Raw genomic sequence first — 114,384 nt, 5'->3', positions numbered from 1 at the left:
GTCAAGCTGACATTGTTGAAAGCTGAAAAATATGTTTTTCTGTTTTGCAGCAGTCAGATCCACTCTCTCTGAGACAGCGCTCAGCAGGAACACCTTTGGCTAAACTGAAAGGTCCACTTCCTGTTCAATGCTTCAATCTGCCTCTGACATTTTCCATTTTAATGCTGACAAAATGTGATTTTGACGAGAGAGCAAAATGCCCGGCAGGCCAAGTCAGAAAATGCTATCAATACACACTTTGTGCCGAGCCTCCAAAGAGTCCCTGAAGTATTACACGCACACATATTTATTCATTGCTGCTCCCGCTGCGGTGGTCTGAAGAGGGACTCTTGTGTGTTTATCTTACCTACAGTAGTGTTAGAGCATGGATGGATGGAAGTCAAACTGAAGTTAGAGAGAGAGGGGTTCAGGAGTAAGCAACAGAGAAACAGATGTGCAAATTTAGCAGCACAGAGGTGAAAGAGGTTTTTCTCTTTTGCCCTTTGCCTTGGAGATCCTAAATAACTGTTATGAGGGGCTCAAATTCCCCCTGAAGAGGTTCAGCTTGGCTTTCAAGACCTCTTCCAGAAATAGAGAGAAGAGGCAACAAGGCTGTCTGCTGGCTGTGAGCTTGTCAGATTAACATGCTCGTATTTCATTATCATCAGTTTTAGTAATTCATTAAACAATTAAGACCAAGAATTAATCAAGGCTAATATTGCAATAAAGACTGATGATGTAATTCCAGATGGAGGTAATGATACGAGCGAATATCCTGCCCAGTGAAGTGATTTATATTCCCTTCTATCAATTTGTGGCCGATTATATCTAACAGGTGTGGCTCTGTTGTTGCTATAAATATGAGCCATACACACACGTTTGTTCTTCAAAAGTGTAGTATAAAATAGTATTATTTTATGTAATTAACCAAATTTAAAGGGTAGCTCGTGGGTAGGATCGTGGGTAGTGTAGGCGCCAGTCCCAACGTGCGAATACTATAGCAGCTTGGTCAGTGGTAATGTCCAGTTAGACTTTCAAAATAAAGCTTGCTGACAAACAGCTCACTTATTATGACATTATAACTTTGGACTGTTCTCGACATTATCAAACTGTCATGGTTGGTTAGGTTTCAGCACCAAAACTTCTTGGTTAGGTTTAGGCTCCAAAAATACTTAAGGGAAAGATCATACTTTGGGTCAAAATAATTGTGAGGGAAACCAACAAAAATCCTGTCCTGCTGAGTCTTCACACCTCCCTCCTATAGTTTTTCTAGAACAAACAGGGGACAGATGAGTCGGAACAAAACAAAAGTGTCCAACACTTCTGAGAACTGCCATTTCGTGTCTGATCTGTTCACTAAATGCCTCATTTGTGAAGCTTTTACTGAGGCAAAAGACTCTTTGAGGGACCATGGTTTTATAAACAATTTTTCCATTCTCCTGAGTTTTGCTTTGATAGTCTTGTTTTGTAAAATTAACATTTTTCCATTTCAAAGCATTTACATAAAAACCTCCAGGTAAAACACTGTCACATGTGAGAAGACAGTTTTAGCCAGTCTCAGATTAAACGCTGTGTTAGAGGAAAAAGAGAGGGTATACATGATCAGTGCAGGGACACTGGCGAGTCTGTTTTATTCATTTTAATATTTTCCACCATATTTGTCTGACAGCTACATCCACTGATTAGACTGAATGTAGTAGAGGTCCCCCAAATATTTTAATATAAGTAATGTAAATGAAATCATGAAAACCACAAGCTGTCACTTATACTGCCTGCCTTTCCATCAACAGCTCAGTTGATCCATTCAAAGTAAAATGAAACAAGTAGCCTTCAATTCATCTAAACATAAAGGATTGGAGGAGACAGCGTTTCTACTGGGGGCGTCGCACAGTTAAACATTTGCGGTAAAGGTTTGACACACCTTCATTAATGAAGAGGAGAGCTGTCTGCTAATTAGACAAATATTCTCTTTTAATAGCTGTACTCAACCTAAAGAGCACAGGACACCCACAGAAATGAGTTTCCCTTGAAATCAATGTCTTCAAATGAGAGTCGTGGTAACAGAAACAGTAGCATCTCTCTTAGTGTCTCTTTTCTTATGGAGGTTAATAAACGGCCCAAAAAAAAAGTCTGTGAGGGTCATTAAATCTAATTTATCATTTCCTCTTTTTATTTTACAGTAACAGCACTATGACTGCATTATTCTATAATTAATTGGTGTCCCTGCTTGGTGCCTAATAAAGCCAAGTCCATTAATCTGTTTTTTTCAGCCTCTGTACTAGAAATACTTCAGCAAAACAACACCACTCTGGGGGTTTTACAGCAGGCCTGGCAGCCCGACAGATTCATACAACGTACCTGCAACGCCCACGGCTTTGAACACAAAAAAACCCCCCCAAAATTTACTGTGCACAAAAGGACGCAACAAAACAGGCTTGAGACAACATTGTATTTGAATGTATCTTGTGTTAAATCATTAGGTTTTGGTGAAAAACAGCAATATAGAAAAGATACAGCATAATTCACACGTAAACATCCAGACTTTCTTCAGCAGTTCAATTAATTAATAATCATATCTGATGAAAACAAGTTTCATTAAACTGGAAAACAAACAACATTTTACACATCACTCATCACAATTGCAGTCAGAGGTCATTCTGATGAGGAAACACTTCAAACTCATTTCCTGTACTGACTCCATCACAGTCTAGAGCTCCTCCCAGGAGGAGTCGCAGTACCTCCTGCTGTTTCTCCTGTGAGTCATGTGCTGTATGTTTATGGGAAAGGGTGTAACCAAACTCATCCACTTGTAGATAGCCTTGTGTGTGCAGAAAACAAATATTAACCAGTTACTGTTTATCAGGTGGTGCAATTGTGCTTTTAATGCCTGTAGGTCTGTTTACAATACACCACAGGCCTGTCTCCTTTTAACTGTTTTCAGCTTGATCTATTTAAATATCATTGTGTCTGTATATTGATTATTGTGCTGCGTTTAGGTACCAAATTCAAAGCAATACAGAAACCATCCAATTGTGTTATTTTTAACAAAAGACTGTCTCCAAGGAGACATAAAAATCTATGGAGAGCTTTGTTAGTGATAACTGTTTACACCCTGAATCCATAATATGATATCCACAAGCTGTAATATCTGATTTCCCATTCAAAAGCAGAAATAACATATAAACACAGTATTTCCATTTATTTAAATTTGTTCTAACAATATTAAATTGAAAACGGCACCAAAGGTTGACGATGCTTGTTGTTGCAGGTCAAACTGTGTACTTGTCTTCTCCTTGCCTCTGGGCTTTGTGGTAGTGGGTGTAGCTGCCGTACAGCTCGTTGAACACCTCTCTGACTCCCATCTGCAGTCCGGCCGTCAGAAACTTGGTGTCCTGCTCCATACAAAGGTCCAGAATCCGGTAGATCCCCTCTGTTAGATGCAGCTTAATGTCGGGTCGCAGAGTAACCTGGAGAGGCAAATAAGAGGGCAGTTTTGATAAAGGAGAAGAAGGCTGAGGACACATTAGGCAAAAGACAGGAATTAAAAATGCAGCCAAAGGCAAGAAGGATCAAACATAGTTCATATTGGTTTAATAAATCATGTTCTTGTGTCACAGGTTGAAATTCCAATAGGCTTAGTTAAACGAGGCAGTGATGCTCCTTCACACATGAGAGTCATTCCTGCTTCCCCATTTTCCTAATGCATGTTAACAAAACCACGTTTTCCCCTTACTTATTTAATTAATTAATGGACACATGATACTGTGTGTCGACATTCAGCCCGTGGGAGAGCCTGAGGCACGCATATGAAGCCACAAATTATGTGCCACCAGAACAGTTCAATATACATTTATGTCACACAGCTTCATCAGCATACGCTAATCCGGGCAAAATGTACGTGTATGCAAATGTTAAGAGCAGAACTACAAAGAGACGACACTTACGTTCAATTTATTACTCCAGCAAATATTCAAAGAGACAAATGGATGGGAGGGTTAGTTAGAGAGAGATAGTAATCCATAATGCTGGATTTAAACCGTCAGGGGTATCAGAAAACAGAACTTCCAAAGGGGATCAATTAATTATCTTAATGGTATTCAGCCTATTGTCAAAAAATCTAAGTGGACAGCATCACTTTTTAACCATGTTGAGGTTCAGATCTGAAACTCAATACAGAATATTGTCAAGTGACCCAGATCCATACAAGATCCATCTGATCCTGTGTGCGTGCCCTCATACTTCACATCTCCTTGTGTGACAGAAGCAGACAACCAACACACAATGTGCTCGTGGATCCACACACATAACAACACAATAGACACAATAGACAACACCGCCTTTTTTTGCTCAGCGAACCGTGCACATCAAGCCAGGGGAAAATTCAACCATGTCTGCTCATTCATCCCTGTTACATTATACCACTGCAGGCAGACAGGTGCTACACACCATGACCTGATGACTTGTATAGTTGGCTGCCCTCAGACCTCTGTGCTGGTAACTGTACCTGACTGTAAATGATTAATATACCTGGTTGACATAATGGCAGGGTTCACATCATAAAGGAAAAAGCCTATTATGGGTTTTCTGTAAACAAAGCTAACTTATCAAATGTCATGTGGAGCAGTAGTTTGCCAAAGTTACAGTAACTGGAACGACTGTCCAAATACCTGGTGTTGCTTTTCCAGGGACAGCTCCTCTGTTGCTCCTCCGGAGGTTTCTACCACTTTGGTACATTTTTGTGGATTTTTTCTTATCCCTACTTCAGGTCTTAAGATAGACAGTGAAACATGCCGTACACACTGTGAAGCTCCCTGAGATAAACTTGAGATTCTGGACTGTGTAAATAACCAAGACTGTAACGAATCGGCTAAATTACAACACATCAGGTTAGATTAGCACATACAAAATCTAATTGTTTTTACCTTATTAAAGGCTTTGTCTCCTGTACCTTAGGTCCCTTTGCAACCTAGAAACTAGAAACAAGGATTCTTGCAAAACAAAGTAAACTTTGTTTCATATATAATCAATATTTCATGTTTACTACAGTCTTTCTGTTCTTCGCAACTAGCCAGGTAAAGAAAAGACATATCTCATTGTCATGTTATAGCTTTGTTTTATTTATTTTTTAATAAAAATCTAAGATAAGTCTTCAATGTTGCGTAATTTTTTCCCCGTGATATCAAAAATGGTACCGGATATTAATATTTTTCAATAGACTCCTTAATTCATCCCCAGATTTCATTTGTCCAACCCGTTAAAGTCACCGACCAGGTGACAGGCACTAAGAATAACTATAATGCTTATGTAGGTCATAAAGAGGTATCAATAATAAATTGAGACCGTTTCATAACCTGTTAAAAGTAACTTGTAGTATGTTTAACTAAAAATAGAAGTATATAGTAAGTATATTTAAATAAAGTCACATTTAAAGGGGAACAGTTTCATAAAGTTTGTCTGTGGCTCCAGAGAGGGCTGTGCAAAGTCTGATTGGGTCTGAAGACTACAAGTTTGAAAATGTTGGCAAAAAAAAGCTGGCATTGTGGGGTTAGAAACAAGTGAGCTTACTCTGTAGTCCATTCCTCATCTCTGAGGATATGTTCGCAACAACTAGCATAACACACTAGGATCTCTGCTCGAATTGTTGAGCTTGAGTTGTGTTTTTGGATAAGGAGGGCACCAGGTTTTGACAAGGAAGAACACATAAAATAAAAAAGATTAAATCTCTGGTTCTACTGCATCAATTCTGACCGCTTTTTCTTTAAACTGTCTGCCGTGAGTCCGAAAACATTATAGTGTGTGTTCAATCAAAATGATAAATTGGTGGAATGCTGCTATTAAAACAGTTTTTTAATAGAACAGCCACTTTAATATCAAGACAAGTGTCCAAATTCATAAACTTCACCGGCATAAAAATTGCACTCTCTAACTGCTGCTCCACTCTGGACTAATAACACCTGGCTGCTGCATGGAAAGTTCAGTTCGGGCAAGAAGCCATCAGAAACAGTTCTGACACAGAGATGGCTAAATTAACCCTGACTTACAGAAAGAGGTCTCCTTAAAAAACCTCATTAAAAGCACAATATCAAACCAATTTTAGGATTATAAAAGGTGACTCACACAGAGCTCAGAGACTCCAAACACCTGTTTCTCACCATTTCTGTCTGCCTGTCTGCCTGCCTGTCTGTCTGGATGGATGCTCACGTCTTCCTCTCTATGTGTGACTCTGCTGGAAACTGCTGAGTAAGATTGGCGTCATGTTAAATACAGTGTGGTGGCAGCAGAGAGGAGCCGCGTTCACAAACCAGACATGACTCACTGCTCTGAGGGAACATCCAGCCTAAAGCTCCATACCAGCACACTGGAGTTACAGTAATCCTGGACCCGTTCACTCAGATTTGTGAACATCTAAAAATCTGGCCAATGAAAATACTTCCCATCGCTGCTTCTGAGCGTCAGACATCTCCGTCACTCTGCTCGACCAAATCTTGCCAGCTCAACACGCACCACCAAGCAAACTAGGCTGGATCAAAGGATCAGCTGAGATCCTGCTGCCTCATTCACACAGCTGTGGAAAATCACTCGGGATGACAGATGGCTTCAGATAACCGTGTTGACTGTATGTTACTATGACTGTATGAGTGCTTGTACCTTCTGCAGCTCTGTGACGTACTGAGCCACCATGAAGGCCGACAGTGTGGTGAAGCTCTCAGCTGTGGCAGCGATGTGAGAGTACATCCTCTCTATCAGTCTGGAGCACTGGAGATAAACATCACCGTCTGCACCTTTAAAAAAACAGATTGATGTTAGTTAATTTACCTGTTTACATGTGACAGACTTGTTGTACTTTAATTGAACTATTAACGCTTAAAAGTTTGTTTAGAAGGCAAAGTAATAAATCAACATGGAGGTCATGAAAAAATTAGGTTATTAAAAGGAACAGAGAATAGGATGCATGTCCAGAAATAAAGCAACACAGTGAAAATTACAGATAATCTTACAACTTGTTGGCTTGTCAGTAATAATTTCTGTGTTGACTAAGTAGAGATTTCTGCAACAGATGTCTGCAGTTTACGGATTTGGACTGTAAAATTTGTGAACGTTCCCTGTCTTAACATTTATGGAAAGTTACTACTGATGAGTAATTACCAGACACGGCCAACAGTGTGTGCCTGGGCATGACACCAAGTGCTTACCAGTTTGTCCAGTCATTTCCAGTAGCAGGAAACCGGTAGAAAGACCCATATTCCTTTTTAAGGTTTTAATACAGCATCAACCTGACTTTCAAGTTAATGAAATTGGATTTACACAGTTAAATATGTTCCTGATCTGATGTCGTCATTTTTTAAGGACAGAAGGGTGCCAAACCACAAGCCAAACCTGGATCAAACTGTATCTAATTTATAAAAAGAACAAACGGCAGATTGGCTTAGGGGTGCTGCTTCACAAATGGTGGTATTAAATAAAAGGTGCTCTTTGGATCGAAAGACATTTCATGAAACCAAAAAAAAGGGTTAGTCTTGTAGTCTTTACTTTGTGATCAATAAGTCATTACTGAAAAGTACAAAAGGTACACTGCTTTGCAAAAAAGAAAAACTATAATAAATGGACTTCTAAAGTGTAAAGTTTGTTTTTGGTTTCAGTTCATGTTATTTATTGACAATTTTTGAAAACATTTACGGGATATCAGATGAACTGAACTCTCAACTAACAGCTCTTCATTTACGCAGACAAAATCAGAATGTTTCTCTCCAAATTAAAATGTGTTTTCCCAAATTAATTCATGTCATATAACAAGTCTTCTTGTCTGAGACGGTGTCTGATGCGTTACCTGTGACACCGACGTCTCCTCTCTGCCGACCCTCCTGCATGATTGATGCCACCAGACGATGGAAGACATTTAAGAATGACGGAGCAGCGTTCAACATCACCTGGACACACAAGCAGGTATACGGTCTCAAAATTATTTATACAGTCAAACATTCGTCAGGTTAGGATATTCAGTTATATGGAGGGATGGTACACTAAACCAAATGACTTCATAGTGAATGACTGCCTATTCACAGCTCTAATAGCTTTCACATGAATCCTGCTCTGCCAGGTGTCCTGCTGGTTCCATCTTTCCAAATACTGTAATGTATTTGAGTGGAGAAAGAGTGGTCCACACCCTCAGAAAAAAAAACGCTGAATATGTAGGTTAAATTAAAAGGAAATATGTAGAAAATTATAGGGGAAATGAAAAGTTTTAGGACGTTAGAAGTTGTACAGAGGAAACCTTTTTAAATTTGGCCAAAAACAGTCCTGCATTATGCATCTACCTCCTCATTTTCACTGCTTGAGTCATAACAGAGCAGCCATAAACTTACACAGTCCAAAAAATGACTGAAGGTAAGAGTTGGACTCCCACAAGAACTACGTTTGCATTTCTGTTCATACCTCCCTCCTCCTCTCCCTCTCTGTTCTCCATTCAAGGCCTACAGTGGAGTGAGGGAGGATGAAGAGAGAGAGAATATAAACGAGGAGGTGATGTCACCAGCCCTGGTTGGGGCTCAGTAATGGTTTCCATCGACTTAAACCTGCTCCATGCCAACCTTCACCGCTTGCCAGCTCCCCTACCTCTCCTCTCTACCTCCCCTCCGCTGTCCTATCACACCTCCTTTCTCCAGCTCACTCCCCCTTTTTCTGCTTTGTCCTGAAACTTCCCTCGTGCATCGCATTCAAATCACCTCTCTGTCTTTTGTTCTCCATCCACTGCTGCTTCTCTCAGCTCTTCATCACTTCTTTTTTTTATTCTCCTCTCTTCCTCTATAAATGTACTCTCATTTCCTTCCTCGCCTCCCCCCACTCCCTCTCTGCCGCTCTCCTTTACCGCTGTGTTTTGTCCCCGCAAACATCTGATATCAGTTAACTGTTTTTTCCCGGTTTCATTCAATGCAGCTGCCCCGCTTCAGTCACACTATGTCGCTGTTACATACCGAAAATCTGTCAACATTTCAAAAAGAAAGAAACAAAAAAATTATCACATTAACACCATTACCATATGAATGAAGCTGGTGAACCAAACAAAAGGCTTTGTGTGGGCTGGAATGTGGATTTAAAAGTTTTATACTTCTAGTTAAGCGTCTTTCTGTATGGAAAAATGTTGTTCTTTTTTGACACTCTGGGCGCAACGCAGGCCACTCCAGCATAAGCTGGAAATTTGGATGTTTTGTGGTTTTCGTGCAGCTGCAGCATGACTCTGGTGAGCTGCAATATCCTTTTGTTTTAAGCAACATTCCCCGAGGCATCCTGTGGCTCAGCAGCGAAGTTTAAGGCACATACCACATTTTCTTCAAAATCATGGATTCAAACCAGCAGCCTTGACCTCTAATAACCTTTATTACACAAGTGCGTAGGTTTGGGTCCACAAGTGTGTGCGTCTGTGTGGGAGGGTATTTTAACAAGTAAGTATACTGACAAAAAGCTAAGTAAAATGCTAAATTGCTGAAGACCTGATCATTTTTGGTAAGTATTATGTTATGTTATAAAAATGCTGACAATAAATGTTTAAACTTCATGATAAAATGTCTTCTACTGATCTTTAATACAGAGAGTCTTTCTCTCTATTACCTTTGGTTGATGGAATTTATTACAGAGGAAGGTGTTTCTGCTATTTAGTCTACCATCAATAATATAAATGGTTTGGACATGGTGTCATATAATAAAATCAGTATGACACAGCAGGGCTAAAGGTGCAGATGAATGTTTTTCTTCATTTATATCACAGCGCATGCTTCAATAAAATAAAATAAATAAAGTTACAAATTGCTGATGTTTAAAATGTTTCCAATAACCAAATCAACCTCAAGCCGCTAAACACTGACAAATTAATCTACAGAAAGTGTGTTTATAAGCTAATATTTGTTTAAGGGGAACTGTCTGCACACCCAGTTTGTGTTTGTGAAAAAATATTTTTATAGATTACATTGTTTTTTGTAAATCAGACTGCTAAATTTTAGGTGCACCAGTGCAACCAATGAAAATGCTTAGTCGTACTTGACAGGTTTTTGGGAGAATGTCAACCAAAACAGATGCTCCCTGGAGCCCTCCACAGTGTTGGATTAGACTGCATTACTTTTATATTTTTTTGGAACAGTCTCTCTGTCATCTCTAAAATACTCTTTTCCCCTGCCACATTTGTGCTGAAACTATCTGTTGCTACGTGTATGGATATACCAAATGTGTTTATACCACTCCCATTTATATCTGTTGTTATTTCTTTGAATACATTCCCACATCTTGTTGCAGGAGAAAAATGAGCCATCTGAATTTAATCTAATCTGATTTTTTAACACTCTCCACACCACCTAAAAACATTTCCATACTATTGCAACTAAAATAAATCACGACATCCTTTTCTCATTCATCTCCAACTTGACTTCCTCCCTCCACCACCCCCGACTCATCTGCGTCTTCGTACCTGAGGATGACACTGGATGATGGCAAACAACGCCTCATGAACAGCCAGGAACGTCGATTGGTAGACCAGTGGGGTCAAGTGTTCGAGGGGCACCGACTGGAGCGCTCCAAGGACCAAGATCACATGATGAGGGTTGGTGATGAGTCCCTCGCCATGGCGCACCAGTGATGTCATTGACATTACCGTAGGAACAGTGAAGGGGAGCGTCAGAGAGACGTCCTGACTGGACGATCTCACCAAGAACTGTGACACAGAAAGATACACAGAGACAGTTAGAGATTAAACATTAAAGGTGGCTCTTTTCTTTTCAAGTGTTCATTCAAGTGTAAGGCATGACAGTGCCACTGTGAGCCAGCAGCACAATACAAAATTGCAAAATGGAATTCAGCCATCATTAATGGATTACAGCGAACGAGCTCTATGGAGCCATTTCATTTTTTACCATTGTTTTTTACGTTTTAAAACAAGTCCTCATCTACTTCAGCTATTTAGAGAAATGCGGCTGCTCTATTTTGCTGTGAAACTCCATAAATGTTTTGTGGACTATAAAAGTTGACCTTCCATCAGCATGGCGGTGAGTAGATAATGACTGAATTTTCATTTTTGGGTGAACTGTTCCTTTGAATTTAGACGATTAAGACTTTTAAGTGGGCGAGAGGAGGCTGGATGAAGTATACAAACAACAGATGAGACAGATGAAGGACATATGGGCATAATGAGTGTGGGTCAAAGAGTCAGAAAAGCATGTTTAGAATATTAAAGTACTCTGTGTGTGTGTGTGTGTGTGTGTGTGTGTGTGTGTGTGTGTGTGTGTGTGTGTGTGTGTGTGTGTGTGTGTGTGTGTGTGGTTAAGCAGATTGCTGTGTCGTCTGTCTGCTCCACCCAACAGGCCTGATGGAAAACACATTGGCCAAAAGAGCCTCAGTTGATGTGACACTGAACAGGCATCCCACCGGAAACAGACAGACAGACAGGCATTGTCGTTTGGCTGCTGAGTCACTTAAGGCGGCTGTCACACGTACTTCCAGCACACTGTCACTAAATAATTACTGATGTGGGGCCAGAGAACATACTGTAAATTATTCTTACCATGTTACTGTCCTCTGCTTATCTTGCCATGTCTGTGAAGCTATACTGAGAAGTCTTGTTTAAGCGTTTCTTTTTATCTGCACATTGAAACTGATTTTTTCATGGGTTTCCTGTATATGACTCTGCGTTTGTGTGTGTGTGTTTTCCTCACCACCATGGCAGATATAATCTGTGGTGCAAAGAGCCACAGAGCTTTAGAGCAGGACTCAGGTAACTGACATCCGGACAGCAGCTTAATGATGATTACTGCAGAAAGCACCTCCTGGAAAACAGTAAAGGAGAAGCTAGAGTGAGAAGACAGTTCATCTGCTAGATATTTAATGTCACAGCAAATATGATTTATTGTGGGGGGAAAAAAAACACAGAATCTCCCTCTCATTATCTTAAACAGTTTTCATATAAAATACTGGAATAACATCTCTGAAAAAAGATTAAATTAGACAAAATGTCAACAGTTTCTGGGATCTTTACACATGAATGAATTGACTGGTGAAGATCTTACCTTGTAGTTTCCTGCCCTCAGCTGGCCAGTGTCCAGTCCTTCTCTGATCAACAGCAGCAGCAGGTTGAACTGGCCTGTTGTACTTTTCTCCACCAGGTGGTGTAGCAGCTCCTGCACAGCAGGCTCCAGCTCACAAACGTCATTCGAAGACAGCCAAGAAGCTGAAAGCAAAGAGAAAGTGTGACATTTAGGATAAAGACCCCATTTATATACATGAACTGGGGTAGAATATTAGAGACATATTTCAATATACAGTATAACGCTTAACTGAGGTCCAATACTAAAAATAAGTGCTATATGATGAAGCTTATGTCTGCTAAATTGTCTGGAACAGCTGGTGTTATGTGAATATTTGCAATATTCAGAGGTAATAAATGAAAAAAAAAAACACTGACTGATTGCACAGGTGAATCATATGTTTGTTTTAATGTGTCTATGTACCTGCCAGTAGTCTGTGAATAGTCTGCAGTATTCTCATGTACAGCTCATCCAACTCCTTTCCTCCTGTCTTCTCCTCTCCTTGCTCCTCCATCTTCCTCACTACTTTATAGAAAGCAGACAAGAACTGGAGAGAGGAAACCAGGAAGTCCATGGGTCTGTGGGCAGAACTGATTTCTTTGAGGATCTGATGGCAGAAGCCCTGATAGAGGCTCATATGACTCAGCTTGGTGTCCTTTGGCCTATTCTCTTCCTTAACTGAGCGTGAGGACAGTTCACAGTGCAGCATGACTGTGACAACTTCCACTACAAAGGCTTGACCAAGGATGCTGGCTGGCTGACTAACAGTCCGGGAGTTCATTATGGACTCAACAGCTGGTCCCAGCGAAGCAGTCGTTCTTGTGAGCATTTGCGTCAAAGTTTGATCCATTTGTTCACTCTTCCCTAGGTTAGAAGACAATGCCTGGCAGAAAGAGGTCAGCAACGCCAGCAGGAGATGAACAGACATAATGGAGGCTCCTGGGTCTGCTTTACCTGATGTAACTGCTGCACTGGGTCCCAAAATTTGTCTGCTTGCCATTTCCTTACTGGTAAGATAGGATCCGAACTGGTCCAGGTTGAGTCGAACGCTGCTGTTTCTGGTTATAATCAACTGGACTAAGCACTTGATGAAGCCCTGAACTGCTTTGATTAAATCCAACCAATCAGGGCTGGGTGTGGCTTGAAATCTTCCATTGTTGCTATGCCAGAGGAGAGAAGACACTACAGCTTGCAGCAGAGCGCCACCATGGATGAGTTTCAAAACACTTTGAAAGTTTCTACCTTCCAGGAGACAACTCAGAGTTCTCAGCAGATTCGCCAGGAACACGGCATCATCTCCAGATTCAGGAGGGTTCGCAGTCAGCTGCTCTGACTGCCCGGTGGTGGAGGTGAGCGTGAAGAGGAGGAGGAGGAAAACAGAGGAGAGATCGTCAGAGTTCATCCCATCTGGGTTTAGTTGTGTTAAGATTTGGAGTAAGTTGGCTAATGTCTTGCTCTGTGTGTGAGTCAGAAATACAACTCCCTCTCTGTTCTTTGAGGAAGCCAATATATCCTCAACTATAGTTTTGTTTTCCTCAGAAGAGTTTGCTTTCTCCTGAAACTTCAGGAGTGTAGGACAAACTGTGGGTGCAGGTGCCTCCTTGAGGACCCCAATGATACTTTGTGTGAGGGAATGAACTGTGGCAGAGAACAGTGAAGGCAACTCGATAAGAACGGGGCTTTGGAGAAGCTGTGAAGATATGAGGGAGACGGTCAGACAGCCGGGCAGCCGGTCTGTCCCTTTGTCTGTCTGTCTGCTGAGGAATGAACTGACGAGAGCATCTGCTACTTGTCCCACATCTTCTCTGCTCAGGTAGGGAACAATCAAAGGCAAATTGGATGTGATAAGATACCAGTGTGCTACAAGGTAGGAGCCAGCATTCACGCTCCCATACTGCCCGTCCCATACCTGCTCTCCCTCCAGCCTCACCTCAAACTCTGATTTCGCCAAAATAAACTGGGCTGCCCTGTTTAGCGGTGCAACAACGCTGGGTTCAGAAGGTAAGGAGGTATCTAACAAAACTTTCTTCATCTGCTGTAAAGTGAGGAGTTTGAGCAGCAAACAGCTCATGGGGCTGCAGGATGGTGGTAGACTTTCTAGAAGGGTTAGGACTGGTGCACATCCTTCAGTCTCACTCTCCGCTCTTGATTGGGCTGAGTCTAGAGGTGTGTATTTGGTGCAGTGGATATGGAAGAGCGTGTCGACTTCCACCAAGGTGTATTTGAGGAGGAGAGCGGCCTCCTGGGTGTTCTGTTCCCACAGTGTTCCCGTTTTAGACTCTGAGAGCTTCTCTGGCTCTTTGTGGTCTAAATTCTTTTTGCCTTTCCTTGGGGTACTTTGAACTGAACTTGTATTTGTTTTTACAGCCTTCTTTTCGGTTGACAACAGATGCAGTAGCTCCTTCACTACCTGTTGCATCTCCTCCATCATGCCCTGACTCTTCCTGACAATGGGAAGAGGAGAGGCGTTGTCAAGAGTCTTCAGACTGAACAAAACAACATGAAGCAGTTGGCTGAGGGAGAACAGCTTCAGAGATGCATCGTCTCTCTCCTGGTCAATGTTTAGTTCTTTATTCGTCCCTTTCTCTCCTCCTCCATCAATCTCCATTTTCTCTGCCCCTCTTTCCTCCTTCACCAGCTCAGGTAGTATATACCTCCTGATGCTCTCCAACACTGATGAGCAGATCTCTAGGCCTTGGGAAGGGGGAGTGTCAAGAAGACAAGTTCTCAGCATGGCAGAGGTGCCCTCAGACAGCAGAGGAGGTCGGAGGTGGTCCAGGGCCGGCTGACAGATCACAGACAGGAGCTCAGAGAAGAGGCGAGGCAGCTGACGGAGCTTAGTGTAGGTCTGGAGGAGACTGCACACCATAGCCTGTTGGGGAAACAAACATTTTGTCTCAGTCAAAACTAATGTCTTACACATTCTACCATTTCTATTTTTAAGTAATGGTTGAATCAAGAACCTGTCTGGCCCGTTGCACTCGTGCTTCCATGCATTCAGAATTAACCCAGGCTGACGACAACAGCTGGTCCAGGTCTGGTTCAAGGATCAGATGGTTGAGACCCAACAGCACCTTTAAACAGCGGTACCATGCTGGGATGCTGAAAGATAAGACAGGACAAGTTGTCACAAAAGACATGACTTGTAATTTCAATTAATTTGATCAATCACATCACATCAAGACCAGTGTTTTGTTTTTGTTTTTTTTTTACCTTGACTGGGTCTGGTTGAAGAGCATTTCTCCCATGGCTCTGTAAAAGTTGAGCTGGACCTCTCCATGTCTGATCCTATCTGCTGCTACATTGTAAATACCAGCAGACAGAGCCTGGCTCAGCAGGGACTCCACAGCCAGCAGAGCCAGGCTCCAGCTCTCTGGGGAGCAAAGGGAGGCTGAGGGAGACTTAGGCCCAGGGGACACAGAGACTGACTGGTCTGCTTTGGCAGATGAGGAAGATTGTCCATCAAGGCCTAAGTCCAAGATCGGGACCAACCTGGTGAGGAAATAGAAACACAGCATCCTGTGTGCTTCCTCGCTTTCTCCTCTCCCTTTTCCGTAGCTTTCCAGAAAGAACTTAAACAGCAGAGATAACGTGTTTGACTTCACAGTGTAGTGTAGGGCCGGCTCACAGTAGCCCTGAGCACTTAGTTTGGAAAGTATGGCACTGACTGGCTTCAAGGGGCCTTTTGCCCCTCCAGAACCACGTTTCCCAGAATCCTCTTTAGATGGAAGGAGCTCCTCTTTGTATGAGGTCAGGTGCTCAGAGGGGAAGAGAGCCAACTGAAGGATGGAGTCTATCTTGATGCGGATGTCTCTGCACAGCTGCAGACGGAGACGCAGATGTGTGTGAGAAGGTGCAAATTCCCCGGAAGTGAGCAGGTGTCTGAGAAGTACTAACGTCTGGCTCAGCTGATTGGTTACCACAGTAAAAACTCTGTTAGGATTGGCTTGTTGTCGCTGAACTGACAAATAACATGTCAGCACCTGAAGCAATACGTCAAACAAATTAGCGGAACGGAGGTTTTCCTTTGGCTTGGAGGGGGGTTTATCAGCATCTAATTCTGGCTGATCTCGAGGACTTTCAGTGATTGGCTCGACTTGGGAACTGACCAAGTCGCTAATGGGCTGAGTTTGAAGACTCTCAGTCATCACCTCATCTTCAGATTCAGCCATTATGGGTGAGTGTGTGAGTAATGGCTGCTGGAGCTCCCAGCAGGCCAGAGCGCAGAGCTTAGCCAGGAGACTGACCATGAGCTCATACTTGGTGGTGAAGACAGATGAGAGTGCAGGAGAAGAGAGAAGACCCTGACACACACTCAGTATGGTGGACGCACACACTGGTGACTTGGAGCCAACACACGCACACTCCTGGAGACGCTCAAGCAGCAGCTGGAGGGAAACAGACAACAGAGATTTCAATAAAGCCTTAATGTATCAATACTACTCTAATATGTGATAATGTAGAAGACAATCACAAAGGCCCTGTTGGTAACATCAGGTATGAAAAGGATCAAAAAGAAGAATTAAAAAGATTCTGTGTTGCTCTAGATTTGTGGTGTTTTTATTTAAGTATTGCCAGAATACCTGTGCCATGTTGAGCCTCAGGCTGATGGTCTTGCCCTGCTTGAGAAGAGTGTGGAGCTTCCTGCTGTGAAGCAGATCATCCAGGTAACACCACAGTCCTTCCAAAACATTCTGAGAAAACTCCACCTTCTTATTGTACCAGCCTGTCAGAGCGTGGGTGCACCAGTCCAACAGCACCTACAGAGAAAAACAGTCAAGACAGACATGAACAAAGAGATGGTTGACATGTAAATAGTATTAAAATCATTCAAACAGCCAGTCTTTTTTTTTCAACTATCCCAGGAACTGACGATGAGAGATTTTGGAATGAATGAACAGCAATCAACAAAAGGTGCAAAAAGACACCATGGCACCACATTAAACCAGGCAAAAGGTATCATTATCACTCTACGAAGACACAAACATCTTCAAACCCAACTTCAGCGGTTACCTGTTCCTTGTTGGGAAGCAGGCACTGAGTGGAGATCCAGGCAAATCGTGCCAACTTTAACTTGTCCTCCCACGGAGTCTGAGGACTCTTCAGTTTCAGATGGATACCTGAGTAGATGGCAGCCATCGCTGCAGCTGGTGCTACTGCCTACAGAAGAAGGATAGAGAAAAGGAGTCAGGGCCAGAGAGAGGGAACAAAAGACGGGGGGAAAGGTGAGAAGACCTAAATACTGGTATGTACATTAGGTTATTTCTCCTGTAAACACCTTAGACTGAGACACTGGCCTAGAGATAGAGTTGGTTCCCCTTCTGCCCACTTCTCATCAGGCAGTGATGGGTTAAATCCCACTACAATGATGACATGATTGTATTAGGGTGGTATTAAGTATTAATCCCATGTATCTGTGATAAACTACAGAGATGGGACTAGAGAACAGAGTAAGGAAATCTGTGTTTACATGACCCCAGAACTGGAAACTTAACATGAAGTGCATGCAAACCCAGGACAGTAAAACATCCACCCCCACCACACAGATATAACCCACAGTCACAGCTGTTTTCAATGTGGACACAGTTATGACAGGTCGCAGGTCATTAGACCAAAGCACCCCTCATCATTCACACCAGACCTGAACCTTAATTCAGGTTTAGATATATCTCGTGTAAATTCTCGAGTAACTTATATCTGAGCTTTCTGCTCCACATACATCTTTCATCTTCTCATCTGTTCAGGTCGGTCTGCTGCCCTCAGTGCAGACTAACATGCTTTACTGCTAGCTCAACGACAGCTAGCTACATAGCATACTTCTAGCCACATTTAAGCTAATACCCGGGCTTCTTCTCGTCTGCAGCCAAACAAACCATCAATACGCTTCAGTGTTAATTGTTTTAAAAAATAGTCACATGTACTTTGGCGGACTTTGCCAATTACACTTACGGCTTTTCAACCCGCACGTGCCTCCTGTTTTCAGATGCGGACGAACTTTCAACTTTCACCCCGCCGGCCAGGCAGAAGCAATCGAGGATCGATGTCGATGATCAGGCAAATATTCACTTTTCGCCTTCACTCACCACAGATCTTGGTAAAATATTACGTTTAACTGATGTTTATCTGATGATAATTCACTTATTCGATTTCAATGAGGTTTAGGGAACCTTTCAAACTCATTCATAAACCACTGGGTATTAACCATCGACTGTACCGGCGATCTGGGTTTGTTTGGTTATGCCTGGGAAAGTTTGCTTACATGATCAGCCATTGAATTCCCCCGTCGAGGAGGAAGAGTCGTATGTGTGTGTGTGTGTGCGTGTACCTGCGACCGAAACCAGGGTCACCTTTCCTGTTTCTACCCTTTTAGACCACTGCCAGGGGGATTTACGTTCATATCTCGGAGTGGATGTTGATGTTAGTCGACTGCGGCGGCTCGTGTTTCCACTTCACCCGCCTGCCAGCCAAATATTCAGCGGCAGATGACAGTGACAGGCGGGGTGTCGGTAGCTGGTCACTGATAAGAGATAAATTAGGGTGAAGGCGGCTGTCAGGCGCAGATAAAAACACACAATAACGGTCTAAACTGGACGATGTAGCGGGAAGGATCTCTGAAAGTGTTATGGATGTGGTGCGTTGACCTCACGGCTGGGTGCTAACATGTTTCTCCACCTCGACAGTGTCACTGACTGACTCCAGCTAAGGAAGACTCACATCCTCTCACCTTTTTGTCAAACTATCTGTCTTGTCGCCACGATGAGGCTTTTAATTCGCATGTCAAGGTGCACTCACGGAGTGCATTTGTCCAAACTCAAGCTAACACAACCGCGGATGTTGTGGCTGGAGCACCGGCTGACCCTCTCGGCTGCCCTCCGGAGGAAGAAGCAGTCAACCGGGGTCAAACCATCCGTCCAGCCGACTCCCGGCTTCCCTCTCTCCTCACCCGGAGCCGCCGTGTCTGTCCTGCCGCTCAGGGGTCTGTCTATACTCTGTCCACACTCGCCGACAGGCCGAGCGCGGACACTCGCACACACACCTGTTGCCTTTGCCAGCTCTTCAGCCGCCTCCACGCCGACACCGGCCGAATCGGTGAAGACCCAGAAGGACGCGGAGGGAGGCCAGACACCGACCACGGTCCCCCTGGAGGATGTCAGGAGGATCTTGCAACTTGCCCGCCCGGAGAGATGGAGCCTGGCAGGTAGACTGTGTTATTTTACTTTAGAGGCTTTCATTTTAATGATTATACAGTCTGACACTGGGTTAAAGCTCTCAGGACTTCAATGGACTGAAACAAGGGTTTAAATTTGATTTTAAGTTTGTGGAGCTTTAACTTAGTGCGTCAGTACTCTCCTTTTTTTGTACTTTCACTTACTGTTTCATCATGCACCAAGATGGAGAATAGGATGTGCACATGGCTGCCTTTCTGCAGCATCAGTGTTTCCTCTACATGTATTTATTCAGGAGCGGTGGACCACCACAGTGAGAATATTACCACCACAGCTTCATAGATCTTCATAGAGAATTATGATCTAGATAACAACACAAAACTGAAAGACACAAACAAGCGTAAGACCCAGTGCATAGACGTAGCCCTTTTAGTCATGATCAAATAACTACATATAAACAATAGTGCTGTGGTCACCAAAATCACAACCACCAGGTATGGATGCGGAGGAAAAAACAGAAATGTTGATGAAGGTTCTCAGTTATCCAGGTCATGGCAAATCTTTGAACAATGAGCCACAAGTGGCCCTAACGACTCTGAAACTCAGAGCTCACACGTCCTTAACGACTCTGTAAGCACCCACCCACACAGAGTTTAAAATCCTGCCAACTCCTCCAGTTAGTTAGAACTGAAGGAGCCTCTTGGATGAGAGGTGAAACCTCTTCAAGAAACTGAAACAAGTCCAGTTGCCTACGATACAGCACTTGAAAAAACAGAAATTGCTCCCTGCCACCACTCCTACAGCACAATTAGAGCGGAAACGATCAGCATTATTTTGCATTAGCACACAGGAGATAGATTTTTAATCCGTATAGGAAGAAGATAACTCATGAATCGTATTCCTGCTTCTAGTTGCTCATGTATTTTACCAAAGTAGTCGTTTCCTGTTTTTTAAGCAAGTTGAAACCACAGCCGTATGTGAGCATGGACTTTGTGATTTTGACACTTGGATGCACACAGCCATTTTCTGTCAGTTTTTCTCAACCAGTCACAACAGTCCACCTCACTGTACTGTACCACATGTGGACATTGTAGTGTTTCCAAGCCTCCTTCTTCTATGTTTTTTCACTGGCTGTGAGCTGCATTGTGACCTGCTCTAACCTTGATTGGAGACAGGTTCTCCCAGATTACAAACTTCTACATAAGTCAAATTGTTTTGATTACCTGGCACGTGCTGCAGCTCAGCTGTTTATAATGTTCATTTGGAGAGCTCTGTCAAAGAGCTGGATAATCCCTTCCAACTTGGAAATTGAGACTTCCTTTTATAAATTGTAGCCCTGTATTTTGCTTTCTACTACCATGTGTTTTAAAGTGTTTCTTTTGCTTTTATCCTGAACTTTCTCTGTTTTTCTGTCTTCTCCTTTATCCACACCAGCTGCTCTGGGCTTCTTGACTGTCTCCAGTGCAGTAACTATGTCAGCTCCATTCTTCCTGGGTAAAGTGATTGACACCATTTACTCCACCGGAACAGAAACAGAGACAATGGTAGCCTCCCTGACATCGTTATGTATCATGCTGACTGGAGTCTTCATGGTCGGTGGGGCTGCCAACGCTGCCAGAGTCTACCTCATAGAGACCACAGGTGAGATTAATAAACAAACAAAAAAAAATCAGTTTAATGATCAGAAAAACAGGAGGAAACAATAACTTTCAGTGTCATATTTATCAATACTATTTACAGTATTTAACAGTATTATTAAAGAATACTTTGAAAGTAAGATGAAAAGATCAATCAAGATAATTAAGCATTAAATATGAAGCTAGAGTCAGCAGATGGTAAGTTTAGCTTGGCATACATACTGGAAGCAGGACAAAGTTCACAGATTCACCTACCAGCACCTCTAAAGGTCACTACGTAATTAACATGACATATCATGTTTGTTTAATCCATACACAAGCAGACATGCTGTAATAATGATTTCTTGGTGCCTAGCAGCCAGTGGCATTGACGTCCTGACAACCTTACGATAATATTGTGTACGGATTAAACACGCAAGATACTAATTAGTGATGTAGGTAGGTGTATTTCTGAACATTGGACAGAGTCTAGCTTCTTTTAACCAGCTGATTAATCATTTACTCTACAATATGCCAAAATAATGACAGATACCATTCAGAAAGCGGAACCTGAAATAAAGTTCTCAAAAATGTCATGAAATGTGTGCAATTATCAACCTTTGTTTATGTCCTTCCTCTTCTCTCTTCAGGCCAAAAGATTGTTCGCAATCTCCGTGCCTCCCTCTTTTCCTCCATCCTCACACAGGAAGTGGCTTTTTTCGACAGGAGCAGGACCGGCGAGCTAATCAACCGCCTCTCTGCTGACACGGCCATGGTCGGCCACTCCATCACCGACAACCTGTCTGACGGGCTGAGAGCTGTCGCCCAGGCAGCTGCTGGTGTCAGCATGATGGTGAGTACGACCCTCAGAGTGGTCCGCTGCGTACAGTCACGACAGATTTGAATGAAGAATTAATTAACTGGCATTCTTTATGATACATTTATTGTGTGGAATAAATGTATTGTACTACTGATGTTTTTTAAATACTTCCAGATTTAAGATAATTATTGAAAACTAAGGGCAGAAGCCACAGAAATCCTTATTTCTCCCATAGTATGTCTATTGTTTTGTGTAGAGCCTGACCAATACTCGATTTTTGGGGCCGATACGAATATTAGGGAGTAAATAATTCCAATAATTCGGATATCTACTCACGTTTTTGCGATTACCCCTAAAAAAATGTGGTTCTCAAACACTTGTGACAAAGATATTTAACGCAGGCAGGCTTTTTTACAGTTTAATAACAAACTTCATTTTTCGTATAGGCGCATATCAGACAGCATGTACTCGATACTGATGATATATCTGTGATTATATTGGTCAGGCTGTAGTTTTGAGCTAACCAACAGTCCGAGTTTTTTAAAAAACACTCATTTAACAGTAGAGTAGATGTGTGAATGTCTAGTTGGACAGTACAAGGAAGTAGGCGTGACGTCTTTTGTCTGCGTATTTTCATGCTATGCTGTTGTTATGTCAGCTGAGAGTTTCCCTACACATTACTGCTGGTAAACTAGTGTTGTTGGGAAACAGGGTAACAATAACAAGGAAATGGATAGATTTCTTTGAATGACTGCCACACCCTGACCAATCTTTGGCAGGTACTGGATGAACAAAGCATTTTGTGTGTGCATGTGGAGTTCACCTGTAAACAGTTTTGGCCAGCAGGTGGTTTAGCTTTTAATTGTAATGACTCTCATCTGACTATATTCTGTCACCAGTCTCCACTTTCGTGGCATTCATTGATTAGATATTTGTTGAGAAACAGGTCTGTTAACTCATGCTTGCACTTCCTTTGCATAACTGGATTTTTTCTGGTTCCATGTCTGATGACCTCCTTTCAGGGAAGTAAAATTGTTTCCTGGTGTAATAAACCTTTAAGGAAATGAACAGAAAAAATCACTGTAATAACTGATTAGGGCCAATAGATGTGAAATCTCTCTCATCTCCCTCTCTATTTCCATTACCTACTGTCTTTTCTCTCTCCTCCTCTAGTTCTACGTGTCCCCCAGTCTCGCCGGCTTTGTTTTACTGATTGTTCCTCCTCTGGCCGGTCTTGCTATCTTCTATGGCAGATACCTTCGCTCCATCTCCAAACGCACACAGGACGCACTTGCACAAGCCACACAGGTACAGTGCACAAATACACACATATCAAATAATTAGTTTAGAAGTATTAACTAGGCTTTATAATCAAGTGCAGGGATTAATAAAAACAAATCATTGAGGATGTGGTAGTTGTAAACAAGGAAGTTGTGGCAAAATGTGATTTCAAAACTCTTGTGCCAGTAAACTGGTTGTTTTTGCCTTTTTATACAGTTTCAGTGATGCTTTAGACTGAACTTCCTTTATACTGACTCTTATTAGTGGTTAGTAAAGCCACACTGTTTGTCTGTCCCTTAGCTGTGTGTATACCTGATGTGAATACTGCACTGCCTGTGGTAGTCTAATTAAATTTGCAGGATGAATTTACAATGTTGATAATCTGATTTTTGAGTCCTTATTAAACTGTTTGTGTGTGTGTGTAGTTGGCAGAGGAGCGTATCAGCAACATGCGGACAGTGAGAGCTTTTGGTAAAGAGCTGTCAGAGGTCAACACGTACACGGAGAAGACAGACCAGGTCTTCAGTCTGGCCAGGACGGAGGCTGCACTACGAGCTGGCTTCTTCGGAGTGGTAAGTGTGTGTCAAGTCAATTAAATGTTTATAGCCCAATATCAAAAAATGACAAATTTGCCTCAAGTGACTTGAGGCCCTCTATTCTCAGACCCTTGATTCTGATAAGGAAAAAGTCCTCCCAAAAAATCGTGTGGACAATCAGGAAGACAAAATTAAATAGATTTTGATAGATTTGGAAACTTAAAAGAGGACAGACTACACAAGCTCACAAGAGCAAAACTCAAATACACTACTCACATGACCGGGGGAAAAAAACAGACCCAGAGAGATCGCTGTGCCAACGTTTGTGTGTGTCTTGTCAGTCATGCAAACCGAATCCACAGTTAGGAAAGTGTTGCACAGAGGCTTCTGCTTTTTGGTCATCTTTCAGGTTTGTCACAATACCACAACACCTGACATGTCTGTTTCACCATTAAAAGGTATTATCCAATTGTCCATACAGGGTCAGACAATGCATGCACCCATCTGTGCGCTTAAAGAGCTTAGGCAGTGTTTGAACAACTGTGTGACACAACTTGCCAAGCCTTACTGCTTAAAACAGGTTTTTTTTCTCTTCCTGTCCTTAACACTACATCTGTATGCATTTTCATGTGTTAAAATGTTCCTCAGGTTGGATAAAATTAAGCCTTAATCGTCCACTTCTGTTTATGTCAGTGATGGTGTACAAACTACCAGAAACACCTTTCAGTATGAGGCAGTGCATTTCATCTAGATCACAAATGTCGGCCTTCAAAATGACCATAAAAATTGGGCTATTGTTTTAGACTAGATTTAACCGGGTGTCAGTCCCTAATAATCTGGCAGCCGAGTCTGTTGATGGAAGAATAAACTCGAGTATTGAAAATATTTCCTTCTCTGTCCACCTTCACTATTGTACTGCCGGGTGTCAGTTCTCACTACATCTCCGGCCCCCAGGCTGTTTCATTGATTCAAATGATATCAGGCTAATGAAATTCAAATTTCTCGCTCATTGAACTGTTGTATGGAACGGATATAAACAGAGAGAGAGACTGGTGGTGCTACTCCCCAGTTGGCTTATCCAGCAGGTGCCCAGATAGGCTGTAATCAGTATAAGTGATGCCAGATGTTGTAGTAATCAAATAACCAGGCGTTTGTGTTTGCGTGTGCGTGTGTTTCAGACTGGTCTCAGTGGTAACATCATGATCCTGTCAGTTCTGTACAAAGGAGGCCTTCTGATGGCCAGCCAGCACATGACTGTGGGAGAGCTCACATCGTTCCTCATGTACACCTTCTGGGTGGGCATCAGTATTGCAGGTGACACACACACATAGATACTGTAAATGTGCACTTTCCCTATGATGTGAATTTCCTTATCTGTTTTGTTTACACCTGTGTGAACTGTTCGTGTGATGATTTATGGCTTTTTGTATTTCTGCTTGATGTGAAGGTTTGAGTTCATTCTACTCTGAGCTGATGAAGGGGTTTGGAGCAGGAACCAGACTGTGGGAGCTGCTGGACAGAAAGCCTGAGTTTCCTCTGAATGGTCAGTACGCACACGCGTACACACAATCTCACACACACACACACTCACACAGGCAGGAGAGTATTACTTCAGAAGTCTTTGTACGGTGGCCCAGAAGTGTCGAACCAAATGCGAAAACCACAACACAATAACGGAAGTGAGCATCGACGGAAGTGAACTAAACAATCATTCTGTCGTTGTTTCTGTCTTCCTTTGCTCCTCCACAGAAGGTCTAGTGCTCCCTCCAGACCAGCTGAAGGGTCAGCTGGAGTTCTCTGATGTCTCCTTTGCCTACCCCACCCGCAGTGAGGCTCCTATTTTCCAGAACCTCAGTCTGCTGGTCCCAGCCGGTTCCATCATGGCTGTGGTGGGACCCAGTGGGTCTGGAAAATCAACCCTGGTGTCACTGCTGCTCAGGCTGTACGACCCCGACGCTGGTGAGAGCGAGCTCGTTCTGTACACTGCTTAGTGATCAGACAAAAAATTATGATGACAAACCTAAGAGGTGGTTGTTTGACATCTGCAAATTACTTCTTCTTTTCTTCAGGTATCATCTCCATAGATGGTCATGACATCAGAGATCTGAATCCTTATTGGCTCAGGAGTCACATTGGGACTGTCAGCCAGGTAATAGATGAATATTTTACTTGTTTATGTTCTCATACAACAGGTCTCATAGCAAACACATAAACAGGTCAGATCCCTTGTGTGAAGATCGTCTCTGTCTTTCTCACATTCTCCTTCTCCTCTCCTCACCTCTCTCCCAGGAGCCCGTGCTGTTTTCTTGCTCTATCAGAGATAATATAGCGTACGGTGCGGTGGACCCAGAAGCTGTGACCACAGAGGACATCTACAGGGCAGCCAGAGTGGCCAACGCCTATAATTTCATCGAGGCTTTTCCACAAGGATTTGACACTGTAGTGGGGGAGAAGGGGGTGCTGTTGTCAGGTGAGACACAATCAGAGACTCGACAGAAATGTGATGTGCACTTGTTTACTTCACTGGAAGCGTGTGTCTTGTGTGTACAGGGTTAAGTTGTACGTTTTGTTCCTCAGGTGGTCAGAAGCAGAGGATAGCCATAGCCAGAGCTCTGCTCAGGGTGAGTACAACAACATACTCTTTTTACTGTTTCAGGAGAGAGCACAACTCTGGTCATACCTGTCATCTGCACATATCATTTGTTGTGAGTTAACCAGGCAATAATGACAGGAAGTGGATGTTCTTGTGTTCATCAGTATCTAATCTTTCTGGTCACTAAAATCACCTGTTGAAGCAGCATCTACACTCTGGTCTCTGCTTTCTTTTTTGCATGAAACCTATTTTTGTTCACTCTCCACAGAATCCTAAGATCCTGCTTTTAGACGAGGCTACCAGGTGAGAAAGACTGAGACACGAATTAAAATTTGTTTTAGAAATTTGTTTGGAAATTGTGATATTACCCCCTTCAGAAACAGTATGTTATTGTGCTAGTTAAAGACACATCTTAGGTCATTTTGTTGAAGACAATCCCAAACAAGTCTCTTTCCTCAGTGCCTTGGATGCTGAGAATGAGTTCCTGGTCCAGGAAGCCTTGGAGCGTCTAATGGAAGGTAAAAACTCTCTCTCTGTCTTTGTCTTTCAAATTAGTTCCACTTAATGACGAATTGTTTTGTTTCTTTACTCCTGAGATTCTTTGTTTCTACTGTTTTATTGTACCCTGCTCTTCTTGACCAATCAACAGGCAGGACAGTCGTGATCATCGCTCACCGTCTGTCCACCATCCAGAATGCAAATGCCGTCGCTGTACTGGACCAGCAGCGTGTGGTTGAGTGTGGCCAGCACACAGAGCTGCTAGGCAACAGGCAGGGGCTGTTCAGAAAACTGATGGAGAAACAGGCCTTTCTACAAGAAGAACAGCAACGAGCGCTTCGCTGAGAGGACAGGGCGGACAGACCAGTGGATGAGGATGAGGGAGAAATCAGGAGGTGAGGTCAGTGGCTAGAAAAACGACTGGCTTTACTCCAGTCAGAGGTGAGGGAGAAAAAAAAGCTCCAGGAAAGCAGAACTTTCCAGAGGAGAGGGAGATTTGAAAGCCACTGAGAAACACAAAGGGAGTTTTTTTTCCTTGCTTAAAGGAAAGAGATGGAGTAATCCACAGTGAAGACCTAAGACCTGAAAGATGGATCGGAGAGTTCCTTGAGATGCTTTATTTTGAAAATATCTACTTCTACACTGAATGAGGAGGACCAAATGAGAGGCTGAGAGTGAAAAGGACACATCATGAAGACAGGCACTCCTCACACATCGAGCTCCGAGACAACATGTCATTTCTGAATCAGTATCATTACCAGAGTTTTTGGGGAAAAGCTCAAATTCTGTATTAAATCGTTGAGGTGTACAGGAGATAAGTGATGGTATGAATCTGCTGAGAGACACTGTTGTCTGATTTAGATTTTTGTTTTGATTTTCATAACCAAACCAAAAGCAGTCTAGTCTGATGTATACAGAACAGCTAAATGTGTGTTTGTTTATGAATTTGTGTCTATTTATTATTGATTTTTTTATTTTTTTGCAACTTGAAGCTTAACAATTAGATCCTTTTTATATAACATGACATCATTGTAGAGTTGAAACAAGCCAAATGAGCAGCTATTTCTGTCGTCTACACTATGCTGTAAGACTGGACAACAACACAACACTGTTCTCCCATATCTTTGAAAACAAGGACACAGATCAATGTGCACTTTTGTCAAAACATTATTGAATGTCATGTACGTCATCTTAAAAATGTTATTTCATTTGGAGCTGCAACAATTAATGGATAACTGCCAACTATTTAGATGATCGACGAGTATTTTAAACTCTCTCATAGGAAGGGTAAATCAAAGTCGGACACGGTCTGTTCATCGTCATGACCCCCAAAATCCCCAATTGAATCATCTTTTTTTTTTATCATGTCTTCAAAATGTCAAGAATGTAATCTTTCAGGTGTCTTGGCCTCATCTCTAAATGTTGGTAAAACAGAAACCACCATTACAACTTAAACTAAGAGTGCACAACATTTCTGACTGTAAACTGTTAATCATCTGTCAGTCTGTGACGTGATTGTCTCCTCCGTGCTCTGTGAACTGGTAGGTGTTTACAGGACGTGCACTTTGCCAGCATTAAATTCTATATAAACAGCTCTAAACTCACGTACACGTTAGCCACAAAGCTGTTGAGCCAGCTAAATATTATAGCTGGCTGGGAGAGCCTGACTAAGAGGTAATGATTCTGCTCGGTAAATATTTGGATGGTAAATGCCCACTTCACTGCTCAGGGGGAGTCTAGACCGGAGTGTAACGCCAGACATGTAAATGCCCTCTGCTAAAGCACTAAAAGGACTGTAGACTGGGTGTTTTTCTCATGAGAAATGACTAAAAAGAAATCCTCAACAAACAGAGGAAAAATCCTCTGTTTGTTGAGCTCAGGTCTGTGTAGTGTGGCTGGGACAGTTTTGTCTCGTAAATGTGAGTTTAACGGATAACTTTACAACTATGAGTCATTTTATTTATGCCCAAACAGGCTCGAAGAACAAAGGTTATATGATGTTTGTCATGTTTGAGAGGCTCTTAGCAAACATTGATGCACAGTTCAGGATATATACACATCTTTACAAATAATCACACATTGTTCACATCAGTCTCTCTTCAATGTTTCCTATATTTTTATTGACTTGTATGGTGGAGGAGCTTCCTGACACATAAATTAAATCTAAAAATCGCTTCTGACTGAAAGGAAAAGACTGGAAACTTAAGTGCACATCTCTGAAGGACTTTTTGTAATATGTTTGTTTTTTCTTGACAGGGATTAGAAACTTGAGTTACTGTGAATGTAACTTTTCATTCACGATTTGAAGTCAGTGGTGCACAGAGACTCTTAAAACTGGATTGTGGCCCCTTAACAGAAATTACGATGACTTGGCCTTGATCATAAAGGAGGGACAGTGTCGGGATAAACTGAAACAGCATTGATCATTAGTTATTGCCCATTTGAATAGCCGAGTAATGTTGTCTGAGTACAATAGTAATCGCTCTATGGTTGTATATTTTGTGAGACTGTATGCTGCAGATGATTTATTATGGGCTGTTTTCATGTTCTTCATTTTCTTTTTGCTAGAATTATTTCACCTAAAAGGCAAGTGGTTTCTTTACGTGTTAGTCTTTATTTCAAAGTTAAATGATGCCTTGATCATCCTCTCTGAACATCACATGTCCAGACTAGTTTTGTGTGTCCTGTGGAGGTCGGTTGGTAATATTACCAAACCCTTCCCATTAAAATGATGTAATTTAAAGAAGTTATGTTTAGTTAAAAAATCACCTCACCACTCTAAACCTCTCACCACAGACTAAAGCTGATCAGTGAAGATGCTTAAAGTCTCTCAGATAATGATGGAAACGTGTCTTTTAACAAATCACAGAAGAGTGCCGGTGGTTCATTTTTATAACTTGTATGTTATGAGTTCTAAATAATATGGCTTAAATGATATATTATAGATTTTTAATTATTTTTGTGGTTGTTAAATTATTATACTTCTATGTAAAAGTAAATAAAGTGAGATATTAATAAGTTTTTATTTGTGGGTTTTGTTGTTCAGCTGTTTCTGAGGCTTTGGCTGCTTGTTCTGTTGAGGCACATACACTGTACACAAGTATTAAATCAGAATTTATTTAAATGGGTTTGAAAATGTTGATTTTCTTTTTGTTTTTTATTAGAGAACTTTAAATTGTATTTCACAGTTGTCCTTAACCATAACTCAAACTTTGTCAGATCTGTAAGGTAGTTTTGATAATTTATTTAATATATTATTTTATTGTATCTTAAAGGAACAGTTCACCCAAAATGAATATTTAGTCATTATCTACTCACTATCATGCTGATGGAAAGTCTGGTGAAGTTTTGTTTTTAAGTCCACAAAATATTTCTGGAGCTTCACAGTGAAACAGTGTTGCAGTTTTCTCCTAAACAACTAAAGAAGATGGGGACTTGTTTTCAAAAACGTTAGAAAATCGACCAAAACAGAAACAAAATGGCTCCTTGCAGCTCATCCAGTGTAATCCAAGTCCTCTGAAGCCCTGAAATCCCAAATTCATTTGAAGAGATGTTATTTGCACCCTTTTTTAAAGTACACTGTAGCTTCTAAGCTAAAAGCAGTAGCTTGCATCCCACTTGAAGTGGGTTCATGAGCTTGACCATGCGTAGAGGCTGGAAATAGCGTCTTTTCAAATCAATTTGGGATCTTGGGACTTCCGAAAACTTTCCATCGGCATGGGGTTGAGTAGATAATGACCGAATTTAAATTTTTGGGTGAACTGTTCCTTTAAAATGACCCTTAAATCACCATTCCCCTATAGAGACTATAGAGCCTAAAAATGATGGAAAGAGGAGACAGAATCACTGTTTTCTGAACTAAGTAACTTCCTGTGTTTCCGTGCAGTGCGTCAGGCTGTCAGTAGGTGGCGATGTTGCTTCACACTTAAAGCTGCAGAGAGGCTCTCAAGTGTTCACTGCTTTCTGCAGGTCAAAGTGGGATCAATGTTCATCCAGTCTATCATACTGTACCTAAATAAAACTTCATGGTAATGATATGAGTAATGTGTGTCCAGCTGTTGGTTGGATGTGTTGACAGTGTGCTGAGCTTCTCGTGTAAATAGACTCTGCACATTGTTACATTTGCTGGCACGTAGACAGACCTGACCCATTCCTGGCAAAGCAATAAATGCATAATAACAATAATAATTACTTTATTTATATAGCACCTTTCAAAAACAGATTTATCTTGTGCTTTACAATAAAAGACATAGAGTAAACACAATAAAACACAGAGGTGGAGATTTGAACAAGAAATTAAATAAAAAAATTCAAATAAATATATACCATTTGTTGAGAAATAGTCATATGATAAAAGTGAGTTTTCAAGTAGAGATTTAAAGGAGGTTGTCCCGGTCACCTCTGTTCACAAGTCCAGATTTTGGGACAATGGACGCTGTCAGAGGAGCTCAAGCAGCAGAATCACAGATATCAGCAGGAGCCAGACCATTCAAGGCTTTAAAAACAAGCAGTAAAGTCTCATAATCAATTGTAAAAACTTGCAGGTAACCAGTGAAGGGCAGCAAAAGTTGGTGTGATGTGGTCGCTTCCCGTTTAAGTGTTAAAAGTCGGGCGGCAGCGCTTTGTATCAGCTGTAGTCTATGTGTGTGTTGCACGTGTGGGGCAGTTTAACAGTTTATAAAGATGAATCAAGTATCCATCAGCCAGGTAAGATATTTAAAATCATGTTCACGTGTGTATTTGATGCGATAGAGCAGTTATTTCAAAACGGTTCAGGCACAAGAAGTAAAGCCATGCTGTGAAATACCACTGAATATTTTGATGAATTATACTCTCCCTCTAGACATGTTTATAAATATTCATGTGGTAAGAGCATAAGTGTAAGAGCTGTTGACCTTTGAGCTCGTGGTGTCCTAAAAAAATAAACCAACCCCTCCAGCAGAAGCAGCAGTTGTGCTCTTGTTCTGCTCAGCTGGCTCACACAGCGCACACGGTGTCTCTCATCCCTGCATGGGTTTCCAATTCCAACTCCATGTGCTGCAGCTCCCCTCTGCTTTTCTCTGTATCGGCCCCGGGCTATTTGAGGACCTAGTGGAACTGAGGATCTGACCCTTTTCGGCCTTACACAACAAATTCATGGGATAGCATGTTGTTTGTAACACAAAGCCTTATTGGTCAGGAGATGGGACAGTGAATGTAATAATAAGCAACTTGGTCCGGAAAAAAAGGATTCTTTATAAGTTCATGTGGTGTTTTGATTGCTCAGCCATGCCACACCACCACAGTTGGTTGTAGTCCATGCAGAGAGTGGTCTCATAAAGCATCATTTTATCTCAATTTTAAGTTTTGGCCCAACAGTCCCACTGATCCTGCTCCGAATCCTGTGTCTCTGCTGTGAATTAGCTTCTCCTCACCTCTTGTTTTTGTCTGTGAGCCATGAAGCAGAAACCAAACACCACCTTCTACTACAGATTAGACCAATGGCTTTTTACTGTAGTAGATGTTTGGACTGACTTTGGACATGAGGCACCATGTCTAACACCTCTCACTCCACTGTGTCTCATTAAGAGCATTATTAGAAAGCAGTGCAGACTCAGCAAGAAATTAATTTGTGCAGCACATCACCAACAAAATGAAGCAGAACAGGAAAAATTTGGGGGTACTGCTTCTTAAAGGATATGTTCACTTATTCACAAGTCTGTCTTGATTCAATGAACTGTTGAACAATGTACCTGGCTAAAAAAATAGGAACCTAAGCACTTTTACCTGTCCATTTACAATATCCTCAGTATCAGTAGTGTCTGTATCCGCAGCCTTTCTTCACTGTAACACCTGAGAAACTAATTCAAATCTCCAACAAGACTCCTGTCTGTACATGCAGCACAGGAGCCTCAGTCACTGAGCACCCTGCCACACTTAAAAAGGTAGGACCCTCGTGTACAGCGAGTGTATTGGTTCCAGCGATTGAATGCCGAGGCGTGTGCTATTCTTACTTCCTCTGACACTCTCACCCTCTGTGCTCTCATGAGAGCGAGAGAGAGCGCTGACTGAAATAAAAATCTAACCCAACAGGCAGCTAGGCAGACTGCCGTTTGTACAAATGACTACAAAAACAAGCATCCATTAGACCCGTGCACTTTTCTCCCCCCTTTTTAACTGGCTAAAATACATGACATGATCACTATAACACTTAGAATAACAATAAAAAAATGAATAGTGTATTTCTAAAAGATAAAACACTAAAGATTCTCTCCTTGTCCAAAGTCTCTCCCTCAGCTGGCTGAGTGTTTCACGTCTTCTGACAGACTGAACTCATGTTTGCTGCCACCTGCCTCTGTCTCCTCCCCTTGCACTCTCCAGGAGACCCCCCTCGGCTCTCCTCCCCCTCGGCCCCTTTGACCTCCTCTCCCCTCTTTCTGTTGCTCCCCGACAACTGCCAGCCCCTTTACATTTTAGGCGTTTCACGGGCCCTCTGGTTCCAAAATGGCTCACAAGTGCTTAAAAGTAGCTCTACCTTGCTCTGCAGCCCCTCCGCCCCTTGACCCAGAGCCAACACACACACACACACACCCATGCAACCCTCCACGTTTTCACCCGATCTCCCTGTCGACTTCGAAGATTTCCCCCCCTCCTACCTTTTCTTACTCTGCTTTTTCTTGACACATTAATGAACCATTGAGGATTCCCCCTGACAGCTTATATTGCCACAATGTTAAATTTGTATTTTTAAGTGCAGAAACAATCCTCTATGAAAACCGGCAGGGCCAGTTAATGCAAGTTTACATCACTGCTCAGCTAACACCTGATTAAAATAGGTACGAGAGGTCTAAAGATCTCTTCTTCTTGCCCCTGTCCATAAATCTGTGTTTACACAGGCAGTGAATATGTCCTACCCAACCACTTACAATCAAGACTGATGCTTCCTTTTGTGGCTATATTAAGAATCTATGTCATGAAAGATTTCACTGTATGTTAACATTTATCTGCTCCCACGTGAACCCACCTTTAGGTTATAATACGAGACCATAGCAGGCATGTGTTTGTGTGTATCTACAGGGTCCATATTGGGAAGTTGCCGGAAGTAAAAAAGGGACAAAGTGAAAATACTTCATTACTTACTTACTGTACTTAAGGATATATTTCAGGTATCTATACTTTACTTGAGTATTTAAGTAAGTTTAAGTTTAAGTTTTACTTTTACTCCCTACATTTTAACACAAATATCTGTACTTTCTACTCCTTACAATATCAAAACAGTCTTGTTACTTTAGTTTTAATGCATTTGAGGGGAATTATCAACTATTTATGACACTTTACCAACCCCAAATGTCTTTTTTTTATGTACAGTATTACCTGTTTTAATTTTTCTCTCATCATTGTTAGTTAGGGACAGCCCTCAATGATTTTCAAGTTTGAATAAAGACAAATAAATAATATAAATCACATGTTGGTACCAACAATTATGACCAACCCTTTTTTTATTACCATTATTTCTTTGAGATGTGCTATGTAGTTCTTGGAAAGACATTTTAATCAGAAGAGGAAGATCTTCATTTTTTCCTTTGAGAACAGCTTGTTTATTCAGATATGGAAAAAATCAACATTTCTGAGTTTGTATTATTACCTCATTCATATTGTAAACATTAAAATTCTGACTTTTCTTCTGAATTCTGAATTTCATGTCCAAAACTACATGGTGCCTGTTTAATTGCTTTTTGTGAGGTTATGAAACAATAAGCTACATTTTCAAACATCTCTTGTTGTGTTGATGTTTCATCTAGATGCTGCCTTGCACTGATTTTGTCTTATTTTGAATTTTGTGTCTTTGGTAGGAATCCCCAGTTGCCATTAGAGTCTCTTTCCTTTGAGCCTCAGCTCTTTTAATTCACCAGATCAAGCTGATTTAGTCTCTCTGCCTTTTTAAACTCATCTCTGTCTTTCTCTCTACAATTCTCACTGTTTCCTTTGAGTTTATTACTTATATTTATGCTCTTTCACACCTCCTCTTCCACTCCTTCTGTTCTCTCATACCACAACACACACATGTGCATGCATGTACACACACTGGGTTTCTCTCTCCTGAATGCACACACACACACACATGCACGTACGCTAGCTCCCCTCCTCCAGTGGAGTTATAATTAATCCAAGTGCTCCAGTGACAGAGCAGAGTAGCTCCTACAGATACGGTTTCAGCTGTTGGCTGTTTAGTGGTTCTCTCCTTATTTATTCAAAAAGACTCAGACGGATCTGTGTGGATTTCAGGGCATGTGGTCTGAAGAGGGGCAGATTTTGAATTAAAGTCATTTAGAAAATAATGTGCATATGAAAAAAAAACTGTGCTGATGTTACATAATCAAGAAAATGGGTTCCCAGGTTGCAAAGAAAAAGATCTTCTGTGCACAATCATCAATAATCTTATTGATTTTTTTTATCACAGCATATCACACATATAAGGCTGAAGATGGGACAAATATATTGATAAAGGCCTCCAGTTTTCTGCTCATCACTCATTAGACTCATTTTTATGCAGGCTGGTTCAATCAGGCTGCAGTATTAAATTTAATTAATTACACATATTAAAATAAGATTCATGACTGACATGTTGTGAGTGGAATAGTGAAGCACACGTATGAAGCTGTTTCCATGCAGAATGTTCCTCCTCAGCTTTAATCAATTTGTGTTTTCATGTATTGATCATCATGATGTGTATTGATTATCCTGAATCGACACTGTGTGGCTGCAGCTCTGTTCCTGGTTCACCTGTCAGTCAATAGTTGGGTCCTGGCTCTCTCTGGGGTCTAAATCTGTTCAGATGAGAGCAGCATTTTCCCATTTTAAGGCTGGATGAGGCCTACTAGTACCAAATCTATAACCCTGGTTGGTAGCAACTGGCGTCTCCCCTAGAAAACCCCCAATGGCCCGCGCGCTCCTTATACGGCCCTCGAGGTGGGACCGCGAGGCTCGATGGGAGGTCAAAGCGACAGTTCCATATATGGCGCGCGCTCTCTCCTGGTCGGGGGCGCGCAGCGTCACTCCTGATCCTCTCCTGGATGGAGCTCCCTCCTTCCCTCCGCGGGGCGCGCCTCCCCACTGCACCCCACACCACCACACCCACCAATCCACACCCACCCACTCCTCACCCTCGGCCTGTCAGCGTCCAAATATGGCAGAGGGCCGAATGGGGGCCCGTGCCGAGGTTTGTGAATGGCGGAGGTTGGGTATATAAGGTGGACGGGCAGCACAGAGGACCGTAGCTGGTTCAGCAACATCACTGGTTGGGTCTTTCCTCTCTCCGAGCCGCAGACACACTCCTAAGGTAAGACCCTGCGAGGACTCCTGAAGACACACACCCAGGTTGGAGCATCAGACTAGGCCGTAACACGGGAGCATCTACTGGAGCTGAAGTTAGCCAGGGGCAGGACGCCTAGGACCAGATACTACTGAAGGACACGTGGGCAGATCCACTGGAGGACAGACTGTAGGAGAGGCCTGCTGTTGAAGGAGTAGGGACAGAGTTGTAAACAGTAGGCTGAGATCTCACAGGAGGTCTGATCTGAACTACCAGGTCTTGAAATTGTTGATAGATAGACTGATAGATAAAGTAGACTGATAGCATCTTCTGAGGTGTGACATTGAATCAGAAAAGGTGCTGATGCAGCCAGAGGCAATGCGCCTTCAGACTAAATTAAAAAGCCTTGATAGTTTACCTGAGAGAGGGGAGATTGATTCTAGCTTTACCTGAATCTTAGACCAACCTAGTGGGTTGATTTTGCTTTTCACACCTGCCAAATTAGACCAATATAAAGAACAGATCACCAGTCCAGACTCATCAAATTGAGATAGATATCTGAAGGAAAACGTTGAGTTCCATACTGTTCATTTTGAATGTGAGTTTATAGGTTTAAACAGGCTTTTTCATGATGTGTAGATGCCCTGGTGTCAGTGTGCCATGGGTACATTTAGCGCAGGAACGCTCCTGGTCATGCTCCTGTAGTTACACAGATATTCGAGTCTTTTACATATTTACAGACTCCTAGAGTGAGATTACAAGAAACAAGACACAAAGTGTTAGTTCTGAAGTCATTTCTGTCACATTCAGTCTGTGTCGCCATGTGAATCTTGTGCGCTCACCTCTTTTCCTCCCCCCTCCTCCCTGACAGAAGCCACCATGTGTGACGACGATGAGACTACCGCCCTTGTGTGCGACAACGGCTCAGGCCTGGTGAAGGCTGGCTTCGCCGGAGACGATGCCCCCAGGGCAGTGTTCCCCTCCATCGTCGGTCGCCCCCGTCATCAGGTAAACAGCGGAGAAAACCCATCACACACATGAGACACATAAGACAAACTGGAAGAAGAAATTGGAGATAATAAAAAATAAATTTCACTAATACAGTAAAACGTTACTCCTCAGACAATTCATAGAGGAGAAATACACTTATTTTACAAAAAATACAACAAATATTCTTTCAGCCTGATGTAAAATATTTTGGCTGAGGCATCTCATTGGAGACTAAGATTTAAATTGGACTATTTCAGTGTTAGAATGTAGTTGTCTGTGTGGGTGATAACAGCGTGGCATTATGTACCTTGAGCCATGTAATCTTGGCTCCTTTTACCAGCAGCAATGTGGCCTTTAAGGCTTGAGACTAAATTCGTCACAGATGAACTGACAGTGGCACAATTGCTCTTTCTGTGTCTGTGACCCACGCTGTTATTTGGCACACTGCACAATGACCAACATGCCTTTTGCACCGCACAGTAAAGACTTTAATCTGACCAGAAGAAGGTCATACCTCTCTTTGGACTATTCGACGTAACATTTCCATTATCTCGTCCTCTCCTCCCCTTTCAGGGTGTCATGGTCGGTATGGGTCAGAAGGACTCCTACGTCGGCGACGAGGCCCAGAGCAAGAGGGGTATCCTGACTCTGAAGTACCCCATTGAGCACGGCATCATCACCAACTGGGACGACATGGAGAAGATCTGGCACCACACCTTCTACAACGAGCTGAGAGTTGCCCCCGAGGAGCACCCCACCCTGCTCACTGAGGCTCCCCTGAACCCCAAGGCCAACAGAGAGAAGATGACCCAGATCATGTTTGAGACCTTCAACGTCCCAGCCATGTATGTGGCCATCCAGGCTGTGCTGTCCCTGTACGCTTCCGGTCGTACCACTGGTGAGACTGACAACATCAAACAGCTGCAACACACAAACACACAGACAGACACACATACAATACAAACAAACAGACGCTTTTATCTAGAATATAACATCATTGATAAATGGAACTGATAAAATTACGTAACAATCACAACACATAGTATTAACTGAGCTATTATTGTGCCAATACCCCACTTTAGCCATTTTACGCACAACTTTTACGCACAGTCGACCAGCCTCCCTGGGACTGTTTATGCTATTTCATTGCTCTTATGATACATACAATCTGTGTGTTTTTATAAATCATCCTTCAATCACCCACTTTACCCACATATTTACGCACAAAACTTGTCATGTTTGAGGTTTCTGTGTCGCCTGGACTTTACTGAACTCTCGCCTTGCCTCTCTCTAGGTATTGTGCTGGATGCTGGTGATGGTGTGACCCACAACGTCCCAGTCTATGAGGGTTACGCCCTGCCCCACGCCATCATGCGTCTGGACTTGGCTGGTCGCGATCTTACCGACTACCTGATGAAGATCCTGACTGAGCGTGGCTACTCCTTCGTCACAACCGGTGAGCACCTGAAAGGCTGAAGCTTAGACCACTTTTAAGACAGACACTCTATGGCATAATAGAACTTAAATTATTATCATAACTTCATATTTTCTTTCCCAAAACTACTGAAAAATCTAAATTTAAAATGATAAAAATGTATTAAGACGCACAGTGCAAACGGAGATGTGGCTGTATGTTTAAGAAAAACAGAAAACTCATTTTCAGCTTCAGACATTTCCGTCACTTTAGATAACTTTCGTAGTTTCAGCCAACTTAATTAGTTTTACGCACACTATGTCTGCGCTCTCGGCTGTTCTGTCACTCTCACTAATCTCTCATCAACTTGTCCCCCCACAGCCGAGCGTGAGATCGTGCGCGACATCAAGGAGAAGCTTTGCTATGTGGCTCTGGACTTCGAGAACGAGATGGCCACCGCTGCCTCCTCCTCCTCTCTGGAGAAGAGCTACGAGCTTCCCGACGGTCAGGTCATCACCATCGGTAACGAGAGGTTCCGTTGCCCTGAGACCCTCTTCCAGCCTTCCTTCATTGGTACGTCAGATAATCCTTCATCTTCTCCTACCTGGTAATATTGAGCCAAACTGGTTACCCCCCCTCCTCCTCCTCTTAACACTTGTCCCTCTCACCTGACCAGGTATGGAGTCTGCTGGTATCCATGAGACCGCCTACAACAGCATCATGAAGTGCGACATTGACATCCGTAAGGATCTGTACGCCAACAATGTGCTCTCCGGTGGTACCACCATGTACCCTGGTATTGCTGACCGTATGCAGAAGGAGATCACTGCTCTGGCCCCCAGCACCATGAAGATCAAGGTAAATATCATGACAACAAGAACATTAGAGCGGAAACGCATAAAACTGATAATTACGCACAAGAATCTACTGAACAAATTACATGAGTGGCACTTTGCTGATCGATTCTCTCCTCTTCCCTCTCCTCCAGATCATTGCCCCTCCCGAGAGGAAGTACTCCGTCTGGATCGGTGGCTCTATCCTGGCTTCCCTGTCCACCTTCCAGCAGATGTGGATCTCCAAGCAGGAGTACGACGAGGCAGGCCCCAGCATTGTCCACAGGAAGTGCTTCTAAATCTTCCATCTTCTTCTCCAGCTTCTCCATCATCTCCACAAACACCACCAGCTATCTGGGGATCATGCGAGAAGGAGGATCAACCTCTGCGGCACAGCAGCACTCTGCTGTCAATGGACTTTCTGTCTGCGCTGCTGACATTCATATGCATTTTGTTATCCTTTTAATGTGCATATTTTAGAGCTGTCTGTTGTCTGTGTTGCACGGAGAGAGGCTGTGAAAACATCACTGAACCATGCATCCACCCAAAAAAACTTTAATAAAAAAAATAACAACAAAACATGTTGCCCAACACATGTGAATGTAAGTGTATATACATATTGATAATTTATTAAAGTCCATTATTTGGTATTTCTGACCCTGGCCTTGTTTTTCTACCAGAGGGAGGGTAAAGAGAGAGATAGAGGATGAAAAACAAAAGCCTGAGTGAAAATTACAACTGAAGTACTGAAAAGGTGCTAAAACCAAAAGGTGCAAATACAAATAATCTTCAAATTCGAGGAAGAATTGAGGGAAAACTGGACAAATTGACCGAAATTATCATAACAATTAAGCCCAGGAGAGGCTTAATTGACTCAATTAAACACATGACACACACTGCCGCTATCCAATGAACCAATCAGATGATGAGTTGCAAGAGGGAGTTCATAGAGGTCGACAGGGGTGCTGGCACAGCTCCCTGCTCGGTTGGATGGGTGAGGGGGACAGGTGGGCCTCTGCTGGGTGACAGAGGTAATGAAAGACTCTGACAGTCGGAGTTTGACTTGCCAGGAATGTGCCCGGGCAGCAGCAGAGGCTCCGCTTTAGACCGAGCAGATCAGTAGCATGGGACACCCGACACCCGGCTCTGTATCCCGTTGATCTGCCTGCCCTGCGCGACCATACGCGCCCCCATACCATCTTTAGACACAACCAGCCCCGCGGGGCATCTCCGCGGCCCAACCTTATATGCATAGAAGCTCAACAGGTTATCGGGATGTGGGGTTGGCTCTGGGTTTAAAGAGACAAAAGGGGCGTGCTGGGCGCGTCTGAGGCGCGCACCACCCTGTGCCCACATCATCTACACCACCCCATTGACCTTAACCTATAATAAGACATCCTTTACGCCTTTTCCGTGACACCCACATTTTTATTTCTCCACCTCCTGATTACATGCAGGTACAAAAGACACATTAAAGGGCATAAATATTCAGCTGACGCACTTCATGGAGCAATTAGTGGCCAAGTGGAGCTCTATAGTCTCATTTAACAAGCAACAAATTACTCAATTAAGCTCTTTATGTGTTGGATCTGCGCATAGTGCCTGATTACAATAAAACAAATACTCCTTTCATCCTCTTTTAGCGTCTGATAGAGATCATTATCAGCCAAATGGCTCATAACCACCCTGATCGCATTCCTGTCATCCCGGTCGGTCCCGGGCCACCTGTTGCGGGTGTGTTGGGCTTTTTAAAAACGTCTTCGGGCGGGCGGAGCTAAGAGACGCAGCCAGTGATTACAGCAGCAGCGCCGTGAACGCCATCTGTTCCGCTCCGCTTCCGTGAAATCCGACCCAGTGTAAGTATATTTACTGTACACGAATATAGACTCTTACAGCTCCGGATGTCTGCTGTCAGGCCGCGCACTGTCGTAGATGGGAGTCGACGGCTTGTCCGTGTGATTTTAAGTCTAGGCTGTATCTGCGAGCGCTGACAGGCGATTATCGATATTCCATATTACCACATGATTAACAGACAGCTATAAATAACATGGACACATTTGTCGCGGTGATGTAATAATAGGATGGAACAACGTGAGACTGATGAGTTAATTAAATGACAACTGCGATGGTGTAACAGCGCATACGACACAGTCCGAGATGACGATCTAATATGAGTTTATTACAAAGCATTTTGATACAAAAAGCATTTAAGCAACAAAGAAATAAGGTTGTGTTTGTTTGTTTGTAGCGGAGCAGGTTATTAAATCCAGGAGTGTTTTCATGCAGTCAGTGAACGCAGCTGACCTTTAATTTGGAGCACTCACGGCCATTTACATCACGGCAGCCAATCAGAGGAGGGGGTGGCAGTTACGTCAGCACGTTCAAGATATTTCTGGCGTCAGCGTTTTAACGGTCGGTCAGATTTTAACCTGAGGCTTTTTTTTTTTATTATTGTATAACGTTAAATAAATTAAACGCAGATTAAGTTTACAGAGCAGATGTCGCAGTTTGTGATTTCCTCAAAACGTATTTCCTTTTTTTTTAATTTTATTTCCATTTCTCCAGCGCGAGTCGCAGGAAGGCTAAACCCGGAAGTGGGCGGGTCCTTTAGCCTCCAGCTGCTCTGCCATTGGTTTAAAACTGTCTTTACGTTATCGTTTAAATGTCTGGCGGTGGCACCAAACCTCAAAGAAGTGCGGATGAGAGAGAGTAAAGCTTGTATTTCATGAGGGCTTCGTTCAGGTTATAAGTTATAACACAGAGTTTTTGCAAAGTAGTAGCTGTTACATATCTCTCAGACCTGTCATACCTGTGTAACAACGCTCGCGTTTTCAGCTCTGTGGTCTGATTTATCTTCAGAGAGTTCCAAGATGGTGACCAAGAGGATCCGCTCGGAGTACATGAAGAAGTTCAAGGACCCTAAATGGGAGACCTACACAAAGTGTTATGAGGAGATGCTGAAGTACAGGCTGACCCGGAGGCTGCTGGAGCACACGCACAACCCCTGGTTCTGGAGTGGCTCCGACACCGATTCAGACTCCGGAGGAAGAAGTCCCCTTCCTCCCGGTAGGAACCAGGTCGGGGCTGAGACCAGCAGGGACAGGACCCAGGCTGAGCTGGAGGAGTGTGAGGGGGCGAGGATGGACAGAAGCACAGGGACTGTACCCAGGCTTGCTCTTCAAGAGGAGGAGGAGAGTGTGTCTGCAGTCCATGGTAAAACAAGAAAGAGTTGTATATCTGATTTAAAGGCTGAGCAACACATTGGGATGTATGCACCTTACTCTGCTGTACCATATGATGTCATTCACTCCTCTCAGGCCAACAGCTGGAAGGTGCCAGAGAGACAAGAGTACCAGAGGAGGACCAGAGAGATGAGCACAGAGAGGACCAGAGAGAGGAGCAAAGAGCCACCAAACAGTCAGCAGTCGCTCGCAGGGAGCAAGACAGAGGTGATTCAAATATTAAAATATGCACTTGTACTAAGATGGAGTCAGAATTAGACATGGGATGATATGAAAATTTCATGTTGTGATTATCATGTCCAACATAATTGTGATTCATGACATTATCCCAATTAACTTTAAAATGAAGTGTTTAGTTGCACTAACACACCTTAACCTTATGTTTTGTTAGGAAACAAATCTTTTTATTGCATCACGGATAGGACACGTCTTTTTCTAGTGAAAAATAAACAAAGACTCATCAATAACTTCTCATAAATAATAAGGTGCGCCTGCATAAATAAAGGATAAAGAATGGTGGTCGTTTTAAACTTGTTTTTGTGGGGGTTGCAATGCCTTCAGCTGTGGTGACAGGCTAAGGCAATTCAGAATTAATCAGGAAACCAATATAAGCCTGTACATTGTTGAGCTAAACAGCTTTTTCAAGTCATTCATGTGATTGTGTATTTTTAGAGAGAGATGCTGGTGGACCACAGCAGAGCAAACCCCCCAGATCCTCAAAACATACTTGGCGCTCCCAGCGAGTTAGGCCTGCAGCAACACGGCAGCCCATAGAGGACAGCAAGGACAGCAGACATCCTTTTGCTCTGTACGGTTCAGGAGAGAAGGACGCAGACATCGCAAGCAGGAAGACACACAATGTTGGCCCCGCAGCTTCAACTAAAGAGGTGATCTTTCTGTTTTTCGCACTAGATCTGTATGTGACTGAGTGTCCACAGGAACTGACAGTTGTGTTTAATGTCCTGGTAGATCCATGAGTCGGCTCTACGTGCTAAGACCAGGCGGGAGGTGGAGCGTCAGATCCAGACGCAGAGGACCGAGCGTCGGAGGGCCAAGTCTGCCGATGTGGACAAAGCTAGAACGCTGGTTCATCCGGAGTTCAACCCCTGGCTCACTGAGTACATGCGCTGCTTCTCTGCTCGCTCCCGATAGGACACACATGATGAAAACACATAAGCAAAGCCATATTATTGCCTATCTCCCCTGAATACCCACACATGTAGAATAGAGCACTGGGCTGTCACTCTCTCATTCAGGATGTAAACTGACAAAACCTTGAACTTTGAAATTCACAGTGTGGCTTAATGTTTTTTAAAAATATATAAATCAATTTAATATATATACAAGAAACCTTTTACAGGGAATAAGTGACTCTAGAAAAAAAATTATCTGAAAGTAAATTGTATTTTTCAGACATTTTTGATGAGAATGTAGAGTCTTAAATGCAGCCATACTTTGACACCGTCCCTTTAAACACAGGCTTTGTAAAATGTGCCCTTATTCTTTATACAGGGATCAAACCACAGTGCACTCACAGGGGTAATGAAGGCACATGGCAGCACTCTTAAAAAACGCTCCTGATACGAAATATGAGCTCACGAACACAAAGAATGTACAGCACATACACTTATTATACACATATAGATGCAACCAAACACGCAATGGCTTAATTGGCAGTCAGTTTTTCTCAGATTCTTGCAGCTTTCGGTGTGAATAGGAATTTACTTTTAAATATTGATTTACATACAATAGTGTGTCTGTTTTGAGAGATTCACAGCTTTTCAGGTCACTTGTGCTGTGAACTTGTTCGTGTAGATTTAATGGTTTGTGTTTGTTTATGGATTGATCACAACTCAAACTCAGTGCGTAAAGTCACAGTTGTGTGATGAGACGGTTGCATTTTCTCATGGGCTCATTAACACTTTCACGTGTTATTGACTTAAATAGGGTTAGGGGTTAGCTGATTTAGATTATTTTCAAAGCATAACAATCAAGGGGTTATTGTTGAGGCCAAATGCCTCTATCATTATTGTAACTGTATATGCTTTAGGACCAAAAGTGTAACCATGAAACAAGACATTAAGCTGATGCCTAAATTACCTTTAGTCAGAAATACATGAGTGCATATTGCTGACTTACTGCTTACTGGCTAAGGCAGCGAACACTTTAAAGAAAGACCAACCAAATAGCACTTTGTTTATTACTCCTATTTCTGAAATAATATTTGTACAGAATACCTTGATAACTCTTTAGGTTTTAATATAATTCATTCAGCTGTTGAATCTCTGTATATTTGTATGGTATGTTTACGTGTATGTATTTAACATCAGACAATGTTGTACGCACACAAGAAGACAAAAACTGATTTTGAATCCTTTGTATAATGCCCCTGGTCCTTTCACAACACTGAGTGTCATCATCATGAGAAATCAGATTCTTCTTTGTTTCCTTGTTTCAGTATTTATGATATAATCAGCTCTGTGCCATAAAGACGTATAGATGTGAATATTGTACGGAACAAAACAACGGGACAGTGGGAGACGTGTGCATTGATTTGTTGTTGCAGCTCTTGAGTTCAGTATTACATAACTTGCTTTTGTAATGATTTAGTTTTTCAGTGTTTTGAAGTTATACTACAAACATAGAGCCTGTTACAGATGTGAAATTTTGTGCAATAAGATTTTAAGTAGTGTGGTGAATTTTGACAATCTCTGAAACAAGATAGTTCATTCATAATTTGTCATTAGTTGGTTAATGAGACCAAACTTTATAATACTGTAGATACATTGAAATTATGCTGAGCCTAAATATTTCTTAATATTTATATAGTGTCATCACACTTTAATTGTAATCAGGAGTAATGAAGAAGAAATTGAGATTATGACCAATAAGACATCAGATGTACTGAAGTTTTAACTGTTGATAAACTCCCCTTCTGATGTTACAATCTAATTGATCTAATTTATTGATGGAGTCTAACAACTACAAAATACTGTAAGATTCCAATATACTTTACATTTTAGGCTTTTAACATACTGTGTGTACATACTCTATATGGTTTAGAGGAAAAGACTGTTGCGGTTAAATGGTGTGGTGCAAAGCTTTTAATAAATCACTTTTCCACCCGTCTGTTCACTGTCATACATTCATCTGTACAAATTAAACTAATAATGTAGAAAAAGACATTCAGAACGGCACCTAACATCAATAAAGTCATGATCCGTCTCCAAAAACATGGACTACACAAACAAAAACTGCCTTCCAAAGACAGTACTGTATTTGTCGCATTTTTTATTTTAAAAACATATGCTTTTATCATACACAATAAATAAGAAATCCATGATATTCATAATGACGAGAGAAAACCTGACATACATAAATATAAACAAAGGAGCCGATGACATAAACACAAGACAGCAACGTGTAGCAGCCAAAGCCACCATCAGATCAAATGTGAAATATTTCTACAGTTTGACGTGTGCTTGATTTAAAAGTTCAATGAATCATGGGCCAAAATGTAAAAAACAAAACAATTAAGATAACATGTTTTTGAAATGCTTAAATACACCAATTCAAAACACAGCTGTAAATCCTTCAAACAATTCCCACATTTCAGTGTTTTTTTCATTGAGAGCTTTATGAGGCCGAACAGGAGACATGAAGTATCTTTGGAAACAAATAAAAATCAAACACACATCATATGATATCATAGCATTGCTAAAACGTTAAAATGCATTCAGTTAGTACGACCCCACAGCTGGCAACAGTTGGTGAGGTATTCATGTAAACAGGCAACATTTATAAATGAGAGACTTCTGTCGTAATTGAGATCCTTTGGATAAAGAAGTGTGTTACACCGTCCGGGAAAGGTGAATGCGGGATTGTTAATTAAAAAGATGACGTGTAACTTCAACACTCAAACATGATATAAATGAACAGAAAGCGATTGTGTGATTGGTTGCCTCCGTCTGTTTTTTCAGTCTATGAGCCTGAACAATGACGAAACAGCAGTTTTCCCACATAAACATGTTTGTCCAGAATCAACTCGTCCCATTTACAAATAAACATTAATGCTGCAAACAGTACTGTCCATACTGCTTACAAGTTACCAGTGTATTGTAGCTTAACATGATAATAATACAGTGGAGCATGAAACAGATGCTGGATATGATTTCTACTTCAATATACATATAATATCTCTTCATAATTAAATACTCTGATATTCTGTTTGAGAAAACATGCGTCAACCTCTATATACAGAAACGCTGTACAGTGTGTAAGATGTGTGTGTGTGTGGGGGGATGTTGAGAAAGGCAGAGAGCTGCATAAAGAGACAGGCAGGTGAGTAATAGTAGAGAATGATGGGATGTAAACAATGCAACAAAGGTAAGCTGGGGCAATTTACTGGGGCAAAACGTGTGTGTAAGAAGGGATATGTTTGGGAAGTCAGTGGACTTTTAGTGGTTTAGTGCTGCGCACGGGGTACCTTAAGTTTTCTGGATAACGAATTAACATATTTTATCTTTATCGAACACAAAAGGCGATTAAGCCCATTTCCAAACATGTAATAGACTATTCCTCTAGATGGAAGCGATGAGTGAGAAAACCAAATATGTACTAAATGAAGCAGGAGTGACAGCAGGTAAGAAGAAAGAAGAGAGAGAGAAGTTACACACATGCCAGCAATTCACATCCTGATTGGAGGGCTGAGGAGGGTTTGATCCAATAGTGGAGCAGAATGTTGGAGGCTTGACGGATCTCTGGTTTCCGTGGAGATGGTGGAAATGTTCAGAGTTCTGTGTGTGTGTGTGTGTGTGTGTGTGTGTGTGTGTGTGTGTGTGTGTGTGTGTGTGTGTGTGTGTGTGAGAGAGAGAGAGAGAGTGGGGCGGGAGGAAGGGAGAGAGTGGGAAGTCTTTTCGGCTCTCTGCAGGTGGAGTCACCAGCGCAGCAACCTGAAGCCCTCCTCATGGCTGTTCGTCTCCTGGTCTTAACAAACCTGTCTTTAAACACACTGATCACATGCACACATACGAGGAGAGAGATAACACAGAATTACGTGGCTGTGATCAGCAATGTTGACACACTTCTTCATTATGATGAACATCTTACGTTTACTTTGAGGAAAGCTCACATTCACCGTCCTGCTACAAGAAACACACACTAGCAACCAAGGTGTTGCCAAAAATCCGGCATATTAAGGTGGCTGCTATCTTTGAGTGAATACAATTTCATGCGGATCCAACTAAAAAGCAGAGTTAAATAAGTTTTATCTGATATTGGATTAGGCTTGATTGAATTAAAGAGTTTTTTGATATGTTGACAGAAACAGAAACAGAATATCAGTCTCTAGTAAATTATTATCAGAATGAAAATCCTCTGGAATAACATTACTGAAGGCATCCTTCCTTTCACATTTGTTTTGACGAAGCAGCAAAAAAATCATATTTTTTGCCCTCCACTCTGAATCTGAATTCAGACTGAGGTTTGAAAACCACAAGATGACTGACAGCAGAAAGACGAGTGGTGGCTGAGCACAGTGAGCAGAATTTCAATGTGAAAGAGAGCTACAGATAATGATCATATTATCATGATCTTATGATGCACACACAGTACAAACACACAGGTACTCCTGCCCTTTCACCTTGTCTGTGTATGTTAGCGGGCGCGTCGACTAGCAGCTACACTCCTGGGTGCCCTGTGGCTGAGCACGGCGAGGAGAGCGGAGCTGTCGTAGCGCAGCGTCGCCATACTGGATACCTGAACCCATCCTCTCTGGATCCAGCTCCCCTGAAAATGAGAGACGAGATGATTAGAGAGACAGAGGGTGGGGTTCATGTTGGGATCTCCACCAACTCTGAAAAGATGGCCTGTTGGCCTGCAAATAATTGTTTTGTAACAATATGAACGTGTAAGGCTTGTAAATGATGAAGATTTGCGTTGTTTCAGTCTTTAACTCAGAAGACTCTCCCTGAAAGCTGCTGAATGGGGTCTGGAGTCGTACATAAGCTTTCCTCTATTGATCCTGTCGAGATAAGAAGGGATTAAGAGTCGGGGGTCAGAGTTATGTAGGTGAGGACTGCAGTTATCCTACCTGACTCTATCTTGTTGAGGATCTTCCGAGCGCACTGGACAAAGGCCTCTTCAACATTCTCCCCTGTCAGAGCGCTGGTCTCCAAGAACATCAGCTCTGACACACACAAACATAAATTTCAATTGCACAGAGAAATAAATTGCATTGACTTCCAAAACATTGAGGTGCTGATGACATGCCAAAAAAAAAAAATGATGTCCTTACTTTTTGACTAAATGTTCAACACCTAGTGCTACTTTAGGAAAATGATCAAATAATCCCACTTAATCTCAAACTGCTCAGATCCTCATCCTACCGTTCTCCTGAGCGAAGCGTGAGGCCTCCAGGAACGTGACCTCTCTGTCAGCATCCAGGTCCTTCTTGTTTCCACATAGGATGATGACGATGTTCTGACTGGCCAGCATCCTGGCATCGCTCAACCATGTGGTCAGAGCGTTGTATGTCTCTCGACTGCAGAGTACAGAGACAAAGACAAAGAAGGAAGAGACACAGGTTTCATTTAGAAAGTAGAGGGAAGCTGGCAAATAATAAATAAGTTGGGGACTTGAAACCAGGCAATCTGAAACCATTTACCTGGTGATATCATAGACCAGCAGGGCTCCTGCTGCTCCTCTGTAGTAACTCCTGGTCACAGACCTAAAGCATGCAAACACACACACACACACACAAAATGAGCAGGTGGTCAGATATCGCATGATAACTCACTGCGGGCCAACATGCCTGAGGGACATTTTGGCTTGTCATGGCAGAAAAAGTACAGCTCAGCAACCTCTCACCAATTTTGAGCAAAAAATTGCACTTCACACCGAACCTTCATGTCAAAATGAGCACTATAAATAAACATTAAACTGAACACATCAACAAAATCTGGCACACAACTTTATAACCATCACTGTCTGTCTTGGCCAATTTCATGTTTGCATTGTGTCTATATTGAGGTTAAAGGGTAGAGTTATGTTGGAGTTTTTGCCTACCTGAACCTTTCTTGTCCTGCAGTGTCCCAAATCTGCAGTTTGACCATTTTGTTGACCACACTGATGATCTTAGAGCCAAACTCCACTCCAATTGTGTGGTTGGATTCATCCTTAACTGGGATACAACAGATAAAACATGATATGTGGGCATTATTATTAGGTAGCTGCAATGCACAGTGAAAGCCTGCAGTGTATCTTTTAAAAGAAAATGAATATCACTATCTGTACTTCACACATTTAAAAAAAACTAATCCAATTTTCACATGTCAATACGTGTTGATTGCTCATAAACAGAGTGTGCTTTTTTTTTTTTAAACACATTTCCATTTTTTACTCTGTTATAACCAATGACTGTGAAGTCACGAAATGTATGTCAGTGTATGTAGTGATTTGTCTGATAACCACCCTTATATCCTGCAGAGTTTTCCCTATTCTAGGACTTTTAGACAGGGGTTAGAGCAACTACCTCTTAACAATAAATAATGAATGGTGTGTTGCATCTTCGTGACTTACATCTCTTCTCTATGAACTGGTGCAGCAGGCAGGATTTGCCTGTTCCAGCATTCCCAATCACCAGGAATTTAAACAGGAAATCTGAGGTGGAAACAGAAACAATGGCGTATACACTCGACACAACACAGCAATCGTGACTGTCATTACAACAGCCAGACCAATACATAGTTTGTCTACAAGAAAGGACTTGCTAGTTGCCATTTTTCAACTGTAAAATATTAAGCACAAATGTATATTGGTCACAATTCTTTATTATGCTTTTTTCGTTTGTTTCCTTTCCTTCAGTGTGTTTAACAGGTTCTTGTGCATGTCAGAGGTTTTGAAAGAAGCTCCTCTCTCCCACAGAAAACACTGCTCCTGAAAGGCCTCGTCAGTAGTCCCACCTTTAATTTTGTGACTTTGTAACACCATGTCACACATTTACATAATTTATGCCTAGCAGCTAGTTTGGCATGTAAGAATTAATTTAACACAGTTGCTCTGTTGTTGTTAGCGGTGCTGGCTCAGGCGTGTGTGAGCTGACCAATCAGAGCAGACAGTGGGGCCTTAAAAGGACAGAGGGGGGATACAGTGCTGCAGCACTGGACAGTATGAGAAAACTAATGTGTTTTTTGAGCATTTAAGCGTGTAAACTTATTCTAGGAGTGACCCAAAATAAAATTATGAACCTGGAAAATGACCATAATATGTCTCCTTTAATAAACATATTTAAAGTGATGTGTTTGTGGCTTGGATTTTTTAACTCTCAAATATTAGTAGCAGTATTGTCCTCAAAAACCACATAATCTGTAATGATAATCAGTTGTGGTAATATAAACACACCCCTGTGGATTAAGGGTAAATGTGAGTTTAGCCACAAATAAACACACTTAACGCTGACGGTGGTAGCATCCCAGCTACACTTCAAAACCACGATCGTCCTCATGTAAAAACGGCGAAGCTAAGACATAAACCCCTCACAAATACATAGCCACTACCTTAAGAGGTATCCTCTGGCCTTAAAGCCTCTTGTAAGTGTTTGTATTGTGTGTTATTTACAGGAAACACAGCTCAGTCAGACCTTCATCACTCCCAGCTTCCTGTCCATTCCGCTAACCTCCGTGGGGATACGTAACCTCACAAACCCATCACAGTTTGTCTTCAGAACCACTGTAAAACCTACTGTTTAACCCCCTGAGCTATTACTTAAGCTGACATGACATTTCAAAGGCCAGCAGCCTTACCCAACAGCTCGGTTAGCCTGTCAGCTATCTATTTACGATGAGAAAAGGCTCCCTCGACACACCTGCCTCATCCCAGCTCTGTGGCTTACACGAAGATGTTAATGGTGGCCGCCTGTCTTAAACAGCCTCCTTACCGTATGACTCCGACATCGCCAGGGTGGCGTTTTTGACAGCAACAAGGAAGGAGGGGAGAAATAGGAGTTGACAGATGGATAGCTAGCTAAGTGAGGGGAAAACAGTCCTGTTGATTTCTGCGGATTCCAGCCAGCTGATTTACCCCTCCGACTTCCCGTACGTGGTTTGGATTTTCAAAATAAAAGCCACCTCAACGGGCCAAGTGTTGTAATGTCTGACGACTGCCGCAGGGCGGTGCTGTTAGACTCGTTTCGATATCATTCAGATTTGTCGAAAGTGCGTGATCAAGAATGTCTAATTTATAGTTAAATCGCCCAAATATTATGTAGAAGTTTAATCCCAACCACAATTAAGCTGTAGCGAGATAACAGCGCTACACTCCAGGCCGGAAGGTGGCGAGTACGTGTACCATCTACCACAAAACACGTACACGAAGAAGAAAACGAAGAAGCGGTCGATGAGCTAACGTAGCTGCAGGTTTTATTTAGCGAGATATGGCTGCCGTGCTCCCCGTCAGACCGCCCTGCGATAGCAACCCCGCTACTCCTGGAGCACAATCTCTAAAGGTGACATTTGTATTGTAAAAAAAAAAAACACGGATAATGATGAGCTCTGTTCCCGGAGCCCATGCACGGTTACTTGTTAAGCTAACGGCTAGTTAGCTTCCAGCGGCTAGTCCATGAATGTCAACTATTAGTAGCATTAGCATCACCCTTTTGTTTTTCAGTGTGTGCTGAGTGTTAGTGATGGTTTGCATTTTCTGTGAGGTGTTTACCAAAATGTATGAGTATTTCATGGTCATATTTGAAACACAAATTCTGTAGTTATAAGTGGTTTGAAGGCGGCAACGTTAAGCCTTTTTTCTGTGCCTTCTCTAGCCCTGGCACCACTTTGCCAACTTTAGGTTACCTGTAAACTCACGCTTTTGTTTTTGTTGGACAAGAACCTAATATTTAATCCTTTCCTCATACAGATAGTTCTGTATGGGGAGCAAAGTCCCCATCCCTCATTACAGACAGGACCCAAAATCGTTAAAAAACTGAATAACATTTATGTTTGGGGTTTTATCCTTCCCTCATTACATACGAAGTATAATGTACCTGCATTGTGACATACCAATTTTTGATTGAAGTCTGTTTTAGACCAGGACGCTTCAGGAAAAAGTCTAAAATTCATGCTGTTTTAAGAGATGATGCCTTAATCTATGAAGGCTTAGAGGTGATGCTGATTTGTGATTCCCGCACAATGCAAGACAGGTGCTTGTCTGGATTTATGTGGCTGTCTTTTAAACTCCTGCTGTCCAGAATATGTGTAAATGTGTGCAACTGTAAGAAATACCACTTGCCATGAATCGGTTGTGTAAGGATAAAGATGTTTTGAAGAATGAATGCTGGCATGTGATTGCTTAAGTCAGAAGGAGATACAGTGACTGTCATTACCAATATTAATTGTGCTTTACTTTTCTGCTGTAGGAGGATGTTATAGAAGAGGTGTCAAATGATGGCAGCCAGCCTCCCAAGAGAAGGAGAATGGGTTCAGGAGACAGCTCTCGAAGCTGCGACACTTCGAGTCAAGACCTTGGGTAGGTTCTCTTGATATTTGACGTGGAGCTGTAAATTGGCATCACCAGGATTTGTTTAAAGCAGTCTTGATAACTTGAGGATTAATGTTTTTGTTGCTATCATTTCATATACATCCCATCTTTACTATCATAGTCTCCGTGCTCATAAAGGAATACCTCAGAAGACTCATCTTTTAAAGATTTTTTAATCCTCAACCACTGTTGTTCGTTTCAGCCCGACATATTTCCCAGCAGAGAACCTGACAGAGTACAAGTGGCCTCCAGATGACACAGGAGAGTACTATATGCTGCAGGAGCAGGTCAGCGAGTATCTGGGAGTCACATCTTTCAAGAGGAAGTACCCTGGTAAGACTGAAGTAAAACCTGTTCAAGGATACCTTGGTATTCTTTTTCTTAAAAATACTATTAAATATATACTATTGTGCTATTTATTTGCTGATCCAACGTGACAGGCTCATTAATAATTGCAAATGATGATGTTGGTATGAAATCATTGGAAAAATATTTTATTGTACTATATAACTCAGATATATTCCATTGTAATGGGACTGCTCTGTTCATCTACAAAGTATAAATAACAATTTGTGTTGTTATTAATGCTTTGTAGATGAACAGAGCCGTCCCATTACAGCAATAATACATATACAACTTATGTCATATAGGTACCAATCCTGCAAGAGAATAGTGATAAGACACGCATAGACATTGAGAAAGTTGTTTGTCACCTGTCATACTGCCGTAATGACATGAATGATGTTGTTTCTCTGTCCCTCTGCAGATATGGAGAGAAGAGATCTGTCCCACAAAGAGAAGCTTTACCTGCGTGAACAGAACGTCATTACTGAGACACAGTGCACTCTGGGTAGGAACCACTCTTCAGACACCGTTGTTAGAATTATTTCGCTACATTGAACAAAATCCTAACATTCAGTGCAAGTCAGTGCATTTGTAGTCTGGTACCTTGTTTATGTTACTTTGTAAATAGTAGTGTAGTAGAGTAGAGTGCTTGATGCAGTCAAAGTGTGCACAGAGTGTGTCTTTTGTGTGTTTCCAGGTCTGACAGCTCTGCGGAGCGATGAGGTGATAGACCTGATGATAAAGGAGTATCCCACCAAACACTCCGAGTATTCAGTGATACTGCAGGAGAGAGAGCGACAGAGAATAGCTAAAGAGTATTCTGTAAGTAAACAAATACACTATGATTGATGATAACTGTGGCTTTTTTATATAAAAGTAATACATTTATGCACATGCATCTATGTACATACCTCTTACAGTCTTTGTTTGTTGTCTTTCATAGCAAATGCAACAGCAGAACCCTCAGAAGGTGGAAGCCAGCAAGGTTCCAGAGTACATTAAGAAAGCAGCTAAAAAAGCTGCTGAGTTCAACAGTAACTTCAACAGGGAGCGTATGGAGGAGAGGAGAGCTTACTTTGACCTCCAGACACATGTGAGCCAAATGGGGGAAAACAGATGATTTATCCAACTCACTGATACCTCTCTTCCACCAAAATCAGACGGGTTCTATTGCTTATTAGAAACCTTTGGAGCATCTCAACCAAAAATAAATTGTTTCAGAACCTGAAAAGTTGGTTCCCACCCCAAACAAAAAAAATAGTATGTTTCCCTGAACCAGGAAACCATAGTTGACATGGAGAAGTCGAGTGAGAACTTGCTTGTTAATTGGATAAAACAAGTATCTGTAATAACAGAGCGGAAGCTTGCATGTAATCAATGCGATCAGCCATCTTGCTACTTCTGTGTACTTCCTTGGTGCATTGTGCAACGCCCTCCATTTCTTACATGTCCTGTATTAAGGTCCCGCTCAATAGCACCAAGGTTCAAAGAATCCTGAACAGAACCGATTCAAGGATTCGAGCTAATTTGGTGGAAAACGGGTATGTGATTCTACAGGGATTAAGAAAAGAGCTTTGTGTATTATTGGCTGTGATTACAATAGAACTACAGAATGTTTGACATGCATTGTCTTTTCTGTGTTTTCTCAGATTATCCAGGTTCCTCAGGGCAGGTTTAAGGTGCTGGCTCCAGAGCTGACAAGGACGGGGCCCTACCCTGTGGCTCTCATACCAGGACAGTTCCAAGACTACTACAAAAGGTACATCACACAGTTCTTCTGGATAGGCTCTCAGCCTGTTTTTATCTACTGATGTGCTGAATATTTTTAGCCCTGATGAATCATTGTGTTGTTCATGACAGGTACTCACCCAATGAGCTGCGGTACTTGCCATTGAACACAGCTCTGTTTGAGCCTCCACTGGATCCAGAGCTCCCTGCGCTGGACTCAGAACCTGATTCAGATGACGCAGAGGATGGCAAAGATGACAAAAAGAACAAGAACTCCTCTGTAAGTCATTCGGCTGTGCTGCCATTCTCCAAGTATTTTTCCACCGGCACCTATTTGCACGCACCTGGCACAATGCCTGAGAATAAAACCAAAAACTTGAAAGACGATGCAGCTTGCTTAGAAAGAGAAACTGAACTGAATTTCTATCTTTTGCTGTTAATTGTTGTGGGTTTTTTCTTCTTTTATCTCTTCTTTCTTTCTTTTTTTTAAAATGTGAATATTATTTGAACATGCCTAACCCTAACCTGCATAAAGCCACCAGGATAAAGTCAAGTTGTTAGTCGAGCAAATTCAAGAATTTGAAAATGTTGTGACAGGTTATCAGGGCGATAAACCAATGATCTGTTGATCTTTACAAGTCCAGATGCGATAGTCTAACAATGGCATAGGCAGTGATGTAAAAAAGAAAAGAAAATCAACTTGAATCATGACACAGCTACAACTATGCAAGCAAATGCGTGATGGATTCAGGGTCCCATGTCAGAATCATGCACTTCACTCAGATATCTGCATGGAAATACATTGTGCTTCACTCTGTTTCCCTCCTTCTGTTCCTCTACAGGACAGTTCTTCAGGCAACACCTCAGACGTGGAGAGCCAGGAGGGAGGAGGCGGACACGGCCACAAGTCCAAGGGCAAAGATAAGACATCCACACCAGGCAAAGACGGCAGCCATCGCCATTCCGCCTCCCACAAAGCCACCCCAGGGTACAAGGTAGAGGACAAAACCACCTGAACTCTTCTCCAACAACAGCAGCAGCACTTTTCTACCCCCTCCTCTTCTTTCTACTACTACCACTCCCTTACTCCATCCATCCCGCCACCCCTCCTTAGCTTTCTTCACTTTGTTCTCCGGCTTCTACAGTTTGTCAGCTGGGACAACCGGGTATACACACACACACACACACACACACACACACACACAGAGTCACACAGTGGGGGTCCTGTCTTCAGTTTTTGTTTTCATGATTGCCACGTGGCTCTTTCCCCCCCTCTTCGTACCAGACTGTGAGCAATAAGAACATTTTAAAGGAACAGTTCACTTGTTTCTTTTTCACTGCACTTTCACCTTTTTTGGGTTTTCAGCAAAGAAAAATTTGAACTTTAAGAGTGTTTTTTCCTTTTGAATGCCTTCAATATACCTCTTGTCTGTCCTCACTTGTCAAAAAAAAATTATACTTCCAAGACAAGTAAGTGGATGTTTTGGCTGCTAGTTTTCCTTTTTCATTTTTGAAAAGAAAAGTTTTTTTTAATTCTGATATAGAAGATATAAACCACATGCAGTTTGTGGTTGCTTTTAACAAGTGGTTGATGTTAACACTAGAGAATTTTAACATTTATATCTGAAGTGTAGCAGACACTTAATCCTAACGTTTTAAGTGTGTATAGGTATAATAATATGCTTTGTTTATACACCATGTGATGTACTGTTAAAATGTTGGTAAGTATAAGACAGCTGTTTGACATGGGCTTTACCCAAGAGATCAGGACATGCTGACCTTGTTCACACTGTTGCTGAGCTGAGCTTGAAGTAGTGTGTTTGCTGTCTGTCTGGGTTTGAAGCTCCACACCAGCTTATCTTTCTTTAACGCCCAGTCATGGCACGTCTCCGGTGGTCATTTTAAGTAAACACCTTGAATTTCATCTAATTGTTCAAGGGACTGTAAATGGGAAGATACTTTTATTTAAATGAACCATATGTTCCCTACAGCCCACTTTGCTTTTGTTGGTTCATTGTTCCAATCCTCAATTTTGCAGAAGAAAATTCCGAAAACCTAAAAGTATGCTACTGGCATATTACCATTAATGATAGTTTGATGGACCTGGGTAAGTCCAGTTGAGTTCAGCTCAGCTTTGTGGTGTGGGCATGGTCCTTTCCTAGTGTCTGTTACCAGTTACGGTTACCAGTTTAAGTATGTTTAAGTTGATTTCACTTCTGACTTGACGTTTAATCATCAGATCATTTTGGTATTCTTTTGTCAGCCTACAGACATGGCATGGCATGTTGTAGCCAGAATTCACTGGGAGTCAGTAACATGATATCTCTGTACTGTACTAAAGGACCCAGAGATGTATTAGCTTTCAGGCATTTTTCTTCAAGTATGATTCATAATTTTGTAAGTCTGGTAAGTCAGCCAAAGTAAAACACCCTTACAGTTGAATTGTGCCAGTCCCCTTCTCAGAAAATCCCAGTAGATTAAAGTTGTATTGCTTTTTAAAGGCTTTTATGTCTCCACAAAAGACACAACATGTGACAGCAAAACTTGGAGTCAATGATGCTGACTGCTGGCTGATTAACGTTACTTCGCTCTGGTCTGGCTACCATGTACAGTGTTTGCAGTGGTTAATGATAATGATGACCTCATGACTGACTAGTAGTGTTGTATTTCACAAACAGCTCATGAATAAAAACTAATTGTGAACAACACAGTTGCAATTAGATTGACTAATTGCCTCTACAGAAGCATTTTGTTCATAATGTGATTACATGTTGGATTTTACATACATGTTAAATCTGCATTTCACCGTTAACGTGACATGTTCAGGCTAATGATTCAAGAAAATGACAGCTGTTGCCCAACAGCCTTTCTTTAGCTTATACGTAGACGGGACATTATGGAGATAAAAATATTGGATTCACTGTGTCTTGCAGCTACATACAGTAATATGACATTAATTACATTAACATCAATTGCAGCAAGTTATTATTATTATTAGATAAGCCCTTGAAATTGGTCAGTGTACCTGAGACATATTGAATTCTAGGGCCAAGGTTATCACTGCGAGTTGCAAGGGTGAGTAGAGTTCAGTTTCACTAGATAATGTTCATCTGCCTGGGCAGATGGGAGGCTGCATCAAAGGTTAATCGCTTATTTACATGACAGAAATCTCTTGACAGCAGAGACGTAATCGCTGACATGTCAATGAAATTAAAACCAAGATGTTCTTTCAGTATGGACCGTTGATCTAAAATCAGTGGAATCCATAAGCTGAAGATGAGTGTGTGGTCAGCCAGTATAAAGTTCCCACTTAAAGGAGTAATTTGTAAGATATGGCCAGAGCTCTAGTTTAAAACATTTTAAAAAATGAACATTACAAACAGAGTGAGAAGAAACAACAGTTTGATAGTCTTCTGAACAAAATAAACTCATAAAATGTCAAGAAATCAAATACTCTTACTCTGTTTTCCTTATTAAACAGAAATACAACTGTACACCTTCTGATTTCAAGCTTAATTGACTTGGTATCTCATCATAAAACACACTTAAATCAAACCTGACAAACTAAATAAAACTCACAAACACAGTCTTGGTTTGTCTTTCCACAATCACCTCTGGTTTGGTTGTAATAAATCCACAATTAAGTGAGTAAGATGTGAAAATATTCTGGCTCTACACACCCTCTGCTGATGTCCAACTCTCCATCTCTTCTCTCCCGCTGCTTGTCTCTCCTGTCCCCGCCTGCCGTGTCCTGTAGTTTCTGAAGTCATAGTCTTGGTTAGAGCCGCTGTAAATTACCTCTGTAAAACTACGGGGCTGCTGGTGCTAATTAGCTAACGGTAGCAATCAAAGATCAGCAGTTGTTGGCCACTCTATTCTGGCCATATTCTACAAAAGCCAGCTTTTCTGTATGTATGCCTCTGTATCTGAATTATACTTATATGACACCATACAAAACCTCAGATTATATAAAGTAAACCTACCTGAAAGTGAGCACTTTGGAAAAGTTTATTTTCTTTTATGTACATAAAATACAGTATTTCTTGTGTCAGACCCACTTCAGTTAGTTTAGAATAAAACTCATTTAAACTAGCCTGATTTAACTTCATTAATTCCTCATTTTGGATTTGCTGTTGTTTCTGCTTAAGACACGATTTTACTTAGTGGACCAGAATAATGTTTACATTTAAGCATTTTATATGGCCTCAAGTACAGTTCACAAAAGTAATAAGGTTGATCCTCCACTAATGCTTTCAGCAAGGCAGTGAGGCCAAAGGTATGAACTGCTGAATTTTAAAGTAGCATTGGTTAAGTATATATTTGTTTGAAAATTGACTATGTATGAAAATGCACACCGGGGGCTGTGTCCAGCTCCTACTTTTTCTTACTTCCCTCTTCTGCTGCTGTTTTTGTGTTACTTTAGTTCTCTGCTTTGTTTCTTGTCTCAAATTTTCATCATTACCAAACCATGTCCTTTATTGACCCATAGTTGTGTACCTATGGCTGTTTAGTCTAACCTGCTCACTTCCTGTCAGGGGACATTTTAATAACGGATGTCATTATCTTGGAGCGAAACCCCCCCCCCCCCCACTAGTTAGCCCATGAATAACTAGAAAACAAAGTGATTTTTACATGTGTAGATATTTTTGCTAATTTTTTCAGGGTATACTACTGTGTCAATACGGATCAATACGGTTGCACAGATTTTATTAACTGTTAAAGGAGACATCTTGCTCAGTCGTCCCCGCCGTTTTAATTATGTGGCTTCATAGAGTTTTTCCTTGTGTGGCATCCAGATTTAAAAGTCCCCAAGTCTCCTAATCTTTCCACTCTGACCTCTGTTGAACACAAATGCATATTGCATAGAAAGCAACTCTTCAGCTGCCCATATCCATTTCAAATAGCTTTGAACATAGCATAGGACTTTTTCCACACAAACTTTAGAGCCACTGGCTTATCTAATGGTAAATAGCTAGCTAGCAAAGAGCAGCATTTGTTACTCTGGTGATGTGCTACCTTTTGAATTCCGGCCATATTTTTACAAATTACACCTTTTAAAAACAACTTGTAACGCCTAAGCTATCGAACTTGGTTGGACGGCAGCTTTAATGCAAGGTGATGTTGTTTCTATTTAATGTATATAAACCAGACAACATGCACTTGATGTATTGTGCCCCCAAAAGTAGAAAGGGCCTCCGTTAGGCAAGATAAAGTGCTCTTTTTGTTTTTTTCTCCAGGCATTAAACATTTGTTGAACTACTATATTGTCCATGACTGCAGGATACCCGTGGTTTTTATAGCATTATTCTGCCCTTGCAGCCTAAGGTCATTCCCAATGCTATATGTGGCATTTGCCAGAAGGGTAAAGAGGCCAACAAGAAGGGCAAGCCAGAGGCCCTCATTCACTGCTCCCAATGTGATAACAGCGGTAAGTTCACTCTGTTAATTTTTAAAGAACAGTTCCCTGTTTTTAGATTGTGTGTTTTCTGATACAACTCAACACAATTTAGCCACCAATAATGCCAGGTGTATTCATTTTTGTGTAACTTATCCTCGCTGGAATAGTAATTGTTAACATGAACAGTAATCATAAATCAGCTGTCCCTCTGAATCTCACTTGTTTGACATTATTATCTTTGACTAATCAAATCTAGCATCAGTGAGAGGAGCGTTCAGTGTCCATTGTACCAACTTCATTTCATTGTGTATCAGCAAGTGTTTATACTGCCTTGTTTAAATGTTGTGTGAGTTGAAGCTGATTTTAGGACAGATGTGAGTAGATTCTAGATGTTTCTTAATGGTGATGTGATAAATGCCTCTCCCTGAGTAGTAAGCTCAGTGAGAGCTTTATGAGTTGAAGTCCTCTGAAATAACAGGAGGGTGAATTCACGTGTGTGTGGATCTGTGGGCCTGTTCACATGATCTATATTTGTGTCTTTGTGTTTTTGTTTGACTTGCTTCCTTATGTGTGTCTGTCCGCATGCGTCCTGGACTTATTTCTTTGTGTGTTTGTGGCTGCATGCCTCGGGCTTTGTGTATACATGTTTGCTTTAGGCCACCCATCCTGCTTGGACATGAGTCAGGAGCTGGTGGGTGTGATCCAGACGTACCGCTGGCAGTGTATGGAGTGTAAGACCTGCACCGTGTGCCAGCAGCCCCACCATGAGGACGAGATGATGTTCTGCGACAAATGTGACCGGGGATACCACACGTTCTGCGTGGGCATGGACTCCATACCTACTGGTGAGTGGATGGCGACATACAAGCAGAATGTACGCTAGGCACAGTCACACACTTACCAGAGACTGCACCGCAAACACTACGAAAGAGAGAGAGAGCTCACTTATGAAGACAAAATTTCTTTTACAGTCACTTACTTAGTTTGTCTAACCATAAATGGTAGTTTTGTGTTTTTGTTTGTCTCTTTTGTAGTTATTAATTCCTTATGTCTGTCTCCTCAGGGCTTTGGGTATGTGAGGTTTGCGACAAAGATTTCACCACACCTAAGAAGAAGGGAGGAGCCAAAACACCTAAGAAGTCCAAGTCAGCTAAAAAGTGATCAACAGCATCATGTTTCGCAATACATTTTACAAAAATGCACAAATGTCATGTGTACAATCGTTTGCAGAAGCTGGATAATTGTTTAAATATCAGATCATTTTGATCCAAATATGAAGCGTATCCCTCCTTCCAAATACCAACGAGCCAAACACAAGATCTTAACCTGCTTTTACTTTTTATTGACAGGCCTTTAAATACACAGGTTAACACTAGAAAACAAAGTGTAACACATTCTATGAAGCGCTTGTCTATAATGCATTATGAACATACTTCTAATACTTTATAATGCTCCTACAGCGCTGTATAATCAGTGTTGTAAGCACTCATAAAAACATATATTGCTCTATAACTAATCATAACCCATTATTAAACAGATGTCTATAAGATAAACATTAGTATAATGGGTTAAACTAATAGAGTAATCCATTCTTTGAACAATGTGTTAGTATTCAAACTTATTTTTACTTAAAGCAAACAATGACCACTTATAGTGACTTATAGCCGGATGTAATGTATTACATCAGACTATAACACAGGGATTTTGCTAATTTACTTAAAGCATCCACTTACAGTAACTTATAATCACTTTATAATGTAAATTGATAACGTTATAATAATTGATAAATGATTATAATCTTTTGCAACTTTGAGAATTTTAGTGCAGCACCATCATGCAAAAATAGTCAGTGACCAGCAGTTATGAAGTATTTATACTTGACCTTATAAGTCATATAAAATGCTTTATAATGTGTTATAATTATTGTTATAAAGCATTTAGAATATTTATGATTGCTTATAGCTGTAGGCACGTTAATACATATGTATGTTAATAATGCATTATGTACATCAGCCTCACAGTGAGTAATGATTATTGTTACAAAGCATTAAAAAATGCATGAATGCTTATAACTGTGATTACACAGCATGACAGGGGCATTATAAGTATGTTCATAATGCGTTACAATGCATTATACACATGGATTACATAGAAAAATATTTACCCAAACAAACTTATTCAACTTTTCTGTGAAAGCTGATTATACCTCAAAATGTATGTTCACAAATCAATCTCTGTCAGGCATTAATTTTAGCCTTTCTGTCGAGGAATTTTCGAGATTTGCTGAACTCCAGATATTAAAGATAAGTAATGGTACCAGCTAAACTGCAAATCAAATCCATCCAAATGTACTGTACTAAATCCTGTGATCTGCTAACCACTAACAGTATCTGTGTTTTCCTTCTTCATAAAACGATGAATCTTGGTACTGTCTCGTAACATTCCTGCTGTGGTTAGCTGTTTGCTAAGTGTTTCAGTTGAACTAATGGTGCTTTTGATCCCGAACTACTGGAACACTCAATGTTAACAAGAGCTCACTGATGTAATTCAATTTCAACATTTTTGTATGTTTTTGTATCTTATAATCTACAGTTTGTGTTTTTAGCTAACATTTATTTAATGTGGCAGGCCAGTAAAGATCAATCTTATTTAAACAAAGACTTGTGAGAAATAACAACTTGGTGCTTGTGATCCTGTGTAATGAAATGTAATAGACGCTGGCCGTGGTAGACTTCATGGCTGCAGCAGTTTTCAGGAATTTATCTGTTAGTCTTAATTAAAGAAACAAAGTTTCTGACTTTACATGTATTGATTTTGTTGTCAACCCTCCACTATTAATTTTTATACCACTCACTGTAATTATAATAAAGTGAAACATCCATCAGCTTTGATGAGACAACTGATTTTTTTGCGGTCAGCTTGAAAAATGTTTTTTGTCGTATTTTGTTTTGTACTTCAGTAAGCAGGGTGTTTAAGGAATATCTGTTGCTGATAATGTCAGAGTCACTGAATTGAGAAATTGTCTGTTTTTTCAATAAAAGCTACTTTAAAAAGTCTGAGCCCTTTCCTATTTTGCACCATTTGAAATGTAATTGAATCCCAGTTTTCATATTAAAGGGAAAAATAATCTTTAATGCTCTGAAAAGGTGGATGCAGACCGCCTGTCCATCATTTTTATTCATACATTTAATTTATTAAACAACAGTTTCATATACAGGGACAGCCGCCACCATTGCAACAATGGCTGCTTTCTGCCACCTAGTGGTGATTTTAGCATCATTAAAGGATAAGTTCACCCTTAAATGAAAATGTAATCATTATCTACTCGCCCTCATGCTGATCAAAAGTCGGGTGAAGTTTCATAATCCACAAAACATTTCTGGAGCTTCACAGCAAAACAGCGTGGCAGCATTCTCCTAAACACTTGAAGTAGATGGGGACTCTTCTTAAACCATAAAAAGTTAAAACGACTCTATACAGCTTGTCCGGTGTACTCCCAAGTCTCAAGAAGGCCTGAGATCCCAAATTGATTTGAAAAGTTGTTATTGACACCTTTGATCACCTTGATCACCTTGATCATCATTGGTTTGGAGTCACTGGGTCACATGACATGGAAGCTATTGAAAGAAAAGCCACTGTCTTATAACATATTTTCATTAAATTAATACATAACACATTAGCAATCAAAATAAGTGTGCTACATGAAATCAGTTTAGTATTTTTTTTAAAACATAATTTTCACTAATATCAAGTCAGCACGAAGAAACATTGTTTTTGTGTAAATCAAACAAACAATAGGGTCATTTATTGATGAAAGTCAGCCTCCAGAGCAGCGTGGGGTTCTGGGAAGCGAGCTAACCGTCCTCCGGCTGTCAACACTGGGTGACATTGAGTAAGAGATGCCGCTGAGTGTCTCCGGAGTGAATGTCTGTCCAATATCCAACCTAAAACTCCATGATGTGCTTCTGACACTGTTGAACTGCAGACAATCACAGCAGTCAGTTCACTCGAAGTTTCATAATAACAATAATGATAGTAAAAAAGAATAAATCTGTGCTACAAAGCAAAGTTCACACAGACCAAATTCAGTTGTGTGAGAAAAAAGTGCAATTGCATCTGCTGATAACAGCAAACGATGCACAACTTAATGGTATTTTTAATGCAACTCATATAAAAAGCAATGTACTTGACAAACTGATGCTGCAAAAATAAATGTGCAGAAAAAGTTAAGTTAAAAAGTAGTTTTATGAGAGCTATAAAGTGGTCTTACCTCTCACAAGGTTGAGGTAGGAGTGAGGAGAGTATCCTGTGAACATGCTCATGTACAGATGGTTCAGTTTGATGTCACAGAACTGAACATCAGCATTCTGTCTCCACTTCTGCTGTCATGGTTTTGTTTTGTTTCTATTTTTTTTTTTTCATTAACTCACTGATTCACTTGCTTTAAGGAAAGAAAGAATGGGATAATGGGAGGGCCGAAAAGGGCCTCTAACCATTAAAATAATCTGCTGGGGTGGCCTGTGGACATAATTTTTTCCTGGGCGTGAGCAAGACTTCTGGCAGCCCTGTTTTTATTACCCTGAGTATACAAATAAGACGTAATAAGCCGCACTTTGTATCAAATTAGATAAAACTAGAAATGATATGGTCTTTAGAAACCAGGAAAAGTTGCAAAGGTGTAAATAACGTGGTTTCAAATCAATTTAGGACTTTGGTGGAATGGTGCAACACTGTTCAGTTACAGAAATGTTTTACGGACAATAAAGTGAACTTTTCCTTTAGGTTTTGATGCATTCGGTTGTTATTATTGAATTAATATTACAGACAAATTGTCATCATGGTTCAATGGATCTATTTGGTCTAACATTGTGCAAATCTGAGGTATGCAATTATTTGGTATCTGCTTTTGATATATCTTATATTGTTCTTTTTTGACATAAATAGTTCAGAAATAATGACCCAATTCTGACTTGTGACTTCAGTAAACAATCCGTGCAATTCTGATCAGGATATCTTCACAACTCTCCCCCACTCTGCTGGCTCCTGCTCTGCATCAAACCGCCTGTGGGGGCGCTCTCGCACAGCGCACAGCTGAACGTACGGGTGTTACGACCCCTAAAGAAGAAGGCTGCCATATTGCAGTGATACAGCGAGTTTACCGGAGGAGATCTTGAACCCCGTTAGCTTTCTGTGGTAAAATGCTTTCTTCACACGCTTTCGCAGACCCTGGGAAGATGAAGGACTATCATTATTCTGGTCCAGTAGAGCACCGGTTCTCACCCTACGCTTTCAACGGAGGGTGAGTGTGATTTTGTCAACGACTGGCCAGTTAGCCTGCTAGCTAACAAGCTAACCAGCTTAGCAAACGATATGCTAACTGGAACTAAACAAAGATGAAGTTAATGAAAAGTGTGCGAACAGTGCAGAGTTTATTTGTTGAGGGCACACAGCAGCCTCTCTTTATCTCGATGTGTTAATCAAGCAAGCGTTATAGGCCACGATTTTAAATTGGGAAAGATTAGTTAACACCACAGTTTCAGTTTCAGTAGCTTAGCTTCCGTCAGCAAGTGTCTGGGGCAACCGTACATTTCCCTCTATGTTGAGGTGCTTTGTATGATAAATGAACTATGCTGTGTTTTTTTTCCAGAACCGTACTAGCGGTTGCCGGGGAAGACTTTGCCATTGTAGCCTCAGATACCAGGCTGAGTGAAGGCTACTCAATCCACAGCCGGGACTCCCCAAAATGCTACAAGCTGTAAGTGTGCACAGTCACTTTCTGGACTGAGGAAGGAGGGCAGATTGACACTATTCAGACATCAACTCTTTTAAATCTATCTAACTGGTACATAGATCTGCTCCTTTCATAGTTATGTGTACATTCATGTAATGCCATTTTAAGTCACATTTTTGTCATTGTCACATTAATCCAAGCAAAGTGAAGAATATGCTGCTCTGTCTGTCACTGATTTTTGTGCTTCTCCTTTTCCTTACAGGACAGACACAACCGTCATTGGCTGCAGCGGTTTCCATGGCGACTGCCTGACTCTGACTAAAATCATTGATGCTAGACTAAAGGTGGGCTGGTGTAAGGTTTTTTCTTTTGGTTTCACTCTCTTATTAGTCTCATCCTTAAAAGGATCTAACTCTGCTGACCGTGCTAACTGTCCTCTGTTGATCATCGTGGTATCCAAGACTGAGCTGACATGGCTGCTATTCTCGTGTGTCTCGTTGTCTTAAATGATGACATTTGTATTTTTGCAATCCGTCTGTTTACCTCTCTTTAATGTTCACTGATTTTCAGGTTACTTAATTGCTAATAAACGTTCCTTCCCCTCTCTCAGATGTACAAACACTCGAACAATAAGATGATGACCAGTGGAGCCATCGCAGCCATGTTGTCCACCATCCTGTACGGCAGAAGGTTTTTCCCCTACTATGTTTACAACATCATCGGAGGACTGGATGAAGAGGGTAAGCACTTTGTTGAATGCACTGGATTGTGTGAGTATATAAAAAGCGGCATATTTAAGCTGTAGCTATTTGTGTCACACATAAGTTTATTTTTGTTATGTCCAAGCTGCTACAAAGCTTTGACTGCGTTTTTGTAATAACTGTTTTTATTTGTAACCTTTCATGGTGGTGATGCAGGCAAAGGAGCAGTGTACAGTTTTGACCCAGTGGGCTCCTACCAGAGAGACACTTACAAGGCCGGTGGATCAGCAAGTGCCATGCTACAACCACTGCTAGACAACCAGGTAAATATTGAACACCGCATACTGACCAGCTTTCTGCCATGATCCAACTTTTGTCTGTTTCTTTACAGAGGACAAGGTGCACTCATGTCTGTCTCTCCTTCCACAGATTGGTTTCAAGAACATGGAGGGTGTGCAGCATGTTCCTCTGACTCAGGACAAGGCGGTTCAGCTGGTGAAAGACGTCTTCATCTCGGCCGCAGAGAGAGATGTCTACACTGGAGATGCCCTTCGGGTCTGTGTCATCACCAAGGAAGGCATCAATGAGCAGACCATACCACTGAGAAAGGACTGAGGAAGGAAATGTTCCCCTTTTTCTGCTTTCCTCTTTGGTCTCTTCTTTCCACATTTACCCTGTTGGTTTGGCCCCATAATATGAAGTTTCTTAAAATAGGAGTGTTGATCCAGAAGTTGCTGCTAGTGGCTTCCTAAGTCGGGCTTTAACTGTGGAGCACATTTCCCCCCATTTTTTTCTCTTTTTATATCAGTTCAAATCAATTTCAAATTGATGCTATGCTCTTGCTTCCTACACTTATTCCCTTCAACTTTAGCCATTATTACATCTATGTTCTTGTGGGTTGGCAACCTCACTCTAGATCAGCACTCCTGTTCTGAGAATTAAGTTCTTCACTCACCCTTGCCCAGACTCTGTTTGGTTTTTTGACTATGCTTTACAAGGATATGTACTCTGTTATTTTTACATTCTTAATAAATGTAAAGAACTGAAGTGTGCTCCTTTTTGTTAATTGCATTTGCTCACACATGGACACTCCACCTCAGATGCATTTTTACACTTTTACTTTAAAACAGTTCAACAGCAGTAAAAAGGAAAATGAGTGTGTTTATACATTCTTTTGAGATTGAGAATAGGGTGGCATTATGGTGCAGTCACCAGTACTGGTGCAGTAAAATAAAATGCAGTTGATAGGTGCTAAATTAAATACTTTTTTCAATGAACAGGGTTGGGGAAGTTACTTTGAAAGCATAGCCACTGATTACTTCACACTGGAAGAAGTTGAACTTCAGCAAAGGGAGAGATCTAGTTTGGTTAACTAAATCTACTTAGACAAAGAAGTTCAAACTACTTTGTTAAAAAATGGAAAATATGTGTGGTACAAAATCTTAATCTACAATATAAAAAAGTCAGGCCATCAAAAGAAATTCCACTCAATTGAGTTTACGGCAAAATATGCCCACTTGCCCAAATGTTATACATCAACCAACAAAATAAAACACACTACTCATGGGAAAATACAAGTTATGTCAGTTTTGGCTTTGTACGCAATATCTATCAAGCTGACATCTACCTTTTCCTACAGGTGGGGGTATTGCATCGCGTAGGATTTCTCAGTTAGCCAAGTTACATCTAAAAAATCTGATTAGTGAAAACACTGCAACAGAGAGTAGTCTTTCAGTGTATCGTCCTCTGAACACCACAGGATGGTGCCACACAAGCTGAGAGGAGTAGCCTACTGTGGACTGCCTTAAGTCAATCTAACTTTGGCATATATTGTAGCTGTAGCATTATTCAAGGTGGGCTAGAAACAGTAATGATATAACAATGGTGCTGGTGCTTACACCTCATTCAATTTTCTTCACAACATTATCTATGTGCTGAGAATGTGAGAGATAGCAATTCAAAGTCATATTTGTCTCTATGTGTCAGCCCTGTGATGTACTGGTGACCAGTCCAGCGTACACCCCGGCGTTCGCCCAATGTCAGTGGGGATCTGCTGAAAGGATAAGCAGTTATTGATGATGGATTGCTTTTGTGAGTCAAAGGACTACAACTATCCTTTGGTGCTATTTGTTACAAGAAAAGTCTGTAACTCAGAGGAAACAGTTACAACAACCCACTTTTATTGGGGATATCAGTATTGTTTTAAGTAGGGCTACAACTAATGATTCTTTCATTATCAATTTATACTTCAATTATTTTCATGGTTAATTGATTAACCGTTCAAGTCTAGAGCCCAAAGTAACTTCTAAATTGCTTTCTTTGTCCAACCAACAATCCAAAACCTAAAGAATCTTCATTTACAATCACATTTCACAGAGAAAATCAGCAAATCCTGACATTTAAAAAAAGCTGGAACCAGCAAAGTGTGATAGTCTTTCATCGAAAAGTGACTGAAATGATTAAATCTAATATCAAAATGGTCGGTGATTCATTTTCTTTCAATTGTTTAATTGACAAATCATCAACAGCTCTAGTTTTAAGACTCACAAGAAAAATGTGATCTATTCTTTAATTTAATGGTTTGTTTATCGCACAAACAGCCCACTGGCAGTAGCTAGGAAGCTGTACAGTACAATCTAAATGCACTTTAACTGCCCAGAATCCAGTCAGAGCAATCAAACAAACTAGGCTGCAACTGTTGACACTTCACCAGGAATATTAACTACGGATTTGTTTGGTTAATGACTTCATCTAAAATACGTTTTCCAACTAAGCTATTTGTAAATATATGTTTGGATATCAGAGTTTATTTTTAAAGTGACAGAATCCACAGCAGCTGTGAAATTATTATGCGCCACCTGAAACCAGGAAAACATTTAGTGTAGACTCCACCTTCCGTGGTTATTAGGAGGAAACACAACAACACTTAGTTTTGAGATTATATTTCTTTTTATTAACCCAAAGTAATCAGCAACTGTTACAAGTGTTTACTCAACATCTGTTTTAATAATCAAAGACCCTCTCACACACAAATACAGACACCGGCAGTGTCCTCAGGCATAGTACTGAAGGTTGGCCTTCTTCTTGGCTTGGACCTCCAGGATTCCCTCCATGTAATCTTCATGGTTCAGCTCAGTGGCCCCGCGGCGCAGTGCGATCATACCGGCCTCCACGCAAACAGCTTTGCACTGTGCTCCGTTGAAGTCGTCGGTGCAGCGAGCCAGCTCCTCGTAGTTGACATCAGGACTGACGTTCATCTTGCGGGAGTGAATCTGCATGATGCGAGCTCTGGCCTCTTCGTTGGGCATGGGGAACTCGATCTTTCTGTCCAGACGGCCTGAACGGAGCAGCGCAGGGTCCAGGATGTCCACTCTGTTGGTGGCAGCAATCACCTGAAAAAAATTAAACGAATGTAGTTATACTGCAATCATCATATTGTAAAGCAAAGGGTTAAAGGTAGGAAAGTTGGTGCTTAACTCCTTTAACATCCAGAACACATTTCTGTTATGTAATCTTAACTTATTAACAAGGGTTATTTTAGGTTTGTACACACTTTTGGACATTTTGGAGTTTATGGCGATGTTAAAATACAGAAATATTGTTAATTTTTTATAATAGAACAGGGATGATATGATGTATAATGAGATTTCATATCTTGTGGGTTTTTAATACCTCAACCTTCACACAACTTTTAAGTAGTCTTTTAGTTGTCTGAATTTACACTGCAGAGCAATGACTGAGTACACGGAAGGTGTTTTGGTGTCAGTATCTTTACCTTGACCTGCATGTTGGGCTGAAATCCGTCCAGCTGGTTGAGCAGCTCCAGCATGGTCCTCTGCACCTCTCTGTCTCCTGCCTTTTCGCTGTCAAATCGCTTGGTTCCAATGGCATCCAGCTCATCGATGAAGATGATGGATGGGGCTTTCTCTTTGGCCAGGGCGAAGGCGTCTCTCACCAGCTTGGCTCCATCACCGATGAACATCTGGACCAGCTGTGGACCGGCCAGCTTCAGGAAGGTGGCCTTGGTCTGAGCAGCGCAGGCCCTGGCCAGGAGGGTCTTCCCTGTGCCAGGTGGTCCGTACATCAGGACCCCTTTGGGTGGCTGGATGCCCAGGTTCTCAAACTTCTCCTTGTGGTTCATGGGCAGGACGATGGCCTCCACCAGCTCCTGGATCTGCTTGTCAAGCCCTCCTATGTCGCTGTACTGCTCTGTGGGGCGCTCGTCCACCTCCATGGCCTTGACTCTGGAGTCGTACTCGGTGGGTAAGGTCTCCAGGATCAGGTACGAGTCCTTGTTGACACCCACCAGGTCTCCGGGCTTCAGCTTCTCGGCGTCCACCAGCCCGATAACGGGCAGGAAGTAGGTCTGTCGAGTGGACGTCTTAATGACTGCGCACTTTCCTTTTCTCTGGGAGTCCAGATCCACGTTAGCCCCGTCCTCCTCCTGGTCGTTGGGGTCCACATCCAGCAGCTCGATCACATTGGACACAAGGTACGGCAGGGTCTTGTTCACCTTTATCTTCTCCGTGTTTTCTTTGATTTTATCCTTCATAGCCTGCAGCTCGTGAGTCACCCTCAGCACTTCGCTCTTCATGATCTTTATCTCGCTGTCGAGGAGACGAGTTCGCTGAACTATCTCCTCTGTGGACATTTTTAACACTTCTTCGCCGATGCCATCCTCCACTTCGTCCCAAACTGATTTGTCACTCAGCGACGCCATCTTTGCTCTGTGTGCGCGTGAACTGTGACACGGCGGAAGTTAAAGTTCGACTTCCGGAAGTAGCTGACGACGCTCGTGAGCGCCGAAGCACAAGACCGGGGATGAGACGGGACCTGAGGCTGAGTTATTCTGTTCGTGTGCTGATTTGGACTGTGCGAGTGTGAATGTAAGACCCCAGACAGTTTACTACGGTGCACTGGTACATGTTTAAGTTGTTTGCGACTCATTTTAGCGCGCTAAGTCATTGCTTTCACTGCGGCTGCAACGCGTGTGACATCATGTTACGACTTCATGTTGGCTAGCATAGTGTTGCTAGCATTAGCTCTGTGGCTAACTTCAGCTAGCCAGTGTGTTGATATGTCTCATTTTGGAGTCTGTCGAGGCATCCTGCTGGACGATTACTTGGGCGTCGATGAATTTGTCACCCGTATCTTGCACTAAACTTGTTATTGGACGTGTAAGGCATTGAGACCGAATGAACGAACAAGCTAAAGTAAGGTTAATTCACGTTAAAGCTAAATGCGGTTAATGTGTTGGCGCCACAGTTGCAGCTGCACTAATTCGGCTTCATGTCATTTACACTCAGCTTTGATGATGACAAGTTACGAGTGATAAAATGTTTGTCTGATTAAACCTTGGTTTTGCACATCTTTTCAGGTAGGACATACCTGCCAGAGAGAAGAATCAAGAAAGGGGGTGTTTCTGCAAAGTCCAGTCCTCTGTGGTTGTTGGTGTTTTTCTGCTGCATTATTGACCCTAGACGGACATCTTTGAGGCACCTGCTGTGTAAAGTTATCCAGCCTGTGTTACTTCCTGCTCTTGCGTGGCAGTAAGCTAACGTGAGGAGCTAACGAGATGGACCAAAACAACAGTATACCTGCCTTCCAGGGACTGGCCTCCCCTCAGGTAACTAAGATTTCAACTATTTTATGGCTAAGATGTTTTATTTAAAAATGATTTTCCCTTGTCAACAGCACAAGATCCCAACGTGCCCTCAACACAGTCAGATTTACCAAATCATACACCGTAGCTGCCTGGCATACCCACACATGTCGAGGTTTCAATGCACCAGCTTGATGGTGCTTCACTTAAGCTCCCATCCTGCAGCTTTTTTTTGGGTGCATGTGTAACTAATACCTTTGCACCCTGGAGCCCGGCAGTAGCTTTGCAGAATTGTGAACCTTCAAAATCAACCACTAGCCCAGTGTTGTTTTTAGATTTGAATTTATGTAAAGTTGTGAGGCAGACTGGAAATCATTTTAACAATGTTGCATTATCATTGGTCAGTTTCATTTGCTCCTAATATGACTTTTCTGCTTGATCCCAACTGAATTTTTTTGGCGGTTTCCTTGTGCAGGGTGCCATGACCCCAGGCATGCCAATCTTCAGTCCCATGATGCCGTATGGCTCAGGCCTGACACCCCAGCCTGTCCAGAACACCAACAGTTTGTCTATACTGGAGGAACAGCAACGGCAACAACAGGCGGCACAGGCACAGGCGGCACAGCAGGCAAACACAGGTACAACACACATTTCTTTTATCTTCCTCTCTGTCCTTTCTCAGCATTATGAGGTGAGATCATAATGCCATCTCTCCAGAACCGGTGTCTTCCCTGTTTATTCAGAGAAAATAAGCTTAATATTATCATCCATGTCTGAACAATAGTGGAATTTTGTCATCGTTTTGTTCTGCAGGCCTTCCTGGAACGTCAGGGCAGACCCCTCAGCTTTTCCATTCCCAGGCGGTAGCAGGCCCAACCACCACAGCACTGCCAGGGAATACCCCGCTCTACAATACCCCACTGACACCCATGACCCCTATCACGCCGGCCACACCAGCCTCAGAGAGCTCTGGAATAGTACCACAACTACAGTAGGTTTCATTTCCAGTTGGAAGATGATCAAAGTTTCAGTTTATACAACATTTAGTCGTCTCTGGTGGAAATTGTTTAGCTAATACACACACACACACAGTAAATCCTACACTTTGGTCCTTAAACTAGATTTTGAGCTACTGTCTGAATAGTTTTCCTGAATGTTTCTTGCTCAGTTCATTTCTTTTTGCTTCTCTTCTTTTCCTTACTATTAGAAACATAGTATCTACTGTTAATCTGGGCTGTAAACTGGACTTGAAGACCATCGCTCTGAGAGCCAGGAATGCAGAATATAACCCAAAGGTGAGACTGCCCCACATTATTGTGATCTGCTCTTTGTTGCTCTACAGCTCATGTGATGTAATTTTAGTTGTGGGGCTTTCAGAAAAATTCTGGTTTATTTCAACCTAGTGCATTTTCCACGATGCCGCTGTTTCGACTCTATGGGTTGTGCTAACTTTACACTCGTCCGTCTCCATTGTGGAGATTCGGGGAAGCACTGTTGGCTGTCATAATATTACTGTTCTTTCCATTTCTTGTAGCGTTTTGCTGCGGTCATCATGAGAATACGAGAACCCAGGACTACTGCTCTCATCTTCAGCTCTGGGAAGATGGTCTGCACTGGAGCCAAGAGGTCAGAATATAGTTTTATTGACCTTTCATGTGCTGAAGTTCAGCAAATGAAGCCAGATTTTCAGAGTAGTGTTGTTGTAGTAGGGATGCAGCTATGCCTTGACTTTCAATAAAATGTTTTCAGCTTTCATGTCTCTTATCTCATCTCCTTTGCGCTCCTCATTTTTCTTCTGCTTTTTCTGTAATCTGCCTCTCATTGACTTTCCTTCTTTCTAGTGAGGAGCAGTCGAGGTTAGCTGCCAGAAAATACGCTCGTGTGGTGCAGAAGCTCGGTTTTCCTGCTAAGTTTCTGGACTTCAAGATTCAGAACATGGTGGGAAGCTGCGATGTGAAGTTCCCCATTCGGCTGGAGGGATTAGTCCTCACACATCAACAGTTTAGCAGGTAACTTGTGTTTGTTCCATGACTCGTTTCTACTGTTTTCCAACCACCAGCGTAGGATGGATGTGGTTTATATCTTGTCAACATGCATAGTTCCACTTCTGCCAGAGTTGTAATCAGGCTGAGGCCTCCCATACAAACAGGGGATCTTCTTAAAGCGTATATGTGGAATTGTTTGAAGTTTAAATAACATGTAGCTGTTAGTGTGAATCTGTCTATTTACATGTATTAGTCTTTTTTTTTTTCGACCATGTGGGAGCAGATTGTAACGTAACGTGATGTGAATAATGGGACCATCTGTGTCTCTCTGTTGCCTTTTACAAGCCTGTGGATGATTTGTTTAAGTTGTTTAATGCGGCTGGACTGTGGGTTTCATTTTGAAGGATTCTGGTCAGATTTTTTATTTTCAAAAACACTCCATAGTCCCAGACAGACTCCTTCCATTTTAACCTTTCACAATAAGAGTCCCAGATATACCCGTATACACTGCGTAAATGCTTTTAAGAGGGAGCTAAAATTCATTTAGACATTTTGTAACGTTTTGGTCTTTTTGTGTATGCTGTTAATTATAGTTCTTAGAAAGAACGGGTCAGGTCAGACTTTTAAGAAACCCGAATCGGCCAAGAAAATGGCAATCAGTGCATTTCTGTTATAACTGTGAGCCAGTCAAAAGCTGAGGCTGCCTGCAGTCTTAATTGGTTTTAATTAAGTGCTGCAATCAAACTATGGATCTGCTTATCCTCAGCAAATCTTATACACTAAAATATAAACTATTCCAACTATTTTTCTATTGCACAAATAACTAGCATTTAGGTTGCATGGGGCTTGATTTATTTTAATGTTTGAACTAATACTTCAGATGTCTAATAAAATGTGGTTTGTCTGTTAACAGCTATGAACCGGAGCTGTTTCCAGGATTGATTTACCGAATGATCAAACCCAGAATTGTCCTGCTCATCTTTGTTTCTGGGAAAGTTGTGCTCACAGGTAAAACCCCCTCTTCTCTTCTAATGGCTTCGCTTCACTCTTCATTTGTTACTCTGTGTCCTAATCACAACCATATAGGAGAAGAAGTGAAGAATGGTTGTAATTTCTTGTTACTTATCGACCATGCTGATGTATTGGTCAAGCCCTTCACACATCCAGCCTGAGATTGATTTGAAATTTATCCAATTTTATTGTTATGTGCTTTTTCCAGTGTAACTCATTGTAGTTAATGATAACTGTGTTTTGTTTTTAAGGCGCCAAGGTGAGAGCAGAGATCTATGAAGCATTTGAAAACATCTACCCCATCCTGAAAGGCTTCCGCAAGACAACGTAGAGCCTGCAGCTCCTTCTTTTATGATCGCCTCGACCCGATCTCTTTTTACTGTTTTTGTTTTTTGTTTTGTTTTTTAAAATCACATGAAGTGTCATCTATATGTTGACCTCTACAAGTGGACTGTTATAAGGGCTTTTGTGCAGGGATGGGAATTGTCTTTTTCCCCCCCTCTCTTCAGTGTTCCAGATTTTATTTTTATTTTTAGAAAAATAGGATTTTAACAGTTTTTTTTGTTGCGGCGTTCTGTGAAGGTATATTTTATACCCAGACATCTCCATTTGTTGGGAATATTTCTGTTTTTGCCCAGTTATTTTTTTCCTGTTGACACATCCCTGAACATCCCTTTTGTACATAAGACTGTAAAGAAATGTAAGATATCATGGAGTAGAAAAGAAGCAGTCTGACTCAGGCTGTTTCAATGTTTTTATTTTAAACTGTTTTAAATATTTTTGTACATTGCATTTTTATTAATCATCTGCTCTGTCCCCAAGTTGTATCAAGACTTGTTCAATTTGTCAGCCCCACATTCCTGTTGACAGTATTTGAAAGACTGTTTATGCCAGACCAAATCGGTCTGCTTTTGAGCGTTTTTATCTTTAACATTCAGATTTATTGGATCTTGGTTCACTTTAGCCCTAATTTCATAAATGCTGGTTGTGGATTTCCAAGCTTTTGACATGAGATGGATGTATTATAGTTCAGTCTGTTAAGCAGTAATTGAAGTTGGATCCTCTTAAATTTTTAATTGACTGTTAAACTAAATTGATCCACATCCTGCTGCTGAAGTTGTCATCTAGTTGTTGGTTAGTTATTCAAAGTTTGTGTCACTTGGTTTGGGTTCCTGATACACTTACTTACTACACGTACTTATAATTGAAGAACCACAATGTGAAGAAAAGACAGTATTGGTCTTTTCTATTGCGCATCTTAAAGTCACATCCACTAGCACTAAAAGACATCATGATGGTAGATAAACTCTGCATCATGTTGCCATGTTTGTTATGTTTTAAAGTTTTACTATCAACTTTTTGGCCATTCGAAACTATATTTAAACGTTTTCTTTTGAAGAATTATTTTTGAGTGTAGGGACATTGTCCTGTCCTGGTTGTCTGCACGGTTTGCTCGGCCACACCAAAAACAAGTTTAAATTTTGGGCACTTCTTGGTGTGCTTGTGTGTCACAGGAAACTTTCATATGTGTTTGTCTGCCAGCTGAGTGATAGGAACTGATCTGAAGGACTGAATGCTTTTCTCTGTGAATCTGAGCTCAGCAGAAGGTTACCAGGAAGCCCTGCCACGCCGAAATGCAATTCTTCTGAAATTGTTCATGTGCTGCAATGTGCATTAATAAAAATGTACATACCGCCTCTCTTGTTAAAGCTGTTTCTTTGACTACAATAACATTTTGTTGTCCAGTGAACACAGTGTGAGGTCTTTGTTATCATAAGAAGTGTGTGTGCACAATGTTTGTTTGCTGACAAAGCAAGAGTTTAAAAAGAAAGTGAAGTGAAAAATGCCCTCATCTGCTTCACTTTTGAGTAAGTGAAGCAGAAGTAGAGTCCCAGCACTGTGTTAACTGACATACTGGATGCACAGTATATAGATTTAAGAAAGGCCAAAGACAGTTTTATGATTCTATGATCTCATTCACTGTAAATATGTTAACCTGTAATTGCCATTTCTTTTGCCATTTGAAAAGTAAAACTCTTAACGTAAAGCAACATTATGTAGACAGTTGGTATCTGGTGCAATTTGGCGCTCCCACAGTTGCTGAGTGCAACACCACTGTCGTAAATTCAAATCACAGGTTTCTGTAACAATATTATCAGATGTAATTTCCGATGAGCTAAGTAGCTAGCGGCAGCTGAATGTAGTGGTTAGTTTAGCAACAAGTAAAGCTATCTGTCCATCAGTAAACTCCAGAAAACATCCTCTTCGTAACATAAAAAGCGTTATGCACATCTCATGGGGGATTCCGTCTGAATGACAGAGACACCATATTACAAATCTGAACTACCATGATTTAAAAGTAAGAGCTACATAATGTTTAATGTTTTGCTAAATCAGTAACAACCTGGTAGTTCACATGGGAATAGTCTAAATAAGACTTTACATGTAGCTGTTTTATGTACTTCATCCATCTGCCACAAAAAAACTGCAGGAAATCGGATGAACACTTAAGACAGTTTTGTTAAAAAACTTTATTGTGTGATGATAAGGCACAAGGTCATATTATCTGTTTGCTGACTTCTGGCTCCAATAGACATACTGTATAAACAGCACGTAGCACTGATGATGTATAACCCACTCAACACACAGGTCAGAAACACAACAGATGCATTGTTGTTAGCATACAGAATGTTGAGGATCATAGAAAAGGTTTGGAGGTGGCAGGAAATTATAGATCCAAAAACATCTTCTTCCACTGTGATGGTCTCAGACGGAGGAGTTCCTCTTTAAGCTGAATTTCACACTGATGTTCTGTTACATACAAGAGCAGCAGATGATGTCCAGCCCACTAAATGAGGAGTGACATCACTACAATTGTGATTTAATCCAGTGGGAGTAAAAAACAGTTTCCCCATCGCTGAGTCTTTTCACATTCATCAGTGTGTCCTAAACTGTCTCCAGCAGGACACACGCATTATGTGGGTTTAATCTGTGTGTGTTGATCTGAGCCGAAGTCCTGCTTCCAAATGAACTCGGGGCAGTACTTGTCGTCATGGTTACAGCTATCAGAGCATGTGTAGGCAGCCAGCGTCCCCCAGTCGATACTGGCTCCTGTCGAGTCCACAGACAGACTGTTTAACAGCTGGGGCATTACCTAAAGACGCACAAACATGATTATTACATTACCTTGGCTTGTTTTCCCCATCAATAACCTGCATACACAACTTATACACATGACACACAAGAACAGGTTGCCATTCAAGACTGTTGTGAGTGAAAAAAACAAGGAAAAAAGGAACGAACAGTAGTGAGAAGAAAGAATATAGACCTAGGTAAGTCTTTAAGAGGTCAGATTACAGCCAGTGACTACCTGAAACTCAAAGATCCTCTTGGCACCACAGGTGCATGGTGGGATGTCCTGATCAGATGGGACGTGCTGAGAAGAAACCCACAACGGAGAGCCCCCTCGACTGTAACGCACCACCTGAACATAACAAAACACTATGAGCAAAACACAACTCTAGCCCTTTTCCATATTTCCATATTTTTCCTTAGGTTTTTTTTCACCTGGTGTGGTTCTGGTGCGATCTTCTTTTTAAACCTCTGGAACACTTTGTTGTCTTCAGTCTCATGCATGGCCATATCTTCCAGGTCCGTCTCTGCCAGGGCTGAATAGAGAAAACGGAGTCAGGATATGAAGGAAAACATTTCATATTTTTTTCCACGCCACCAGGTGTCAGACATAACTGAAAGCTTACTGTCTGCTAAGGAGGGACAATCCACATTCCCTTGCTCTTCTTCCTCTTCAGCCTCCTTTGTGTCTCTCTCTTCCTCCTTGTCTTCCTCCTCTTCCTCAGGCTCAGTGAGCAGCTCAGACTCGGGGAAGAGGAAGGGAGAGGTTGTGACAGTGGACGCTTCTATACAGACGGACAAAAGACACAACCCAGACATTACGCCTTCTCGGCGGCAGGAACTGACAGAAACTCTGCTGCTTCCAAACTCAAGCGGCGACAAAACACACAGTCCAATGCATAACACACACCTTGGCTGCAACACTCCTTCTTGTGTGCGTGTTTCCAGTGGAGGGTCTGGTGGTGTTTTCCACAGTAGCTTACAGAGTGACAGCGGGAGCAGGCTTTGCTGCCGGGGCAACCGCAGACCCAACATAGTTTAACTCCAGAGACGGACAACACAGTCTGGTCCGAATCAGACTCACTGGGGGGTTCATCCTCTGAGAAAAAAAATCACAAGTTAGTAAATTTAATCTTTAATATTGTATTGTCTCAATGCTTATATCAGTTCTTTAACATCTAGACGTACTGATAAATGACAGCTTTCAACTAAATTCTGCTTTACGTATGTAGCACTTGATAGTTTGAGGTGATGAAAGGTTATACTTTGACTGACATCCTGGCAAATACACAAACCTGATGGAGGGTTGAAGGGGTAGAACTCATTCCTCCGAGGTATCTGACTTCTGAAAACTGAAAGGATAGGAACAGAAAACACAGTCTGTCAGAAAAATGTCAGAGAGGATCTGCAGAAAGGGGGAGAATGAAATAAAGCAAAGACTGAAGACTGAAAAGAAGATTTTAAGAGAGGTGTCAGTCATTCTTTCCTGTGACAATAAACACAACAAACGTCGAACACTAAAGCAACAATAATGGTTACCTTTCACACAGCGGCTGTCGTTGCATGTGTAGCACTCGTGAGTTTTGCAGCAGAACAGAAAGAGCGTCCGGTGGAAACTTCTGTCCTGGCCGGAAATAGGTGCATACACCTGAGAGGAGGATGAAAGAAGGTGAGTAAACAGAAGAGTTCAAAGTTATAAAGCAGCTCAGCCAAGCAGAATCTAAAGCCAGGCTGTCACACCAAGAGACACCTTATGTGAGTTTTATAATGAATACATCATATCTGGTTTTATAAAGGACAAGGCTCAGATGGGCTAGGCTAGAAGTCAACTACTATAGTATGGGCTACTTAATATTTTAAGTGGAGAATCTACCCTCAATGTGCATTACATAGTATTATTTATCTGCTCTTAGATTCATTTTATTCTTATTGTAATAAATCTATTCCACTACCTACTTTATTGGCACATTTACTCTGGATAATATCCACCTGCAGGACCAAAGCTGAGCTTTAGCAGCTTTTATTTACTGTATTTATTTATTTATTAATAATCATCTATGAAGCAGCACCAGTGTTTCCTCGCTGACAACCTTGTTTAAGTCAAGTTAAAGGTGCACTATGCAGTTTTGAGGAAGAAATTTTAATCATTGACTGATTTTTTTTTTTATGCCTAAACAAACTAAATAAACAAACTCTCCTCATTTTCATGACTGAATAAACAAAGTGACAAACAAAATTTCATGCTGTTTTGCTTTGTTTATATTTGGCGGACCCTGCCACCTTCCTAGCTTCACACTGGGGACCTTATTTTCCTATGAGAACGGCTGGTTTATTCAGTTAAGGGAAAAATAAATATTTCTGTGTTTGGTTTGTGACCTCATTAATATTGTAAATATTAAAACTCTGACTTTGAATTCATTCTTCAAAACTACACAGTGCCCCTTTAAAACTGAGCTCCCCTGAAGCTCAGTGATGTTTATGGCGGAAGGTCTCTTAAGACTGCCCCTCCCTTCTCCGGGACACTCACCTGCATGAGGAAGGCCATTGGCAGGCGGCAGATCTCACACTCCAGCTCGGGCAGTGAGGGCAGGCCTCTCTGGCTGAGCCACGCCGGTTTTCCCCCGACTTTACTGGGGAACTGCGGGGACAAGAGCCGCCACGGCTCGGCCTCCTCCAGGAAACCCAGAACTACCTCCGCCGGGGACCTGCTCGTATCGCCGGACATGTTGGAGGGCAACTTATCTGTCCGTCAGTCGTCCAGGCTGTGTGAGTAGCTGTCTGGGAGAAGGAGCGAGGAGTCTCTCCATCACAAGCACAACACATGAAACGCTGGTGCGGTTCAGAAAAGAGTCCGTGTGGAAACACTGATCAGCCGGTGTTTGTTTCCGTGTCCCTCGTAGCTCTCAATGTAGAAATATGAAGGTATACAGTTTAAAGACACATCTAGATTTATATGATATGTGGGGAAACATGATGTTTAGTCGCTTGCCTGAAAATCAGAGACCCATAAAATATATTATTTGTTAAAATGCCGTGTCTTTTTCACCGTGTCCACTAGATGGCGCACACGTCCCGTCTGTCTGTCACTGGAGGTAAATACATTGACACATAGTTAAGTTTGTATTTATATTTGTCTTTTTATGTAGTTTTTCCATTTTATGATATTGTATAGGCTACTTCATTTAAAGGGGCATTACGTAGTTTTGGAGAAGAAATTCACACTTATAATTTCAATATTCACAATATTAATGAGGTAATAATACGAACTCAGAAATATTTATTTTTTCTATCACTGAATAAACGAGCTGTCCTCAGAACACTGTTTGAAGTTAGAAAGGTGGCAGGGTCCGCCACATATAAACACAGTGAAACAGCACGAAACTGTGTTGTCCTCTAAGGTCAGTTTGTTTATTCAGTTTATTCAGTCATGAAAACAAAGATAGTGCACCTTTAAAATCACGAGGATGTGACATTTGTTGGGGTCTGTACCAAACAACCGTGTTGTCAGTCTCTGTGTAAAAAGTAGTCTAATAAGTAATTTATTACTCTACGCAGACAGTAAAATTGTAACGTAATACATTACTTTAAAATGAAGGTAACTAGTAAACTGTAATATATTACATTTTGAAAGTAACTTGCCCAACATGTCTTCTTACATCAGGGCACCTCTGCAGCACTACAGGGCCTCACTATAATGCTTAAATGCTTTAAATGATATTAAAAAAAGGTTATCATTATTATTATTATTATTATTATTATGGGCTTGATGACTCTCTCTCTCTCTCTCTCTCTCTCTCTCTCTCTCTGTCTCTCTCTCTCTCACACACACACACACACACACACACACACACACACACACACACACACACGCGCGCGCGCTGTGATGTCATCCGCAGGGGAGTTCGGGACGGGGCTGTTTGTCCGTCGGATGACTGACCGGACACAGACTCCAAAAAACAGCCAACGTTAATTGAATCCCCGCTCTTTTAATCGGACTTTGACTCATATCTCAAATGAACCCCGACTCTTGAAATGGACCGAGCTTCGGCTGTGAGCTGTGTGCTGGTGAGCAGAGGTTCAAACTTTCGCTGATCCAACGATGGAAACTAAGAAGAAGCGGCGACAACACAGGAGTCAGTTGACAACCCGCTCTGTAGCGTTGGCCCGGCAGACAACGGAAGAATGGACGATGTGAAAACTGGACCGAACCGGGACTGAGTGTCCTGCCCGGGTCTCCGCCAGCTCCATGTCCCCCTCCTCTCCGTGCCAGATGCCACAGCGGGGCGATGGAGGCTACAAGCCGGCACCGGTGTCCCCAGCTCCGCCCGTCCCGCCGAGGAGGGTCCGGAGCAGGGACAGGGGCTCCGGCAGGACGCGGCGGTCCGGGGCCGGGGCCGGGGCCGGGGCAGGGTCAGCGGGGGCCGGAGCAGCGGAGAGGCGGGTGAAGTGCGTGCTGGTGGGGGACGGAGCCGTGGGGAAGACCAGCCTGGTGGTCAGCTACACCACCAATGGCTACCCAACAGAGTACGTCCCCACCGCGTTTGACAACTTCTCAGGTAAAAGATGGACTTCAGTGATGTAATCAATCAATACAGATGTATTAATGATCAGGTCTGACCACAGAGCTTCACCACAAAATGTCCAAGTCACCATGTGGTCATTAAAGACATTTTCAGTTGGTTATAGACCAGCGATTTCTAACTTTTCTGATAAATTGTACCATTAATAATAATATATTGTTATTTATTACATTATAGTGGTAAGTTGTGACAAGCAAATGTGTGATTTATGACTTTTTGAATTAAACAAATGTTCAGTGATCAAACAAAACAGATTAACATCCTGTGGATTTACTGTATTAACTTTAAAGAAGGTAAATAGTTCCCATCAGGTGTCATCAGACTGCCATGAGAAAATAATTGGCCATGTTATTTATGGTGTGTGTGTGTGTGTGTGTGTGTGTGTGTGTGTAGCGGTGGTATCAGTGGACGGGCAGCCAGTCAAACTACAACTCTGTGACACAGCTGGACAGGTCAGTGATGTCAACACACACACACATCAGCCAGCAGCATTTCCTGTTGTATTTGTGTTTGAAACAATGCCTCAGAGAGAAGGAAGTGATGATGAGTGAACAGTCTTCTTTCTTTCTTTCTTTCGTCCTTCCTTCCTGCTTTCTTTCTTTCTTTCTTTCTTTCTTTCTTTCTTTCTTTCTTTCTTTCTTTCTTTCTTAACTGCAGCTGTTTATCTGAAACGAATACAAGAAAAACTGTGATTGAGATGTAACCGGTTAGACATGGAGCGAATGTCTACGTTAAAACAAGTCATAGTTATGACTGTTTAAACACATAAGATATAAATAGAATTTAAATGAATCAGCATAAAATATATTAGGGATCAGACAATATAAGATTTTATCTTGAATCCTGATAAAAAAACGTCAGGATAAGTTGATCGTGGTGACTTTGTCTAATCGGCACAATCGTAATTGATGAATATCCTCATGAGTGACTCAAAAAAGCTGTCTAGCTCGTTAACATACAGTCCTATATTGACTTCCTGATTGATTTTGAATTGCGAAGAGGGGAGCCACTTTGGCTGAAGGCTTAGCTTGCCAGTTGAATCCCCCCACAAAAAGTCAACTGTGTAATAATTAGAAACTAAAGAACGACAGGCAGAAGAGGCGCAGGAGGAAGGTTTCTGCCCTGCGGACCAACACAACGTCTAATTTGCACTCCCATCTCTGTGACCACCATCCACCACTCTGTCCGCTGAGCACTTTGTTGTTCACAAAAAGGGGTGTTCACTAAAACACAATGTGTAGCCTGTCTGTGATGAAATGAAAATATTTGTTCCTTTTTTGTAGATTATCCAGCTAATATCGTGAATAATCAATTAACCGTGACATGACATTTTTAAATCATCACATGCCTAAAGTATATAGACACTCAGAAGTTAAGTCACTACTGTTGCGAGGTAGCTGTTTCTCTGTATCAGTGTGTTTTCAGATATGAGGACAGATTGAATGGGAGGATCACAGGCAGAGGAAGGATAGAGTGGGAGATCAAGGGGAGAGACAGGAAGTTAGGGAGGAGGTTAGAAATATCCTCATAGCTAATTTTCTGTCATGACAAACAAATCACTCAGTAACACCAGTAATTTTACTAGGTGTGACAGGACTGTGATGACGTAAATCATCTTTTTTTTGTCCCCATGCTTCACCACTGAAAAATCTCTACGATATCTGTGTCATCATCTCTCCCGACCTCCCCAGGATGAGTTTGACAAGCTGCGGCCTCTGTGTTACACGAGTGCAGATGTGTTCCTGCTGTGCTTCAGTGTCGTCAGTCCCGCCTCCTTCCAGAACGTTCCTGAGAAGTGGGTTCCAGAGATCCGGAGACACGCCCCCTTCGCTCCGCTCGTCCTCGTTGGGACGCAGTGTGACCTCCGAGGAGACGTCAAGGTGGAGGAAACATACTCCGGGCATCACTTACACGTGCATGCATCCGTCCATGTCTCATGCTTATGTTTGTAATTATTAGACGTGTGAACACGTTGACTGGAAGCCTCATTAGAGTTGCATGAAATCAAAGGGATTGCTTTATGGAACAAAAGTGTCTCAACATACATGTTGCCTCGTCCTTTTAGGTTCTCATTGACCTGGCTAAGTACCGGGAGCGACCGGTGGACCCAGCAGACGCCCGGGACTGTGCGATGGAGATTGGAGCTGTGACCTACATGGAGTGCTCTTCACTGACCCAAAAGAATTTGAAAGAAGTGTTTGACACGGCCATACTGGCCAGCCTGCAGAGCTGCAGCTCCCATAAGCACCCGAGAGGGAAACAGAAGCACCGGAAAAAGCAAAGGCAGACGCCGGACAAGATGAAGAGTCTGTCCAAGTCATGGTGGAAAAGGTACTGCTGTGTGGCCTAGAGCAGACCTGCGATCAGTTTGGGTCAGATTCTGATTCTCTGTTGACTTTCTCCTGGCCTGGATTCAGCTGGGTTTGGGTCCTGCCTTGACTTGCTTTCAGTTTGGGTTTCTCTATCTAATGGATGTTGAGCAGGACCTCGACTGGACTGTGGCTGGGAACCAAAGTAAGACTGTCACGGATCTAAAATGTTAAACTTTTTGTCTTTGTTCCCAGAGAAGTTTTAGTCTTATTGTGAATAAGATTTACTACTGAACCCAGCCTGGTTCTGCCGTGTCCTTTTTTCAAACCTGGCTTGAATCATAGCCTCCCTCCAGTGTGAGCCCCCCTGCCTCTTACTGGAGTTGAAACTTTCATGGGACTAACACAAGACCCTCTTCATGTCATGGTGGACGTGACAATGTGTTTATGACTGGACTGGTCCAGATTTAAACAAGAACAGAAGCTTTGGTTTCCTTGTCTGTGTTTAACACATACATTGGAATAGGGTTTAGTCTGGTGTTCTGATTAAAAAAACCTTTATGGTGCCTTGTTAGGTCGACTCAAGAGGAGCTTGACTCTCTGCAGTCTTTGCTTGTTACTGCCAATGACTTCCAAACACAGTACTTTTCTAACTTCTAGCTTCTAACATCTGTCTGGTTTCCAGCACTCATGATTAAATATTAAATCACTGGATATTATTTAACTCAGAATTTAAATCCAGCCCACAGAGCCTCAGTTTCATAACTGGGATCATTGTCGCTCTAATGAAAGAGAACACTTTATTAAGCAGCTCATAATTGTGGTGCAGTATATAAATCTAATCTGAAACCTCAACTTTAATTTTAGTCTCGATCTGAACTATTTATGGAAGGTCTGGCTTGGTTTATCATTGTGGTGTTCTTCATGTCCTCGCGACTGTTTGGCCCAAAATGAAGCACAGTGAATAAGTTTGGTGAGGCTCATTCTTTAGGCTCTTATCATATCCTATTTGGTCTTTTTTCCCCCATGCGGGTACAAAACCATTCTTGCCTTAGTCAGAAATAACACTTCCTTGTTTCATTCGCTTCAGCGATATCTCCAAAACGTAATTGGAACATGATACCTGACACATATCTCAGTACGAGCAAAAGATTCTGAACAAAGAAGCGACTGTCTGAATTTACAAGTTGTATCATTACTCAACACAACACTCGTGTAGGAGTAAAGTTTCCATTGGTAGCTGTTGGTTGTTCATCATCCTCTTCTATTCCACATTAGCACTGAAGGATTCTGCAGTCTGCGCTGTAGACATATCATATGATTTGGTTAAACAAAAATCTTTGTACTGTGGTGATGGACTGCAGTCTGGCACTTGACCTTAATCTGGCAGGAGCACATTTAGTAATTTTAGTGTTTTTCTCCACTTCATCATGACCACATGGTCCCACAAGCCAAAACTTTGCTCAGTTTAGACACTAAGTGACTTCTTACTGGTTCAAGGCACGCAAATACTATATTGGTTTCAGAAATTTGTACTGCTTGAAGTGTGCTTGATTTATCTTTCCAGACACTTACACAGCCTTAAGTGTGAGCACTTTGCATGTGTTTACATTTACAAAATGGAATTTGTTTTTGTTGGTTTGTCAGAAAAATAACTCTGACTGACTGAAAAACAAAAACAAAGATGGGTTTGTCTCTTAGCTTTCAATGCAATTGTGTATCTAAGACTGTGAAGTTTGACTTATGTACATATTCAGTGAAATCTATTCCCGGTAGTTATGACCCATAGTTTGTTTCATCATGTTTTATTTGCTCTGAGTTTGTTCCTTTTACCCAAAATATGATCTTCTGCTTCATTACATCGGTAACCACTCATCGTGTCTACCATTCTGCCTCTGGAGCCTGTGTTCTCTCCAGTAGATTAAGTTTTGCATGTTGTAAAGCAGAAATAAAAAGACGAACTATCACGCAAACTGTGTGGCTGTCAAACACTGAACTGCCACACCTTCCTTTGTACACTGTAGTAACTAAAACCAGAACAAACCCAACAGTTTACAAGTATTTTGCCGCAGCGCATCTGAGCTGCTTTTTCTACGTGAGTCTGCAACAGAGAGGAAAAAGGGTGCGACCGCTGTGCAGTCTGCCATTATTTACTGCATATACGATGTAATTATTCATATTGATCAGACAAGCACATAAAGTGATTTTCACTCTTGCATTCCTCAGCCCCAGGCCAATCTAAACTATGACCTAAACCCCTGTCAGAGCCAAGTTAAACCTTTGTATGACCACTAAAAGTTATGGACAAGGTTCGGGGTTGACGTCTTTATAGTGTTCACTTTCTCAACATTTCATTTGACAAATAATAGATTCTGCTTTTGTTCCACACCAGTTATTTTATGGTGAGATTCCCAACAAAAAATGTAAAGAATAACCCTGCTCTGGAGGGAGGGCTCGGGTGAAAACCCTGTTAATTTGGCAGACGTGAAGCCTTTTTTCCGATCTGTTGTCTTCCTTAAGAGCAAGAGAAAATTACATCTTTCCCGTGTGGCTCAAAGTCAGTTGTCTCCTGGTGTGAAATGGAGTAGGCTGTGGTGTGCCTTCACTAAATGAATAATAATTCCCTTGAAATGTATCTGTACTGTGAACATTTATGATAACGTTTATGTTTATTTGAGCAAACTAAAGTTAAACAAAACGTAGTCTGCCAGAGCTTGCATGATCATTGCAGAGGATTTGCACAATCCTACAGACCTGTGTGGAATACTTTCACCCCATAAACTTACTACTTTCATTTAAACATTGCTATTACGCACTATTAAGTGTCCCAGGCTTGATATCTGCACCAAGAGACTACACGTTGTATACTAATACATGTCCATACAGTGTTTTTCTCTTAATTTAGAAAATTGAATGTGGCCCGAATGTAAAACTGACCGTTAGTGAAGCTGTTTTCTGCTGAAGATGTTACAACTGAATGGGTTCACTGTGTCGATGTTGTACTCAGCAAATGCATTGTTACTCGCCGGGGAAAAGGCATAATAAGTTGCTTGTCTTGCTGTTTGTGTGCAGTCTTGGCTGATGATGGATTTAAGTAGGGTAAAGGTCACGCAGACCCTTATGATAGCTGGCATTTCCTCTGTCAGGTCACGAACATTTATGGAGAGCGTAGCAGAAGTTTCTCATCACGGTGGATTTGTGTGATTCTGGCCTTAAGAAACAGAGTAAACCTATTTTTAACTATTTCTTATAGTTGCTAGAATAAATGTTGCCAGTGTACATTTCTGCAAACCATAGATACGTTGCAACTTTACGTTTCTTTTGGTTCAGTTTCCTATTTTATCGTGTGACAGCGCTGTGCTTATGGTCTGGTTAGGTTTACACACAAAAACTACTTGGTTAGGGTTAGGTGTTTCGTTCACATCCAGTGATGCAGATTTCGAGCAATTTATTTAATCAGTAATTGGCTGCCTTCACAATTGATTATCCATTTATCATTAATAACATATTACATATGTTGGACAGATTTCCATTTCCGTTTCTTATTTTTTAGACTTTTTTTAATGAGCACACATTTATCATTTGTAATGAGACACTTCTTGAAGTATTATGCACTCTTTGGGAATTTATTTTTAATCACTTAAATTCTTAACAGTGATTAATGAATTATCATCAACATCCCTTGTCACCACAAACAAGTCTGGAAATTGTCCTGAGGCCTCTTTCAAATTATCCAGTGGCGTCACGCTTACAAATGTTGAAACACAGTCTTGAACAGCGGTCACTGGCTTGGCTGCCCTTCTCGCCGAGCTGTAACTCCACCACCACCCCCTCCTCCTCCCGACATGAAAGTCGGCTCATAAACATGTAATGTGATTTGACACGTTTTGTAGAAACGTGATACGATCAGTGGTTTGCAGAAACACTAACTGCCAGCATTTTATGCTGAGGACTGGCCTGTTAAAACAGCGTGACTGATTTCAATCAGTTCAATGAGAGAACAATATCTAGCATGTTTCTCATGAGGACTGGAGGACGACTCCATCTTTGTTTTGGTTCTCATCTCTTTATCAAGACCATCAATTAATCTCATGCTACAATCCTTTAAAATGACTCAACTTCCGGCCACAAGTGATATTGTTAGGTTCAAAACCATAGTTTAACAGCAACACACGTAGAGAAGAGTCCTGAAGCCAGCTTCCTCAGTACTGTTTGTTTACAGCAAGTTAGCAAACATAAGTGAACAAAAGCTACCAGAGCAAGTAAGGCTGCAGCAGTAAAACTCCTCTGAGTGTACTGAATCGAACAATGGTGCTTGTTTTTAACTTATGAATTCAACTTTTTTCACTATTATTCTTTCTTCAGGTGGCTGATCCACAGTATGACGATGAACGACCTTGTAATGTCGAGCGGACGGGTCTCTGAAAGTGAACTGTTGTGTATAAAGACGGTGAGAGAAGAGACATGGTGGTGACTGTCCACCGGATGGTCAGAGTATTGGGCTGAAAGGTTTTGTTGAAGGTTAGACAGAAAGGTTTGGGACGGGTGTACTTTGATTTTTGCTGTTGGACAATATAAGTATGACACACTGTGGGAGATTTCAAAGATACACAGTTGCTGCGATGGCTGACTTCAGTTATTGTGATTAAGAGAGTGAAGATATACAACAGGCATCCAAACCAGTGTGGATATAAAAATGAAACTGTTTTTGTCTGCGAATGCCCTTGACAAAAACTACCCACACATTTGTAATTTTCAAAGAACATCCATAAAGTTCAGACAGTTCAAACAAAAGCAGACAGCCTGGGGGGAACGAAGAGATTCTTGAGATTTAATTGTTTTATTGAGGTTGATACCCACTAAAGCACACTTGAGCACACTCACATGATGAGACACCAGCTGAGAACTTTCTCTGAGGAAAATCAACCCACTCAGTCTGCGTGAAACATCACTGTGTTTTCATTTTTCCTGCATGTAAAAACATTGTAACAGAGAGCACGCTGCTGCGATCTGCTCACACTGAAGCCTCTGTTTGACTGAGGATGTCCTTCACAGACAGATGTGTTTGTACAGAAGTTTATACCCTGGGAAATAAAGAATATTTGGTATAAAACACGCTGTGTTTTGTTGATTTTGAGGCTCGGTGATCAGTGGAGGGACTAGGTATGTGTGTGTGCGTTTAAGTATATAACTCCTGGACATGTGTAACCTCTCACCTCTGCTACACTGTGAGAGGCTGTAAAGGAGAATATGTTCTTTTAGGTACACATGTAGATCAAGTTTATCTGTTTGTTTCTGTGTCAGATGACCAGCATGATTTCATGAATTTTACCAGAAAGAGAGATGGACTGTAAAAACAAAAATCTGTAATTTCACAGATTTTCTGTTTTCTTTACAGATTTTCCCTGTATTTTTCAAAATACACAAAAAATCCATACAATTACAAAAAATAGACTGAATTACCAAAACAATCTGTAACTGTGAATAACCCTGAACCCCTTTCACAAAATTGTTTTTTAAAAAATATTTTATTTCTGACTTTTTCAGAGCGAAATAAAAAACAGAACACTGAAGTGGGTAGAAAACAAGAACAATGGTCGCTTCCTCCCACCCCTCACTACACATGAGGGGGAAAACAAGACAAAGAAAACTATATATAATTGATGTAGTCCTCCCCATGGGTTTCTGTGGTCATCTGTTTGTACAGTTACATTGTGCTTTGAAAAACAGAAACACAAATGTGTAACTGTAAATAAAAATCACTGAGGTGTCATGTTGGTACTCTCTGTGCTGTGATACAGACACGGTCAGGTTGCCATATCTGTTTAAACCTGTTTGCTTTCCCTAACTTTGCATATCGAATTCTTTCCATAAATAAGGAACTGGAAAGTTTCAAAAACAGGGGGATAATTATTTGTCTTCCAATAACTGGGAGTTTCAAGCTGCTCTGACCAACCTAGAATGCCTGTTTCTGGATTTGCCGTGAAATCATGTCCATAAACGTCTGAATATCAGTGAAAAACTTCCAACCAATATTTGTTGAATTTTGGTATTATGTTTTTAACAGGAACTTAAGTTCATTGAGAGAATTGCATGTTTTAAAATTGAAAATTATTCCTCTGACAGAGCTCCTAATCTGCAGATACATAACAAAATGGGATGATTGCAGTATCATTTTTTCCTGAAGATGAGTCAGCATGTAGTAGATAAGCGAGGAGTACATGATTACAACACATGGGGGCTAAGATGGAGGTATTTGGTAGCTTGAAATTCTTTCCATTATGATATCTTTAACACGTTTTTAACTATGAAACAAATACCCTTAAGGGATCTTTCACAAAAAATGTTTTATTGAATTGTTGCATTCACATTCCACTTTTCAAAACGATGTTCAGATCACGGCTCATGTTGGTAGTTGTTATTTTTGTGCTCGTTTGCAGTTTATACTATCAGCTCAGTGGGTGTCACACTTGTTGTCTCCAGCTGTAAACGTATAGATCTTGCGTCACTGATTTTTAAAAATATGTAAACATCCTTAATGACACAATAATATGCCATAAAATAAACAAGATCTCATGTAAAGTTCAAGCTGAAATTGTATTTTTGTCACAGAAGATGATTGTGTTTCACAGTATTATTAGCTGCACCCTGCTGCCAGAATACTACCGTATTTTTTTCATAGTGTGGATAAAACAGGCCAAGCTTTTTGTTGGTTGCCCGGGCTCAAAGCTGAGGGTGTTCATTTCATGTTGTTGTGTCTGACCTAATGTTTTGGAATTGGACGGTGAGCTTTGTGATAACCAAGTGCAACAAACATGCTGTGCTCAGCTGATGCACATCAGGAGAGAGAGGAGGGAAAGATGTGAGCGATCTTTGGGGGCATGGAGACACACATACACAGACACAGACACACACAGACACACAAAGACGCTCACAGAGAGTCATCCAACTTCAGACTGGATCATTGTAAACAGACTTTGTGCTTCCAGGCCCTCATGGTTATGCAAGAGCTTTATTTTGAAGGCTGTCATGTGACATTTGGTTAGTGGCATGTCTCTTTTCTAGGAGGCAGTGTGTGTGTTTGTGTGTGTGTGTGTGTGTGGTGGTGGGTGGGGGGTTGAGGGCATGCCCTGACTTAACTATGTCTGGGAAACAAACTGCTTTGATCTACCTGGCGACACAGAGTTTGTACACAATACGATAATGAGAAGGCCGATTTTCTGTGGTTGGATCAGCTGCTCTGGGACTCAAACAGTGCCAGGTCCCCTTTACTGATACTATTCCACTGTTTCTCTCCTCTATGACTGGGATGGTGACTGAATGATACAAATGATAACATATTTTCCTGAAGTGTAATAACCATGAAGTGGAAATCTGCTGTCAGAATATGACTGGAAGGATTGTAAACACATACATTTCTTTTTTAATTATTATCTCTGTTTCCATTTTCAATCAAAACCTCACAGTTCCTGTAGCAAATGATTATGTTCAAAGAGGCAATAATTAAATATTTGGTTAAATGTTATAAAATGTGCCCTTAAATTGGCTGTAAATCTAAAAACACTTTAAAGCTGGGCAGATGTCGATACAACAAACTGCACCACTCCTGAAAGGCTTTAACAACTTTAAACCCACGTAGAAACGATTTGAAAGTTAAAATGCAGATTTCTGGAGCCTACATCTTAACGTGAAGGCCATAAAATCTGTGCGGTATTTGTTCCAAAAGGTTTCCAAAGCTCTTTTAATGAGTCCCCACCATGTCTCTTTATTGTGTCGTTCAAGTTTTGTACTTGTTTAGAGTCCCGAATGTCGCCACAACTTGTGTTTGGTGATAATATCAGTTGCTTTCAGTCATTTCCAGGCTTCATTGACTTAATTGGGAAAATGAACCAGTGGTTAATCTAATAATGAGCAAAAATATTGTATTTATTATGTTTCACATTACCATATTATACACATGCTTTATGATGGTACTCACATGTGGAGAAACAACAACAAACAAGTAACACACAATATGTTTACAATATATTTACCTTCTTGTTGCGAAATATTTCAGTCACATGTGGACACATACACACACAAAGAGAGCTGCCAGGACCCAAAGCAATGGTCTGAGGCTCAGTTCCAAACCATTTTATAATTTTATAGCCTCTCTCTCTCTCTGTCTCAATGTGTGTGTGTGTGTGTGTGTGTGTGTGTGTGTGTGTGTGTGTGTGTGTGTGTGTGCGTGTTACATAACATAAAGAGCGGCCAGTGTGACATCAGTGCTGACTCTTAACGAGCAGAGCTGAAATACAATCTCCACTTTCCTAACAAGCTTTAAACCTAATCAATGTGTGTGTAGACAGCTGCTCTGTGTGTGTGTGTGTGTGTGTGTGTGTGTGTTTTCCAAAAAAAGACACAGCAGTTAAGAGAAAGTGAGGATAAAGAAGGTCCAAGACGGTGACAGAAGGGAAGGAGGAGAGAGAAAAACACAAGATAAATGATCATATAGAAAAAATGGCAGAAAGAGACACAAAACTTGACTGAGGATTGCAACACTTGAAGCGCCTCCTGCTACATTAAAGGAACAATTTGTAAGATATGGTCGATGTAATTTGTTGTGGAGATATCTACTGAAGTGAGCACGCTAACCAGATAGCCCCAGCCCGCCCTGTCTCCAAATACCACTTTGTTCTGGCAAGAGGTGATAGTCTGATTGCCCCCGAAGTTTCAGCTGGCTGATATATGCCAGCTGTTGGCAGAATAAATGAACAGATTAAACTCACAAAACATACATACATGAAATTCTCCTGCTTATGATTTCCTTACACAACAGAAACTAATCAATCAAACTCGACATAGACCAAATAAAACTCACCACATGTCCGATTCTTCCTGCTGCACGCCTCTCCCATCCCCGCCTGCTGCGTCAAGTTGTCCCCAAAGTCACAGTCTTGGTCAGAGCCGCTACATCACCTCCGTACTGTATCCCCTGTTGTCCAACTGACCTCAGTCTGTCTTGGCGGTTGTGTTCAGTCACAGTTTGGCGTCCAGCGGTGTTCACTCTCACAGTCACACGGCTTTATGAGACACTGACAGAACAGAGTAATTGTTAATTTTATAACACCGGTGCTTTTCCTTAAGCCAAAGGATAGTTATGATGATAATGATGAACTGGGAGGTGAGTTACGGAAATATCACTTTATGTCACATCTTATAAATTCATTAATGCCTACATCTATTTTCAATTTTATTTTGGCGCATTTGATGACATTTTAGTTTATTTATTTTGGCATTTTTTAGTTCTTTATTTATGTTTTATTTTGGCAGTTTCATTCCTCCTGAAAATGTGACCAGATGTTTGGCCCCACGATGTGTTCACATAGTTCACAAGTTCACTTATTGTACAGACACAGCTAACTAAACAGATTCATATAGACTGACAAACAATCTTTACTGACTGAGTGAAACAGCTGCCTGGATGTGCTTTATCTCTGTTCATTCAACTCTCGCGCTCATACAAACACTTTTTCCTTCCTTTCCTTATCACTCGTCTTCTCTCTGCTTTTTCCTTTTTCCTGTCAAACACACTCTTGTCATCCCTCTCCGTCCTTTGTCTTCTCATCACGCCACTTCTTCCTCTCTGTTTCTTCCTCTCCATTTCAACATGTTGTCTCTTTGAATAACCTGATGATGAGATGTATTTATGTGTGTGTGTGCGTGTTGCACTTGCTGTTTTGTTTGCATGTGTGTTCAAAGTTCACAGAGTGTGTCATGTGGCATTTACGCAGTTCAGTATTACACATGCTGTTTACACCCACCCACACGGCCTCCCCGCCCGTCTCCCCTATGGACTGCTCACAACAGCTGACCACTGTGTTTACATAAGAACATTACTGCAGATAACACCACATACATCACGGTCAGGGTTACGTTTTCATATTCCTGACCACATCACTGCACGTATGAATATACAAAATATCTCTGTGGAACATGTGCTAAGCAGAGTAAGGTACGGTATTTACAACAGTTGTCAGATAATATGGGCGCCTCCCAGCAGCTATATTTGGGTTTCTTAGAATAACTGAAATATTACCACACAGAAAACATGTCAAACACCATTTTACCCCGTAAATCAGTGTCAGGGCTCCACTAATTTCAGTTTTTGTGTCAACAGTAAAATATTTCAGTGTGTCTTCTGATTTATGCAGTATTTTATATTTTGGTACTTAGCCTGACAGCCCGCCATTGTCCTTCTGTTTCAGGCAGTATTCTCTTCTGCCAGCAACTAGTGTTGTCACAATACTCGAATTTCTAACTTCAATACAATATCTTTAAAGATATTAATATTCGATGACATATTTGATGCCAGGGGGAAAGATTGACACAACACTGAGGGCATAATATTTAAGATATTTCTTAAAACATAAATATAACGAGGCGTGTGTGCTGTGTTTTGACAGCAACAACATCTAAGTTCATTTACTCGTGGAGGAGGTGAGGCCGTGTGGAAACTGCAGCCGTGTGAGAAGTGAGAGATAAAAAACCAAGCACTGGCGTATCAATCACCTGTGTGGCTGTGCAACACCTTTAAATATGAGTTGATGAAATATACAAACTTTTGATCAAAATTTTGCAATAATAAGCTTTCTGTTGTCTTGAAAGTTAATTTTAAATAGAGCTGGTTGTCAGCGAATTGATGCAGTTGCTACGTCAGCCATTTTTTTTGTTGTTAGTTTGGAAAATATCTTATTTTACCCCAGAGTTTTAGACGTCTGTCTGAAGTCTGACTCTTAGTTTGCTCACAGGGTCCATCTTCGTGAAACCAGCCTTAAGCAACACTTACAGACTTTTTATTATGGTCGACACGACAGGAAAAAAACACAGGTGCTGCTAATAACATTAAGAATTGCTCCGGTCATTTAAGTTTTCCACTGAGCTGTAACGGCTAGCCTGCATGGTCACCTCCATGAAATACAGCCATCATTAAAGTTATTAATTACACCTGTGATTTTCCTACCACACTGAAAAGAGTCTATTGACCTTTCAGTTTTAATGTCTAAGTGTGTGAATTTTAATCCACACAGGCCGGCTTTTTACGGTAGTGTGAGTCTCTTCTAAGTGAGGACTGACTTCAAGACTCACTGCACCACACTGGCTGTGCACACGTTGACAATAAATGCTCACAATAGTGCAAATCTCAGGGAATATAGATGATCGGAAAGTTTAGACAGCAGACAAACTGAGGCTGACTGTGAATAAGGAGCAGCTCTGTGGTTCAGGTAGTGAGCTGGCTGGAAACTGAGTAGCTGGCACATCTGGAATAAGGAGGAGAGGTTAGTAAGATTAACACAAAGATTAATCAGATGAAGCACAAGAGCAAAGAGGAGGATGAAGCAGCTGTCGCAACACACTTCTCTGGATTTTCATAGACTTAAAGGAGCAGTTCACCCAAAAATGTCAGTATCTGCTCACCCCAATGCAGATGGCAAGCCAGGTGAAGTTTTTAGTAACGTCTTTTCAAATCATTTTGGGATCTCAGGGCTTCCAGAGACTTTGACTTTAAAACAAGTCCCCATCCACTTCAGTTGTTTTAGGAGAAAGCTGCACCGCTGTTTCATCGTGAAGCTCCAGAAGTTTTTTGTGGACTACGAAACTTCACCTGACTTTCCATCGGCATGGGGGTGATGAAATAATGACTAAATGTTTTATTTTTCGGTTTCAAGTTTACGTTTGTGGTCTGTTACAACAATTAATTTTGAAAGTTCCATCCCATGCTTTCACACACACACACACACACACACGCACGCGCATGCACACACACGCACGCACACACACTTCTGGGAAACAGGGATTAGTAACTGATACTGAGAGGTGGGAGAAAGCAGCCTCCCTCTGTGGCCTCTTAAACCAGATGTAACCAGCTGGCACACACACACACACATACACGCACACACGCACACACACGCACACACACACACACACACACACACACACACACACACACACACACACACACACACACACACACAGCTCCCCCGTGACCAGGCTTGTGGCCAGAACTTTTGTCCTTTTCTCAAGTGTGTGAGCTGACACATAATGTAGAGAGGGAGAGAGAGAGAGAGGCTCACTTTCAGCTGTGCAGAGTTCAAAGACGCTGCTTCAATGCGTCTCTGTAACCAATGAATCTGGTAGAGGACAACAGTGCCTTGAAGACTTTTATCACGGTTCAGGCCTGATGGTTTAATAAAACATTCGAATAACAGACAGTGAACAGTGAACAGTGAACGCTGCGCACAAACTACACACTCAATGATATAAACCCTCAGACGCAGGGAAAGTCTGTGGAGAGAAGGATGACATGTATGGGTAGACATGTTTGTGTGTTGCTTGTAGGGTGTGCGTGTCTGTTTGTTTAAGCCAAAACAGACAGTGGGGGAGAGAGTGGGCGTGTGATGTGATGTTGAAGTAGTAACGTCAGGGAGTCGAGTTCATCAGGCAGGCTATATGAGTCATGGGAAGCTGGTCCGAGAGCAGAGGGAGGATGATCCCTCACAGTTTCTGTAGAAAATACGCCACATCTTAATTATTGTAGATATGATATTTTTTTAACATTTACCAAGCTTCTTCTGTATTTTCTCAGAATTAGGCAGTATAAACAAACCATGAGGAAAAAATACTTTGAGAGCCATATTCAGACATCTGCTTTTGACTTTGTTGTCAGTTGTTGACTACCCTGAAGATACTTGTGAGACTGAAACATCATCTACTAAACATGCACTGGCCTTATTTACTGGAGAAAATGATCATAGCTAAAAGTTGACCGTTTGAATCACTGGGCCGTTTGTACAAGTAGGGTAACTGATTAAAGCATACTTGACCGTTACTGACAGAAGAGCAGCTGAAGTGGCCTCGGACAAGACACCAAATCACTGGTGAGCTGGAAATTACAAGGTACAAGGATTTAAAAAATGAAACTATGTTTGAGTCCTTTGAGTCCTGCTACATCTATTTTAGAAAATGTTTTTTTTGAGTTTTGATGATGAATTAAGGAGCCTCACATCCTGAGGAATGAAGCTGCTCTGTAGTCTGGTGGCACGGCAGTGGATACCTCTGTATCTTTTGTCAGATGGCAGCAGGGTGAACAGACCGTGGCTGGGGTGGGTGTTGTCTTTGAGTATCCTTTGGGATCTGTGCAGACATGTCACTGATGCTCTGTAGATGGGTACGGTACCACTGTACTATCGAAATGATTTTAAAGCTGTTATTTGAAGGCATAAAAAAGCTACACACTGCTGGCTTAACTTTCATCAGTGAAAGGATGATGAACTGTGGGTTCAGTCATGAGATATTAGACAACTGTTCATACACACTGCAGACCACAGAGCTTCTGTTGCTGCTGCTGCTCCGGTGGTTTTCAACCCGGTCACAAGATGATTCAGCTGTGGGGAGAAGCAAGACTTTTTCAATCACAAGATCACAAGATGTGCAAAAAAACATCTATTTCTCATTTATTCAGTTTCTCTACCAACTGCAGTTAGCACTGTAAGGCTTTTTCTTGTTTCAGTGTCATCAATTTCGAGTTGACTTAACATATGACCCTTGATAATTGCAGAAAGAACAGCCCCTCTCTGCGTTAATGCCGCTGAACAACAGCTCTTTCACTGACAGAAAGCAGACATGCAGGTGACAGGAAGCATTTTTGACGGCGTTATCTCTGAACACAGTTTAAGAAAATCACGCTAAATGTCCTCAGCGTGGAGGCTCACACAGTTTGGGCCAAGCGGCACACTTGCATGCAGCAGTATTAGGTTTCATTTTTTCCTCTTTCCTCCTACAGTCACATTCACATTAATGTTATTAAGAACTGTCCTGGGGTGCTTCAGCCTTCAAATGTTTGACAGCTTGACGTTTCTTTTAAGCAGGACCTCAACACCCGCCCCATGACTAATTTAAACACAAAACAGTCAGCTAGAAACCTGGGCGTTGTTTTCGATCACCAACTCAACTTCAATCAACACATTAACAGTCTAGTTAGAACTTGTTATTTACAAATCAGACATATTGCCAAGGTCAAACCAATGCCACCCAGAAACATAGTTGAACAACTCATCCACACCCTCATTTGACTGATGACTTTTGAAGCCCTAAATGTTCTCGCTCCACTTTACATTTCAGAACTAATCAGCCCGTATTCTGCTCCAAGACTCCTCAGATCAGAACCAAATCCTGCTGACAGTACCACGGTCCAGACTGAAGACAAAAGGAGGATCATGCTTTTCTTGCTCAGACACTGTGGAACAAACTCCCACTAAATATCAGAGCAGCTGAGTCAGCGCCACAATTTAAAAAGCTTTTAAAAACACACCTGTACAGACAAGCATTTGCTTAATGTATTTTCAAAGTCTTCATCTTGCTCTTTTATATTTTGTCTCATCTCTGTGTTTTATATTTCCTCTTTACTGCTCTTTGTACTGGTATTGTATTTTGTGAAGCATCTGATTTTATTGCATTTTAGAAATAAAGTTTATAGTTATTATTATTATTATTATTAATAATAATAAAAAAGGAGATATAGGAACATGGAAGAGAAATAAGAGCCATGGCAGCATCATGTGTCAAAATGAGGGGGAAAATATACAGTACAGTCCTCAGAAGAGGAAATTCTTACAGGAAGGAGCTAAATCTTCAACCAAAATATATTTTCTCAGTATGAAATGCTCAATTGCCGAAAACATAACAGGTGGCTGTTGTAAATTCAGTCTTCACAAAAGTTCAGAAAGGTTGTGTCGAGCTTGGATTGGCTGTGTCTTAAATGGATTTCAATAGTGAACGTTTTCAAGGCAGAAAACTACGGAAGCCCTAAAGGGCCATGCATTCATACATTTTATTTCCTCCGTTTTCCCGTGATAACAAGTTCATTTCATTTGTTTTCTTGAGATCTCGAGTTATTATCTCGAAATAACAACTGCCGTTTTCCCGAGATAACGGGATAATTTTCTCGAGATCTCGAGATAATGAAACTTTGTTTTCCCAAGATAACGATATAATTAATTCGAGATCTGGAGATAATGACTGTGATATGATAGGCCTGAGATTATGGATACGCCCGGGACCTCGTAGCTGGTCAGCTATGTAGTTAACGACGACATCAGGCTCACTTAGACTGTGCCGCTGATATAGCTGAAGCCTTGCTAACCTCTTTTTAGATTACGCACACTAACGTGTATATTATCTGTAATAGCAAGGCATAATGCTATTTCAGCCTGTGTCAGGCCTTGATTGAAAACATATGTGACACAGTGATCGATATGCTCCTGCTCCTCTGACATTGCAACACTGAATGATGTTTCCTGCAATGATTTAATATACTACACTGTCGTTTTGTGTTCTCAAGATCTCAAATTAATTATATCGTTATCTCGGGAAAACGAAGTTTCGTTATCTCGAGAAAATTATCCCGTTATCTCGGGAAAACGGCAGTTGTTATTTCGAGATAATAACTCGAGATCTCGAGAAAACAAATGAAATTAACTCGTTATCACGGGAAAACGGAGGAAATAAAATGTATGAATGCATGGCCCTTTAGGGCTTCCGTAGAAACTGATCAGACGGTCAACAGAAACCTCTCAGATTACTTCTGAATGATTCTCCACTCATTCACTGTTCATTGCTATCCTCACCATTCTCCAAACAGTCATGTTTTTTCTAAAATAAGGCAAAATACACTGCTGTCATGTCAATCCTTTCATATTGGTTTGCGCGTTTCCTTTGAATATTGTGATAGTTTTTGTGCATGAACAAGAGAACCCGACAACTGCCGCTCTTTGCTGGCTATCCTTGGCTGTAGCCTGCTACTGTAAGCTAATTAGTTCATGGTGCTGTTAGCCGTGGAGCCAGTGGCCCTTGAGTTTGTCTGGACCGGGTTTGCCAGATCAGATGGGCGAGTCCCCCAGGGGCGACGGGGCCTAACTCAACCGGGCTCAGCAGCCTCCCAGTGAACACTGTGGGAATGAACACAGCCTGGACGAGGAGGAGAGAGATAAAAATCCATTTCGAGATAAAAGGGCAAAAATGTTGTTTGGGAGAGTCAGACAGGAGGTAAATCTGCGGCTGAGACAGAATGAAAGAATGAGACAGTGAAGAAATGTGAGGTGATGTCAGAGCAGCAGTATGTCTGCTGATCAGACATCTGCCAGTTTCCATCTCTCTCTTATCTCTGGCCGCACCCTGTGTGCGTGTGTGTGTGTGCATGTGTTTACCTACTGTACTTACTGATGTCCTGATATGTGTTAATCAGTTCCAGTATGTACGCTTCTGTGTGTGTGTGTGTGTGTGTGTGTTCCTGGAATGTGCTGCTCTGATGAAGCCTGATATCAACTTAATGATTATACAGTATTTAGCATATTTGTACCTACAGACTTTGTGCTCAGTCTGAAATGGATGTTACACCTAACGCATGCTGTCTGTGTCCAGTGTTGGGTGAGTTACTGTCAAAATGCAATATATTACATATTACTTGTTACCTTCATTTTAAAGTAATGTATTGCGATATAATATTACTGTCTGCGTAGAGTAATATATTACTTATTACACTACTTTTTAGTTACTTTCAACAAAATGCCCATTTAATGTACATAGAATAATTAAATAGCCTAGATCTTTTTAAATAAGCGAACGGCCTTGGACACAGTGACCAGAGGTTAATAAAGGTTATTGCCAGATTAATCATGAGATGGACATTTTAGATGAGACACAGGGCAAGAGATAGAGAAAGAGAGAGAGAGAGACGACACAATGTAATCAGGAAGGAAATTGAAAGGAAAATACGGGAAAGGGAATAAAAGGTGTAGGGAAGAAGAGAGGAAGTGCAGTGAAGAGGTGACAGGAAGTGACAGTGAGAGGAGAAGCAGCGTGGGAGGAGGTGAAAGGGAAGACAGGAAAAGAAAAAAAGGATGTGGGGAGTTTTCCTGTTTTTATACAGCTATCAGTTTATGCAACACGCTTAGCTTGATGCTGATGAATTACACATGAAGAGACACACGCACACACACACACACACACACGCACACGTACACACGCACACACACACACACACACACACACACACACACACACACACACACACACACACAGAGTTGATATAGGAAGATGTCACAGTCAGCTGTTCTTGCTGGCAGGATGTACCAGCATGTCAGTTCCAGACACATCCTCTGTGTGTGTGTGTGTGTGTGTGTGTGAGGGTCATAAAGGGTCATGCTGATGCTAGGAGCATCTTGCAAAATGTGTGTGTGTCCATTATTGAGGCTCCTTACACATTTAAAGCTGCTGTAAGTGATATATATTTAGTATTTAGACTCTATTAATAAAGTATTAAATGGCTCTGTATTCCAACAGTAATCACTGTTTAGGTCAGTGTGTTTTGGTCAGTAACCTACGGAAAAGTATTAGGGCCAGGGGTTAGGGGTTAGAGGAGGATTTTTCTTTTTCATCATGCACTTCAAGAGAAAAGTTGAAATACAATTTTGTGAATAAAGTCGAAATGTCGAAAATAAACATGAATGACTTGGATGCGAGCTGCCCGAGCCTACGGTGTCTGCCATCACCACATCCTTGTAGTGAAACGTTAAAGGTGAGTGTTTGAAGTGACGAAACATCTTACTTAATTGATATGCGTATCATATCAATATCGTTAAGTTATTACCAAGCTAACATAATTCAAGTCATCAACCAGCTACTAAAGCATATAGTCTGAAAAGGTTGACTTTAATCTTGAAAAGTTTATTCTCGACATTTCAACTTTTTTCTCGTCAAGTGCATAATTAAAAAAAGACTTCCTCCTCTCTTGTTTTCTCTTCCATAGTAACCCATGCAGTAAAAGAGAAAATCTTTTTTTAGTATCCCTGCCTACTCTGTCCAATTAGGACAGAGAACTCCCTCGTGAACTCGCAGAGAGCAGGATCCTCCCGCTGCTGTTATGTCTGTTGATTACTGCTGTACATTCATGTGGTGACGTAGAGAGGAGGGAGGGGATTGCTAACTGCAAAATGGACAGGAAGTTAACTAAAGACGACAAAGGCAGCTTTAAAGTGAGGACCAAATAAAACGCGTCGTTACATTGAGTAAAGCTTCGGATTTCCGTTCAGAGTTTGAACATTGTTGGAAACATTTGGGCTAATGTAAGAGCACAATTAAACACATTTTATAACGAAGGTCCAGTTTTTTTAAAGACATTTTTGTGTTACATATGATGTCTTTACCTTGTGACGTCTTAATACAATAATCCTCAACTACTGTAACAGCTGTGGTGCAGATTGAAAGGTGTGTGAAAAAGATCGTATAGTTAACTATTTTTGGTCACAGCAAGTATTTAAACTACTGCAGTGACCACTGGAATGTGTGTGTGAGTGTGTATGTGTGTGTGTGTGTGTTTGTGTGTGCTGGGACATTGCTGAACTCTGTGCAATGTGAGGGCAACGAGGCCAACGCAGTTTTAGGATAGAAAAAGATCTTGATGAATACTTACAGTGTCTAACTACTACCTGCTATTGTGGTCCAGCTTTCTATATAAGACCTGTTGGCTAGATGCACACACACACACACACACACGCAGTTCAGCATGTACATTTGCAGGCCAGGTCTAGTTGGACTCCTGTGGTTCTCCTCCACAGCCATCAGTCAAGTTTAAGAGTCTGGAGACAGAAGCAGCTCCCCCCAACACACACACAGCTGGACAAGGACGCCATTGAGCTCCACACTGGTCGCCTTTTAGTTGTGACTGTAGTGAAAAACCAGCCTGGAACAGCTACCTACAGTGGCCTTACTATGTGAGAAGCAGCCAAGCATGTTTATAGGTAACAGCTGATTTTCAGTAGCTGACTCTGCCGTGATAGCTGTGATTTGTGTGCTCATTGGCTGGTGGAGAAGGAACCGTGCGTCCTTCTTTTGGGTCTTACTTTTATAATCCAAGGACAAAACAGCCACGTTCACACAGATACAGACACAAACCCAAGTGTGTTTTGGCTTGTGTCTCTGTCTCCACTTCGCACGAGAATGAACACCCAGACTAACAAACTTTGCACGCACTCCTCGTATCCACACACACTGCTAATCTACAGACAAGTACAAAAAAAACATCCTTCCTGTTAAAGACAGGGAGAAAATGTGTGTATTCTGGTGTGTGTGATGACATTTTTAGATTCCAAGGACAGGGTGTGCTTCCTCTCTTGCTTTCTATTGTTCCTGCAGCAACAGTGATCCTCTGGGAGCAGAGCAACCACCAGGACTGTCGAGCAGCAGCCAATAGCTGGGCAGGACTGAGGGGCCCCGAGGCTGATGGGAACTAAAGTCTGTCCTCTTTTGCTTTGCAGTTTCTATGGAGATTTAAAATATAACACACCCGCTGCGTCTTCATGAGAAGGACTATGATTTTGTCCCATGGAAGGCAAAAAGTCCTCAGGAGTTCATCCGATCAGTGTGTCCCTGACTGAGGATGTGTGTGTGAGTCTCTGGTTGGGATGAAACGTACAGACTCTTTGCCCTTCATGACACATGGTAACCTCTCGCTGCTGTAAAATCTTGAACTGTCAGCATAAGTGGTCCCAAATGTCTTTGCTGCCACCTGCAGGAAGTCTGCAGACATGTGGTTGTACAAGGGCCTCAGCAGTTTGTCCACACTGATCTGAGCCTCCTACAATTGATCAGCACACACCATCCAGTTACAAGTCTCACATTTATCTGACAGTCTTTTTGTTATATGTGATATAGCACTGAGTCCTGTGAGTCCTCATCTTAACCTTGAAAAAATGACGCTTTTCCTACATTCAACTCAATTATTCAGACTTTTGAATTGTGAAATAATCTCTACCCTCAGTGTCCAGATTTCCAGCCATATTTTCATTATTGTATACGGAATAAATGCTTTTGTTTCTGATTCTGAGGACATTATTTACACCCTCGACATGCAGCCGAGCTTGTGCACCAACTTCAGCGCGCTAACACTTTTAGCCTGGCAGCTACACTGAAGATTTCACCTTAAAAAAGGGTGCAAGTAACATCTTTTCAAATTATTTTGGGATCTCTCTGGGCTTCTAAAGACTAGGATCACACCAAATGAGCGTTTTGTTTTTGACAAGTACCTATCTGCTAGTTGTTTAGGAGAATAATGCTGTGTTGCTGTGAAGCTCCAGAAATGTTTTGAAACTTTATCTGACATCCCATCAGCATGGGGGTGAGACAGTAAGACTGAAGTTTTCATTTTTGGGTGAACTGTTCCTTTAAACTTCCTGAGAGACTAAATGAGTTTTTGTTTTTTTAGTCTTTAGCTAGGAATAACAGTAATCAATTGCCGTGACTTTGTACCTTCTGCCATCACCAGGTCAAAAGCAAGACTTATGACATTCCCACCATCCTCAGTCATACTTGTGTTTCCTGGTAATTAACAAATGTTAGCATGCTAACAATCTAAACTAAGAGCATGAGTGTGGTAAACATTCACCAATCATTTCCCTGCACCTTCAATCCCAATATTCAGAGATGATGCATTTCCTGAGCGATTGTGCTGTTGTATGCAGTTATCCTCTTCTCCATCTCTCATTGCCATGTTATGTACAAAGCTGACATTATAGCCTGATGACGACATGAAAGCAAAGCTCATAATTAAAGAGTTCATCCTCTGAGGAACATGAATGGATGCATATTTGCATACTGTGGCTTTGAGAAGTGAGAGAAAATTAAAAGTAGTCAGCAGCATTCTTAAAACGCAGATAACTATTGACTTTAACTGAATACTTAAAACTGATATTCAAACAGGGAACTGTGTCCTCATTAACTAATCCCAATATTGTCTGAGTGGTAGTAGCAAATTGTGCCTGATGAAAATGTTTTGTTCAATACAACTTCTGCAAACATCAAATCTATGAGCAGATTTTCACAATAAAAGACTTCTATGGAAACTCATTAAAAAGCAGCAGCAGCGCTGGTTGTTAAAGAAACACACAGGAATACACAGTTGACTCGTTATCTAAAAAAATGTATTTGTATGTACTTACATACTGGTGTCAAAAGAGTATGCACCAAAAATGTCACGTTGACTCACAATTACAAAGAAAAAGCATTTTCTTTTTCTTCAATTACAAGTATTGAAAAAACTATGTACAGGAAAAAAGGGCGAGTTGACGAGATAGTACACGAGAAACAAACTTACAGTCACACAGTATGGTTTAAATGAGGCGTCTGCAAATAAGGAAACAAACAGGTCTTCTAACAGTTATACTGTCTTGGTGCTCTGAACTTCAAATTGTATTTCCACTCAAAAAAAGAAAAACCCTGTACATCCTCTCCTCTGTTCAACGCCAAGGTGTTTTCAGAGTGTGCTCACAAAAAGGATTTTAAAAAAAAAACAGAAAAAGAAAAAGCGCCAGAAAACAGATTCACCAGAAATGGAAAGAAAAAAAACAACATCTGAGTGGAAATACTTTTTACTTAAAACACGTGTCCTAGAGATCTTAAAAAGGTGTTTACAATGGAAACAGAGGAAAGACAGGGAGAGTACGTGAGGTGGTGGATGGTAGAGTCCTGGAGACGGCTGTGTGTGGCAGGAAAGTCCAGGCGGAAATTTTTTCAGATCATGATCATTGAGCACGAAACGTTGTCAATCGAATCATAGCGAACAAACATTCTTGATGTCAAGCCCTAGAAGGTTTGGGTGAAGGGCGTTAAAGGGTTTGACATCAAGAACATTGATTGGAGGAACAACGCGACTTGATTTTGTTATTCTGGGAGAAATAAAAAAAATGCATCCAGGGCTTTGATCACCACCTCCAAAAGGCAACTAGCCTTTTATGTCTCTGTGTGTTTCTCTGCTGCCAGTTTCCCTGCTATCAGATCTTACAGATGAAAAGTACACTCGCTTCCAAAACTCTGGCATCTTTTCTCCGTCTGGAAATTTACAGATTTTGATCAAGTCAGAATACAAAGCAGGAATGAAAAAAAAAGGCAAGATTACGGTGATGTATGGTTGATGATTGGGCTGTTATGCGACCAACAAGACAGAAAGTAAAATCTCACTTGTGAATGGGTGCTAATGGGAAAAAATATAAGTGGCAAAAAAGGGGCAACTGGACGAGTACCCCTAATACTTCAGTTCCTCTGGCTGTGGTCACACAAACTGTCCCTGAACAAACTCAGGGTGGGTTATCAACATCAGAGGGGAACCTGAACCAGGGTACCAACACATTCAGTGCAACACTAGACCAGCACACGCTTCCTCACTGCATCTTGAATCCTCAATGTGGGCTAAAAAGGACATAAATATCCCCTCGTTAGATAATTTTTTCAACTGTTACATTTATGCGAAAGCCAATCTATCTGCAGCCATTTTTGGGTCCCTTCTCCGAGTTAATTTGAGGAAATCTATGAAAGGAATTGATGGTTTTTATGGCACTTTGTTGCAATACAATGACTGCCTTGTAATTTGGGCACAACCAGAAAGCATTGTGCAATTTTACATTTGAAAAGTAACCTGGACATTTCATGCTGCAAAACTGCAATGAAAATGTGTCACTGTAGAGAGCTATCCTCAAACTGCCACTGGAACAAAGTGAATGTGTCGTGTGGAAAAAATATTTTGACAAAAAGAGTGCAGTTCACGTCTGCAGAGATGGTGAGACATCTCTAAAATGTTTAGAAATACACACTGGTCTCTGTAGGCTGGTTCATCCTGCCTCTACATGAAAAATAATGTGCTATTCAGCATGCCAGTGAGTGGCGAGTCTGCCTCTTCTGAATTAAAAAGTGTGTCCAGCTTCTTTCCAACAAGAGTGAACAAAAGAAACAACTGGAGGGGGTGTTATAGTGAGAATCCACCTAAAACAGACGACAAAGAAAACTATACCAATGATCTCAGTTCAGCCGATCTTTGAACATCCGTATAGAATTTGTAATTTCTGTTTTAGGGTGAATTGACGTTTGTGAGGTCAGGATTTAAATTTTGAACAGAATGTGTCTGTGGTGTAGCTGCTTCCTCTGGGACAGTTTCTCTTCGCCTTTAGTCACTTTTAGCCTTTTTGCTGTCGTTTCCATTCTCCTCCAGCTCGGTCCCTTCTGCCCCCTCCTGATGCTTCCTCTTCTTTGTGTCGTCTGACTGAGCAGGGGACGGGTGTGGCTGGAGGGTGATGATGATGCAGGTCATGTTGTCACAGCCTGTACCATCTCCAGATGTGTCAGGGGCCAAACAGTGGTCCAACAGCTTTCAAGAGGACATATGGGATTGGAAATTAAAGATGCATAAATGTATTTATGTTTTCATATTTATCTGACTGTGACTAATACAGTTAATGATATATTTTTTCTATACTGAGGGAAGTGCAGAAATTAAAGTCAGTTTATTTTAGTGTCTGATATGATTCCTGGGCTCTCAATCATTATGTACAATTATTAGGTGTTTAACAGGAGCTCCATCTCACCTCTTCCACTATGGATGAGAGGGCTCTGACTTTGCCAGTCTGGTCTGGTTTGATCCTCTCACTGATGAAGTCCACCACCTCCTGACTGCTCAGCACATTCCTGCACACAACACATATAGAAACAGGCTTAATAAAGATCATCAACACGTATATGACTAATCCAAAGGGAAAAAAAAAAAACCTCACATGCATTAACATGGCAACTGGTTAATAAAAATGTCCTGTTGTTGCAGTAATCCTGGCAACACTGCAAAATGCTGTTATGCTGTGCGTTCATCCGTCTAGGAGGTACAAACTGAATTGTTTAGCTTGTATTCTGCCAAACAGATGTTTATCCAGTGTAAAGCTGTTAGGAAGTAATCGTGAAACCACTCAAAACTCACCAGATGCCGTCGCAGGCAATGACCATGAAGTCGTGGTCCTCGTTAAGTGTCAGAACTTTGACGTCTGGCATCGCAGAAATCATCTGCTCCTCTGGAGGCAGAACCTTATTCCTCTTGTAGAAGTGGTCACCTGAGAGTCACATTAACAGCTTGTTAAGAGAAATGTGTTCTTCTCACATATGTAGTTTTCTTAATATTTTAGGTTGCAGCTGCTATTCAGTTTAATTTAATGCAATAATTTCACAAAGTCACACAATACGTCAGCCATACCAATAGCTCTGGAGAGGTTCAGTCCACCATTCACCCGTCCATCCATGGTCACTTTCCCTCCAGCATTTTTGATGCGAGCCAGTTCCACCTCGTCTTCTGGCTTGTGGTCGTATGACATGTCGACAGCTTTGCCTACAGAGACACGGGTACACAGCTCTAACATTTAATTTAAGATTACTGCAAAGCATTTTATTAAAAAGTACGAGTGCTCCGATTGCTTGCAGGACCTTGTAAAAATGTTGCTGTGGTTAAACCACATTTGGTCAAAGTATTGTGTTCCACTCATTCCATCACAGAAAAATGAAAGACATCAATTGAACTCAAGACTGCCATGATATGCATGTTCTTCCACGACTGTCCTTTACAATTCAACACTTCCATCAAGGTAAATAGGCACCAAATAGTTTGGACGTACCGCGCTCAGACACCACGCAGCGAGAGTCTCCAGCATTGGCCACGATCAGCTGTTTTCCTCGGAGCAGAGCCACGACAGCTGTGGTGCCGCTGTCTGAGCCAGGCTGTGAATGCATGAACACGGGAAACATGACACACCGTTAAAACACATCTGATGTTCTACACCAACTATAAAAGACCAAGACCCTCTTTTCATAAAAGACAAAGAATCTGAATCTCTTGTGAAATTCCCCTCATTTATTATTTCACATTTACATCATGACATACACAAAAGCTTTCAGCAGAGAAAGAATGTAAAGCAGCCATGACAGCTTCTTCCATTTAAACAAAGTCATCACAAATCATTCAATTTGGCCTCTGCTGCAACGTGGCCCTCCAACAAACTGCAGGCTGTTAGTTGGCATTATGGCTGGAAAGTGTTACATAAATGCTTAAGATATGATTAATCACACCAATGACCATATGAGAATACTATCTAACATTTATTTGAAAATGTATGCCAAGAATTCCTAATATTTTGGCAACTGAGCAAGATCAATGTCATGTAAATATGAAACTGGAAATTGAAAATGTAAATTATCAGTCAATTATTTCCAGAAACACTGCATGCCTGTTCCCACTCTTAAGTTGACTAGTTCCCACTCAATGATTTCATTATTCTTCTACTTCGTTGTGTATAATATTTCATCTGGGAAATGTTTTCTGATTGAGCGTGTTCTTATTACACGTATTTAAAATCGCAGCCAGCCATGAGTTTGTGAAGCAGAGAACATTTTATCATATTTTGCTGATCTATCCGATCTTTCTAATGCATCAAAGCAGATGCCGTCTGCCCAAAACCTCAATATCTCACCTCCACCCTGAAGTCATTTCTACAAAAATTAATCTTTCAACTCGACATCAAAAAAGGTGATATGTTGTCTCATTGCATATGTCAGGTGCATTAGATTAGTCTTAGCCACACACTCACCTCCTCCTTGCCGTCCATTCCAGGTAGACACATTTCTTCCTCCTCTTCGTCCTCAGAGTCTTCCTCTCCTTCCTCTGTATCCTCCTCTTCTTCCAGCTCACTGCTGTCACCCTCTTCCTCCTCGCTGCCATCCTAAAGAATCAAACAAACAAACATGAGTTACATTGCTTTTCAAGTCAGAGTGGGTGAGCTTTACAGCCAAGTAGGATGGTTCATTCTGGTCTCCTGCTCTCCTCACACCTCTTCATCACTGCCCTCCTCCTCTTCTCCTTCCTCAGACTCCTCGCTGTCATCAAAGAACCTGGACTTGGAATCTCCTGCAGCCTTCGAGGACAAAGAGGAGCAGGAGGGACCTGCGTCTCCTTCAGCCTTACCAGCCTTTTCTTCTCCATTGGAGCTTCCTGACCCTCCACAGTCAGCTGCTGCAGAGGACAAACAAAACACGAGGAACAGAGAGTGGAAATAAGTGAAGAGGAGAGCTGAGGAGAGACTCTGATTTTTCATGTACAACCTCCATTCCAAAAAAGCTAGGATGCTGTGCAAACTGTGAATAAATTGTTTCTGTACCTGCACCACTGCCTTCACCTGCTGTTCTCCGACAGGCTCTTAGCTTCGACCCGCATGCCGATCCCTCGCCTTCCTTCACCTTCCCATTGCTCTCCTCCTCCACCTCTCCATTTACCCCCTCCTTCTTCAGTCCTTCCCCACCTTCCTCTTTGTCACCTGAGGCCTCAGCATGCGAGCAGGCTGCCTTCTTAGCAGCAGCACTGAGAACAAACACAAAGAAGAAATAAAGATAAGTCAATCACACAAGTCTTAAGACTTTAACTGTGCTTGCTTTACACAAAAATCAACTTTCTTAATAAAGACAAGACTTCAGTTGTTCTTGTTAAGGTCTACAAGTTCATCCCCAGTTGTCTTTATATCTAACTTGGTGAATGACCTGTTTATTTCAACCGAACCAGAGTTTGTGATAGTTTAACTAACAAAAATGGTTTTGGGTTAGGTTTCATTTTGTTTCTGGCAGTTTGAATAAAGTGTGTTTTACCATAATTTAACAAGTCATTTAAGCTCGTCTTAGTTTGGTCAAAGAGAGAAAGGTGTACAGTGTATAAGCTATATTAATTTATATAAGGAATACAAACGAAAGAAAAAACATCCCTTGATATTTGTTTATTTATAATTTGGTTTAACTCGCTGCTCACACACATCACCCTGTCGATACTACAGATGGGGCACTGCAGACACACACCCGCGTGAATATATCAGCCATTGCCGGTTATTGGGCTGACAGGGGGAAGGCTGGAAAGTTTAACATAATCACCCAACCCTAGTCTCCACATCCTAGTTCCAGTGAATTCAAACATACGAACTACACACAAATGCCATCTGCCCAAAGTTTGAAATATGAAAAATGCCACCAAATGCTATAAATACTTCCTTAATGTTACATGATTCCTGCTGAAACATTGTACTGTGCTGTAAGATGATCAGTTTCATGTGCAGACCAATGGGCCGTCAGTTCTGAAGAGGAGTTTCCAAAAAGGGAGGACTGTTTGTGAGATTTGTAATGGCTATGTGTCGACATGAGGTTGCGACTAAAGATGCATCATTTCCGTAAAGTAACATTTCCAAGGAGTTCCAGTCCCTGTTCACGGGTTTATTAAGGCTCAAAATTACTTGTCCTTGTACGAACAGTAAAAATAAAAGCCAGAAAGTTAGACTACCTGATGGCAGCCGCATGCTTGACAGCGTTGCGGTTCTGGCCATATCGTACGAGCAGCTCCTCTATGGTCATTGTGGCTTCCTCGTGGAGCAAAGCTGCCTCCTCGTTCTCCACTGAAAAGGAGGGCAGAAACATGGATTAGCATCTGACATCACCATTTTAAATCTAGCATCAATGTAGAAGCATGCACTTCTGAAAGTCTTACTTGTCACTGCTTTGTGTTTTATTTTTATAACCTTGACAGTAATAGTGGTATTTTTCTTTAATAGTTATGGCCGTCACAATTTTGGGATTGATTGAGATTTTAATTGGCAATATAAAGGAATATATGACAAATATAAATAAATAATACATGCACAGTCTCACCAGGAGGCATCATATCTTTGTACAATGTTTGTCAAAAGGATAAAACACAAAAAAACCCAAGAGCTTATTTCAATTGTGGTCCTTTGAGTGTAGGTGTGTGTTTTAACACTTAATGTGTGAGTGAATATGAGAGCAAAATTTAGTACGGAGCGGTCTTAAGGTCATGATAACTTTTCTCACTTTTATTGCATTATTTTGACTATCATTACCCACATCCACACATTATTGTTAGGGGTTTACTCACAATCGTCCTCCTCTGCCACCTTTTCAGCGGGAGGCTCCTCAGTGGGCCGTCCAGCGATCTGGACCAGCTCCTTGATCACATCCTCTGTGGTCATTCGGCTGTCGATGGCCAAGAAGGCATCCTCCAGAGCCTGGAAACAACATGTGAAATGGTGTGTCAGTAAATGTCACGTCACACACAAATTAATGAAGATCTTTGTTCTGTCAAACTTGCTGAAGACAGGCCATGATGGTGGGCTTGCATGGCTTCTCACCTTTTGCAGTTTGCCATCTTTGTAGGTTTTCTGCTCCTTGATGATGTCAGGAAGGTACTTTGAACAGTACAGAGCAACCTCTTCACCTACAGGGGAACAGCAAGGTTGTATAAATTCTCTGGATAGGTGTGTACACATTCAGAGAGGTGTGTAAAACAAACAATGAGTAAAAGGGGGGAAACTGTGGAAAAAACACATTTGAAAACATTTGTGTCTTTGACTGCTATTTGTCAAATGTCAAATGTGAGTTTAAAAAACTGTTTTGGAAAAGGATTTGTTTGCAGTATGTTTTGGGCATCGTTAAAGTCAGGATTGGATAAAGATGTAGCTCGAAAAAGTCACAAAAAAGTGTATGTGATTAAATGCTGCAGATGGCACAAAGTATCATCCAAAATACTCTAAATTGAAGACTGTGTCCAGTGTGTGTTACCTCCATGTCCATCATACACAGCAAACATGGCTGTCTCCTCATCAAACTCCAGGATACAATTGTGAGCATCCTGTGACACAACAGACACAAAAATGCACATTAAAATACAGACAGCATGACAGTTTACATATGGTACAAATCATAGCAATCAAAAGTCCTCTTTTGGTGGAAAAAAAAGCAACCTGTGTATTCAGGACAGGCGGGTCAGAGGGGATAACACCTTATCTTCACACTGTCCGATGTGAATACATGTATTAGTCAAATAACTTGTGACAAGTTTCTGTTCTCTATCAGTTGAGGAGACTTGTGTTGTTATCACTGCACTTGTCCATGCATGTCTTTTAACTGAATTACTCACACTCATATTCTGTTGAGAACCATTTTATCACTGCCAGCAGGCCGACACATTATTGAGCAATGTGTCTGATTTCTAATCAGAAGTGACTTGCTCAAATAAGACAAAGACATTGACAGCTACATGGGTGTGGACAAAATGCAAACCAC

General features: G+C 41.5%; 12 protein-coding genes across 13 annotated transcripts in view; 7 read left to right on the top strand and 5 right to left on the bottom strand.

Moving 5' to 3' along the window:
• Positions 1-2,414: 2,414 nt before the first annotated feature.
• urb2 (URB2 ribosome biogenesis homolog) lies at positions 2,415-18,049 on the bottom strand. Its single transcript, XM_073465059.1, has 12 exons — positions 17,994-18,049; positions 17,058-17,204; positions 16,628-16,804; positions 15,258-16,432; positions 15,008-15,146; positions 12,468-14,916; positions 12,027-12,187; positions 11,676-11,786; positions 10,436-10,678; positions 7,808-7,907; positions 6,628-6,761; positions 2,415-3,446 (listed from the first exon to the last, which is right to left on the bottom strand). The coding sequence occupies exons 2-12, from the start codon at positions 17,181-17,183 to the stop codon at positions 3,249-3,251; spliced, it is 5,013 nt and encodes a 1,670-aa protein (XP_073321160.1). The 5' UTR covers positions 17,184-17,204; positions 17,994-18,049; the 3' UTR covers positions 2,415-3,248.
• Positions 18,050-18,379: 330 nt separating this feature from the next.
• On the top strand, positions 18,380-28,158 carry abcb10 (ATP-binding cassette, sub-family B (MDR/TAP), member 10). Its single transcript, XM_073465176.1, has 14 exons — positions 18,380-19,242; positions 20,645-20,851; positions 21,477-21,679; positions 22,820-22,954; positions 23,353-23,499; positions 24,642-24,777; positions 24,911-25,006; positions 25,213-25,422; positions 25,533-25,612; positions 25,753-25,933; positions 26,041-26,084; positions 26,325-26,359; positions 26,516-26,574; positions 26,706-28,158. The coding sequence occupies exons 1-14, from the start codon at positions 18,801-18,803 to the stop codon at positions 26,897-26,899; spliced, it is 2,169 nt and encodes a 722-aa protein (XP_073321277.1). The 5' UTR covers positions 18,380-18,800; the 3' UTR covers positions 26,900-28,158.
• A 7,649-nt stretch (positions 28,159-35,807) lies between these two features.
• acta1b (actin alpha 1, skeletal muscle b) lies at positions 35,808-39,662 on the top strand. The gene is made up of 7 exons (XM_073464048.1): positions 35,808-35,873; positions 36,718-36,854; positions 37,410-37,734; positions 38,131-38,292; positions 38,632-38,823; positions 38,927-39,108; positions 39,239-39,662. The coding sequence occupies exons 2-7, from the start codon at positions 36,726-36,728 to the stop codon at positions 39,380-39,382; spliced, it is 1,134 nt and encodes a 377-aa protein (XP_073320149.1). The 5' UTR covers positions 35,808-35,873; positions 36,718-36,725; the 3' UTR covers positions 39,383-39,662.
• Positions 39,663-40,879: 1,217 nt separating this feature from the next.
• ccsapb (centriole, cilia and spindle-associated protein b) lies at positions 40,880-44,762 on the top strand. 2 transcript variants are annotated; one of them, XM_073464045.1, is made up of 5 exons: positions 40,880-40,939; positions 41,943-42,296; positions 42,401-42,532; positions 42,998-43,212; positions 43,295-44,762. In XM_073464045.1, the coding sequence occupies exons 2-5, from the start codon at positions 41,954-41,956 to the stop codon at positions 43,475-43,477; spliced, it is 873 nt and encodes a 290-aa protein (XP_073320146.1). In that variant the 5' UTR covers positions 40,880-40,939; positions 41,943-41,953; the 3' UTR covers positions 43,478-44,762. The 2 variants fall into 2 exon arrangements, with proteins under 2 accessions (XP_073320146.1, XP_073320147.1); XM_073464046.1 differs by lacking the exon at positions 40,880-40,939 and having other exon boundaries at positions 41,897-42,296; positions 43,295-43,565.
• Positions 44,763-45,599: 837 nt separating this feature from the next.
• Positions 45,600-51,417, bottom strand: rab4a (RAB4a, member RAS oncogene family). Its single transcript, XM_073464047.1, has 8 exons — positions 51,261-51,417; positions 49,904-49,984; positions 49,391-49,505; positions 48,990-49,052; positions 48,712-48,866; positions 48,417-48,512; positions 47,967-48,112; positions 45,600-47,336 (listed from the first exon to the last, which is right to left on the bottom strand). The coding sequence occupies exons 1-7, from the start codon at positions 51,274-51,276 to the stop codon at positions 47,997-47,999; spliced, it is 642 nt and encodes a 213-aa protein (XP_073320148.1). The 5' UTR covers positions 51,277-51,417; the 3' UTR covers positions 45,600-47,336; positions 47,967-47,996.
• Positions 51,418-51,574: 157 nt separating this feature from the next.
• Positions 51,575-63,382, top strand: phf10 (PHD finger protein 10). Its single transcript, XM_073464041.1, has 12 exons — positions 51,575-51,827; positions 52,734-52,843; positions 53,058-53,188; positions 53,622-53,705; positions 53,898-54,022; positions 54,144-54,293; positions 54,850-54,959; positions 55,061-55,208; positions 55,771-55,923; positions 60,248-60,356; positions 60,983-61,171; positions 61,390-63,382. The coding sequence occupies exons 1-12, from the start codon at positions 51,756-51,758 to the stop codon at positions 61,485-61,487; spliced, it is 1,479 nt and encodes a 492-aa protein (XP_073320142.1). The 5' UTR covers positions 51,575-51,755; the 3' UTR covers positions 61,488-63,382.
• A 2,024-nt stretch (positions 63,383-65,406) lies between these two features.
• On the top strand, positions 65,407-67,805 carry psmb1 (proteasome 20S subunit beta 1). Its single transcript, XM_073464234.1, has 6 exons — positions 65,407-65,625; positions 65,974-66,081; positions 66,320-66,401; positions 66,668-66,797; positions 66,975-67,081; positions 67,188-67,805. The coding sequence occupies exons 1-6, from the start codon at positions 65,525-65,527 to the stop codon at positions 67,371-67,373; spliced, it is 714 nt and encodes a 237-aa protein (XP_073320335.1). The 5' UTR covers positions 65,407-65,524; the 3' UTR covers positions 67,374-67,805.
• Positions 67,806-69,688: 1,883 nt separating this feature from the next.
• On the bottom strand, positions 69,689-71,481 carry psmc3 (proteasome 26S subunit, ATPase 3). Its single transcript, XM_073464042.1, has 2 exons — positions 70,534-71,481; positions 69,689-70,150 (listed from the first exon to the last, which is right to left on the bottom strand). Exons 1-2 carry the CDS (start codon positions 71,476-71,478, stop codon positions 69,812-69,814), a joined length of 1,284 nt encoding a protein of 427 aa, XP_073320143.1. The 5' UTR covers positions 71,479-71,481; the 3' UTR covers positions 69,689-69,811.
• A 58-nt stretch (positions 71,482-71,539) lies between these two features.
• Positions 71,540-77,051, top strand: tbp (TATA box binding protein). The gene is made up of 9 exons (XM_073464044.1): positions 71,540-71,644; positions 72,136-72,384; positions 72,836-72,998; positions 73,174-73,351; positions 73,568-73,655; positions 73,895-73,986; positions 74,202-74,369; positions 75,259-75,353; positions 75,608-77,051. The coding sequence occupies exons 2-9, from the start codon at positions 72,334-72,336 to the stop codon at positions 75,685-75,687; spliced, it is 915 nt and encodes a 304-aa protein (XP_073320145.1). The 5' UTR covers positions 71,540-71,644; positions 72,136-72,333; the 3' UTR covers positions 75,688-77,051.
• An 818-nt stretch (positions 77,052-77,869) lies between these two features.
• Positions 77,870-81,742, bottom strand: pdcd2 (programmed cell death 2). The gene is made up of 8 exons (XM_073464992.1): positions 81,016-81,742; positions 80,028-80,136; positions 79,784-79,840; positions 79,399-79,587; positions 79,115-79,273; positions 78,924-79,024; positions 78,727-78,840; positions 77,870-78,510 (listed from the first exon to the last, which is right to left on the bottom strand). Exons 1-8 carry the CDS (start codon positions 81,211-81,213, stop codon positions 78,331-78,333), a joined length of 1,107 nt encoding a protein of 368 aa, XP_073321093.1. The 5' UTR covers positions 81,214-81,742; the 3' UTR covers positions 77,870-78,330.
• Positions 81,378-90,490, top strand: rhoua (ras homolog family member Ua). Its single transcript, XM_073464994.1, has 6 exons — positions 81,378-81,410; positions 81,547-81,580; positions 82,385-83,044; positions 83,462-83,520; positions 84,760-84,948; positions 85,134-90,490. The coding sequence occupies exons 3-6, from the start codon at positions 82,735-82,737 to the stop codon at positions 85,416-85,418; spliced, it is 843 nt and encodes a 280-aa protein (XP_073321095.1). The 5' UTR covers positions 81,378-81,410; positions 81,547-81,580; positions 82,385-82,734; the 3' UTR covers positions 85,419-90,490.
• A 15,879-nt stretch (positions 90,491-106,369) lies between these two features.
• ppm1g (protein phosphatase, Mg2+/Mn2+ dependent, 1G) overlaps positions 106,370-114,384 on the bottom strand; it is an 8,946-nt gene continuing 931 nt past the window's right edge. The window contains exons 3-14 of the mRNA XM_073464566.1: positions 113,881-113,950; positions 113,451-113,536; positions 113,198-113,327; positions 112,589-112,700; positions 111,429-111,628; positions 111,102-111,283; positions 110,862-110,993; positions 109,893-109,995; positions 109,478-109,609; positions 109,208-109,337; positions 108,825-108,924; positions 106,370-108,607 (exon numbers count right to left, since the gene is read on the bottom strand). Of these exons, the coding sequence (XP_073320667.1) occupies positions 108,407-108,607; positions 108,825-108,924; positions 109,208-109,337; positions 109,478-109,609; positions 109,893-109,995; positions 110,862-110,993; positions 111,102-111,283; positions 111,429-111,628; positions 112,589-112,700; positions 113,198-113,327; positions 113,451-113,536; positions 113,881-113,950 (1,578 nt within the window). The 3' untranslated portion in view covers positions 106,370-108,406. The remainder of the gene's footprint in view (positions 108,608-108,824; positions 108,925-109,207; positions 109,338-109,477; positions 109,610-109,892; positions 109,996-110,861; positions 110,994-111,101; positions 111,284-111,428; positions 111,629-112,588; positions 112,701-113,197; positions 113,328-113,450; positions 113,537-113,880; positions 113,951-114,384) is intronic.

Source organism: Pagrus major, chromosome 4 (assembly GCF_040436345.1).
Source record: "Pagrus major chromosome 4, Pma_NU_1.0".
Lineage (NCBI taxonomy): Eukaryota > Metazoa > Chordata > Actinopteri > Spariformes > Sparidae > Pagrus > Pagrus major.
This window is presented reverse-complemented; position numbering and strand designations above follow the sequence as displayed.

Bases quoted from the DNA above. Each gene is read 5' to 3' on its own strand.
- urb2 (XM_073465059.1), bottom strand. From the start codon at position 17,183: ATGGCTGCCATCTACTCAGGTATCCATCTGAAACTGAAGAGTCCTCAG. The intron at 11,787-12,026 runs GTAAGATCTTCA...ACTGTTTTCCAG, and splicing joins TGAGGGCAGGAAACTACAAG to GAGGTGCTTTCTGCAGTAAT. The intron at 10,679-11,675 runs GTGAGGAAAACA...TCTGTGTCACAG, and splicing joins AGATTATATCTGCCATGGTG to TTCTTGGTGAGATCGTCCAG.
- phf10 (XM_073464041.1), top strand. From the start codon at position 51,756: ATGGCTGCCGTGCTCCCCGTCAGACCGCCCTGCGATAGCAACCCCGCT. The intron at 54,023-54,143 runs GTAAGTAAACAA...TGTCTTTCATAG, and splicing joins GAATAGCTAAAGAGTATTCT to CAAATGCAACAGCAGAACCC. The intron at 54,960-55,060 runs GTACATCACACA...TGTTCATGACAG, and splicing joins TTCCAAGACTACTACAAAAG to GTACTCACCCAATGAGCTGC.
- tbp (XM_073464044.1), top strand. From the start codon at position 72,334: ATGGACCAAAACAACAGTATACCTGCCTTCCAGGGACTGGCCTCCCCT. The intron at 72,385-72,835 runs GTAACTAAGATT...TTCCTTGTGCAG, and splicing joins AGGGACTGGCCTCCCCTCAG to GGTGCCATGACCCCAGGCAT. The intron at 72,999-73,173 runs GTACAACACACA...TTTGTTCTGCAG, and splicing joins GGCACAGCAGGCAAACACAG to GCCTTCCTGGAACGTCAGGG.
- psmb1 (XM_073464234.1), top strand. From the start codon at position 65,525: ATGCTTTCTTCACACGCTTTCGCAGACCCTGGGAAGATGAAGGACTAT. The intron at 66,082-66,319 runs GTAAGTGTGCAC...TTTTCCTTACAG, and splicing joins TCCCCAAAATGCTACAAGCT to GACAGACACAACCGTCATTG. The intron at 66,798-66,974 runs GTAAGCACTTTG...GTGGTGATGCAG, and splicing joins CGGAGGACTGGATGAAGAGG to GCAAAGGAGCAGTGTACAGT.
- rab4a (XM_073464047.1), bottom strand. The intron at 49,053-49,390 runs GTAGGCAAAAAC...TGCATGCTTTAG, and splicing joins GCAGGACAAGAAAGGTTCAG to GTCTGTGACCAGGAGTTACT. The intron at 48,113-48,416 runs GTAGGATAACTG...TCTCATTTTCAG, and splicing joins CCTCAACAAGATAGAGTCAG to GGGAGCTGGATCCAGAGAGG.
- pdcd2 (XM_073464992.1), bottom strand. From the start codon at position 81,213: ATGTCCGGCGATACGAGCAGGTCCCCGGCGGAGGTAGTTCTGGGTTTC. The intron at 79,841-80,027 runs GTAACCATTATT...CTATCCTTTCAG, and splicing joins CGACAGCCGCTGTGTGAAAG to TTTTCAGAAGTCAGATACCT. The intron at 79,274-79,398 runs GTGTGTGTTATG...CCGTCTGTATAG, and splicing joins GAAGGAGTGTTGCAGCCAAG to AAGCGTCCACTGTCACAACC.
- psmc3 (XM_073464042.1), bottom strand. From the start codon at position 71,478: ATGGCGTCGCTGAGTGACAAATCAGTTTGGGACGAAGTGGAGGATGGC. The intron at 70,151-70,533 runs GTAAAGATACTG...AATTTTTTTCAG, and splicing joins AGCCCAACATGCAGGTCAAG to GTGATTGCTGCCACCAACAG.
- ccsapb (XM_073464045.1), top strand. From the start codon at position 41,954: ATGGTGACCAAGAGGATCCGCTCGGAGTACATGAAGAAGTTCAAGGAC. The intron at 42,297-42,400 runs GTAAAACAAGAA...CACTCCTCTCAG, and splicing joins GAGTGTGTCTGCAGTCCATG to GCCAACAGCTGGAAGGTGCC. The intron at 42,533-42,997 runs GTGATTCAAATA...GTGTATTTTTAG, and splicing joins TCGCAGGGAGCAAGACAGAG to AGAGAGATGCTGGTGGACCA.
- abcb10 (XM_073465176.1), top strand. From the start codon at position 18,801: ATGAGGCTTTTAATTCGCATGTCAAGGTGCACTCACGGAGTGCATTTG. The intron at 25,613-25,752 runs GTAATAGATGAA...CCTCTCTCCCAG, and splicing joins ACATTGGGACTGTCAGCCAG to GAGCCCGTGCTGTTTTCTTG. The intron at 26,575-26,705 runs GTAAAAACTCTC...ACCAATCAACAG, and splicing joins CTTGGAGCGTCTAATGGAAG to GCAGGACAGTCGTGATCATC.
- acta1b (XM_073464048.1), top strand. From the start codon at position 36,726: ATGTGTGACGACGATGAGACTACCGCCCTTGTGTGCGACAACGGCTCA. The intron at 38,293-38,631 runs GTGAGCACCTGA...GTCCCCCCACAG, and splicing joins CTACTCCTTCGTCACAACCG to CCGAGCGTGAGATCGTGCGC. The intron at 39,109-39,238 runs GTAAATATCATG...CCTCTCCTCCAG, and splicing joins CCAGCACCATGAAGATCAAG to ATCATTGCCCCTCCCGAGAG.
- rhoua (XM_073464994.1), top strand. From the start codon at position 82,735: ATGTCCCCCTCCTCTCCGTGCCAGATGCCACAGCGGGGCGATGGAGGC. The intron at 83,521-84,759 runs GTCAGTGATGTC...CGACCTCCCCAG, and splicing joins TCTGTGACACAGCTGGACAG to GATGAGTTTGACAAGCTGCG. The intron at 84,949-85,133 runs GTGGAGGAAACA...TCGTCCTTTTAG, and splicing joins ACCTCCGAGGAGACGTCAAG to GTTCTCATTGACCTGGCTAA.